Source organism: Chaetodon trifascialis, chromosome 4, assembly GCF_039877785.1.
Source record: "Chaetodon trifascialis isolate fChaTrf1 chromosome 4, fChaTrf1.hap1, whole genome shotgun sequence".
NCBI lineage: Eukaryota > Metazoa > Chordata > Actinopteri > Chaetodontiformes > Chaetodontidae > Chaetodon > Chaetodon trifascialis.
This window is the reverse complement of record NC_092059.1, coordinates 25,950,384-26,092,798: the sequence shown is the minus strand read 5'-3', so window position 1 is coordinate 26,092,798 and position 142,415 is coordinate 25,950,384. Positions and strand designations below refer to the sequence as shown.

The 142,415-nt window shown below is 41.6% G+C and overlaps 8 protein-coding genes across 13 annotated transcripts; 4 read left to right on the top strand and 4 right to left on the bottom strand.

Annotated features, from left to right (window-relative positions):
- Positions 1-50,831: 50,831 nt before the first annotated feature.
- On the top strand, positions 50,832-68,880 carry s100p (S100 calcium binding protein P). 2 transcript variants are annotated; one of them, XM_070961370.1, is made up of 6 exons: positions 50,838-50,885; positions 52,228-52,459; positions 65,738-65,845; positions 66,772-66,942; positions 67,124-67,319; positions 67,533-68,880. In XM_070961370.1, the coding sequence occupies exons 3-6, from the start codon at positions 65,796-65,798 to the stop codon at positions 67,815-67,817; spliced, it is 702 nt and encodes a 233-aa protein (XP_070817471.1). In that variant the 5' UTR covers positions 50,838-50,885; positions 52,228-52,459; positions 65,738-65,795; the 3' UTR covers positions 67,818-68,880. The 2 variants fall into 2 exon arrangements, with proteins under 2 accessions (XP_070817470.1, XP_070817471.1); XM_070961369.1 differs by lacking the exon at positions 52,228-52,459 and having other exon boundaries at positions 50,832-50,885.
- Positions 68,881-69,954: 1,074 nt separating this feature from the next.
- Positions 69,955-77,779, top strand: mep1ba (meprin A subunit beta a). The gene is made up of 15 exons (XM_070960912.1): positions 69,955-69,993; positions 70,148-70,175; positions 71,932-71,982; positions 72,066-72,109; positions 72,385-72,463; positions 72,566-72,683; positions 73,037-73,215; positions 73,363-73,581; positions 74,602-74,751; positions 75,424-75,639; positions 75,916-76,172; positions 76,724-76,934; positions 77,035-77,211; positions 77,312-77,565; positions 77,735-77,779. The coding sequence occupies exons 1-15, from the start codon at positions 69,955-69,957 to the stop codon at positions 77,777-77,779; spliced, it is 2,067 nt and encodes a 688-aa protein (XP_070817013.1).
- An 8,592-nt stretch (positions 77,780-86,371) lies between these two features.
- On the bottom strand, positions 86,372-93,773 carry uhmk1 (U2AF homology motif (UHM) kinase 1). Its single transcript, XM_070960753.1, has 9 exons — positions 92,949-93,773; positions 92,126-92,255; positions 91,237-91,423; positions 90,944-91,141; positions 90,623-90,717; positions 89,209-89,285; positions 89,005-89,103; positions 88,795-88,883; positions 86,372-86,593 (listed from the first exon to the last, which is right to left on the bottom strand). The coding sequence occupies exons 1-9, from the start codon at positions 93,250-93,252 to the stop codon at positions 86,447-86,449; spliced, it is 1,326 nt and encodes a 441-aa protein (XP_070816854.1). The 5' UTR covers positions 93,253-93,773; the 3' UTR covers positions 86,372-86,446.
- A 1,014-nt stretch (positions 93,774-94,787) lies between these two features.
- Positions 94,788-100,732, top strand: akr1a1b (aldo-keto reductase family 1, member A1b (aldehyde reductase)). Of its 2 annotated transcripts, none has more exons than XM_070960755.1 (9): positions 94,788-94,962; positions 97,125-97,220; positions 97,949-98,068; positions 98,234-98,385; positions 98,646-98,841; positions 98,982-99,181; positions 99,739-99,811; positions 100,030-100,116; positions 100,445-100,732. In XM_070960755.1, the coding sequence occupies exons 2-9, from the start codon at positions 97,140-97,142 to the stop codon at positions 100,508-100,510; spliced, it is 975 nt and encodes a 324-aa protein (XP_070816856.1). In that variant the 5' UTR covers positions 94,788-94,962; positions 97,125-97,139; the 3' UTR covers positions 100,511-100,732. The 2 variants fall into 2 exon arrangements, with proteins under 2 accessions (XP_070816856.1, XP_070816855.1); XM_070960754.1 differs by lacking the exon at positions 94,788-94,962 and adding an exon at positions 95,012-95,113.
- Positions 100,733-100,931: 199 nt separating this feature from the next.
- Positions 100,932-106,083, bottom strand: c4h19orf44 (chromosome 4 C19orf44 homolog). Of its 2 annotated transcripts, XM_070960751.1 has the most exons (11): positions 105,539-105,776; positions 105,253-105,441; positions 104,970-105,097; positions 104,363-104,861; positions 103,753-104,107; positions 103,577-103,588; positions 103,240-103,313; positions 102,233-102,701; positions 102,029-102,118; positions 101,527-101,693; positions 101,101-101,316 (listed from the first exon to the last, which is right to left on the bottom strand). In XM_070960751.1, the coding sequence occupies exons 1-11, from the start codon at positions 105,659-105,661 to the stop codon at positions 101,236-101,238; spliced, it is 2,187 nt and encodes a 728-aa protein (XP_070816852.1). In that variant the 5' UTR covers positions 105,662-105,776; the 3' UTR covers positions 101,101-101,235. The 2 variants fall into 2 exon arrangements, with proteins under 2 accessions (XP_070816853.1, XP_070816852.1); XM_070960752.1 differs by lacking the exon at positions 103,577-103,588 and having other exon boundaries at positions 100,932-101,316; positions 105,548-106,083.
- Positions 106,084-107,718: 1,635 nt separating this feature from the next.
- gpx7 (glutathione peroxidase 7) lies at positions 107,719-110,336 on the bottom strand. The gene is made up of 3 exons (XM_070961073.1): positions 109,996-110,336; positions 108,308-108,569; positions 107,719-108,197 (listed from the first exon to the last, which is right to left on the bottom strand). The coding sequence occupies exons 1-3, from the start codon at positions 110,125-110,127 to the stop codon at positions 108,034-108,036; spliced, it is 558 nt and encodes a 185-aa protein (XP_070817174.1). The 5' UTR covers positions 110,128-110,336; the 3' UTR covers positions 107,719-108,033.
- Positions 110,337-112,264: 1,928 nt separating this feature from the next.
- Positions 112,265-127,844, top strand: tut4 (terminal uridylyl transferase 4). 3 transcript variants are annotated; one of them, XM_070961430.1, is made up of 31 exons: positions 112,331-112,402; positions 112,495-112,621; positions 114,653-115,206; positions 115,295-115,446; positions 115,978-116,094; positions 116,211-116,388; positions 116,545-116,633; positions 116,756-116,807; positions 117,117-117,186; positions 117,372-117,498; positions 117,916-118,035; positions 119,678-119,872; positions 119,970-120,144; positions 120,229-120,773; positions 121,283-121,433; positions 121,999-122,085; positions 122,283-122,386; positions 122,524-122,581; positions 122,669-122,772; positions 122,885-122,974; positions 123,197-123,310; positions 123,434-123,511; positions 123,668-123,845; positions 123,945-123,992; positions 124,244-124,326; positions 124,417-124,532; positions 125,328-125,482; positions 125,666-125,763; positions 126,027-126,600; positions 127,046-127,216; positions 127,316-127,844. In XM_070961430.1, the coding sequence occupies exons 3-31, from the start codon at positions 114,732-114,734 to the stop codon at positions 127,402-127,404; spliced, it is 4,593 nt and encodes a 1,530-aa protein (XP_070817531.1). In that variant the 5' UTR covers positions 112,331-112,402; positions 112,495-112,621; positions 114,653-114,731; the 3' UTR covers positions 127,405-127,844. The 3 variants fall into 3 exon arrangements, with proteins under 3 accessions (XP_070817530.1, XP_070817528.1, XP_070817531.1); XM_070961429.1 differs by lacking the exon at positions 112,495-112,621 and having other exon boundaries at positions 112,265-112,402; XM_070961427.1 differs by having other exon boundaries at positions 112,265-112,665.
- A 929-nt stretch (positions 127,845-128,773) lies between these two features.
- Positions 128,774-132,934, bottom strand: LOC139329781 (uncharacterized protein C1orf87). The gene is made up of 7 exons (XM_070960240.1): positions 132,783-132,934; positions 132,480-132,606; positions 131,450-131,612; positions 131,036-131,155; positions 130,205-130,450; positions 129,208-129,277; positions 128,774-129,115 (listed from the first exon to the last, which is right to left on the bottom strand). Exons 2-6 carry the CDS (start codon positions 132,578-132,580, stop codon positions 129,209-129,211), a joined length of 699 nt encoding a protein of 232 aa, XP_070816341.1. The 5' UTR covers positions 132,581-132,606; positions 132,783-132,934; the 3' UTR covers positions 128,774-129,115; position 129,208.
- Between the last annotated feature and the right edge of the window lie 9,481 nt (positions 132,935-142,415).

The following is a 142,415-nucleotide window of genomic DNA, read 5'->3' as shown; positions in this document are numbered from 1 at the left end:
AAAACACATCATGATTTTAAATAACCCATGTATATAGAAAACAGAGGGGGCCGAGAATTGAGCCTTCAGGGACACCACAATTCAACTGAGTGAAAGAAAAAGAAAAAGAAAAAGTTCTGTCAGAGAGTTTTGGGCATAACAAGCTAAGAACCGAGCCCTTGATGCCCTCATGCCCCTCTAAACAATGTAACTGTGATCAACTGTGACAAAAGCAGGACTTAAATCTCAGAACTAAAATTGAGCAGTTGCTTCTTTCTGCAGTTAGCAGTAGGTCATGAGTGACCATAACAAGCGCTGTCTTGGTACTATGAAGTGCACTAAAACCAGACTGGAAACTGTTAAAATACTATGGTCAGGCTGGATTTGGGACCTGATATCATCCACCTTCTTTACAAAATAAATTAGAAATTTTTTGGGCAGCTAAACGTCAGGTACAAGATAAGAAGTGCAGGTACTACTGATAATCACTTACTTTAAATATATCTTTAGGATTGTGGTTATTTTTAGACATCAGTTCAGGACAGTAATTCAATCTTGCATCCTTAACAGCCTTGTGATAAATTAACATTTGTCCATGTGGACCTATCTGAGACTCAACCAGGGCCTGGAAGGAGCATCTTAACCATGCAGGAAGCTGGAGTGGAAGGCAGGGAGAGAGCAAGGTTCATTATTTTTTTCATGATTCATGGTTCATGATTTTGTTCATTATGGCCATGCTATATATGGGTATCTATAAATATCTAACACCATTTCCAGGTACTCACCTGTGTACATGACCAAAAAGTTGTTTGCTCCCCTGGAGACAGTAATTGTTAATTTGCTGACCAAAGCCAAGACTTACCAGAAACCAAATTCAGATGAGTAATAAAGAGTGTTTGTCTCTCTTTGCTTCCCTCAATGAATCAATCAGCGTGCCAGAGTCTGGGCAGTAACAATGACCAAACAAAAATTGCTGACCATAAAGATGCTGGTGTAGATTTTAGAATAATATTATAATAATATTATTAGCAATAACATTAATGTTAAGGGTTCATTTTATGGCTGACACCCACTTCCAAATATAATGATCCAGTGTTTCAGCAGGTTTTCACACAGTCTGGAACTAGTTGAAATGGGGCTTTGTACTTAATATAGTGGATTTGCACTGAAGCCACATAACAGTAAGTCACAGTTTGTTACCAGTGCACTCTGGTGTCTTACTGTGTAATTTATGCTTTGGGATTTACAAATGAATAGTACTGATTAAATCTACCACCTCTACTTTTTCTGTGTCTATTGCAACTTCTATTTCCATTAATGCTGCTACTTTTACAACTACAAATAATTTTCATGCATGAAGAATTGGGTGCTTCACTTGGTAATATAGTTTTTTTCATTTATAGTTTTCAGCTTGTGCAATGTGCCCTCATTAGTATATTGATAAGATTCCGATTTGTATCACAACGCAGAAAGTCTGAGAGTGATAACAGATATAAGTTGGAAGCTACTATAGCCACACTATATTCTGAGTTGCTGACAGGAAGCTTTAGCAGGATGAAATAATTGTGCGTGTGTGTGTGTGTGTGAGAGAGAGAGAGAGAGAGAGAGAGAGAGAGAGAGAGAGAGAGAGAGATGAAGGATGGCCAAATCAGCATGGTCTAATTTCAGTCCCAGCCAACCCTGAGGCGTCCTAATGAAGACAGAGCTAACAATCAGCTCCCCTGCTGGAAGATGATTGGGAAAACATGATATTTATTCCAATTTGCACCATCCTACTTGGTTGTTATGTAGAGGACATGAAACCTGTCAAGATGTGCAGCTATAAGTAACATCTCCCAGAATTTAGATGGTTGCTCATATTAATTTGTCAACCTGTTCAGGTGTATTGTAGACTTGGGGGCCATACTTAATAAATGTTTGTGGAGGCTGCTTTGGACTGTAGTAATTTGTGTGCATGAGGTTTTTGACACATAGAAAGAAGGTTGGGGATTTTGACTCACTCAGAATTGTTGATATGTATTTTATGAGCACACCTACATTCACTGGTTCTTTTTGGCCACTTGGGGGGCAGCACTACAATTGTTGTCACCTGAAAGTTGGAGATGACCTCTTCAACTGCCTTTTCACACATGCATCAGAGATGGAGCAACATTTGCATTTATTTGGAGAAAAAACAAGTCCTGTTTTTGTCTCCTTTTAGTCTCCTTTTAGCTCTGATTTGTCCATAGTCCATGGCTCCGTCAGAAAGGGGGTTTGAAGTAGAGACGTTTTTGGGGGGATCCTGTGTGTCACGGTATTCCTATGGGATGGAAGTCAGTTTCACTCAACTTGAAAGGGGAAGGAAAAAAATCGGTGAGTTTGGGCTACATTACCTATTCTTCCTTCAGTGAGGTGTGTGAGGTCTTTCTGTTGATTCTGACAACTTCTCTCACAGTTGTGACTGCAGAGCCTCATTCAGCTCAAAATGTTTGAAAACTACGAGGAAAGCAGTGGGACACAGAGGCTGAAAGGACTGGCTGTAGTGGGAAAGAGATGTGTGTAAACTGATTCTAGTGGAACAGAGAGGTTTAGAGGACTAGTTATAACATGAACTGAAAATGGTCAAGCTTGTTGAGAACTTTGCGATGCACAAGGCTCAGAGAATGATGTCCAGACAGAGATGTTAAGAACCACTCCACTGCCAAGCAATGTAGCATTGTGTGTGAGTGTGTGCTACACATATATGACTGTAAGACTGTGCTTCTCCCTTTGTTTCATGAGTGTTTGTGGCTGCAGCTACAGAATTCATATTGTTTATACATCTTTGTGTTGTCTGGTTTGGCCATATTGAGGTTAATTTCTGTAGCCTAATACTGCTTGTTGCATCCACTAGTGTCCATAGCTCTTTTTATTTATTGTTGGTCATTTGTGTTTACTTTTGTTTTCTGGTTAATTCTAGTGAGGCTATACAGAACAGGACAGTTATAAATGATAATCAATGCCAAATCTCGTAATACAAAGGGAATTTATGATTGGTTTGGACTCTGTGGTTGATGTTCCACTAGTGTGATTGGACTGACATTGAATGCAGTAATAGCAGCACAAAGTAACAGAGTAATGGTAGTTTTACTTGAGTAAAATATTCCAGTACTATTTCTATCTCTGTCTAAAAGTAATATGAAAAGGATAGCATGAACATAAACTCAAAATCATTCCATTACCTAAAGACTTCCACTCCAGTGTCACCCTCTAGTTTGGAGCATATGAACTTACCATATTTAAGAATGGTTAAATCAGCTAGTTTGTCAGTGATTTTAAAAAGAAGATCCAGGGCAAAATATGAAATGTGCTCCACCCCAGAGGATGATGCTTAATGATGTTGTTGTTAACAATCTGATCTTTTAGTACCATCAGGTCACAATTTTTTTTTAACCAGCAAATTTTCTGAGAAAATGATGTACAGTATTTTTATATAATTTAGATTTGTGGACATTCAGGGTCACCAGAGGTTAAATCTTAATGTTGATGATGTGCCAGACATGCTACACTTTCATACCTTGATATTAAAAATGTCTTTTAGGCAGACTAACACTGAATCCACTGAGCACATCCATGCTCTTCAGAGGACGAACCCTTTTGTCTGGCACCACTCTAAGGCCAAAATGTCAACTTGTCACACAAGATATCCCACAATCTAAAGGTTAAAGACTGCCATGAAATTTGCTGAGCACTTTCACGTTTGTGTGTGTGTGTGCGCGCGCGCGCATGTGTGTGTGTGCGCGCGCGCGCATGTATGTGTGTGTGTGTGTGTGTGTGTGTGGGTGAGTGGGTGGGTGTGTGAGTGTGAGTATGTTGTTTGTTCTGACACTTTTGTATTACTAGGTGTAATGTACATTTTGTTTAAGCTGTTTAGCTGTTGAAATTGTTTTCATGTATTATTTAGTTTCTTTTTCTTTTAATCAATAAAACTGACTGAAGTAATGTTTTTGTGGGAATTAAAGGCGGCAGACTCTGTTGGTATATGTACTCCAAATACTCAGAGAAAGACTGGGAAACTTCACAGGCTTGTATAGACTTAGATCTGCACAACAGCACACCAGAGACAAGCCTCTCTGTGGTTGAAATTACACCCTGACTTTCATCATTCCAGAAAAAAAAGAAAGAAAGAAGAGCACAAAGAACCTGCACAGAATCCAATTAGCAAAGACCAAGAGGCGCTGCAGTGAAACTTTCATATCTTCCAAAAATTACATTGTGTTATGTTCACTGTTATGTTCAGAGTAGAGAAGAGTAAATATTAACTTTGAGTAGCAAGATGACACATGTATGAACAAGGACAATGTGTTATTATTCAGTAACTCTCAAAAGCCACTGTGCAGCCAAGTTTGCATTTGTCTTCACCAACCTTAGTAAGTATATGGCTTTCCCTGCTCAGACCACTGACTTAGTCTGCTTCTTTAATAACCTCTGTTTGTCAAACATAGATTTTGTCACTCCCTTAAAAAAACACACCCATTCATATTAGTAACTCATGCCCTTGGATGAACGATGACATGCATTGTCTTAAAAGAGAGAGCAGAAAGGTTAAGTGTAGGTGAAAAAAATGATAAATTTGAATTTCAGTTTATTCACATGAAGCAGTTACTTTCATGTTTTAATAAGGACGTGAAAGAACTAAGAAAAGCTTATTTTTCTAATCTGATTGATGACAGTAACAAAAATCTTAGAGCTGTCTTTAGCACAATGGACAGATTGGTGAACCTGGTCCTTCCCCCTGTACCGGTCTTTTCTAATGCTGACTGTGGAATGGTTTTACCATTCTTTATCGATAAGGTCACTGACATAAGGTCTAAAATATTGCCTTCCTGTTCCCCAGGGCTTTACTGTCTGGTCTATGTTTCTCTGTTGAGCCAGCCCAGCCCAGTCTCAGTGGAAGAACTTGCTAGAGGGTTGTCTGTGAAGATTCCCATTCACCCACTAGAGGGTTTTACTCCTGTCCCATCCCAATACATGACAGAGTAAAAACAAATCCTGTCCCATCCCAGACCTGGAAGAATGATTCCTGTCCCCTTTTGAGTGGGGGTAATCTTTAGGCAGTGGAATGTTTTTGGTGTTCTCCCTATCCTTTTCAGATTTCTTTCATGTCCTCTGTGGTGCGGCACAAGAAATGTTACTCAAGTGCTTGTATAAAATGTATGTATCTGGGTGGAAGTACAAAGTCAGATAAAATATACTACTATATGATGCTGCTATTAAATTATAGATCAGTTACAAATATACAATGTCTTCCTCTGTATAGCCTGCATGGCCTATAAGAAGCCAACCCCCCTTTTTTCCTTGAGCAGCAGGCACTGCAGGCATGGTGGAGGACACGTCACCAGTGCCCACAGCGGGATTCAAACCGGGGACCTTCTGGCTGTGAGGCGACTTGTGCCACTGTACTGTCCTCCTTATTAGGCGTCAGCCATGGGCAGGTGTAAAAATATCTGCCTTTGATAGACAGGAGTTTTTTCTGTGGCCACTGATCAGAATGTTTCCTCATCTGCTTGGTTGACCTGTGGTGTACCCCATGGTTCAATCCTTGGTCCTATTCTTTTCTCACAATACATTCTCCCCCTTAGTTTCTTAACTCATAAATTTAAAGGTATTTCTCATTGCTGTTATGCGGATGATACCCAGCTGTGCTTTTCTTACAATTTGGATGATGTAAACTCTCTGCTTTGTAAGGCTGTCTAACAGCTATGGAGTACAGGATGTGACTACCTCCAACTTAACTTTTTTTGGCCCCACTTTATGTTTCTATGTATGTTCCCTGGCCATGGTGAGATCACTGAGGTCTTCTGACTAAGGCCTTTTGGTTGTCCTAGGCTTAGACTGAGAGATGACTGAGCTTTTGCAGTTATGGCTCCCATCCTCTCGAACCAAAGCAGTCAATAGTTTTAAGAAGCTTTAAAAAACTCACCTGCTTTGTAAGCACTTTGTCCTGTAATGTGTGGTTGTCTTCTGTGTGGTTTTTATGTTTTTTATATTGGTATTTTCTGTTTCAAATGTCAAACGTGCCAGAATTTTTCTCTCTGCATTTGTTTGGGAATAAACTACAGCTAAACAGTGAGTGGACCCACATTTGCTATATGGTGAGAAAAATGATTCCAAGTGAATGCTAAAGTTGATCCATATCTGCATCTGTAATAACTAGTGCTGTCAATCGATTAAAATATTTAATCATGATTAATCTCATGAATGTCATAGTTAACTCGCGATTAATCGCAAATTAATCACACATTTTCATCTATTCTAAATGTCCCTTGAATTATCATTTTAATACTGTTATCAACATGTAAAAGTGGATCGGCTTGCTTTGTGCAAATGTTTTTTATTGAAAGCAACAAAGTATAGTGTTATATTTCACACTAACATTCTCACTTTGAGCACATTCACATTTGAATGAATCAAATCTCCCACAATTTAACACTGTCAATAAACAGATGACAAAAAATTTATAAATTCTTGGTTACAAAAAAGCCCCTTCAACAACCCTTTCTAAGGGATCAAAACAGGGTGATCCAAAATTAAGTTACACAGTGCACATCATTGTAAACTAGGACTCAGGCTATAGTGCAGTTAAACCATGGCTTAAACTTTCCTTTCTTAAGTTTCCTTTGAACATAATAGCATCCATACACCTCTGTCGAAAGCCATCCATTGTCGCCTTGTTTTGGCAAGAGGGCGGCGGAGAATTCACATTCACCGTGTGTTGAAACCAAACTTTCCATTCAGAATCTTGTTCGCATCCAATTCAATGTTTTGCGCTTGACATCCACACAAACCGGTAGCCTACTTAGCCTTTACAGCTAGCGAGCAGGCAAGACCAAACATGTGTGTGGGGCGTGCCTATTGTTTTGTTTCCGGTTTACAACCCGATCCTGTAGTTTTCCTTACATTACTAGCAGTGGCCACAGCTTATAAAAAAACTACAAGTTCACTAGGTCACTATTTTATCTTGCGATAAAAAAACACGTTAATACCGCGATATTTTTGACAGCACTAGTAATAAAGCAACTGGCTAACAAGTTTGCTCTATAAACTTAGTAGGTGATAATGTGCCAGTGTTGTGTTTCCTACTTGGTTCTGCTGCCCCCAAGTGGCCAAAACAATCAGTTAATGTCGGTTAAAGGAAATATAGCACATATTATTTGATTGTAGTTGTTGAAGAAACTTCTCAGCTTGTTAAAACTGACAAACTCCAGGTGAGTAATGACAACATGATCTTGGTATCCTCTGTGGTAGCTGCTGCTGCGATGGTTTTTATTGCACACCTGTATGGCAAAAAAAAAAAAAAAAAAAAGTAACAGATTCAAGTGAGAATCAGAAATTTCATTGTTATATAAAAGATTTTTATTTGAGATGTCCTTCATTCAGATTTTCTCCTGTAATTCCCAGTTTTGAAATTAATACATGCATAAAAATCTAACAAACAGGACTGCTGCAAAATCTGTTTATATCTATTTTTGATCATTATGTTCAAAACATCTGAGAATAGCTGCAACTTATATTGAAACAAAGCTTGCATGCATTAAGCTCTCCTTTCAAATGTTACTGGAACTTCTATAATTATGATCACATCTAACTCTGAAAAGTCCATTATTGCAACATAACCCATCTGACTCTGATTAAGCTCAGAGAGATGATGGATCCCTCTGCTTATTTCCAAAGAGGCTCCAAAGGAACAATTTGTTTATTGAGTTAAAACTGTGCACAGTCAATATTACTTGACTGTGCACAATAATCCACACTGTGGATTATTTATATGATAATCAAATTAATGAAAAAATGGTTTTAAAATAATTCAGTGTTCCCCTAGAAACCATTTTTGTCAAAGGAAATATTGGCTGTAGACATGAGTTTAATCTAGATAGCACATCAGTCATGTTTTACAGTAACATTAAGTTAAATAATCACCATTTTGCTTATGCAACAGCCAATTGTGGCCCACAGCTCTTGGCAGCTCCTCTCCTTTCACTTCATCTGGTCTCCTCTTACAGCATTTCCTCCATCTCTCTCTGCTCCTCTGCTTTTATTTAGTCTTCTTGTATCTATTTTGGGGGAGGGAAAGCTGAAGGAGAGAAAGGAAGGCAAGGGTAAAGGAGAAAATATATGTATAGAGAGAATTTAAATGCAGACAGAAGGATAAATACTTCCCTCCTGTTGGGAGCCATGTCAGACTGCACAACACTGCTGCACTCTGCATGACAAGACCAGGCAGGCAGGCAGGCAGACTGTGTGTGTGTGTGTGTGTGTGTGTGTGTGTGTGTGTGTGTGTGTGTGTGTGTGTGTGTGTGTGTGTGTGTGTGTGTGTGTGTTTGTGTGTGTGTGTTTGTGTTTGTGTGTGTGAGTGTGAGTGTGGCTGGGCATGCAGGCAGACTCTCAGTGAATGTAGGTGAAAGGGCTTTATTGTCAGAGCGAGGCAGTGCAGAGTCGAGCAGAGCAGGGATAAGCTATAATCTGCACTCCCCCGCCACTTCTCCTGAGGGGGTGTGGTGAAGAGGTGGATCGATGTGGGAGGAAGAGGGAGGGCAATGAGAGAGAGAGATACTTAAGTAATTTGATTAACTTTTCGAGTAAAGGCAGCAGTTTCTGTGGTTCTCTCAAGCAGTGATCTTTTCAGTATCGCAGCTGTAGCCATGAAAGGTGACTGTGTAAAGAGAACAGAAGCTGCAGTCAGCTTGGATTCATGTTGGTAAAAAATGGCTTCTTGTTCTCATTCTCAAAATGGTGCTTGTGCGTAGAGCATGTAAAATGCAACAAAGAAGTTACATATTTAGCCATTTGGTGAAAATGTGGATGTTCTGAATACTGATATTGTCCATCCATACACTCAATATGTTCCAAAGACAACATTGTATGTCACAATGCAACATTAGTCAAGAGTTTCAAGGATGATATTTGTTACCAAACACATATAGAGTTTGGGTAGAGTATCATTTCAACATTTTAATACCATTCAGTGATGTCTTTTTCATGTGTAAGCACATTCAGTCAATTGTTGAAGAGGCTCATTAGCAGTCATTTGCCTCCACATCGTGTGTTAATTTTCAATAACCTCACAGGGTGAATGCATCAGCCACTTGCTGGCAAAATAGAATGGAAAAATATTAATGTAAAATCATTGTTTGTGAGGTAATACACTTTAACTAACTAATACTCTACTTTCTTTTTTCATAATAGGATAAATCATTACTTTCCTACCCCACCAAGTACAAGAAGTTGTAGTGTAGTAACAGCTGACACAAGAGCCTTCCAGTTAATGTTGTAGATATCGATATTCCTGATTGAGATAAATTGCTTGTTTAAAACGCAGCTTGAAAGAAAAGGACAAGGATGTCCTTTATCCTCTTCTTCTTGCCTTCATCTTGAAACCGTTTGCACTCTACATCCATTTAAGTAACAGCATTTATGGTTCTAGGGTTACCGTTAATGAGCAAGTATATATAAGCTGATGACCTAATTTTATATCTAACACATCAACAGGCCTAATTTTCTAATAACATATTATTTGAATATGCATTTATACATCAATACAATTTCCAGCTTCTCTTTGCACTGGTTAAAATCTTCATGCAGACTGAGTGAGTGTCAAATGCTTCTACCACTACTGTGATACTGTATGTCATGGCCATGCATGATTGGAGGATGTATGGAACATGTGAGTACAAAACAACTTCCATATCTGTTTGAACTGTCAGGCTCTGTTTCAGTATGAGAAGGTAAAAAGGGAAAGGTGTGCAAAGAGCAACTTCACTGCCCTCTCTGGTTGAACGTGTGTGTGCATGTGGTTGGGTGTGTTCGGTGTGTTGTGCTGTATCTGTAACCACACCCAATAGTGATGTCACAGGGTCCTGGAGTACACTGGTACATCACTGCAGTAAGGCCAGGATTAACTGGAGGTCTGCAGGAACAAGATTTTCAAGGGATATGAAGGGACTCTTTACAGCTTTGACATTCTGCCATAGCTCTGTTTGATGGGACTAGATGGGATCATATAGTATCAATAAATATGGAGTAGCGATTATCAATCTATGTTATTTCCAGAATTTGCACCCTGTATGACTGTTTACTGATTTTTAGTATGTGCACTCTCACCCTCGTAAGAGCACCAGAACACACAGAGCACTGTATTTATACTGTATGGAGTTCTTGTATGAGCTGGCTGAACTCAGCTGCCTTGTCTTGTTTCGGTCGATGTCGAGTTCTCACACATGCAGGAGGAGTGTTATTGACAGTCCAGCAGACAAGAATACACCTTGTACTTTTGGGCTTGTGATGTTATAAATAAACGCTGCCAGACCAAAACCACGGCTTCCTCTTAGTGGTTTCATAACAGTCTGGCACAAAAATCTAACAGCGCAAATAACTGTTACGTTAACATTCATGTATTTCACGTTAAGACTGCAGTTGGAAACTGAGTTAAAATGAACTGTTCATACTTTTGTGGCATATTCTTAAGTCCCTTGTTATATAACACACAGCAGTTTTGGCTGCAGGAGAAGCTTACTGTTCAGTGGGGAGAAATCTGCTTTCACTGCCTAACAAGACAGAGCTATAAAAAGATAAAGATTCAGTGAGTGTGTGTATGTTTGTGTGGGCTCCTATGTGAGCTCGCTGCAGGCATAAACTGGAAAGGACAATCAACAATTACAGGCAGGCAGGCAGGCAGGCAGGCAGGCAGGCAGGCAGGCAGGCAGGCAGGCAGGCAGGCGTGGGGATGAAGGAGGTGGTGGGGAGAAAAATGAATCAGGGCTTGTGTGCTTGGTTAGGTCAGATAATGAATTGCTGACTGGAGAGCAGCAGGAGGAGGTAGAGGAGGAACGCTGAGGTCACTTTAGGCCAACATGTCTCACAGGAAGAGGCAGATGAAAACAGCACTATTACACAGTGTCCTGTGACATTTTTGATGCATCATGGAGAAATGTTTTTATGAGTGGGTTCCCATTTTGTTTGTGTTGTGCACATGCAAGTGTGCAAGCATGCCAGCAATGCAATACACATTCCTGCCGTAGGTGTTATATTATTCACTTCTCTGAATGACAGTTGGGGGAGTAAACATGCAAAGAAGCAATGCACTAACAAAGCAAGCAAATAATCGTGGATGTAAATAATGCAGGATTTTAAAAAAGCTGTGTTACAAATGAGGAAGGAACATAATGCTGAGAACACTGAATTTTAATGGAACTTTTGTTTGTTTGCAAGAAAACTGCATGGAGGACCTTTCAAGAGTAAGTCCACCCTCAAATTGTGAAACAACGCTCCCTTCCAATAAATGTCTACAAATCCAACAGCGGAGTCAGGGGGCGTAACATTGATGTGAGCCATGGTTTTGTAGCTATGATGTGTGTGACAGCGTGGGAGGTGTGTGTACAGGCGGAACTCTGACTGACCATTGCTCAGTGTATGGAGAGCAAGGTGCGAAGTCACAGTGCTGGTCTTCAGAGTGAACCAGCCTTGAGTAGCTACTGTCGGACTCTGCTACAACCACATTCATGCCCATTTCTGTGTGGGTATCAATGTTACAGCTGTACTAATGTCTCTCCAACAAGGGGCTCTTCTGCTGTGTGGGGGCAGTGCCAGCACATAGCTGTAGCCTCGCTGTCATAGTCGTTAAGCTAACATTACTATTCGATGTTCCTGCTTTTCTAGTGGACCTATATGTTGTGTTTACGACCACAGAAGAGAAATTAATCTCTTGTTCATTTTGTTGTTAACCATGGTTACCATGTTAGAAAGGCTTTATGGTAGAACTGCTTTCTGGAAGGCGTCTCAAACAGACCCTACAAGGTACTTTGTGTGTCTGTATGAGACATCGATGGGCGTCACAGCACTGTCAGTATTTGACAACCAAAATCCTGACACTGATCTGGTTGAGGTGGGGGCTATACAGCACAGGGATTTGCCTGTTTTTTTTTCTTTCTCTTTGTTATGACTGCCTTTGGCTACTTTAAACTTTAACCTTATGATCCCAAACATCTCAAATACCCCAAGGATTCAGTCATCAGCTATTAATATTTACTGTTAATAATGGTAATAATAATAATGGTTGTGGCTGTTTCTAAGCCTAAGAAAACAGCCAGTGGAGCCTCAGGCTAGTATGCTTTATTTCCATGATAACAATGACAATGGTGCCACTGTTGACTTCGCAAACAGCCCTGTGCAGGCCTGTGTCTACAGTACATACAAACACTGCTGTAGCTGCTGCTGAGGTCCCTGAGGTCTGGACCTCATTATCATTTATCACAGACTACTTTTTTTTTTTTTTTGGGGGGGGGGGGGGGGGGAGGGGTTGTTTTTGTAATTGAAAGTGATTTTTGTAACATCATTGTAATTGCTCCTGTGGGACAGCAGTAATGACACAGGCAAATAATAATGAGCAGTCCAAATCTATGTATCCAGCATAGATGCACATCTGCCTGAATGCTGTGACTGCACAGGAGGGTCTGATTGGATGATATGAGTGAGTAAAGGCAGGCATTTATGTAATAAATATAGCGTTTATGTAGGCTGCATGGTCCACACAAATACGTTGCATATGACACAATTTTCGCCACACATTATATCCACCTGCATGGATTAGGAGTCACGACTAGACACAAAACATGTTGGGAAACACACTGACGAATATTTGATGCATTGTACACTATTAGTTTATGTTATATTAATTGTATTCTTCATTTATGTATCTATACTATCTGAAGCCTTTAACAGATTTGTAGTGAGTCAATGAGCACCACAGCATAGTTTCCATAGCAACCAGCACACCAGAGTCCTCTTATAACTGAGCCTTTTGTGAAGCCATGGTTAGAGATTTCCCAAGAATCAGACTGGGTTTGTTACGAGCTAGCAGCTAGTGAGTTACTTGTTACAAAAAATATTCAGATGATAATAAAACTGATCCGATGATCTCAAACGCTGCAGTGATAACATCCCCAGCTCTCTGGATCTTGTTATCATTGCATCATAATTTCAATCTGGAAAATTATAGAGACCATAGATTTCAACTTTAAGGTGCCTTGAACCAAAAACACAATGTGATCCCTCCATTATTTCATTAAATCATACTGAAAACCCACTTATGTTGCTGAAATGGTTATTTAAGTAGATGAAATAGCTTATGTATTCTATGGACCTAGCAAGTATTTGAGTTGATTATATAATTTTTAAGCATCTGAGGGTTTAGAGCTGAATAAATCACCTCCTCTGACCAAAGCAGAAGACAAGTTAAACATTCATTTAAGAGTAGATGAGAGCTGCTGCTCTGGACTGCAGGAAATTGAAAAACAATCTTTCCACAACCCCCCACAGAGTTTAATCCCATAACACCAAACAGTACATATTGTAATTTTGGATATTTGTCTACCCCAAACATTTTGCAGAAGTTCACAGCTGTGTTTCACAATGAACAATGTTTCAATGAATTGTCCCAGGCTGAAATTTAAATGAAACCTCGCCAATCTTTCTTTTTATCAGCAGATGTTTCCTCGAGACGATCACATCAGTACTCACAAATACAACGACAGATACAGCTGTTCAACATCACTAGAATTTTACAGTCTTTAACCTCTAAATGGACATTGTGATATAAATCACTTAAATTAAAGACTACAGATGGATTGCACATATCATTCCTGCTGTTGTATCTGGCTGCAGCTACTCAGTCAACTGGCAAGGAAGGCGCCATGCATGGGCTTGCTCGGAAAAACCCACTGAAAAATAATGTGTGTGTGTGTGTGTGTGTGTGTGTGTGTGTGTGTGTGTGTGTGTGTGTGTGTGTGTGTGTGTGTGTGTGTAGGTGTGTGTGTGTGTGTGTGTGTGTGTGTGTGTGTGTGTGTGTGTGTGTGTGTGTGTGAAAGAGAAAGAAAGTTAGTGTATCATAACATTATTGTCAGGAGAGAAGCCCTGCAGTTACAAAACAGCTGGGAGGAATACTAAGAGAACATAGCTCAAGGCACACAGATGTGTAAGAAACATTAACAATAAGATGTTTATTAATGCTCCATTAGTCTTTAAAGGGGCAATGTGTAACCGGGCACAGCTGCATTGTCCCGGCTGACGCAGTTTTGTTCCATCCTGCGCACAGCTTCAAACCCAAACTCTGCAGAGAGATTTGTTTACGTTAACATGCTAACCAGCTAGCTCAGCACTGTAGTTTCAGCTGGGAGATGCATGTGAGTGGTGAGTTTACTACATATCACAAGCTCTCTTAGCTTTTAAGTCTAATGAATAAATAAAGTGAGAGTAAGGAAGGAAGTCGACAAACTAGCTAGCTAGTCACTCTATTGTTTACTGGTTGTTGTATCACTCACTCCGGATGGAGCATAATTATTCACCGTTGTATTCTGTGCGTTAAGTGCAAATGTATTGGTGAAGAGAGGTAAAATGAGGGTAGATGTTGGTGTGGCACTTCCGAGATGGACAGAGCTTCTTGATGAGCTGGGCCTGCAGAGAGACACCAGTCCCGTAAATGTTCTACTAGACAGGGAAGCACCCATGTTTAACAATGACGACACTACTGGACAACATCATCAAACTGTCTTTTGTTAGTGTTTTGATTGAGAGCCCCTAGTAGAATAAATTCAATTCAGTCTGTTTAAAACTAAAATGGACTTTTGACGTCAGGACAAAATCTAAAAACAGCTGTCAGAATGAACACTAGTTACAACATGTGACAGTAAAACTCTCCTCTGAAGCCTCTGAAAGACATTTAGCAAAGCATCATGTAAACCATCCACCATCAAAACTGTATTTGAAAGAAATACTGCCAAGTATACACTTAAATGCCGGATACATTAACCATCTTCAACCTGATGTCCTCAACTGCAATTGTCCTCTAGGAGCATTTTCTATAAAGCATGTGTGTGTGTGAGATGTGGGCGGGGTTGGTAGTGGTGGTAGCATTCAGGGAGTGGGGGAAAGGCCTAAATGGTCTGAGAGAGTAATTCCCTTAAGTGCATGTCCTCATAAAACAGGAGGTGTGTGTGAGAGAGAGAGGACGGGAAAAGGGATAAGGATATTGAATAAATGCAGAGGATAATGAGGAGAGATGGAGCAGGGAGGTGGGGATGGGAATGAGAAAAGAGGCAAACAAATCACAGAAGTATGATAGGAGGAAGAGGGGTATGGATGAAGACAGGAGAAAAGGGGAGAAAGACAGAAACAGAAAGGGAGGGGTGACAGAGCGAAGCGGGCATGGATACATAGATGGATTGGAGTAGACTGGATGAATGTTTAATGATTCCCTTCGGGGGGAGAGCTGGATAGCTGGTATAGTAATGATGCACACAGAAAAAGGCTTCCAATAAAAACAACGAGGATCCTGGGAACATATAATGCAACTGATAATACAAACGCTCAGAATGACTGAATTGGAATGCTGCTTCTGAATGACTCACGCAAAAAAGGAGAGCATTTACAGAATGGCAAATAGCAGCTGCGGACAAATATGCCATTGTCTTTAATTCACCAATTGAGATACTGTATGTGTACATGTTTGTAGAATGGATGAACAGATGGATGAATGGTATGAGTAGGAGACTCATGATGCTTCGGTAAAACCAGGTCAGGACCTCCCTATGTATAAAACTTTAAAGTGTATCAGGCATTAGTCCACAAGAGTGTCATATATACAGCACTGTTACTGTGATAGTTATGTTGATTATATTTTTTTTTCCAGCAAGTAGTTATGCTGCATTCTGACTAGCTTGTAGCTGAAAAAAGAATAGAAATGCTTACAAGAGTACTGCACCCATTAGCACTGCACTCCTATAAAACTGTCAGACTCACTGACAAAAAAGGCAATGCAGCAGAAGTAGATACTAGCTTTTTTTAGTCTAAGCATGCTTCTTTCTTCAAAATCTGGCACCTACATTACCCACAGCGCTGCTCCACCACCGACAGTTCGGCCGAGGGTTCGGGTGTGTTATGCTAGTTGTGGCTAATGTAACCTGGAGCTGTTAACCTCAAGCAGCAGAGATGAGGAGCAGCAGGTCCGCTAAGATTGCTTCTGTCTAACTCCACACCTCCAGATTGTTTTCATTTTCAAACATGTCGTCTTCAGCCCCAACTTTTATCAGACTTTGTGCAGCTCCCTCTGGAGCCACAAAAGGCTTTTTACATTTTTTCATACTGGAACTCCCCAGAACCTTTCAAATTCCCCCGGGGATCAATAAAGTATTTCTGATTCTAATTCTGAACCTGTAAACAGACTTTGCTGTGTAAAATTGATGCATTTCCTCTTTAAAGTATTGACATGCAAAACATATTAACACTGACTCACACTTCAAGTGGTCTATCAACCACACTGCAGCAGTGAGTCTTGACAATCTCGACAGGTTGCCAGGAATAACAGTAGCAGTTTGGTATGTATAGGAAGTGTCAAGGGGAATGAGTATGAGCGCAGGCCAGATTGAAGTGAGCATACTTAACAACCTTGGTAGTGAGCACATACATCTCTTGTAAGTCCTGAGGGGAAAATATGTCAGTCACTACCTGCTTAAAGCAAGCTAAACTTTGTAAAATAGTGAGTTAGTCTGGAAGACCATTTAAGGGTTTTAGGGCTCTAATCTCCATCACATGCAGTTAGTAGGTAAGAAAGGGTGAGAGCTTTTGGTAGTGTAAACATTAGTTTTTTCCAGCACTAATGGAGGGATGGATAGATGGACTGGGGGATGGGTCGATACAAGGAGGGGGATAGAAGGCAGAGTAGACAGCCAGACAGTGAGCATGGGGTCAGGGTTAATGGATAACTTCTCCCTGGAGGAAAAACTACATCCACCAAGACATGGCTGGTGTTCATCTGGAGTGCACTCATCATTCAGCACACGTGAGTTCACTAATATAACTGTTACAACTTGGTGTTGCAAGAAAGAAGCCATGACCTTAACGAGACTGGGTTGATTGTATTTTTTTTATCATCAAGACAGATGTAGCACACTCATTTTAAAATATTAGTACAGTTAATTGCACACAAACAAGATCTTTGCCAAGATGGAGTGAGTCACAGGGTGTGGTTAGTGGTGACTCCACACAAAGTTGATGTATGGAAGTAAAAAAAGAAGTATGTCAAATTAAAAATAGAAAGCAGAAAACATCTGTCAGCTGTCAAGGATAGTATTGAGGCCACAGAGAAAGATGGATCAGTTTCCAAACTGACATGGATGAATGTACTCTCAGACAAGAGAGTCTGAAGTGTAGTTGCACAGAGAGCCGCTGGCACTGTGGAACATTCCACATATCATGAATCAAGGTCAAGTATGTAGCTGCTCACATTAGAACCGTGCCTGGAAACATGTTCAAAAAAAATTACATCATTGGGTCTAAATTTTCATTTGCACAATTGCTAACGAAATACCTGCAAAATGCCTCAGCTGCACTTTGTGTCTAGGGCTAATTAGCATGGTAACATGATACACTAAAGAAGTGAACATGGTCAGTTTTTCCTGCTAAATGTTAGCACATTAGCATTGTCATTGTGGGCATTGTACAGTCTGTACCACAACATGAATCCATAACATAAGCCTACAAACTGCACAAAGGTCGTCATATCTTTATTTATTAGGCCAATCATCCAAAACAGCACTTCATCATCAAATAAGAATGAAAAGCAAATGACCTGTAAATAAGTGCAATCAATATCAGTGCAAACAATCAGCACAGAAAGTAAGCAATGGACCAGAAATCACATTATACAGATATTATGCAGTCAGCAACCATTACAGACTTAGTTACACAGTGTGTACCAACTTATTTTTCAGCACAGCCCATATCTCCTCAGATGCACATCATTCAGTAGTGTGCTATAACTGTGGCCTACAGACCTATTGGTTTACCTCAAATAATAATAATTCTTCTTAAACTATTAAACTATTTTTGAAAGTTAACAGCACCCTTCTCTGAGAGCAACTGCTGCTGTGGTGTTTGTAGTCAACTTCCTATTAGAAATCCCGATAGAGGGACTTATTTCATGCCACACTAAGTCAGTCATTTATCTTAATCACATAATCACATGCCCTTGTGGTAAGTCATATGCTGGAAAGATGGGCAGAGCACTGTAAACTCGTATTGCTGTACATAGAAGAACTAATTAATGCAAAAACATGAATGATCCAGTTGAAGTACATTTTGCTGAATTTAATCATCCCATTTCCTCTCTTTAATATGTTGGACTTGAGAAGGTATCATTCCCCCCAAGAGGATGTAGTTTAGACGTTTTACTTCGCAGGAGGGAACACTGTTGGATTCACTGTCTGAGAACCCTGTCATGTCATGCATTGAATATAGAGAATAGTTTAGGATGTTCATTTAAAGCTGATCTCTAACTTTTTTCTGCATATCTATTGGAAATCTATTCAAAATTATGAGTAAAATTGAAATCTCTACATGTGGTATTAGACATAGTGATTCTTGTCCCTTTGTTTCAAGTAACTTGATTGGTTGTAGCTCCTGTCACTGTTTAAAGTTTTGATTCACTGAAGGCCTCTTGATGTTGTTTCTCACCCTAATAGTGGAACACGATCATCTAATCACCATCAGATGTGTTACTCGGGTGTGGCCTGCACAGCATACTGGTCCTATTATGATTGTTGATCTTGACGAAGTCCAGAGGGCTGAAACATCATCCTAATAAAAGCAAAGTCCATATGGAGCCAGAGTGTGAGACCTTTTTTCCCCTATTCTCAGGTCTGCCTGCAGTGATCAGCGCCTCACCACAGCCCTTGATGTGTATTACTTTTCTGTTCTAAGTTAACGGCTCATAGCAACTGCTACCACAGCTTTCATGAAACTGAAAATGCTGTCATTGAAATAGATACAGTACATTCTTCACAATTGATTGGTTAGGGCAAAACTGAACAAAATGTCCCTACATTGACAGGGTGGCTGTGGTTCAGGAGGTAGTGGTCATCCACCATATCAAAAGGTCGGGGGTTGCCTGGGCTTGGCAGTCTACATGTTGAAGTATTCTTCTATCGTTCTATCGTATGAACATGTGTGTGAAAGGGTGAATGCAGACTTGTGTTGTAAAAGTGCTTTGAGTGGTCATCAGACTAGAAATGTGCTATGTTTACCATTGACATCATGCTCAATCCTCTATTTAGCTACACTGGGCGATGTTACCAATCTCTTGATATGGTCACCTCACATTATTTTTACATGCTTGCGAGCTCGGGGACTCAGGGGAAGCTGAGTCCAGCAAGCTGTGGTGATTCTGCTGTGGAATCTACAACTGCGGTACAGTCACACTGTCTGTCATTAAATCAGTCAGTAGTGCCTCATCCTCTTTCCCTCCATCCATCCATCTCTGTGTGTGAAGATGAAAGAAGCGTCTCGCTGGGTTAACAGTTAATGAGGAGTAGAGAAGGGAACATGATGAAGGGTGGAGAGGGGACTAAATGAATGGAGGGGGTGGATGGAAAGTATCACGGGGGGAGCGAGAGAGAAACTATAGTCTAACATGGAGAGAAATTAGAGAGTTAGAGAGGGAAATGAGGGGAAGCATAATGAGGGAATTGAGATAAAATGAGTGGGGGAGGAGAGAAAAAGAGTGGGGGAAGGTGGGGAGAGGAGTCAGAGAAAATTAGTGTGGATAGGAGAGAGGAGGAAAGGGAACATGGGGAGAAGTGTGTGTGTCTGTGTGTGTGTGTCTGTGTGTGTGTGTGAGCTGCAGAGAACAGGCAGGGTGATGGCAGGCTGTACTGCATGATCAGCACTACTATTTATAGATCTTTGGAAACAGGCAAAGGAAGACAGGACCAGCGGTACTGCAGACCTGCGCTATTATCAGCCTTAATATAGCTTCATATTATACTGGTTCACTAGAGAAGGGCATCTGTGTGCATGTCTGTGTGAGTGCAGGCTTGTATTTGTTTCCATTTGAGAACCAAATGCAAGTGTATAAAGATGTGGAAAGTGTAGTATGGTAGTCCTCATTGCTGGTTTAAAGTTAGGGCTGACAGTTAGTTTCTTTCAATTCTTTTTGTTTGTTTTCTCGCCCAGACAGAGATCCTCATGCAATACAGTAAAAAAGTATTAAGGTCTCAGCATGCTGCAAAAAAACGTATGTGATGGCATGTCTAGTAGCATCTAAAATCCCCTCCCAATTGGTAGAATCACAGGTCTGCATCTGACAATTTTAGTAACTCAGACAAAATGTCTGACATTCACAGCCACTTTATGTGCTGATTTGCCAGGTGAAAGTGGGCATGGCTTAAAGGTACAATGTGTCAAATGTGGCCAGAATTTCAGTTTAACACATTCAAAATGAACTGAAATTATAAACAGAATGTGAAGAGGTAACAGTTCTGACGTTATTCCAAACACATAGATCTATGTCTTGTGTTGCACAGTTATCTACTGAAGTTAGCATGCTAACCAGCTAGCCCCAGCCTGTCCTCTCATAATATCACTTTATACCTCAAGACATCCAATAGTGTAGCCCCCCATAGTTTCAGCTGGGAAATGTATGCAAGTTTGCTATGTTACACAAGTGCGCTTAGCTTTTTTAGTCTAATAAATAAACAAAATAAACTCTCAAAAGGAAATATTCTTTCACCTATTTTTCTTACATAAAAATGCCACCGCACACCTTCTGAATTCAAGTTTCTCTCTTTTACTGAAATAAAATGAGCTCATAAATTATAAAACTCATCAAAACCATTTTGCCTTTCCAAAATTACAACAATCACCATCTCTGGTTTGGTTCTCTCAGTTAGATGTGAAAATATTCCAGCTCTAGAGGCTGGTTTTCCACTCTGGTGATGACTGACCTTCCTCTAGCTGCTCTCACGGTTCATGGCTCTCCTGTCCTGGCTTGCTGTGTCTTCATCGTTCCCTTACTTGGCACTGTTTTCACTGTCATCAAGCTGGCCTCCTGTTTGTTTAGTCCAGGTCCAGCAGTGCAAACACCAACACTCCCCTGGTGCTCCAGACTTTCGGTTGAGCAGACTCCAGTCACTAATAGGGCCACTGGCTGCACGGCTAACTGAGCTAATTAGCTAAAGGCAGCTAGTAGTCACAGCCAAGAGTGAGTAGTTAGTGGTTACTCTGGTGATATGCTGCCCCCTATACATTTGGAGCAACCTTCAACAGATGGCAATCCTTTGAACTTCTCTTTCAAACATCCTTTTTTCATTCCTTATACATCTACTTCCATCACTTCTCTGTGTGTACATCCTCATGTAACAGCATGAATGCTTCCAAGGTGTCCAATTGTCTGAACCGATCCCCGTGTGTGCGATTCATCACATTCAGACTACTCACACATCATGCAACAGATACATTTTTTTTTTTTTTTTACATTGTATGTTTTCAGTTTGATTAACAGCCCTTAAGAGATGAGAAAGATGGCTAGGTGATGATATGCAACCAAGGTCCCCTGTCCAGATGCAAACCAGGGACTTTGCAGCGACAGACAGAAAGGCCCTGCCCAACCCGGGGATCGAACCGGTGACCTTCTTGCTGTGGGACACACGCACTACCTGCTGCTCCACCGTGCCAGGGATGGGGGTCTGATCTGATAAATGACACATAAATTCGTACAAAAAAAAAAATTTAATTCAGCATTTCTTAGTGCTCGTATGTGTGTGTGTGTGTGTGTGTGTGTGTGTGTGTGTGTGTGTGTGTGTGTGTGTGTGTGTTTGTGTGTGCTGTGTTTGTAACCCTGCCCCCCCCGCTCAGTACGTACTCACTGAAGCCACCACGCATCATGTAGTTGACCAATCATGTGCGGCTTGAACAGAAAAAAAGTCAATCAAAAAACACAAAGCAGCTGACTGGTACCGTGACTGGTACATGACAAATTCCTCTACCATATAAAAAATAAAAAATTGCAGCGCAAAGTGGTGGCCGTTATCCTGGTAATTTCTCTGCGTGAGAAATACAAGGTGGGGAGTGTGAGCGTGTGAACGGATTGCGTGACATTTGAGAGCTTTGCATCTGTGATTTCCTACATGTCAACATGTCTTCTGTGAAAAATTTCTGCTGTTTTTAGTCTACAAACCACAAACCTCAGTAGGCACTTGGAATCTTCTCATTGATATTGGTCATGGGCTGTCATGTCTGAACTGCAGCCATCTTCACTCCTTGCACATTTTAGGGGTTTTAATTCAGATGTAGCAAGTAAAATAGTCTACAAGATCAGATACGTGACTACAACAAGGTTTGGTCATAAAAAAATAATTGGTTGCCCTGCTTGTGGATTGAATTATTGTTGTGCAGGGTTGCCCTAAAAGTGATTTGATTATGTATAAATAAAAACATTTTAACCCATTCATTGTAACTGATCTTTAGATTTTGACTAGTCGTTAATCATTTTATCATAATTCCATTGTTTGTTTGTTTTTTGTTTTTTTTGTAGACATCCCTGCTTGCTTGCTTATTAGATTACTTTGTTTACTTTGTTACTCACTTTGTTTGTTCCTGCTACTGCTGGCTGAGGCTTTTCCCTAGCAAGATTCACGGATGTGGTTTTTGGGCAGGCAAAACTGATCGCCTTTCTCAGTGCAGCCATTCCCACAGCTCTGAGGGACCCCCTCTACTTTTCCATGGCCCTCCTCCTGCTCAACACCTAACCATCAGTTGGGCTGAAGTCGTTGCCTGTGGTTGCACAAGGCTCAGGCAGGGCTGCCTCATCGTGTTTCTTATGCCTCTCCAACCACTACACAGCCCCGTCTGACAACCATGTGGCCAACCTAGCTGATTTTCCTGTGCCTTTGATTTGTTGCCATCTGGATCCCTCACTGAAAACAGTGTCTGCTAACACTGGTTCTGGTTCCACCCCTGTCACTGTTCCCTTGATTGAGGCGAGACATTGCATGGAAAATGTCTCCCATATGAACTCATCTTCCTGCATTTTTGATAAGGTACTCAAGGAGGTATTCCTCGCTGTTAGCCCAGTTGTTTTATAGATTTTAACAGCCTGACCTCACTGCTAAAAGAGAAACAAATCTGGACCCCTGTCTCTACAGACCACTCTCCAAACTGTCTTTTTTTATCTAAGGTTCTGGAGAAAGTAATTTAATCCCAACTGACATCTTTTATGACTAATAATAGTATTGTTACCGTTTCCAGTCTGGTTTCAGTGCCCTTTGTAGTACCGAGACAGCACTTGTTATTGATGACCCATGGCTAACTGCAGAAAGAAGCAACTGCTCGATTTTAGTTTTAGATTTAAGTGCTGCTTTTGACACAGTTGATCACAGTATCTTCTTACATCATTTGGAGAGGCATCAAGGGCTCGGTTCTTAGCTTATTACACCCAAACCTCTCCAACAGAACTCTTCTTCTCGATTGCTCAGCTGAATTGTGGTGTCCCTCAAGGCTCAGTTCTTGGCCCTCCTCTGTTTCCTATATAAATACTGCCTCTTGGCCAAGTGATTCAAAATCATGATGTGTTTTACCATTTTTATGCAGATGACACTCAGTTATACATGCCATTGAAACCCACTGATTCTAGCACCTTAGCTAATCTTACAATCTGTCTCATAATATAAAATCTTGGATGTCACAATATGTCCTTGAATTTAATAACCATAAGTCAAAAGTCATTGTGTTCTCCAGATTCCATCAGCTCCTTTGCTGCTAACCTTGGTGATGTCTAATATTACACTGGCTGCCTGGAACCTATGGGGAAAATTTTATGGTAAATTCTGTTTTGATGTTGAGTCAAAAGTGTTCAGTCATGTTTCTTTTAACCTAAGTTCATCTCATCATCATCAGAATTACACAATTTCTATTAATTGCTGATTTACAAAAAGCTTTACATGCTTTTATCAATTCTTGGCTTGATTACTGTAATGCATGGTATCAACCAGGACTCCCTCCACCATCTCCAGTTGGTACAGAACGCTGCCGCTCATCTCATTACTTGAGTTCTTACTATTAAAGCCCCTGCACTATAAAACTTTCTGCCTTCTGAATTCAGACCCACTAAGTTTCTGACTTCTTGTAAATCTCCTCTTCTTTTCTTATTGAGAAAGCTTTTGGAAATGTTTCATATATGTTTTATTCATACTGTTCTTATTCCTATTTATTGGATTTTATTCACTTCATTTTATTGTCTTTTTTTCTTCTGTGCTCATGTCCTTGGCCCCTTCCTTATTTCATAGGCCTTATCTGGTTTATTTTTTGCTTTTGTAAAGCACATTGTAACATTGTTAAGAAAAGTACTATATTAATAAAGTTTATTATCATTATCATTTTTGTGCTAAAGATTTTCACACCATTACTTAATGTGCTCAGGTCTGAATCAGTGGATGAGTTGGTGAACTTGGTGCATTTTCCCCTTGGTTTGGCTACTTTTCACAAAAAAAATCCAAGTGAGCCCACATGCATTACTACAAACCATGTGAGAATGTTTACTTCATTCAAATGTGTCTGGGGCAGCAGCAGGAACGCAAACACAGCGAACAAGGTCTTGAAGGAGGTTCACTTGCCAAATGTAACATACTAGTTTGCACTACTTCAGGTCTGACCTCAATTCATTCTCCATCTAGTTGCAGGTTAAACAGTTTTGTTCTTGTTTCCACTGTAGGTTGCTACTGTTTGCGGTTCCACGAATAAAGGCAGTTCACTTGTTTCTGATCTTTGTGTTTAGCTGGTGACACTTTGATTGTTGTCTATTTATTTTCCTTGTTTCGTACAGACCCCAAGTAGACTAGTGACCACTTTGCAGAAGCTAATGGGGGTCTGAACAAAGAATAAAGGACACTATCTTCTTTCACTTCCCTCATAGTGGATAATGAAGGAGAAAGCAGCAGGAAGAACGTGAATGAAATCGTTAGGAATTTCTCTGCTTTTTGAATGAATAGTAAAGTAATGGCTGTTTCTGCACCTCACAATTTGTGTCTAATGCTAATGTTCAATACAAACGCAAGTAGTCAGCACTTTTTGTAGCAATGACTCACCATTAAGCTGCACAGAGCTTAACAAGCAAGACAGGAAGTCAAATGCAGGAATGGCATAGAGAATCTGGACAATTTTCAAAATAAAACATCCCGTGCAAACTCCTGATCATATATGAACAAAATCTAAGGGTGCTCAAATTGATTAACCACTGATTGTTATTGGCCAATATGCATTATAAATTGTTTGGTGGTCCCTTTTATGGCCAGTCCGAACAGCCTATTAGATGATGCAAAACACAGGAGACACAGGAGTTTCTGTATATGCTGCTAAATGGCTTTTTGGTCTGGCTGTTCTACCAGGTCTGACAAAGAACAAAAAAAAAAAAAATAATTTAGAAATTGTAATGTGTGTTTCAAATAAATCCCTTGTGGAGGAATACAACCAAAAAAATTCCATCAGACGTTTGAATGGTGAGGACAAGTTTGGCAGCGAGTGGCTCCAAGCCCTCAGTGAACAAGTTGGCTCCTTACACACTATGCATGCTAAATTGTTTGATGAAGACTGGAACATGGTGGTGGGGACATCAGCAACCCAACGACACTGCAGATGAGGCTCTACCCATCACATCTGGTTATCAGTTTTTTGGCAGGAGAGTAAAAGCATTATTCATTTTATTCCTTGGGAAAGCTATATTTGTTTGGCTCTTAGCTCCGAATAACAAAGAGTGGGCTGCTATAGTTTAAGTTGCGTCTCAAAGTGTGGTGGTTCACAGTTTCTTCAGTGTTTTTGTATTGTGTTTTTGTGGAGGTTCTGGCCTCTGGTGTCTCTCTCTCTCCCTCTCAACTGTGCAGGTTGGAGGTGTGGCTGGCAAGGGTGTTGAGTAGCAGCCAGCGCAGCTGATCTGAATGCAGCAATCATTGTCACCATATTTAAGCTCGGCGTTCCTTCTAGCTGGGGGCCAGATTGTTTTGTCACTAATATGTAGACTTTGGACTCTGTTTTTTTTTTTGCCAGATCTGAGGCCTGTACCATAAAGCTGGATTACGGCTTAGCGAGATAACTTCAGGCTTAACCCTGGCTTTTCGATACCATAAAGGTGGCTTACTTTCTATCGGGCTACGTTGCCGTGGTAACCTATGCTGAACATCTAACCTGCTCCGGAGCAGGATAAGTTCAGGATAAGAGCTCAGCAGGTATAAAAGCCCCACCTACTGACCAATCAGTTCTCTTGGAAAATGGCCTGTCCGTTTTATGAGAACCCGGTGGATCTTGGTGCACAGCTTGTGCGAAGAGCACTCAGGCGCGAGAGAATATTTAGAGGTCGCTGTAATCCGTTCGAATTGTCTGAACAATCACTGTATGAAAGGTACAGGTTTCCGGGAGAGGGGTTACAATACATCTGTCAGCTGCTGGAGCCTTACATCAGGACTGTAACGCACCGCAACCACGCGCTGGCAGTCCTGCAGACAGTGTGCATTGCACTGAGGTTTTTTGCAACAGGTAATATATTTCTTAGTGATGTTTGTAATTATTATGATGTCTTTAAATCCCTCGTTGGATGGGTTACAAGCAAGCCACAGATAAAATGCCATTAATCAATTATTTGTTTAAGTAAATCATGGATTGATTCATTCTTTCATAGGTACTTTTATGTATTCTGTTGGCGATGCCGAAAACCTCGGGAAAAACACAGTATGTAGAGCTATTCATAAAGTCGCGGGGGCCCTGACTGAGCTTGTCGATGCATTCGTGGTGTTTCCCGGCCACCTGCCCACGCAATGCATCAAAGAGGGCTTTTATGACATCGCAGGTAAGCAAGGTTGATGTGTAATTTGCATAATGTAGACTAAGCCCTGGGATGTTTGCCGTTGTATATTGTATTGTATATAGCCTCCAACATGTAGGCCTACATATACATATGCTACATGTATAAGATATAGTAAGCGTACTGACCACTTTGACGTATATTTTTATACTTAACCCCACTCGGGTTGCATCTGAAATAATAAGGCTACAATCACATGCCATAACGAAAAATTTCATACACACATACATTTATGGAACACACAAATGTTACTGTAGTCAGATATACAAGTGCAGTCATAGTGGGGAAGTAATATTATAATGGCACTAACTTACGCATTGACACAGTCGGCGATTTTTTGCCAGCAATCCTTGCGCCGTTTGGCAGCTGCAACTGTGTTGCTTTTTGCCTGGATTATTGATTTGTATTCCTCGTATTTATTAATTATTATTGTTTGCTCCTCCGTAGTGAAATATGCGGCTCGGGCTGATTTTTCCATGTTTGCGATTGGTCGCATGCAGCAAACTCCGCCCTTTTTATGTGAGCGCGCACAGATCTAGATTGGACAAGCCTGAATTGAATTAGTGAGTTGATAGCGGGCTTTATGGTACCGAAAATCCGGAGGGCGGATGTCTCGTTAAGTGAAGCCTGATAAGTAAGAGGAAGCCCGGCTAGGTTAATTAAGCTTTATGGTACAGGCCTCTGGTGAGGTGATGCTGCTGTTTCAACTAAGACTGAGATTGGTGAAAATAGATTCCTTACCGCCTTAGTTTCAGGCTGTTAGTTTGCGGGACACTATTTGTTTATTCATTCTGGTTTTGTGTTAAATTAGTTTTCTCCTCCTGCGGGAGTGAGTTCTGTTCTTGGCTTTGTATTAAACCATTAAACGGCCTTCTTGTGTTTGCCCTCCTTGCCTTGGGATATTGAGTCAAATGACTTGGTGGTCGAAAGACCTAACACAAAGAGACAGATTAGAATATTTGCACAAATTGCCTGCCAATAAATAAACAGTTATCAATTTATGATTTCTGCTTTATGAACTTTCTCATCTCTTAATTTTAATGTTAAGAATGGTTACATAAATAAATATATAATGCCACGCAATAAATAGAAAGTTTCAAATGGACCCCGTGATTGGTGATCAGCGTCAGTTGACACTGCTTCCAGTGACCACCCTACAACTACAAAAATAAACCATTTAACTACATAGGTTGCGTGCTCGTGGTCGAAGCACGAACACCTAGGAAAAATGACCAAATCAACAAAAACACGCAGACAAAATTCTCCACACTGAAATGCTCTTGCTGGGTTATGAAGCTGTGCGGAGAACGGAATAAAACCGTGTTCTAGCCGGAACGTGACACATCTGTGTCCAGTGGAGTCTCCAGTAACTCCAGTAAAGGACACATTAGCTAGCTTTATTAGCAAGTGCAATCATCAACAACAAGCCACTGTAGCCACCTGGCTGTAAAAGACACATTTTATACCACACAAGACATTGGACTGCATTGGACTGCACAGTATGAGAGACTGAATCACACTGTAGAGCAACATACTGTATTGTAGTATACAGAGAAAACAATGCAGCTTTATGGTTGATTTCTCATTGTCTCTAAGCTGATCATCAGTGGCAAGGTCAGTTGAACGGTGTGAAAACAAAGTCTCACATTACATTCTCACCCTCCATCCCATCTGAACAGCTCATGCTGAGCTGACTCACTGATAAATACTTCAGGGCTTTTAGCCTTGTGCTCATTAGCATTATTACGGCGATTAAATGTTTTGCAGTGACACATACAAATACAATTCAGTTTATCCACAACTACAACACCAACAATGAGTAACATCATTGTAAAACAGTGTTTGCTGCCACCACAAAGCTATCATTCACCTAACCTTAAACGCAATTACAGGCCACACTGTTGCATTTGGCTACTGTTCAAGAAAGTAATTCCATGATTGATGTCATACCAGTGCTCAAATGCTCTCTCTGTCTCACTAGGTAATTTCTCTGTAACCTCCTGACTACTGGGAAAAAAAATGTTTTTAACCTCCTGACTACTGGGAAAAAAAAAAAAAAAAAATACTGCTAAAATACTGTTAAAATTATGTTTTAATGTGTTCTTAAGAGACTTATACAATATGCACAAACCAAACCTTTGTCATTTAAACCAGTTTTGCTAATAATCCTTTGTTCCCACAGGTGAACTGTGAGCGCAACAACTGCAAGTGCTGGAGGTCTAAATTATAAACTCTGATGGATGTTTACAACAGACATGATGGGTAATCATTTTACCCCTCACCTTCATTTTCATCCAGATGATTTATTGTTCTACCTCTTATTCTTTTATGGGAGAACTGGGCGTTCTCCTGGTGGCCTGGCCAGTGGATTGGCCCAGAGTGTCAGGCTAGTATTAAAAATACAAATGAAAAGCACAGACAATCACTCACAACTGTGGACAGTCAGTCTCTGAGCAAAGACAATAATAATAACAATAATATCACAATTATCCTTCCTGAGCTGATTCTATGGTTTAAAAAACGAACGAGCACTTATTCATGCTCTGTTGGAAAGCTGGAGATGCTGCCAGTTACTGCTCTAGTCAGAGCTGCAGAGCTTCATGGTGATCGGCAGAGGGCTAGTCAGAGCTGTGAAGAAATGCCAGAAACAATCTAAAAGTGTACAAAATCACACAGTTTATATGAATCTTTATTTCTGTAGCCTAAATTATTGAAGTGTAGTTTTTGTGTTTAGTTGATTTTATTTCTCTGGTATAAAAACATGAATTATTATCCAAGAATGACCCTCGTTCCAGCAAGGATTTTAGGAAGCAACAGTGTTCAATATTGAATAAATAATTACTAATCATAATGTAATGAAGCAATCTCTCTATCCATCTTTGAACATAGATATAATGATAAAGTAATTCCATATTTTTTACTGAAGCCATTATGATTAAATGTTGTTTGATGATTATTGCTATTATAGTTTTATTGGAGTATATTTCATTCTTGACAGTAAATGCCCTATCTGTTTTTATTTCATGGTGGCATTGTTCCCAGTGACACTTTTATTTCATAATGTCACCCTTCGTGACAGTGAATTTTCACTGGTGACCACACCTTCGCCTCTCAGCTCTAACTCTCCCTCTGAGTCTGTGTATTTATAGTCTTCAAAGAACAATTTGTGTCAAAGTGTCAATTTGACAGCATGCCATAATAGCTGGGATTCATGTTAGTTCTTTGTTTTCACACTCTGAACCTGGGCAAAGGCGGACATATCAACACACTTGTATTTCTAGTCACTGTATGATCAAACAGAACATCGCAGTGTCCATCATGTTATATATCATGTCATCTTGAAAATATACAAGTGTGGAAAAACTAATCCCATGTAAATATTACACACCTCAGTGTGTAATATGAAAATATTGAACCAATGACTGTGTGACTCACTTTCTATCAATTTCACAGATAAATAGATGCCCATTCATTGCATAGTGTAAAGTAAAAACTGTTCCAGCAATGGCTGCAGTCCAGAAACGGTACAATTCATCCTTTGCCCATTTCTCCAAAAGGCATAAGTGTCTCAGTCATCTGTTTTTATGGAGGAACTCACTGACACACAAGGCAGGCAATAAAGTAGAAAAAAAGCTCTTCAATCTAAAGGTAGTGCAGATGGAGAGGAGCCAGTGGGTGGTGGAAGAGGTGGGGATGCTGAGGCCATGTGAAGGCAAGGAAGAGGAGGAACATTAAGAAATTGGATGAATTAATGATGAATCTGCAGGAAGGCAGCCAAGACATGAGTGTGTGTGTGTGTGTGTGTGTGTGTGTGTGTGTGTGTGTGTGTGTGTGTGTGTGTGTGTGCGTGTGTGTGTGTGTATGAAAGACACACACACACACACACACACACACACACACACACACACACACACACACACACACACACACAGATAAACACAGAGGAAGAGGGGGAGAAGCATACAGAATGAGAGAACCAGAAATAGCTAGTGTGAGCAGAGTGTGTAGCTATGTGAAAGAGGTTGAGATGGGCTCAGTGCCAGCTGTGTCAGAGCAGCTGAAGCAAGTCTGTATCCATACTGGTTTGGGCAGGAACAGGAGCAGGATGACAGCAACTGGGAGACTTGTGAGTATTTGTCATGATAGACAAGGTTTTGTCTATGGTTGAAGCTATAAGCTATCATAGTATACAGCTAAGTTACCGTAAACTATCACCAATATCATCTATCACCTACCTATCACCTATCACCTATCTAGAATCTGTGCTTTATCCTCATATTACATCAGGATATCAGGAAATCTGAAAATGCTCAAAGGTTATGTGAACAGTTGACTTTTGTTCACCAGAGTGCCACTTTTAGTTCAAGGCTACAGCTCCATTTTTGTTCCCCGCTGATAAAAGTCATCTCATGCAGAAACAGCCACAGAGAGAGGAAGCTGAGGGGAATGAAAAAGAGAAGTGCTGCTGCAGCTGTTTGGCAGTTCTTCAGCTTGGATGACATCAGAAATCCATCTGATTTGGACTAAGCCTTGCGGAGCTCTGTGTGAAAAATCTCAAGCAAATGATGACAATACAGTACATGCCCATGCTCTCCTCGCCACTTTCTTAATGGTTGGTGACTACACAGACCTGCAGTCAAACTAATTCAGTGGACTTGAGGTACTTACAGAATATAATACAAAAGACAGTCATTGACTCTATTGTAAGGCAGAGCCAAATTAAAAATTGATATGTATAAATATATATAAATTTGAAAGGAATGCCTAATTCCCTCCAAAGTCCATCCATCTAGCAGCACCTCCAAAACTCAAATCAATGAACACATTATATGTTGTTTGTTTTCTGTACATAAGGAAAGAGCGACAATGGGCACTTTTTGGAGTCTTGTCATCATTGACAAGTTGCCAGGCTTGATACAGTAGAGACCTTCAATGTGCTCACCCACTGTATCTGGAAGTCTGGACAGAGCCAGGATAGCCATTACCCCTGCCTTTAGTCTTTATGCTGAGCTTGGTTAACCATGGCCACTAGGTCTGTATTTATAGTCACAGTCATTGATAATGCAATGAATTTTGAAGTGAAACAAAATATATCTGTGGATGGGCTGTTATTTCAAGAGAGATTTGATCAGAACCCTCAGATTTTATTTGTGTGATGAGCTGGAGGCCTGCAGATCTGCAGAGGTTGGCCTCCTGCTACACCTCTGTCACAGCAGGACAAGAGAGAAGTGAATGAGTTAGATCACAAATATGCTCTTGTAAGAAAATAACTAAATATCAAAATTGCCAATTGAGATCCAAACACACATCTACATCCATACTAACATTTTTGCTAGCTACCACAACCCATGAGCTAACAGTCAAGTGTGGGATGGGGTTAGCTCGTAACTCCCAATCACATTTGACTGGATGTATTTTCCAATGAGTTTTGGACGAGTGTTATGCTCTGAGATATTGGCTGAACTCCAAATGCAGAACACAGAAAATAGAGGATTAGAATAGTTAAAAGGATGTATTGTCACAAAAGTGGACAATGTTCACCGGGAGATGTTCCTAGTTGTTCCAGACAGACAGCAGGCAGGCAGGTAGGTGGTGAGCGCACAGGTTTTTTGGGTGGTGGACTGGAACTAGACAGATGTGGTAGGTGAGAGACATAAGGAGATAATTCTGACACACAAGGAGAGTAGATTAGATACTCGAAAACAGATAAGGCTAAATTCTGACGCTGTAGTAAGCACAAGTGTCAGAGTTTAGTGGCCGAGACTTGTTAGCAGGCTAGATAGTGAGCACAACGATCTGGTGAAGACTGGTGAGTGAATTAAGCACTTGACCGGTTTCAGCTTGACCAGTTCACGTGTCCTGGAAGGTTTCATTTCAAAGGCAGAATTCCGGCCACATATTATCTGATTATGGATCCTATTTTCCCATGATTTTGAGTCCAAGTGACAAATGAAGACGACAATTTTTAAATTTTGCTCAGTATTTGGCGAGAGCGTTGCAGCTGGCAGCCATGAAATGGGCCGTAATGTGATCCTTTCAGGCGCGTGTTCAACAACAAAATTATGACAGAATTATCTATATAGAGATACTTTTTGTTAAAGAATAAGATCCTTTTTGTTTAACTAGAAACAGCTGATGAGCCACCAAAAATCTCCATTTTACACTGTTCCAACGAACATCACTAACTCTTTTCTGGCTGAAATAAACTCTTAATTCACTGCATCAGGAGAGGGTGGATATCAATTTTCACAATCAAAAGCCTAGAATTTTTTTTTTATTCAATTTTTTTTTTTTTTTTTACAATTTAAGTATATATTCATATTTAGAATATTCACTGACAGCCCTGTGCCTTTACTAATGTCCCGCTCATCCTTATGTATTTGTTTTTTCATATTCATCAGCAAAATAGTGATAGTGCCTGGTAGCTTTTCTCCCGAACTCTGGCCAAGTGCCTAGAGTAAAAAGGCTTTTATGTAAGTGTTAGAGAACTTGCAAGCTGCACTGGTGCCAGCACAAATTTAAAGCCTGCCAGAGAAAGTGTGTGCATGGAAAGTGAATGAGTAACCTTCTCTCTCCAGTATTACTGTCAAGGTGCCTTTGAAGACACTGCAGCAAAGGGATAATAAGAGATGTGGTTGTATTGTAAGCAGTTATAATGAAGATTGATGTACAGGCAGTAAATGAGAAGCAAATTAATAAACAGTGAGTCAAATCTGCCCTGTGATATTTGATTAAAATGCATGAACGTAAATAAAGCCAAAAGTTGCCATCTGTATGTCCTTGAGTGTATTCTTATGCATGACTCAAGCATGTTCTCAACAAGCTTTCCACAGAAATATACTGTGTGTGTGTGTGTGTGTGTGTGTGTGTGTGTGTGTGTGTGTGTGTGTGTGTGTATGTGGCATGACACTGACATGATGTTGTGTGACAGATTGAGGCCACGGTGAAGCAATCATGAAATAGTGGCTCCAGCTATTGATCCTGGGATTAACAGTGGAGCTGCACAGATAACACTGGAGCACAGGAGGGTGTGTATGCACACTCACACTAAAAATCACCAGACACACAAATGCATACTTGCCCACACTGTATGTTCATGTGTATCAGACAACATACCATGCTATCATAACCATCTCCATATCAATATTTTCTGTGAGGTCTCAGAAATTTGCAATTGCATCTGTAAGTCATGGACACTGTAGTCTCATTTTCATCGACCTGTGCTACTAACAGCTCACAGGGCCTGTAAGATTTTACGGAGGGGACTGAAACAACCCCAGGCAAGGTCACTGCTCTATTGATGTCTTAAGAGAGGTGACAGACTTCATTCAACACCTCGAACCTGCTTTGCATGCCAAAAACATGGAGACACAGACAAACAAAACAGCAGGTGCAGCTGGCTTTTACCACCAATATACTATGAACATGTGAGCACAGGCAATATACAATTATAGAAAACTGTAGTAAAAAGTAAAAAATCTGAGTGTGCTTGCTTACTTTGAAAAATGCATATTCAAAAGAGCTAAAATGTCATGTAAGAGATGAAAATGATTTTGAATGTTGATTGCTGTGTGTGAGATGCTGTACCGTAGTTGCAGTTGACAGCGAAGCACTGAAAGGGTTTGAAGGGTGTGATAAAGTGTAAGAGCAGTTAAAATCAGTTGACGTGTACTTGCTGAAGGCATTTGAAAATATATTTTTAAGTTTAGGCATGACAGGCAGTTGAATTGTCACTTAAGCCTTGAAAGGAGATGGATGGACAGTCAGTGAGTAATGACTGAGAACAGCTGAAATGTCAGCTGATGTTTGGGTGTCTTCAAGCTGTTGAATGACAGGTCTTACTACAGTTCAGGTGCAAATGGGAAAACACACAGTGTGGCTCATTTCATTTCATCCTCATCCAAACAGAGAACAGGAGGAGAACCGATCGCTATTACCAAATATTAGCTCTCCATTATTGTGCAGTGTACCTTTGTTTGACCAGAAATATACAACTGCTAAACTATGATGGAACACAGAGAACAAACAGATCCACATCTTTCACAAGAATAAAACGCCTTTTTTGGCTCTGACTAAAATGAGATTAGCAAACCTTTCATACCCAGAATTCAGTGAAATTGTGTCATTTTCTTGTAATCCATCATGTATTTAATATGAAATCCAATGAAAAATCTAACTGCTCTGCAAGTGGACTCTCACATACGGGATCTGAAAACAGTCTTATCTGCTCTCCTTCAGTTATCACCACTTCAAGTACCTCCAGTAAGAAGGCCGAGCAGTTACTTTTGGTACAGTGTTACTATTCAGACAGATGAGAAGTGTTTCATGTATTTAAGTTCCATATTTTCTTCAAGCAGCATGTCAGCTTTGGGAGTCAACAGTGTGCACCTCTTGATCAGCTCTTCATGAAATCCTTTCTGTTGGCCAGCAATTATTCAGCAAGACTAACTGTCTTAACAGTGGACATTTAAAGCTGCTTTATTCATACTTTGGCTAGAGGATAGAAAAACATCAAGACAAGCTGACTGATAGACATACTGTTTTATACAGTCATTACAGCTAAGACACAGTGCAATGCTAGCATTCATTCTGAGGCATGTGTGAAGAAACCAAATCTAATATTCACTTGTGTTTTAGCAGCGTTTGGGCGATGGTGCTGTTTGCCACTAAGAAACAGCTGAAAGAAACCGATGAATTAATAAAATTAGATAAATGGCTAATATGTCAAGTTAACATCACTGAAATCTGAGGTCAGTGATTGAAATCCATGAGCCACCCTCACCGCCAACACACACACACACACACACACACACACACACACACACACACACACACACACACACACACACACACACACACACACACGAAAAAAGATAACACAATAAGCATCAATCAATAACACTCATTAAATTATGGTGTGTAACCAACACTGGCTTTGTTTAACCATTACTGTACCAGAAAGACTTTGACCATGATACGTTTCTCTGTTAATCTCTCTTGTTGTTGTTGTTGTTGTTGTTGTTGTTGTTGTTGTTGTTGTTGTTGTTGTTGTTGTTGTTGTTGTTGCTGCTGCTGCTGCTGCAGTGTTTTGGTAAGAGATTTGTTTGGGCAGCATGAGAGCAACAGACAGCGACAGAGAGCTGGCAACCCTGATGAGAGCAGTAAGACCCAAACATACGCTACAGTTGCAGGCTGTACAACCAATATTATGAGCTAAATGAGGCTGAAAAAAGCTTTATACAGCTGAAATATTGGTTGTTGTTGTTGTTGTTGTTGTTGTAACAGTTTAAGATAGAGCATGTCTGCGTGCTAAACGTCACAGCAGACTCTGCTCAGCTGTCACTCAGTATGTTCTAAGTGTAACACACACTGAATGAAGGCAACTTCCATTCAGGTACCAGGTGATTATAATGGAGACTGCAAATAGCCTAGAGCAAAAGAACATTGCTAGATGAATGCAGACGTCTTTGTTGGCTCTAATCATGTTCTACGTTCACACTGACTTCCTCCTAAGCTTGTACATTGCCGCTAATACAAAACAGTGTGCCATTTCTGTAGTGTCTTCGAGCACAATAAAATAGATCAGTTTCCAACATAACTGCAACTGTCATAAAACGAACTCAATGATCTGTACACAACGGGGAAATGTGACGCCCACTCACTAACAAAATACTGCTCATACAGTAGTTGATACAGTATAAACCATTTATATTTCTAACACAGAAAGAATGATAACATGGAAACAAAATGAAGATCTTGTCACCACTGTCATGACATACAGCTAGCAGACAGCAAGCCCAGATGAGCTGTGGAGGCTAGCATTAGATACATAAATAACCTTGCAAACATTAAAAACATGGCCCCACAAATAAATTTATATTTGACATAAACATATGTAGCAGAACAGCCGTAGATGAATCAATGAATTAAGATGAAAGCAGGTGAGTTCACTGTGCTTCTGAGAAATATTCACTGAATTAAAACTGAAACTTTTATCATGAAGGGTAAAATCAGCACAGGACAGCAGTTGGGAATGCTGTGCACTAGGTAGACATTTTCCTGTTACACTGTTTTTGAGAAGGAGGTTATGGAGTTCACGTCGAATCAGGACATTTACAAGCCATTGGTCACCGCCAACATGTTCTCCTTCTGCATCTCTCTCTGTCTTCCACAGTCAGATGTGCTGCTGTGTCCTTATGCAACTCTGCCAATGTCATTTATTAATAGGAGTGTAGCCTGGAGTTCTCACAGCTCACACTCCAAAACACACACACACCCACACAGCCACCCGCCCACACACACGCACGCCTGCATGCACATGCACGCACAGCACTACTGGAGAATGCATTCTGCATAATAACGACAGAGCCTTCACACTCAGCTGTTATTATTCGGATTTTGACTGAAACCTTCTTTAGGAAAAACATTTTTCATATTTAATTATTTAATATTTCACACTTTGGAAGACAGTGGTGCACCTCCACCTGCAGACCTGGAACTGAACTGGCAGTGGACCTGGGCACTGAATGATAGAAATGAGGCTTCGATTTTTTCACATTTTCTCAGTTGTTGCACAAGATCAAAATGTGGACTGTGAAGCTGCAGTATACCACCCAGTAGAAAAGAAAAAAATCTGGGCATCTCAGTTCACTGAGCTCCACTGAACTTAGTTTGGACATCTTAACTTGGCTTGAACTTTAATGTAGCCGAACTTCTCTTTTAATCATTTCTCTCCATTTTTTTTCTCTGGAAATCTGTCTGTTGTAGACTTGCCATCTCTTCTCTGTCTGCCTTTATCTCTGCAGGCTGGCAATCCTCTATGTGTCTGTCTGTCTCTTCAACTTGTGTCTCTGTTGGATACTGAGCACTTCTGAGGACTCTCACCCTCTCTCTCTGGGGAGGGAGAAACAGAGACTCTGAGCTTTAGGAGGAGGGAGGGGACTGAGAAAGAGGACTGAAGTATGTTTCAGATACTGTCAGGATTCAAAATGAACACTGACTTATGTAGAGTTCACTCTTTCACTGTCTGAGTGGATTCTAAACCTCTCATTGAAAACCAGGATGATGATGATGATGATGATGATGATGATGATGATGATAGTGATAGTGAGTGTTATACATATTAATATATGCTTTTATATATATATATCTAGATAGATAGATAGATAGATAGATAGATAGATAGATAGATAGATAGATAGATAGATAGATAGATAGATAGATAGATAGATCTTCACTGCTCCACTTGGTTCCAAGTAACCAAGACTAACCAGAGACTAGAGCTGAGTCTAAATTCTGTGCAACTCTACTTATTAGTTGGGTGGAATCCATTGTATTGCTGCAGGTCTCGGGTCTGTCAGTATGCCTGCTATTGAGTGGATCCAAGTGGACTGGCTATCAGCCCTGATCATATGGTGTATCATAGTGATCAAAGAAGTAAATTCGTTTTTTGGGGCTAGAGAGCAAGTATGACCTCTGAAGTGCAGGCAAAGTGACGTGCATTGCTGCCCTTTTTCAACCTTGCTACTTGATAAGTGGTGGTGCATCGTGCAGCTGCCAGAGGTGGTGTTCTCTCTCTATCTGGGTCTGTTCAGGTTGACTGCATTTTGGATCAGGTCCAGTTACCCTCAGGTCAATGTCAGATCACTTCTAACTGTCCTTACATTTCAGGTCTTTTTTTTTTTTCTTTTTGAAGATGAACCCTTTCCACCTCAGGTTTGAGAAGGTTTACCAATGAAGAACTCTGTGCGAAACCTGATCAAACAGTTAAAAGTAAAGCTGTCCAGGCAACACAGCAATACATTTCCCTCCTAATAGAACTTTGCTATAAAGCTGACTTTTGGAACCTGTGTTGTTCGCATCAATTTTTACATCAGCTCGTGGTTCTTCCCTGATCCTTCACTTAGATCCTTCAAAGTTAACTCACACTTACAGCCAGCAACTTTCAATCAGTGGAATAGCGTGAAACTGAGGGATTTTCATTTGATAGACGTGGCAAATCTTTGAGGTAGACGCCAGCTTTTACCGTCGTATTGGCTTCACTTTCTCCAGCTGATGGTGCAACTTTGATTTGTCATCTTCCATCAACTTGCATGCAGCTGGTAGGAATGCTTAAAAAAAAAAAAACACCCCAAAATGTGCATCCTTTTGTAAGTAAAGCATGTGATACAAAGAAAACAGGGACCCGCCCATCAAAACATGCTCCATAGCACCACCTCTGGTCAAAAACTAGACAGGGTACCTTTAAATAATAAGCAGTGTTGCATTGGTTCATTCTGGACTAAATATGAACTAAATCATACTCCATTATGTCCATGGTAAAGTGACTCAACATAACCCCATTTAACATAAAACTTAAAGTGACATTACCACACTCTAAAAAACCTTTTAATGATAATCTGTTTAATTATCTATACAGCAGCACAAGGGTACATTAAAGCTGAGCTATGTGATGAAATATATTCATGTGTGTGGAGATGAATCTGAGCCCTGATGATCTGAGTATGAGCTTGATTTATCAAGAGCCACTGCCTCTTCATTTAACTGCAGCAGAGCTTCAGAGTCATTTTTCCTTTGGTTTCCATCCTTGTCTTGTAGTTAATATTATCAGAGCGCCGGGCAGTTGAAACAAAACACTGAGATCTATTTCATGTGCGGAATAATTCCATTAATTTCTCTGTTTTAGAATTATGCCAGGCCAGTCAGTGAGGTTGTGTAACCCTCTCTCGCTCTGTCTCCCTCACACACACACATACACACATGCACACACAGACAGCTCTGGGATTGTTAGCAATGAACTGATGTTCCAGTTCTATTTAAAGCTCCTGCCGCAGTGAGAGACAGATAACTTCCTTCATTAGTGATAACCTGAAATATTCAACAGGAGGCAGGCAGAGAGCCAGAAGGAGGTCGACAGAGAGACGAGGGTGTGAGTGTTAGAAAGCTTTCCTGGTGCGTCTCTGATTCAACTGTTAAGGCATCATTAGGTGTTTTCATCCAAACTGTCAAATCGTGTTGCAAAGCCCTCAATCAGTCATAGTCTCAAAGGGTCAAGTGAAGTCTAATACACTTTAAGTAATTTATTGACCTCTAATGGTAAGATGTGTAGCAACAGTGAGAGTTAGATCCTCACACAAGCATCACAGGTGATCACAGGCCTCCCTGCCTCCACCCAGTCACACCCTGACTCACACCTTCAACTATAGCAGCCTGTCCATGAGAATGTTTTAGTGGGTGGAAGGTCATTTATTACCAAGCTAAGAAGTTGCTTGGTTTGTGTGTCCACGCAGTGGGGGATTTGTGCTCCAAAATGTAGCACAGACCTGAAACTACATTTAGAATGGGTGCGTGTTTATTGCTAATCTTTGGGATTTTTAAAAAATATATATATATTTGTCAGCTTTGCAGGGAGCATAAAACATGACTTTATGTCCAATTTTCGCCACAATTTGGTAGCACAACTGATTCTCCAGCAAGTTTACATTGTGATGATTGTTTCAGATTCAAACACCTTCAATTTAAATTGAGAGCAGCAATAATCAACAGTCACAGACTTCCTGTGATGTAGGGTCCAACCACACCACATGGTAATAAGTTAAATAGTCAAATATTTTCCTCAGGAGTTGGTAGAGACCAAAACTGAGCTAAGAGAGATTAATATTAGACTGACATTTGCCAGGTTGTCAGAAACACAACTCCAAATGAATGATAATGTTGTAACAGCTGGATGTATAAATAAAGCAACTGTTTGCTTCTGTTGTCATAATAACTTCTTTCCATTGCTACCAGGTGTCCAAGAAAAATGGGCTGTTGCAGGTTAAAAGTTTGAAGTCCTTTATTGCAGTTGATGAAATATGCAGCCTTAAGAGAATAAATCACCTCTTCTACAGCTGCATCAAGCTCATCCATGCATGTTGTGTTTTGTGGCTATTTTCTGTCACCGTTTTTCATGGATTTATCTAATTAGGTAGGCTTGTTTTTAATCCCAGCTTCAAAGCTCTGACCAGAATGCTCATGCTCATGCTTCCAAAAAAGCCCAGATCAAAGCTGTCACACCATCCAATTGTGCAAAATCCTGCCCTGCTGAATGAGAAATAATGTCTGGAGACCTTTTCTTGCAGCCACTTCACGACCTGCAGTCACTATGTCATCAAGCCGGCACCATGTCCTACTTCAACTTGACACACAAACTAATGTCACTGTGCAATTTTTAGTACGAAAAGGCACGACTGCAAACTAGTCAAGTGACATCACTGGGTAATGATGGCTCGTTAAACATCAGCGCTCTCCAGAAAAGCTACATCATGCCAAGAAATATTACACTAAATGCTTTTAAGCAGTGTGTAAAGTGACACCAATAAAGACTTTGGTCTTCTCATGAGTCCTGTAAGAAATGTCATTGTTCATTCAGCAGATCTGTTTCCAATTCATCATTCCACCTCAAGTGAGCTGAAAACTTAATTGTGCAAAGGTTTGAAAGTTTCATTTCAAGAAGATCCAAAGGAGGAGGAGAGGAGAGGAAAAGCCAGAGATCACTAAAGGCATTAGGATTTTATCCTCTGGGCAGCATGGACATCTGTCCCAAATCTGATTGACCCATCCAAAAGTTCTTGAGATATTTCAGTCTGGACCTGCTAACGTGGCAAGAAATCGAGATATTAATAACATGTAATTAAGATATTCTGCTAAAAAGTCCAGCAAATTGACCATCACTTAAAGATAAGGTGGAAAATAAAGATGTAAATACAATTTTAGGCAACTATACTACAAATAAACTATATGATATTAAACACCCATCCATTATCTATACCGCCTATCCCTTTCGGGGGTGGAGCCTATCCCAGCTACAATGGGCGAGAGGCGGGGTACACCCTGAACCGGTCGCCAGCCGATTGCAGGGCCACATGCAAGGACAAACAAACATTCACACTCACACTCACACCTACGGACAATGTTAGAGTCATCAATTAACCTAATGAGCATGTTTTTGGTCTGTGGGAGGAAGCCGGAGTACCCGGAGAGAACCCACACATGCACGGGAAGAACATGCAAACTTCACACAGAAAGGCCCCGCCTGACCCGGGGATCGAACCGGCAACCTTCTTGGTGTGAGGCATGTGCACTACCTGCTGCGCCATGCAGCCCCATTTCAAGAAGATTTCCATTCCAATTGTCCAGTAGTGATCCTTCAGAATGCAGCAATTACAGACCAATATAGTCTTCATGCAACTCCTTGAAGCGTTGAGACAAAACAACATTAATGAAAACTCAGGTTTTAGACAGCATCACAGTTCTGACACTGTGCTTATTAGAGTAACAAATTATCTTTAAAGAATGATTGATACTGCAGAGTCTTTTATCTTTGTAGCCTACTGGTTTTTGAATTTAATTGCAGCTTCTAAAACAACTTACCACAAAACTGTGATACAGAGGCTGCAGCACTGGGTTGGACTATCTGGGATGGCTTTGAAGTGGTTCTGTTCTTAAACCATATTTTTTGTTTCTACTGGTGACCATGTCTCCCTCAGTTCTTAGTAATTTGTGGAGTCCTCCAGGGGTCGATACTGGGACCGATATTATTGTCACTGTATATGCTCCCACTTGGTAAGACACAATATTTCAGTCCACTGCTACACAGATGATATGCAGCTGAATCTCCCAGTAAAGCAAACCTCTCCAGTCTTATAAACTGTCATATAGATATCAAAAAATGGATGTCAGCAAATGTTACTGAATTATAGTAGATTCTGATGAAACAGAGATCCTTATCATTGGTCCTGACAATCTGCATCCCATCATTCAGTCCTAATTCCTTTATCAGTTAACATTGAATGATATGTGAGAATACGATCAACACAAACTATCCATCCATCCATTTTCTATACTGCGTATCCCTTTCGGGGTTGCAGGGGGGTGCTTGAGCCTATCCCAGCCGTCAACGGGCGAGAGGCGGGGTACACCCTGGACTGGTCACCAGTCGATCGCAGGGCACAAACACAAACACACAATCATTCACACTCACACTCACACCAAGGGGCAATTTTACAGTCACCAATTAACCTAATGAGCATATTTTTGGTCTGTGGGAGGAAGCCGGAGTGCCCGGAGAGAACCCACGCATGCACGGGAAGAACATGCAAACTTCACACAGAAAGGCCCAACCCGGGAACCGAACCGGCAACCTGCTGCGCCACCGTGCAGCCAACACAAACTATCATTCACACTTTTATTTCCTCCTGCTTGGACCATTGTATTGGACTTTTAAGTTAACAGGTGTAAATCACAAATCAATTAACAGACTACAAGCAGTACAAAATGCAGCAGCAAGGCTCCTAAAGAAAAACAAGAAACAAGAACCCATTACTCCAATTTTAATGACCTTACACTGACTGCCCATTTGTTTTAGAATTGATTTTAAGATACTGCTTATTACTTTCAAAGCCCTTTGTGGCCTGGCCCCAGAATACATATTGGAACTGCCATCCCCTTACCAACCAGAGCGCAGCCTGAGACCCTCGGGCAGGAACCTGCTGATTGTTCCCAGCTCACACTTAAAGACTAAGGGGGGCAGAATGTTTGTTGTTGGGGCTCCTTGGTTGTGGAACGACCTGCCTGAGGAATTCTTGTTACCTCCGTATCTTCTTCCAATCACCTTTGAAAACTAGGCCACCATAGAGGAGGACGGGGTATTCAGTTGGTTGCAATCTGCAACCTCACTGCTAGATGCCACTAAATCCTACAGACTGGACCTTTAACACATCCACACACATTCACAAATCACATAAAATCAGGAATATGTGGTTCAGTGAGTGTAACTGGCTTGTTGGGGTTGGATCAAGCCCAACCTGAACCTTTCCTTTCCTCTCCTGTTTTCCCCTCAGTCTGTCTCTGCCAGTCTATGTCAGTGCAGAGAAAATACTCAGGGGAGTAGAATGACCTCCTTCTCTTGTGAAGATAAAAACAGAAGCACTCCACGAGCACCACACACCAAAATCTGTCTTGATACACGCCTTGCATGACAAGGCATGCGCTTTTCATGTCCAGCGCCAGTTCTGTTTTTCTGTTGAGGATAATTTGGTGCAATTTAAAGATGAGGACTCATTTTGAATGGATGTCTAACATGTGTAAAAGCATACTTATGTTCCGAGCACCAAAACAGTTTCTACAATGTGCATAAGTGTTTTTCATTTTTTAAAGTGCTGCAAACATAATTTTTTTCAGCATATAATGGACAAACCACTAGTAATGCACAAGCCACTTTTTTATCAACCTTGTGTATCAAAAAGTGGCTGAACCTTATGTAAGACACTCAGAGCGTTTGTGTTTTTTTAGTCTACATTCAGAAATTGTGCACTTTGTATTGTAGTTTGAGAAAAAGTACAACTGGAGAATAAATTAATCTTTGGAAGTTCAATCAAAACACTTTTTGGTGTTTTAATCTTGTCATGATGACAGTAAAATGTTGGGTTGCACTGACGATTCACAGAATAGTGGTGGTGTTGTGTATGTTTTGCTGCTTATCTTTCATTAGAAGGGGATTTGCACAAATGTGTGTAATATGTCCAAAAGGCCAAAGAGTCACTTGAAGCCAGTCATAGCCTTTTGTAACTGCAACCACTAATGCACCAGGTTGTATTGAGGAGCGATAAATACATGTTGTATTTTACAGTGATTCCGACTGTGACTTAAGCTTTTTCATTTTTTCTTGGAAAATGGAAAAATGCTTAAAAAGTAAAATATATATCTATATATAATTAAAAAGGCAGGGATGAAAGAGGCATCCTGGAAAGGCTCAGTCATTCACAAGCAAGGATGGAGCGAGGTTCACCACTTTGTGAACACATGATTGTATAAAGAATAATACTGCATGGGCTCAAGAACACTTTGTAAAATATAAATACAAATGATTGAATTCTGTTTTTATTTATGTTTAACACAGTGTCCCAACTTTTGTAGATCAGGTATAGTTTTTCAGTTCACTGTCATGTAATATCCTTTGTGATGTTTCCCCCTGCATTGCAGTGCTGTCATGCACTCAGGTGTTGTCCTTGGTGGATTAGTAGGAGGTTATTTGCATCTCCAGATGGCTGACTTATCAATAATTCATCATGTGTTTGAATACTTTCTCTTGTGCTTCATTCTTTGCACTGCAGCTAAATGTGAAATATCACACACAATGCTCCCCTGGAATGCTTTGTCAGCCAAATCTTTCAAACACAAAGTTACTTTGACATTGTATTGTCAAACTAATTTTTGTTAACTGAGTAATCCATCATCCTCTTCTTACACTCAAAACATCAGTGTAAATGTAGTTATCAGCAACAGTTAATCACTATCTATCACTACAAACTCAAACTGTATGTCTCTGTGGTAGTATGGTTTGGGATAAAAAGATAAGTCTGTTGATTTTCTGTATTTTTCTTCTTGTCAACAAATCCCATAAAAAGACCAAAACCAATAACAAGTTGATCCTCCTAACAAGTACTGTATGTGTCAGCAAAGCCTACTTCCTCTGTGCCATAGAGCTCAATGCTGAACGCACTACTAAAAGCACATCAGTGAGCCACACGGCTGCACGGTAACGTACCTTCACGACCATGAACACACACACACACGCGCGCGCACACACACACACACACACACACACACACTGTAGTTTATTTTGACACACCGTCCTGCTGCTGGAAATACTCACTGGAGCACCAAATGTGCATTAATCTAAAGCTAAAAATAGACTAAACCACTGCGCTCTTTCCTCCTGTTTGAGTAGCATTTGCTAAAAAGCTATTTTAGGATGTTAACGAGTCTTTTAGGAAATGTAGTGTATGTGAGAGCCCTTTTTGAGATTTCTGTCTTTGGAAAGTATTGAGGGATGGCCTATGGTTTTGGTCTATTCTTGTGTTGATTTACAGATTAACTCCAGCCTTGTCCTACATGTTGTGACAAACAGCTGGGACAGTGACTACAGTACATGCAGGACAAGCTGGTGAGCTACTGTAGGTGCTGAGCTACCTGCTAACATGCTAGCGAGCCGGGAGCATGTTTGGGCTCGTCACAATAACTGCTCTGTCTCTGAAGGGTCCATATATTCACACAGCAGAAGAGGTGTTTTTTTTTTTTGTTTTGTTTTTTTACCACTGACTCCTGTCTCAGAACATAAAATCATACAGTGTGTGATATGTAAAGATCCTAATCTTTGGTTGTCAGCTCCAGTCGCTCTCAAAGATCTTTTTAACATGTTTGATATGTGCTGCAGCTGACATCAGCAGCTGATGACGTCTCTCCATTCAGGATCTCAGCCAGATTTTTTTCACCCTCTCTGACTTTTTCAGGGCAAATTGACTTCGATGTTCATTTTGGAGCAAGAACATATGACGACTGACATTCTCGCAGGATGTTCTACCACCTGAGCTCTAGTGACCAGTGGGTCAATGTGTTTACTCAGGGTCCTTACTGACCGTCAAAGATGAAACACCTGTGCAAGTTGGTGGAAAAAAACTTGTGAGGTTTGTGCAGTCTTTGTATGTTTCAGCTAGTCTTCAGGTTTGTCCCAAGTATGCTTGCTATTTTTATTGTAGATTTTGGATAATTGATTTTTTTTAAAGTACAATTTAGCTGCATTTATGAGTTTTAGTGTGGATTCTTCCTTTAAGAAATAATCCAAATGTTTCAATTAACGGATCAATCTTGCCCCCATACAGCACTACTACACACAGTATATCTGTGTAAACCTATTCTTTCACCACAGTGTTTAAAGTCACAGCCGGGCAGAAACACCTCTCCATTTGAGCTGGAGAACACAGCCTCTGGTCTCCTAGGCAACAAGCCAGATTTCCCGCGGTAAGAAATTGCTGTAGCCCATTGGTGGGAGGATGAGGAGCTCCCTGCAGCATTCCCATGGCAACCAGCTCTGTGCTTTCTGAGAACTGACGGCATGTTTTTTTTATAACTCTGTAACACCAGGCTCACCCCCATACCGGCTCTCTCACACACATTTTCTATGATGTGTTTCTTTTCTCTCACTAAACAGCTCAGCTCTCCCAGCTGACAAACCAGTGAACTCTGCCTTCTCTCAGTTCCTCTTCACCAAACCATAGCTTCATCGATTCCACGTTTACTGGCTGTCGCTTTCTTACCTGACTGAACACAAGGACATGCCGTGAAACTTCTAATAAACAGCTGGCCAATAGGATTTCTCTGCTGTTATGTCATTAGTGTAGAGTGACTGCAGAGAATGAGATGTGACAAAAGCCATTAGTCGCCTGTTAACATACAGCCAGCACCACTGAAACATGCAACCATCAGGCGTAATGTTATCTGAGGGCTGCTGGAATGTTGTCTATTGTAATTAATAATGTACGAACAGAAGACCGTATAATAATTGGCCACAAAATTTAATAGCAAGGCAGATTTACTGTGCCAATGTGGTATGATGTTGATATGTCCTGTGAACACTGTGATCCAATAAAAACTCAGACATGAATGTACAGTAGAACAATAGGTGGGACCGAGTATGTCAGTGATGTCTGAAATGTTTCGCACTGAGCAGAGAAATGTACTCTACCTTAATCTTGTACATTTTTCTTGTTAGCCAGTCACAATCTCAGTGCAGGCTGGCTACAGCTCTGCACACAGAGGCACAGATAAAGGAACTACTGAGTTATTTTAAGCCTGAAACATGGTTCTGCACCTGCAGGTCCACAGGCATGGCGTACAGATGCTTGCAGAGGTGACGGGCAGTATATTTGCATGCAACTTTATATGTGCGTGCTCAGGGGTTGTGTCCCATTGATAAAACCAGATGTACAGGAAGCAAAGGCTCTCAAGGAGGTCATCAGAGTTTCACTGAGGAGGGAATGTATGTATCAAATATATGGACGGGCTTCATGTTACTCCTCTAACTGCTCCAGTGGGTTAGGTCTTAGCACAGTAATGTCACCACATGCTGTTCTTTATCCACCCACAGCACAGCACATCAACATGAAGTGTAGCTGAGAATTTAGAAAAGTGATCTCTCGCTCCTCCGTGAGCTGCATTAACCCCGAAAACCCTTCTGTACAAATAAAGAAGTTAAAACGCACCCTGGAAAATTTAAGTTTCAGATTTTAGGCAGTGACACAATCATAGCATGTTGTCATTGATAGCACCACAGAGAGTGTTATGGAGGAGGTTCAGATGAATGATTAGACAAAGATATCATGTGATTTCTACAATGGAGACCATGTTTGTTTCCTATCTCCTCCCAGCAGTCAATGTTGGTTTCTTTCAGCAATGAATGTGATCTTTCACTAACCTTCACCATGACCACGATCTTCCCCTGACCTGAAACCAGTAGTTTTAGTTGCTTAAAATGGAACCAGACCTTAGCCACAGACGTGGAAGATCAGAAAACAACAACTGTGTCTGAAACCACTCCCTGGTTCACTCACTCTCTAATCCTTATGAAAAAGCACACAAGTTGATTCTACAGTGAGCAGTAAATTGACATTTCGGCCATTTTTAAATACTGCATGACTGTAATTTACACGTCGATCAAAGATGAAGAAGAAGAATCGTGTCCTCTTTTTTTGAGTCATGTTGTTGAATTATGTGCCACTGGTACATTGTACAATGTAATATTGTGTATATCCAACAGTGTGTTAAGAAAACACACACACACACACACACACACACACACACACACACACACACACACACACACACACACACACACACACAGAGTGGACAATTAGGCCCTCTTTGATCATCCTGCTTTGACTCAGTGGTTGCTATGCCAACAGGCAAGAACACAGCTTTGAGCTGCAGTACTATGACTTTCATGACTGATGCAACATTTAACATAACCCCCCACCACACACACTCTCACACACTCATACACACACACACATGCACGCACGCACAGAGCAGTTTCTTTTAGATTTTCTCCAACAGTTCGGCAGCTTTTGTATTTAGGTCAGTGCTGCTCTGCTTTCTCCATCCCTCTCTAACTCTTTCAGTCTCTCTGTCCCTGCTGTTCAATTGCCAAAGGACACATGAGGGACTCTGGGAGGCCATGTGTCTTGTCCTCCTCCATCTTCCTCCCTCTCATCTCTCTCTATCGCCATTCTCTTCACTTCTTGCTCCCTCCTATCAGGCATGACCTACATTTCCTCCCCATTCCTTGGCCCTTTGATTCCTCCCTGTCTTTTCTTCTGTCCCACCTCTGCATACACTAAAAGACACACACACACACACACACACACACACACACACACACACACACACACACACACACACACACACAGAGAGAGAGAGAGAGAGAGAGTCTCACAGCAGGATGGGGGTGGGGTAGAGTCACTAAGTCCATTTAGAGCTGATAAGGGTGGAGTTATAAAATAGAATGCCAAGCTAAGCCCTGAGTGAACCCTGTTTCAAAACACTGCCTGTGTGTGTGTGTGTGTGTGAGAGAGAGAGAGAGAGAGAGAGAGAGAGAGAGATGGGAAGGTTAAGGAAATAGTGCCTCTAATGGCCAAACAGCATCCCGTCAGGGTTGACATGTGTAACTCCACACTGCCACCTACTGGGCCTTGTTACAACCACATTCCAGTTTTCCTTTAAATCAGATCACCTCTCTGCTGTCACCTAGTGGCGACAGCTGGTAACTACAGTCTAAACCAGCTGCGTTTTACATGATGACCCTGTTGTTTGAGCACATTTCCAATTATAGCCTGTTTGTAGTCTGTTAAATTCTGCACAAACTGGAACAAATGCAGCTGTTACTATTGTATTGTAGTATTCATTTACTTACTCTGTTTAATATCAACCGGTTCAGGGTGTACCCCGCCTCTCGCCCATTGTAGCCGGGATAGGCTCCAGCCCCCCGCAACCCCGAAAGGGATAGGCGGTATAGATAATGGATGGATGTTTAATATCATATAGTTTATTTGTAGTATAGTTGCCTAAAATTGTATTTACATCTTTATTTTCCACCTTATCTTTAAGTGATGGTCAATTTGCTGGATTTTTTAGCAGAATATCTTAATTACATGTTATTAATATCTCGATTTCTTGCCACGTTAGCAGGTCCACCACTTTGGTCCAGACTGAAATATCTCAAGAACTTTTGGATGGGTCAATCAGATTTGGGACAGATGTCCATGCTGCCCAGAGGATAAAATCCTAATGCCTTTAGTGATCTCTGGCTTTTCCTCTAGCATCACCATGTGGTTGACAATTGCAGTTTTTATTGAAATATCTCAACAATGACTGGATTGATTGCCATGAAATTTGATACACACATTCATGTCCCCCTCAGCACCATTATCAGGACAAAGTCTTAATGTGGCCATTACTTTGGTTTAAGTACCAGCAAAACCGGTGTCACTCCCCTCAGCCTCAGTTGTGCCTTGTGTATAGTGTTAATTGTCACTGTTAGCATGGTGACATAGTAATTCACTCAAAGCTCTGCTGTGCTGTACAACCTCAGAGAGCTGCTTGCATGGCTGTAGACTCTTATCAGCAGATCTTCCTGTTAGGCTTCAGCCCCTGGGCAGCCTGAGAGGAGAAACCCTGGACACAGCTTTGAGATTTTTTTCTGAGTAAATCAAAGAGAAACTGTAAGTGGATTTTGAGAGAAGAGGTGGAGATCTCCCTCAACTCTCTCCTATATCCCCAGTGGAACTACACCCTTGACCATAAGTTAACATAATGTATAACTCACATTTATGACTGAGAATTACTGAAAATTATTATTGCACACTTAAATGCTGCATGTTATTACCTTAGGTAAAACATTTCTATTTGGATGAAAAGTTACTGTAAAAGGCCATATATATTTTTATATTTCTATATATCTTTAATGACTTTTTCAAGAGTTTGCACTCAAGGAAAATGAGGAAACTGTCAACAACTACCTTCACTGAATCACAGCTTGGAGTTGATGAACTGGATGGAAACGTGTAATCGCCGCCCTCTCCCAACATCAGGAAAGTGAACAAAGCCTCAACTTCCTCCAATTCTCTCACTGTTTGCTTATTGGATTCTACTCCATCCTCTGTGTGTGTGTGTGTGTGTGTGTGTGTGTGTGTGTGTGTGTGTGTGTGTGTGTGTGTGTGTGTGTGTGTGTGTGTGTGTGTGTGTGTGTAGCCCTCTCGGTCAGTCACAGTCAGACATTTATACATGAACACAGCACCAGCATGCTACACAAGAGGAGCTTCGTCGCCCGGTGCACCTCAGGGTGAGCCCACTGATCTGCTTCTCTATTCAGCCCACATCAGCTCTAATGTTTGTTTTTTGTTTTTTAACATTAAAGAATAAAATAATCTTTGTAGCACATTTTTGTATAGTCAGTTCACAAAGAGAAGAGACTATCACTCTATAACTCCCGGCTTAGCTTAGTAACAGACCATGACTTGAACATTGGCGAGTGCAGTAGTTTAATACTCAGCTGAGTCTTGTAGGGGCCAGCTAGCTGCCATTAGAGGTCACTGTGCCTACAGTTAAACCACATCTGCTGCATTTTAAGCTGAACTGAGGTTTAAGGACATTGAGTTTGGTACACAGAGATTTGTGCCACTCTGATCATTCTGATATATCCACATTATGTATGCATGTCATGCGTGTCATGTGTGGTATAATGAATTCCACTCTCAAGTACAAGCCAACAATTGTGCAATTTTATAATCTTACATTCAGAATGTGTCACATCTCCCTGAATTCATTTTAAAAGCTATGCTATATGTGAGGTCACCACACCGAGCGTAACAATGAAGATAACGGTGTGAGGTGTGTGTTTTTCTGCCCTGAGCTGAGGTGAGAGAATCAGTCAACAGATGAAAACCACTACATTCATGGTTAATGGTGATTCCATGTAAGCTGTTGAATTGAATTGAATTGAATTGAATTGAATTGAATTGAATTGAATTGAATTGAATTGAATTGAATTGAATTGAATTGAATTGAATGAATTGAATTGAAAAATTGAATTCCGAACTCAGAGCAGTTTAAGGAAGTGGAGCGGTGTTGTATTTTATTTGGTCCTTTAAAGACTGGTCCTTTCATATGCAGTTGTGCTACTGTGCTCTGTCATCTCTTTGTTTCAGCCTATTGCTTTGTCTTTGAGATATATTCTTATGTCATTTGAGTTTGTCCTTTCATGAGGTGGATCCAGACGGTAGAACCCCACCCCCACCCCCATTTTTCTGTTTTCAATGAATCAAATGATAGATATCTTCTGCTTTGCTTCACTTTCACCCATCTCATCCACCATGTTTTCAGCAGCAGGCAGCAAGTAGTTTTGAAAAATGGCCTACAATATGTTGTCATTTACAAATGAGGGCTTAAGCATGAGGTGCAAGCCAAGCTCGTTATATTAAAAAGTTTCATATTTGAGCTTTAAACTGCCTTATTGTGTGTGTGTGTGTGTGTGTGTGTGTGTGTGTGTGTGTGTGTGTGTGTGTGTGTGTGTGTGTGTGTGTTGGCGAGGATTATCATTTTTCCTCCCCGTCTCTCATCTTCTCCTTTTTACTCTCCCTTTTTCCCTCCCACACCAAACACTGTCTCTCCCTCGGATCCCACAGACGATCATCATCACACACAGATTATTAGTGCGAGCTGTGAGGGGCAGTGTGGTTATTATGGCTGTCCCTCAGTCTGCAGTATGGGAGGGGTGCTGAGGGCTGCTCCGTCCCTGATAGACACAATATCACATGTTGGCTCAGCCCAGAGGACACTTCTTAACATGCCATGGGATTAAACTACAAAATGAACACCTGCAGCCAGGAAACTTTGTGACTTCAGCAGCATTTGAAGGTGAGTTTAGACAGTTTCACAGAATTAGAAAAGGTGGAAAAACATTTGGTGGAGCAAAGTCCTATGATTTGCAGTTTTGTCCAGGAAGGTGTTTGATTACACTGCCCAGAATTCTGGGGGCTTCAAAATGACTGACTATAATAGAGGAGCAACCTTGATGTAAGAGGAGTTCAACACTAGCTGAAGCTCTGCTGTGTAGTGGCTGTCTTTGTCAATCACTGAAATGAAATTCAAATCTTTTGTTCGCGGTAATTTCATCTGATAACTTTGCTGTTGTTATGGTGGTTCAAAAGCTCACCGCCATGATGTTTTTGTGCCACATTTCGCACAGACAGCCATGTCTTAAGACTGAAAGCTTAGAACAAAACATGTCAAAGCTCTCACGAACAGGCTGGTGTGTCGCTTGGACTGACAAAGACACAGTTGTCTCTGCAGTTCCCTGTTTTAGCATCTTTCAGCTCCTTGCTTTGGTTTCATAGACCACAACTTTACTGCTTTGGTTCACTCTCACTGCTCTGCTCAGTATTGTTTTTGGCAGCTCTTTTTAGCAAAAAGCTCTAAAAACTCCTGTTCGCTGCACCAAACGGCCTAAAGGCACAGCAGATGCAGCTAAAGAACCAGAAATTTGCCCCAAGAGTTGGTGGAAAGCTAAACACAATAAAATTAGTGTGTATCATTGGGCAAGCGGGCAGAAACATGACTCCTGACGTTGCTCTGTGTCAGCTGAAGAAACAGTATCCGGTTTGAGTTTGTGTAAATTTATGTCTCCTTCACTTGTCCACACGCCCCTCTTTTCATCACTATCTCCACAAATGTGTGTGGGTGTGTGTGTTTGTGTGGGTGTGTGCTAATGGTGCAGAGTGCTACCTATCGGATGGGAGGCAGAGTGGAAAAAGAAACTTAAAGGAGATTTAATCTTATATTGCCAGTCACAGATAATAGTGTGTCGAATGGCCTCACTGCCAAACTTAATGTGAAATGCAAAAATGCATTTAGAACGTGTTGAGTGTAACGCCTGAAGGAGGAAAGAAAAACATGATCAGAAACATTAAATATGATTTATCATTTATCAACTTACTTTCTCCAAATTTGAATTCAGTTCCAATCTATCTGCCGCCAAGCTACTGTAAACTGTAGTTCAGCTGATAATTTAATTACATGTACTAAAGTGACTTCACAGCAGTGTGGATCGTTCCGTTAACGGTACCTCACTGTGGGGAGCCATGGAGTCTGCTCTGAACCATTAACAGCAGCTGTCTCTACCCTCTTCCATTAGCACTCATTCTAACACTCACGACGAAATATGTCTGAGACAAGCCAACTCTAATCCTATCTCCTGTAGATCACACTGCATTTCCAACTCTGCCTCTGCCTTTCTCCCCCCCGCCTTTCACTCTCGTTCTGTTTCACGCATTCTCAGACAAGTTTCTCACTCCTGCTTTACACAAAAATGAGCTAGTGATATGTGTCATCATAATCTCACCTGCTACAACAGAGATGTCTTTGAGGTGAAGTAACTGTCACCAGACACCAGTTTGATTAGGGTGGCTAAAAATGATATCCCATTCATTTTTTGTTATTTCATTCATATTTCTATCGATGAATAACTGTTTTCATTCATGTTTTCTGGCACTGTTATCATGTAGATGTCCCCAGTTAAAATCAAACACACTGATTCTTACATGACGCATATTTCTTATTAAGAAATATCAATATCAACTGAAATACTAAAGATCAAACTTCAACGAGACAAGCTAAAAATGCAGTTTATGCTGTGCTGTAGTGGTGCTTGTGAAATTAACATATTTGCAATTGATCAAATTTCCACAAACAGTCAACCTGGGTGTTTATGGGGCTCCTCAGGGGCCAGCTTTGCCTGGTAAATCTCTGCTAAGGGCATCACAAAGCCAATTGGAGGATCCAGTAATTACCGCCTGTGTTGTACAATGGTAGTAGTTACATGGTGTCTTTGTTTGACACATTTGAAGTTTTTCAGTTTTTCTTGGCTTCAGCAGTCTGAGTTAATCTAATCAAGCAGATATCTTCCTGCATTAAAGTCTTTTTATGACCAAAAATCCTCACTCTGTTATTCCTCTTCACCAGAGCTCAGCACAGAAATGCTGTCCAAGTAAACACAGAGGGGGACATTTGCACTAAAATGACTGCTGTGTTGCTTGTGCTGTATACAGTTGCCAGAAACTTTTAAGGAAGGCTCATGATCTTAGAACATGTACTAGCAATACACAGATACATCCTGATTGCATTTACAGAGTTACATACATTCACACCTGGAGGCAGCCCAATAACAATGATAATAAATACAACAACATCTGGTCTGCAAGCCACTGAGCAGCTCCACTGGAGCCCACATTAACCCCTCAGTGTGCTGATATGGGAAGGAATTTTGGATAAATAACCTAAATTTGTTGTTGAGATTTCTTGACAAATCCAATCATAAAATGTACAACTCAGTCAAACTGACACTAAATACTGCACAACACCATACAGGTGCGTTTTGTTTGAATGCAAAGAGAATTTTAGAAGTGGCATGACTGTCTTTTGGCACAGTACGAGCGGCCGCCTGTTACAGCAGCTCTCTAAACTCTTAGGAGTTTTTCTTCTCTTTTTCTGTTTTCTTGTGCATCTTTTTTTATCCATTTTAGTTCTGCGTGTTTGTACATCTCTGCTGCATCAGAGACATCAAGCAAACTCTAACAGTCTGCAAATACAATTTATAATTTCTTAAGATGATGCTTATTTTTTATTCCACTCTTTTGTATATACTTATTGTTTTTACTCTATCCGCTTTATTGGTCCTGCTGTAAACTGGAATTTCCCCTTGCAGGACTAATACAGGAAGATTGAGTTGAATTGAATATATGGAGTCCATGGAAAGATGCTGCAGGACTGGATTCTGTAGTGAAAGATGAAATTGTCTCAGTAAAAAATTAGCTCAAGTTACTGTTATATATTACAGCTCCAGCTATCTAAATAGCTGGTACATTTGTTGTTGGTAGCAAACAAACAGTAACAGTAAAAACTCCCCAGTGTGAGATTTGGGAATTAAAAAAGAAGAAGTCTGCCTTGCTGTTTCGTCTGAACTCAGTGTAACAGCAGTGCGAGCCCAAGTTGAAATAAGTGTTGAGGGGCAGTGACAGCAGCAGCCTGCAGTATTGTGTTTACAGTAAGTTCATTTCACTGCAGCTTTATTTTATAAGCTGCACTTTAACTCTTTGATTCTAAACAAGGCTGAACAGCTGTGTCAGACTCTCACTGTCTGTTCTGCAGCCAGTCAGGTGGCAGCAGACAACTGCAGGCTACGCACACTGAGACGCATGCCATCCAAATAACCTTCCAGAAACAGAACCATGACATCACTGCTGAGATACACCCTGTGTGTGCGTGCGTGTGTGTGTATGTGTGTATGTGTGAGTACAACCTTGCCACAGAGAATGGCAGCACCTGTGCCGTCACCATGCCACCTGACGGTCCCACCTTCCAGGAAAGCCAGGAGGTTTATGTGTCAAAGAGAGACAGTGGCTTTGCTTTTGAACTGCTTGACATGAATCCAGCATATGTGTGTGTGTGTGTGTGTGTGTGTGTGTGTGTGTGTGTGTGTGTGTGTGTGTGTGTGCGTGCGTGCGTGTGTGTGTGTGTGTGTGTGTGTGTGTGTGTGTGTGTGTGTGTGTGTGTGTGTGAATGTGTGTGGTGGGGTGGTATGTGGTTGTGCTGATGTCTAAGGATGCAAGAGGGGACAGCTTGCACTATGTGGACACGTGTGAGTGTATATGAGGGATGAGGGTGAGGGATGTATGACCACTTCAGAGAAAGTTCCGCAGCAGTACAATATACACTGCCGATGACCTTTTTAACAGTTGGAAGACTAAATAGTTGTGTGTATGTGGAACCACACATTAAAGCAACACATGTATGAACCTGATGTCCCTTGCCATCTGACAGGAGACTGTAGACTTTTATGTTTGATATTAAGGTAGTTATAGATGACACCACTCATGTTAAAGCTAAAGCTGGTGTTTGTGTGCATTTACATTCAATTATTACCTTCCTTTCTAATCTTTTGTGCATTTACATCTCCTTAAATGCCTCTGTTGCTAACCTGCATGACGTATATTTTGGCACTGGACATTGAAAACATCACGCTCGCATGCACACATACAGACAAAGCTATTATTTCAGATATCTGTCATCCCCTTAAAGGTCAAAGGCAGTGTGTCTCAAACTGCTGTGGCCACAGGAACGTGGTGCCAGAAATTAGATAACGGCTGGTAATGCAATCTGGATTCTGGCCCATCCACTGAAAAAAGTGGCAGAAGGCTATGTTGATATAAACTGAAACTCCTCTCCCCTCAAGTTCTGCTAATTGTAGCCTCTAAGTACCATTTTTCTTATTTGTCAGGTTGCAGTTGTGCATATCATAGGCAGTTTGAAATGGGAAAACACTATTTTGGGGCATAAGAACTGTAAAACAGGCTGAACAGATTAAGTGTTAGCACGTTAGCCTACGTACATGTAGGCACACAGTAGCATTATCATCTCATCTGAGTTGTGTTTCTGGATACCTGATGAATATAACTGCAGCATGAACTTTTTTAGGTCTGGTTTGGTCTTCAAGTCTTCCAAGTATCCCTGGTAACTACATCCTTATTCTGTTTGTCACGTTCAATCCAGTAGCAATGGTCAGTGCCAGGGCAGGAAATAGTGTGTCCTCTATGTAGCACTTGCTGCCATGGAGGTCAAGCTGGGGGATGGGTGTGAGGCACACCGGACTTCAGTGTGGAAGACCACCGCAACCATTCGCTAACCTTAAAGGAATTGTTTGACAGTTTGGGAAATATGCTTACTCTTTTTTTTTGTTTGTTTTTTGTTTTTTTTGCTGTGAAGATGAATACCACCACCATGTGTTTCCATTGATAGAGCCAGCAGGCGATTAGCTTAGCATAAAGGGTGAAAAAGCTAGCCTGGCTTTGTCCCAAGGTAAAAAGGAATCTGCCTAGCAGCACCTCTAAATATCTATCTCTTTAACTTTAGGTGTTTAACTTTATTCACCAGCTAGTTGCTTACCTGCTCTATATGCAGCGTGGTGCTAATTAGGCAATTTAGAGCTTTAAATTCTCATAACTGTATGTCTTTGGAGTGTGGGAGGACAGCAGAACAACATGCGAACTACACACGGAAAGTTAGATCAGAACCTTCCTGCTGTGAGGTTTATCGTGCTAACCACTTAGCTTATGCACTGTCCACATTAATTGTTAATGGAACATACCCAGCAAAATGAGATATATTTATTTCACCAAAACTTTCAAAAACAACTCAAGTGCATCTCCATAGCACATGCTAGCACGTGGTTTGCTTTATGCTCGACCAGAAACTGGGCCCACTGTAACATCAAATAACTATCCGCTTCCAATGGCACAACAGTGCACTGATTGATTATTTAAATAGCATTGTTCATCACTCTGCCTGCTATCACTTTGCCAAGCTTTATTTAGCAGCTGCTGTTTGGTCAGCATTAGCATTAAGACACATGTTTTTGATACAAGGCGGAGAGGATTCCAGACACTGGTGTTCTGTTTTGGCATCATCAATATTTTCAGGTTTGTGTCTCGCTCCTCTCCGTCAACCCTAATCCACATCCACACAGTCCAATCACCTCCCACATCCACACTGACAGATGCTGATGAGGCTGACGTAAACCACACTGGTGTGGAGAGCTGACACCTCAGGCAAAGCTTCTTTCACGTCGTGGGTTATTATATGGAGAATGGCTCCAGACGATGGACCAATGGACATTATTGACCAGTTCCTGTTTTTTCTCATTTTTCATTGCTTTGCTTTGGTTCTGAACATTTTTGAAACTTTTGAACGAGCAAAGGTTTAAGTTTTCTTTTTAAATGCTGCAGTTTGTCGCATTTAGTTTTTTCTCTTTTAGTGTATGGTTTCCTCAAAATTGAATAAGTTGAAAGAAAATCATTGACAATATCCTCTGTTGGCGCAATTTAGCAGCTTGACATGAAGACTGCTGAGCCTGCTCTCAGGCAGCAGTCAGAACTATATATGCATTAAATGAAAGCAATAGTTTGGACAAAGATAAACACAAGCTCATTGGGTGGAGGCGTTGTAAAGTGCAAGGTGCCATGTTAGGGGACAACTGCTCCGACAGTCTGACCGTTGACTTTTGTCCGACACCACCATCAGAAATCAGGTGAGCTCCATTCCATCATCACTATAGGACTTAGAAAATGTCAGCTGAAATAAGTGTATTGTTAAATGGGATGCTGTCACTGGGGGTTACAGAGTTTTGTGCAATGTCCAGTCCTCATATGATTGGCTAGAGCCTAAACTGATGCTGCTCTTGCTTTGTATGGCTTGACTAAATAACGTCTGAGGAGGGCTGAACAATTTACAGAAAATATCTAATTTAAATTCAAACTGAAATCATTTCCATTTAATCATTTACTGTTAAACAGTATGATTGTTGCAGGCACGGTCACACACACTTTATATAATCAGATAAAGCAGTTGCTTTTTGCTATTTAATACTAGTGATATACCTGACATTAATGAATAATATTTGAACTTATTCATGACATTCAGAAGCGATCTAAAGCTGCATAGTTGACCAGTTAATAATAGCAAAATGCTGATAAGTCAGGTCTGAGCAATGTTTTGATAATGGACTGATGACACCTAATGTTGACAGCTTTGCACTGTAGCTTCTGGTGCTAACTTTAACCATGGCTTCACAGACAGGCGAGCTACTTCACACCTCAGGGTGTCTCAGTTTAGAGCTTTTAAGGCGGTGGGCCTATAACAGTGATATGATGCTCTTTAAGTTGAACTGGGAGATTAACTTTGTTCACCAGCTGTGTTCAAGGCTTGGCAGTTACCAATATAGGAACTAGCTAGCTATATAGTTTATGTAAAAAAAAAAGTTTTTTATAGAATTATAGAATCATATATGTGCAACAAAACCATCTGTGGTTAGATGTTAATAGACAGGCATACAGTGAACACATGAACAGGGCAACAGTCAAGTTTATTTTGCTTTGACAAAAAAAAAAAAAACTGCAGCTGTGATAATTTGTGAGCAATCACTGTCATTATAGCCAATGGAAAAAAAACCCAAAACAGTCACATGACCTAAGTTTTCACTTTCTACTGTTTCTGCTGTGATTCGAAAACTGCTTTCTTTTATATCATCATTTCAATATAAAATGATCATTAGCACATTCGTTGAGTCTCAAAATGTTGAAAATTATCTTTGAAAACTGTTACACAAAAAATAGAATTACTTTGTGAGGCAAAATAATATATATATCTATTTTTTTGAACCCCTCAACGCTCATGTTGGGAAACGCTAGTTTGGCAAAGAGTTTGGATTTCAGTCTTAAATTCTGATTCTTCACTACCTGTGCTGACGTTTCCCATCACTGACGTACTTATTGCCAGAGTAGATTTCAAAGAACTCCAACTGTCACTAAGCTGCGGCTGACAGCTCTCCAGTGCTCAAAGACCTGTCTGAAACACACATAAACAGAATAAGCAAATATTGACTCAGGCATCAGGTGGTCCATCATTCATGGCCCTATTACTTTTATAGACCAAGCGTGTCTGTGTGTGTAGTGAAGCATGCCTCAGTCAATATTTAGTCCCATCATGTTGACTGCCCCTGCTTTAGCAGCCAGGTGCCAACAGCTTCCCCATGTTTTGGTCCTCTGGTTGCTCTAGTTCATGTTGAACTCCCCACCTGACCTGTTCCTTATTAATGTGAAAATATGACCTCATTAAGATAGTCAATTTAAAGAGAAAACATATGTGATAGTAATCTTGGCATTGGAGTCCCTCAGACTGGTTTACTGAGTGTGAATTAGCATGTCTGTGTCCATAAACACACTGGAGGATTTCAAACAGGCTTTGTGCTTGGCTTTTATAGTATATGACTGTCGGCATAATAATGTCTCACCTGAAAGGTCAGTGTTTACCAGGCAGTTAGACACTGAGAGAAAAAAAGACAGAAAAGCAAGTTAAAACAGAAAGCATCATGGAAACACTGGAAAAAATAATTTCAGTATTCTCTAAAGCCACTGAATGATGGGTAGGTGAAGCCTTACACAGCTCTTGCACTTTTTCTTTGCTCATTATTTTGGCAGTGAGAACTGTCTCCATCTCACAGTGAAGCGAGTTCATCATGCATCATGCAATTACAGACAGTGGGGGAAAATAAGAAAGTACACAATTCAATCATCTTTATCAACACTTTCCTTGAATACTTCCATTTTGTGCTATTTTATACTTCCACTTTACTACATGACAGATGGAAATATTTACTTCAGTGCATATATTTGATATAGTTATTAATTACTTTTCACATGGAAATTTGACATTTAAAAACCATAATGTTAAGCCTGTGAAATATGATGCATTGTTAGATATTAAACAAGTAGTTCTTAACTCTTTTTGGCTCCTGACTCCTTTAAAAAATGTCTGCTTGGGCCTTTTGTCATCGAGTTTTACCAACAAGACATTTAGATAACAGTTTGACATCTGAGGAGGTGCATTTATTCAATGTTGAAAAACAACTTTTAAATACATATTTGTATGGGCTCTGCCAGCTCTGCCAGAATAATCAACAGCACCATCGTGGACTTAAGTGAACAAATGGTCTGGACATGTACAGCTGAGTACAGTCTTAAATAGTATCACACTTCCAGCATTCCTGCATGTACTCTACACGCAGCTGCTGCTAAACAGATTTTCCTTTTCCAAATTAGCGACCAACATAGGCCTGTTAACAAGACCTCTTGTACTGTAGATCTGAAGGAAAAAGCAACTGTGCATTGAAGAAGCAAGAAGAAGAAGCTAAATAGTATCAGCTCTCACAACTCTTTCCTTACCCAGCATCACATTAAAACCTGCAAAGTCCCCTCAACACCACATTCTTCAGCAGCCTTATACCTGATTACCTTTATTTTGTTGCCTGTGATTTTCAATAATTTTACCATTCTCAAATAGATTCCTTTCAGTAGCTCAGTTTTTTTTTGTTTTTTTTTTGAGAGACTTGAAGGTTTAAAACCACATTAATTGATATTTTCATACTAATAATGGATCAAAAGACAACATGTAATGGGGAAGGTGTCGCTCATCGTTTGAACCACTGGAGACTTTTCGCCTGACTCTACAGTTCCTCTCAGCTCTATTGAGCTTCATAGTGTCTTTTAGCTTGTTTCAGTTTCGCAGCCCACAGCTTTACTGTTTGGGTTCACTGCTCTCGTTAGAGTTGGTTCTAACAGACCCACTGTACATTGAGTCCCCAGCACCAAACAGCAGATCGACAGACAGACAGGCATAGCTGTTAAAGACCAAAGAGAACGACTATTAGACTTACATTTGCCATGTCACCAGCAACACGACTCCAAATGAATACTAATGCCGTTATCTGCTACATGTGTAAATAAGCAGCTGTTTGCTTATGAACGGGTTTGCCATATCAACTCTATAAGGTGACAATATGCTAATGATGTCTTTACAGCTTGTTGTGCTGGTCCCAAGTGGCCTAAAACAATCAGTTAATGAAGGTTTAAGTCTGTAAATGACTCATGTCATTGATGTAACTCCCTGTCTCTCCAAACAGCTGAACCTGGTGGGAGCACAAAGGGAATATTGAGATTTTTAATTTTGGCAACAGCTTTTGTTTTATTTTATTTTATTTTATTTTATTTTATTTTATTTTATTTTATTGACCGCATGATTTGCTTTTGGGGACACAGATATTTCCTCGATAGTAGCACATTAGCAATACGTGAAGCCCGATCTCACCAGAAAAATGGTGGAATAACTCATCTGTGCAAGCAGGTTATTGCCACACATATTTACATTTATTGCTAGGCTGTGTCCTCTAGTGGTTACAGTAATTATGACACAAGCAAAGGAAGAAGTCAGGTGATATAGTGTAAAGAGCAAGAAAGGTGGGGTGAATGAATGGGTCAAACAAACGCAGGACTTTCATCCAGGAGACGGCTGCTCACATCCTGCATGAACCTGAAAGTCAGCATTGACTTATTTTAACTTATGTAATGTACTGCAGTTACGCATGTCACATAGGTAACAGTAATCTACATTTTAAAGCCAAACCACGACCAGACCTAGACCAGAACAAATAGTTTTGATGCCTAAAGCTGAGCAAACTGTGACTGTCTCACAAAGTTAACCATGTGATGACAATGAATGTTGAGTTCACCAGGTGCTGCTACTGTTCAACAGTTAAATATGTCATTTCAGGAGTCATTGCCAATCAACCTATTCATTCAGTCACTGAGGTATGAGAACGGGTTAATAAGTGAGAGTTTCATTGGTACAAGTCTAGCAGCCCTTTAATGCCACCTGTGTGGCAATAGTTATTGTACCATCTTCATCTCGTGTCACAGCTCTAAGGGTTTTCATGCAAAATGGCTCCTGTGAGTTTATATAGTAAGTTTATGACATACTATATATTTACTATTGTGTATTATTACTCATGCATCAATGTTTAAGCAGGAACTAATATTTTCCACTATTTAATATAGAACTGCAACAAATAAAGCTCAAACTTCATGTAGTTTTACATTTGGCAGTTTTGCAATGCATTATCATTTTTACGTTGTCACAAATCTAAAAAGAAATTTCTTTCTAAAATGGAGTGGAGTAGAATTAGCCAATTTGTACTCAAGTACAGTATTTGAGTAAATGTACTTTACTTACATTTTGCCACTGCCTTTTGGTCTTCCTTGGTAGCAAGAGTTGTGTTGATAAAACACAACACTGGAGGTATATTATATAATGTTTGTTTTTCAGTCTGGTTCCAGTGATAGTGTTGTCTGACCTTCATGACGACAGCTTTTGTGCGAGTGTGGTTTCCATTTGTGCAGGAGGTCTTAAACTGTAAAGGAATGACAGCTATGTGTTTAAGACAGCATGTCCACATACCGGCTTGTGTGTGTGCCACTGGAGTTTTTCCATCAGTTTACAAAGATAACTCTCTTTGGACAAATATAACACTCAAAGATGCACGTATAGACCTGTATGCGGTCAGTCAACACACTCATCACATACAGATCAAACCAACACACACAGAGAATGTCAGTCCCACTCTTTTTTTAGGTGACATGTTTTTCCACACTAACAGGAAGACATGCAGGCTGACTGATACACTGACACACTGATTTGTGTACAGATATTTCATACAGCCAAAGGCTGCTCTGCAATATGTAAGCAAATAATAACTGTCCAAGACTAAGAATCTGAATAAGCATGCAACTTCTGATAGTTTAGAGTTTTCTATTTCTAGTTTTCTATAATTGATGCTTCAGACGTGTTTCACTTTAACCCAAAAGTATTGAGGTTCAGCAGCCCTGTAATATATTGTTAAGGCCAGTCCAGCAATGAATTATCTAAGCTTGCCAGGCTGACCTTCCTCATTTAACGTAGCTATATATTAGCTGGAGGATCGTGTAAAAAACTAGTGTAGGAAGGAACCTTTGTATGAGTTGTGGTGGTATCACTCTTCCACATAAAAAAAGAATGAAAATTCAATGAAAATTAAAAGAACAATCAATGCAGAAGAGGCAGACGTATGCTGACTTTTTGTCCCTAGGATGTGTGTCAAGCACCACAAACAATGTTAGTATTCCCCTGCCTGGTCAATGCCTACATTTTTCAAATGTGCCCAGTTTGTAATGCAAGCTTTCTGTTAAATATATGCAGCCTCCAATCCTAATCCAACATTGACCCTGGTGACATCATTAGGGTAGTTTTCTCAGACATCAGAAAGCTCCCTCCAGGGCCACAGAAGACATCATACAACTAGAAGAGCACTCTGAGAGCACAGACCTCTACCAAGACCAACAGCTCTTCTATGATATCCAAATCTGCAAGCTGAAACCTCAGTATTATTGCTTGTTCTAGTGAAGCATAAAGTTGCCAGTAGTTTTATATAATCCTGCTGACAAACTGAGCCAAAAACAAAGCCTCCTTGGTGAAAGTAACTATTTCCACAGACTGAGTAGTTACTCCTCATGATGCAGGAGCAGAACTCCATGTATAACTTTGTTGGTTTCTCCTTCTCCACAGGGCAGAGGGGGCGGGGGCCATAATAAAGACAGACGTGTGTTTGCAGTCGTCCCTGACAAGTTTATGGTTGCTCTTACATGTTCTCAGAAGATATATTGTACATGGTATGAGAGTGACCTTATGGAACTCATGATCAGAATTATGACATAATTTATTTGCATTTGTTAGTTTATTCAACAAGGACAGTCCAGATAACACTGGTAGATGGGAAGAAGCATCACAACACATGTGGGTGTCTAGTTGAAGCTAATGTAGAGTCCCCTCATCTATCAGGCTTTTAGATGCAGGTTGAAACAAATAAATAGAACAGATTCAGGATGATACGCTTTGAAGGGATGGGAAACACAAGGCTCAGGTTTTTGTTCAAGCCAGAGAATTTGCTTATTTGAGATTACACACAATCACTCAAGGAAACTCAAGTAAACGTCCCCATATACACAAACAAACAAGTATACAAGACAGTGAAAGCTAATTCAGACACTGGCTTGGATGGGATGGGATTTCTGAAAGGAAAATAATCAATGTAAAAAGTTTGTCTGTTTCTCTGCCTGCTGAGTGAACCACAACTACATGTACAGTCTACAACACATGGACCTACAGTACACACACACACACACACACACACACACACACACACACACACACACACACACACACACACACACACACACACACACACACACACACACTGCAGAGCTGACAATACTGTACCCCCCTCACAGTGAAAGACTCTTATTGATGACTGATGAAAGGGACCTGTTAAGCCTGGGTTGTAAATAATTGTGAGGCCCACTCGGTCAGCCCAGTGACGACATACGAACATGTATCATGACAACCAGTTGGGGTTGTTTTTGCCTCTTTGATGTTATCTACATTCTTCAGAGTTAACTGAGCATGTTTTTGTATAATTATATCATCTTTGTAAAGGTGTTTATGTGAAAAGTGGAGCATACAAGTCAAGATAAATTCATCATGGCTTCACTTTATCGATACAGTATACAGCAGACAGTGTGTCTGTTAAAAGTGTGTACATTTATGGCAGCATTGTAGTTGTTTTTCTGTATACTGTGCCCATCGTACATCTGACTGACTTGTAAGACAGGTCCTGTATGGTCTGTAGGGTTGTGAATAACAGTCTCATATATTTTGCAGGTGGGTCATCTCCTCTGGCAGCAACGGTGGACTACAAATCCCTCATTCCTCACATACCATGTTCCTGTGGGCAGGAAGTAAAGCAACAGATGGTAGAGGTGACCGCAGGTATAGAAAGCTGCGTGTTCAGCATTAATGCAAAAATATATATGTGGAACCAGGTTACAATGTCTTAAAATGTTGTTTGTTTGAAAGTGAGATGTTTAATGGAAGTTGCAGTTGAACATAATTAGTATTGGAAAAACCATATGAGACACAAATTACAATTACAATTAGTCATTTGGCAAACGCTTTCATCCGAAGCAACGTACATATGAATTTACACACCAATGGCGGAGCATCGGGCCAGTTTTGGGGTTCAGCATCTTACCCAAGGATACTTTGGCATGTGGACTGCCGAGGCCAGGGGTCGATCCACCAACCTTCTGAAAGGGTGATGACCGCTGTACCTCCTGAGCCACAGCCGCCACAAATCATTCAAAGTATTTTACATAGATCATTAAACAAGTGTGGAGGGAATCTGATGTGTCGAGGCTGAAAGCAGGGTGAAGGATGAACAGATTTAAATTATCATTTAAGAGTGGTGCTGAAAGCGGTTGAAGATGAATTTAAGTGCCAGAGATGGCTGAAGTGTATGAACTTTAAATAGTTGAGGTGTGAGTTGGTATGTGAACAGTGACAACAGTTGAAATGTGAGTTGGAGCATTTGATGCATCAGTTGAAGGGTAAAAATGAGTTGAAAGGTCAGTTGATATGTAGAGGCTGAACCCTGTTAAACAGTCAGATGAAGGGTAAGAGATGAGATGAGCACACTTAAATCATCAGTTCAAGTGAAGCGACGAAAGCAGCTGAAGAAGAGATTGAAGTGCCAGAGATAGTTGAAGTGTGTACACTGTAAATAGTGAAAGTGACAGTAAATTCAAGAGCTGAAGAGGGAGAGTGTGTAAGGTCAGATCAAATACTTCAGCATCAACATAAAATGCAGAATATGTTTTTAAGTGTTGAGGTGCGTCTTTAACGCTGACCTCTTTCAGATCCATCTACCAGAAGATTCGGGAATATGACGTCCTGGACAAGAGGAAGACAGTGACAGCTCTGAGGGCAGGCGAGGACAGAGCCATACTGCTGGGCCTCAGCATGGTCTTCCTCTCCATCATGATGTACTTCGTCCTGGGAATCACCATACTGCGCTCTTACTCTGACAGGTAATCACGGCCACATGGTCACTTACAGACAGAACACAAATGCATGTTCTTTTATGTGTGACTTCATTGTGATTATTGAGTCAAAGCTTGTGTTCACGTGTTCAACAAACTGCCCACAGAAACCACTGTAAATGTGCCTACAGCATTGCGTGCATTGGAAATAAACGCTCTTTGTCTGCAGCGTATGGACGGACGAGGCTAGCTGCACCATCGTGAACGCCACCATCGTGTGGGATGTGAACTGCTCATACAGCTGTGGAGCAGAGTGCTGGAAAAGCTCCCGTTACCCCTGTCTCCAGGTCTACGTCAGCCTCAACTCCTCAGGGAAGGTGATACGACTGTTGCACAATGAGGAGACAGAGGACAGCAATCCTGAGGTACTCTGCAACCCATTGTGTTGCTGTTGGTTCTTGTTACCTCTTTGTCTAACTGGTGTCTTTGGCTTTGCTGGAGAGGATAAATATTTAATTCTATTTCTTGTTATGATGCTTTTTCATACTATTTCACATGGGAATTAAAGTTATTCATTGACTAATCAAAGTCTGTCAAAACATATGTCTATTTTTCTTTTTTTCTATTCCTCCCTTCAGTGCTTCTACATCCCAAAGTGCCGTAAGGACTATGCAGCCACACATGCAATAGTTCAGAACATTTCTGAGCGTCTCAGGTCTCAGCACACAGTTCAGTGTTACGTGGACCCAAAAGACAGAATGGACAGTGCCATCCTGACACAGATCTATGGCCAGGTCGCCGTCTTCCACTCCCTGTTCTGGCCAACCTGCACCTTGATTGGAGGAACCATCATTATTGCCATGGTGAAGCTGACCCAGTACCTGTCCATTATGAGCGAGCGACTAAAACGCATTAAGAGGTGAAGGGTAGGACGGGAAGAAGTTCAAAGGGAAGTTCCCTTTGAATTGACACGGGGACAGCTGAAGTACCTTCAACGACTGAAAGAGGAGGGACATGTTGTCTGTCTGTGACAGCAGGAATGCTGGGATTCCAGACACGTCTCAGTGACAATCTTAAAGCAGCTAAAAAACAAGCATATATTTTTGAGACAGGGTCGAAATCCAGATAGACTGATGCTGTTTTACAGCTCAACACGGGTTAGGTCCTCTGGTGGTCGAAGCTCAGTAACAATCTTTGAAACTATCATTTCCATTATTTTTGTTGGCTAGTCAGCACTTTCAAAAGGATTTGTACAAATGTGACAACGTGTTTTTTTAAGAACCTATTCTGTGTTCTATAGCTTTACAAAGTTAGTTGTTAAAGGAATAGTTCAACGTTTTAGGAAATACATTCATCTTCTTTCTTGCTAAGAGTTAGATGGTCTTAAAAGAGTTAGAAGATCAACTCGCCTCTTAAACTTGACAGTGGTATTAATATTCTTATCTAACTTATGACAAGAAAGCAAATAGGTGTATTTCCCAAAGTGTCAAACCATTCCTTTGAAGGCATTTTTTTAAACGTCCGCTTGGTACCAAAAAGTGCATTTGAGGCCATCTGAGTCCCCGTATAACTGATGCTAATGCTTTCTTGTACCAGTGTCTTAGGGTGAGAGAATTGGCAGTGTGGGTGGAGTCTATGTGGATGTAGCTTACAAACCAATGCTCTGATGTTAGAAACCTGTGCACTGACTCATCACATGTGGCTGATTTTCAGAGGATTCCCTGCTTTGATAATGTCTAGCTTTAAAATGCCACAGCAGGAAAGTGCATAAAGAGCATAAAACAAAGACCATTTTCTGCTTTAGTCCACCATAAGATCAGTTACCACACTCAGTTATTTCTTTAATTTCCTCTTGTCACGCTGACGCTAAAGACCGGAGGACTGTTTGTGGCAGTTTTCAGATACTGTACTGTGAATCTGGTGCATCACGCAGAGCAATTAAGGAAAGGGTCTCACAAAGGCAAAACCAATAAAAGTCATTTTCTACTATTGGGCTTAATCAGGCTGAGCAGTGCTTACTCACAGCCTCACACAGTACACCGATGCTGCCTGTCATTGATTTGAAATTTTCTATTCAATACTGTTTTGTTACATGAATGATTGATTGATACTATCAAATAAACACAATGTGCCTGTTACTGCTTGATAATGATGTTTTGCCCTTCAGTAGTTTTTATTGTGCTTATCATGATGGTGCCACAGTTTGGCATCATGGATTATGTAATGTGGATGATTTACAGTTTGACAAGCCTTGTGATTGGCTGGATGGACTGCATTATCACAGATCAGGGAGGCAAGGTTCTTAACAAGTATATGTACAAAACCTGGTTCTATTACAATAGCACTGTGATTGAACGATTGAAAATGCAATGAGTATTTGAGGAGATGTAATGTGTATATTTTGTAAATGAATATCAAAACTGATGCGTTATTTATGGTGCATACAGGCACACCAGTTCTGTTCAAAGTCACTGTAAAGTCTGTCTTTGTCCTGGCTCGTGTGGGCCTTGAGGAGGGCCAATAGACTGGACCTTCAGGAATGCTGAGGCCATGAGTGACACTTCCCCTCGTTTGGATTTTTCTCAAAGCTTTCTCCACACTGCCAGGAATAAAACTGTTGTGCAGAAATACTGACTCCTCTATTTACTCAGTTACCCTGAAGTTTGACGGTTCAAATACTTTTAATTGATCAGTCTCACAAGGTGATCTTAAGTAACATAATAAAACAAAAATGAAAAAGGTGGCTCTGTGCAGTCGTGATCTGCTGCTTCCACTGATTCAAACTGTGTTACAGGTTAGGTAAGATCACATCTGTGTGTGTGTGTGTGTGTGCGTGTACTGTATGATTTAACTTTTTCAAACCACCACTGTACGTTTATTAGTGTGGCTGCAACACTTAAAAAAGATAATCATGACTATTAATAATTAATTGGACAGTCATGTTATCTCCTTCAGCCCAAGTCATAAAGATGATCAGATTATGTGAATGTGCAAAAACAATGCGAAAACACTTCTTCAGACACAGCAGGACCGGGGCCGTGTGTGTCTGCATCTGGAGCCATGGCAGCGTGGATCATTCTGTTCTTCAGCCTGGGACTGGTGAGTGTAAGCCTTTGCATTCATATTGTATCTCCAGTGCAAAACATTGCTTTAATGTGGAGTTGCTTCCCAGGTTGTCTATTCATTCTTTATTAAATCATGTCATTGCTTTTCTCCATTGATTGATTAATGTGCTCTCTAATCTATTTATTAGGCAGCAGCCAAGCTCACAGGTGATACAGGTGAGTCACATATTGTGTTTTTCCAGTTAATTACTGTCAAAAGCAAACAGAAACTTGAGGTAAAAATCCTAAAAAGCTTAAAATATCCCAGACCACCGTATATTACTTGATCTTTAGGCAGTACTTGCATGATGCAGGTCTTGTATTTTACAGGTTCTCTTAACAGTATCCCTCTACACCCTTCAGCTGTATATCCAGCTCAAAAGGGAAAGTTAAGAACATCCTGCTTCACACTCGATTGGCATTATGCATTTTTTCTGTTGACATCTGCATATACTATATCCAGCAAATATTATAGCCAATTATTCTTGGAGAGAGACTGAGAAGGCTGCCGGCAAAAAGCGTCCGATGACATGAGATTCAGTTCAATTCAGTTTTATTTATATAGCATCAAATCACAACAAAGGTTTTCTCAGGACATTTTCCACACAGATACATGCATCCATATAGAACAGGTCTAGACCTGTTCTATAGCTTTTACTTAAATGTATTTGCTCAATGATTTTAATCATTCTATATGCTAAATTATTGTCTTTTACTGGCTTCTGTTTTTAATTTTCCTTTAATTGTATTTTATTTTTATTTTTATATTCTCTTCTTTCTTTCTTTGAAATGCATGATTTGAATGTATTTTTATGCTTCTGTAAAGCACTTGCCTAGTGTATGAATTGTGCTATACAAATAAATTTGCCTTGCCTTGCCTAGACCGTACTCTTTCATGTACACGTACCCAACGGTAAAGATTTACAGATATGCAGCAATTCAAAATGAGGTGAGATATCATTCACCAGGGCCAATGGACAATATGACACTTTAATATCAAGTAGGTCAGATAAGCTTGTAGACACCATATTCCTAAAATGCACTTCCCCTGGGCAATTCCATTACATGTGAAGAAAAGCCTGCGTGTGCTCATTAGGGCAGAGTTCACAGTCTGGACAGGATACAAGCTTTATCAGAACTTCCTGGAAGTGAGATATATCCTATGCAGAAATTTGAAGTGTATCCATTTGCGGTTGGGATTTTCAGATTAAGAGGCATGAGTTGGGACTTGAACTATACATGTTATGTGAAGAAAGAGAGACATCTAAAATGTGAGGTGTATTTTTTAGGGTGTATCACATGAAGGAGTCTGCAAATGTTGTCTTCCACCAGACTAAATAAAACTTTCAGTCATATGTGACTCAATCCTGGAGGCCAAGTCTTTGGCATAACCCTTTAATTCTGTACGTAAAATCACCTATAGCTACTACACAGAGTGAGGTCTTTAATTGGTTTAAGTAAGACTGCAGGTAAAGCCATACTGACAGTGTCAAGAAAGGAATCCTTTTCAGCCGTTGCCGGAAACTCGGGGGAATAAAATCCTACCCTGCAGATTTTTCTCGTTTTACTTCTTCTTGAGTTCAGTATAAAAGGAATCCTAAAATGGTCTGCTTCCTCCTGTGATAAAGATAGGAGGTTTAGGTTTCCTTACTCTTTTCAATGTCCGCAGTTATTTCTGAGGAAAAGAGGAAGAAAAAAATTCCTAAATTCTGTGTCCCATTAATCCAATTGCGCCCTGCGATTGGCTGGCGACCGGTTCAGGTTGTACCCCGCCTCTCGCCCGTTGACAGCCGAGTTAGGCTCTGGCCCCCCTGCGACCCCGAAAGGGATAAGCAGCATAGAAAATGGATGGATGGATGGATGGATGGATGGATGGATGGATGGATGGAAGGATGGATAATCCAATTGTGTATTTCTGATTCCACATCTGCAGAAACTGACCTTGATGAAGGCCATGACTGGGACATCTTTAACATCAATGAAGGTTTGTGCACTCATTGTTTTTGTTTTGCTTTGTTGTACAATATACATCTGAGGGCTTTCAACCAGTATACTTTTCCTTTGCAGTGGCTGGGCTGGACCTGCTGGAGGGAGATATCCAACAGGATGAAGTAAGTTAGTGTGCACACACACCACAGACTCCACAGACAAAAAACTGCTGCTGCTCCTCAGTAATCTACACATTCGGGCCTATTTGACTGTTAGATTTGGGCCTAAATTCAGGCCATGTGATGGGGCACCAGAAATGACCTACTCCAATTATTTGATAATACAATTTGGTTATTATTGTGCGCTTATGTGGATAACTGAGAATAAAATTGATTTTTATTCTCTGCAAAAATCCAAATTATGTACGTGCAAAAATCTTTGTCTTCATTTCTATCAGAAACTCAGCAGAAACTCCATTATTGGAGATGAGTATCGCTGGCCAACCACCATTCCCTACTACCTAGAGGACAGTCTTGGTAAGACACTGTGTTATGGAGACTCACATTCATAGTACTCCGCTGTTGTTATGGATATGCACTGAATTCATGTTTCTTTGTCTGACATTGTGTAACATTCAGATATGAATGCTAAGGGAGTGATCCTGAAGGCTTTTGAGCAGTACAGGCTGAAGACCTGTATTGACTTCACACCGTGGACAGGAGAGGAGAACTACATCTCTGTGTTCAAAGGGAGCGGGTGAGCTGTTCATGTCACATGAAGTGTACTGCTGAGCAAGACTAAACTGTCAGCGTCTCACATAATGGCTGGTTGAATGTGTCTCGGCACAAGAATTCACAACATATGCCCATGCTAACACTATATATTTAAATGTGCATGTAATGTAAAGGCAGACAGACAGCAATAAGCTCATGAAAGTCTGGAGCTAATTCCAATATGATATGATGTCAGTTTCAGATAGTAAGGCAGATTTGAGCTAAAGCTGGCAGAGCTACAGGAGTATTCTTCATCCTCTGAATGCTGTCCTTCTTTCCGGAGCTAAAAGACCATTCAGTTAAAAGTGTAGGCTATCTTGGTCCCCCTCTCTGCAGATGCTCCTCCTCTGTAGGCAACAAGCGCGTGGGGAAGCAGCAGCTGTCCATTGGTAAAAACTGTGATCGTCTAGGAACCGTTGAGCATGAGTTCCTGCACGCTTTGGGCTTCTGGCACGAGCAGTCCAGAGCTGACCGTGATGACTACATCGACATCATATGGGATCGAATTGAAGCCGGTAACACTGACCTGTTACACTTTGAATCACAGCTGAACACTTAAATGAGTGTATAGGCACTTGTAATACTGACATTCTATAAATCCTTCTAAAACTCAAAAGCAAAGGGCAGAATTTTCCCTCATATTCTTAATATGCCTTTCTCAGGAAAAGAGCACAACTTCAGAACATACGATGACACAGTGTCCAGTGCTCTAGGTGTCCCCTATGACTACGGCTCTGTAATGCACTACAGTAAGACGTCCTTCAACATCGGCTCCGAGCCCACCATCGTCACCAAGATCCCTCAGTTTATGGATGTGATTGGTCAGCGGATGGGCTTCAGTGCAAGTGACCTAACCAAGCTCAACCTTCTCTACGGCTGCAGTGAGTCATCTCCACCATTTATGTTGGTGATATTGTGAGGTACAGAAGGAAACCTCAGGCAATTCCTTCCATATACAGTGTATTGGAACTATATCATAACACACGCTGTGTCCTTTTTTTTCTAAAGAAGTTTATTCAGTGAGATTAGAAAAGATCCCCTCTCAAGACTTTAGGTAGCGTTACCTTAATGTTATTTCTCAGATAATGTAAACTGCTGCCAAAGCACAACCATGCTAAACTAGCTAGCTAAAAATTATGGATCAAGAGGTGAAGGCATGAAGACAGGAAAGGTAAAAAAAAATCTATAACACAATTACCTATTTTGGAAAGCAGTAGCTGTGGTGTAAAGTATAGGTATGCGATCTGCACTAAATTCACTAAATAAACCTGTTCGAAGGGTCCTCTGAGTGTCTGACAAACACTAAACTAAATCAGAAGAAAATGTGAATGATTTTTGTCCCATAATAACCTAGCAGAGTGACAGGAAGGATCAGAGTTTTTCTGGCATGAGCTGATGCCGATATATATTGACAATCTTGAGCAATAATCTATAATTTATGAGCCCACAGAATTACACTTCAGACAGCCAAGAAGGCAGAGGAGATGCAACACATGCTTGGCCAATCATTTCTTTATCGAGTAGCCACAGCCTCATTTAGAGAGAATGTTTGCAGGTTTCGGACAGTGATGGGTAGAATTAAGCAAAAGTATCTGTATCTGTGATCTTGATATGGACATGTAGCCAACCAAACCACGGCTCGGATATGAAGGGAGCTGCATTTGCTTTCTCCATTTGCACAGTGCCCAATAAAATTTTCCTTTCCTTTCCTCAAGCATCTATGAACATTATCCTTACAGTGAAAAGGATTATTGTGGCAATAACACATTGCTGAATGAGGTAGGGTCAGCCTATAAATAGAGGGAGACAAAAATACAAATACTTAGTAGTATTCCAGGTCTGTGACAGTCATTTAAATCTAATGTACTCTTGATGAAACTGTGACTGTTTTCTCTCTGCAGCCAAGTCTTCCACCTTTGTGGAAAGTTGTGACTTTGAGGAGGAGAACATCTGTGGGATGATTCAGGGTCCGGGCAACAGAAAGTGGGAACGGCGTAGTTCTGTGAGGGGAGGGCCTAAGACTGACTTCTCCAACATGGGACAATGCAAAGGTGACTTTCACTCATCACAGATGCATGTTGTGCTGTTGAACTTTGGTCATTTGAACATTCCTCTCAAAATCTACTGGAGGGGTTATTTATTCCTCCCTCTTACAGTAGATACTTGGCCTTGGTGTTTAGTATCTGAAGATATTTCCAAAAGTTGCCAGAGGTGATTCATTGATAACACAATCTGTACAAAGTACAGGCTGGCAGTAAAAATATGTTGATTATTGTGTGAGGTTTCAGATGAATACCAATTTATTAGTGATTTACAATTTAGTGAGGGGTTCATTCGTTGGCTGTTATAAAAGCAATGAGATTATTCTTTGATTTACTGCTCACAGAAAGCCAAAAAGCTATCCACCTCTGTTCTGGCTGATAAATTTTGATCCCCCTCATTATCACCATTCAGTCAGAGTTGTGGCAACTATTTCTTAGCCTTCAATAAAACATCAGACAAAAGGGAGCTTTAAGCATATTGAACTGACAGTTGTGAAGTAGGCTCTTGAATATGGCACCATAGTGCCAACAGCAGCCCCTGAACTTTGTTTATTCCACAGATTACTTGCTGAGGTATTCACAGGTGATCATGCAGAACTAAAATACTTTTTACTTGTTTACTGTAATATGACAAACTTCTCATGCCCAACATTACCCACTGCTGTCTCCTCCTGCCCCCAGGAAAAGGCTATTTCATGCACTTCAGCACAGCCACTGCTGAACCTGGTGAGCGTGCAGTCCTGGAGAGTCAGTGGCTTTACCCTAAACCTGGAGCTCAGTGCCTGCAGTTCTTCCTCCATAACACCGCAGCAGCTGATGATGTGCTCAAAATCTGGGTGCAAGAATATGACAAGACCGACCCCAGCAGTAAACTGACGCTCTTCAAGAATATTTCAGGTAAAGAATAAAGCATTAAATATTGTATAAGTGTAGTTATAATTAAAGCCTCTATGCATATGATTTGGACTTTTCTGATTTTGCAACCCCAAGCACCAGTTTTCAGCAGGTTTCTCTCATGTTTCAACAAACAAAATACTTAAGATTTTGTAATCAGAATAATTTAAAAGAAGCTGAAAGCAAATCAGAAACTCAAAGGTTTCACATACAGCCTTAAAGCAAGTTATAAATCTGTGATTAATGGTGATGAATATCTCTTCTCTGATGTCTTTACAGGAGGTGTCATGGGCTCCTGGGAACTGCATAACATCAATCTGCTTGTGACACAGAAGGCCCGTGTGGTTTTTGAGGGTGTGAGGGGAAAGAGTCCATCCAAGGGAGGTTTCTCTCTGGATGATATTAACCTGTCATCCACAAAGTGCCCTCAGCACGTCTGGCACATCCGCAACATCATCAGCCTAATGGCCACCACACCAGCAGGAAGTAAACTGTACAGCCCTCGCTTTCTCTCACCAGCAGGTTACTCCTTCCAGGTAAATTTGCCTTTTAGTATTCAGCTCTCTAAATCTTGGCACATAAAAAGAATACAGATATTCTTTTTGCAAGGCCTGCAGCAGTAATTTAAGTCCAAAAAACAATAACAAAGCAAAGCCAAAATTTAAAATCAGTTTTGGACCAGGTTTTTTTCAACATAACCTGCAAGTCCACAAACAAAAGCAGTTAACTAATTACATGCTCCTTCAACGCATTAGTTAGCCAAATATACTAACAATTGCAGCTGAAGTTAGCACAGATAAACACAGTTTCATCCATTCCTTACCCTGTGTTTTTGGTTTTGGACAGTATTGCTCGTTAGATCCTCATGCACGGCGCTTTGTCATGTGGAGAAGTCCAGAGCTTCACACACCTGCTGTGCACAGCGTGCACCTGCTGAGCATTTAACCAGTGGACAATTAGTTTATATTACATCACATGCCTGCACAGATTTCTGCTGCAACAGTTTTTGAATAATCCAACCATTAAGTTAGTTGGTGGGATTTTAAAAGTACTATAAAGTTACTTGATGCTGCTCTGTGATCTGTAGATAGGTGTGTACCTTAATGGGATAAGAGACCGTCCAGGGTACATGGCCACCTACTTCTACCTGACCTCAGGCCCCAATGACGACAACCTCAAATGGCCGTGTCCGTGGCAGCAGGCAACTATGGCCCTGATGGATCAGCAGTCTGACATCAGACAGCAAATGAATATGCACCGAATGGTCACCTCTGACCCTGGCAAGCTGTCCTCTGATGGTAAGAGAAGGGTGGATAACTTGTCGTAGCAAGCTTGACTATCCACTCGTTCTATCCTTCATAGAGCGAATGGATTTCATTGACAGTTCACTTGTTCCAGGCACTGAGTACTACTGGGACAACCCCAGGAAGGTGGGCTCTAAAGTGACTGCGCCTGATGGCAGTTATTACTATCGAGGCCCAGGCACTGGAACAAGCAGCTTCATCACCCACAGCAGGCTGAAGAGCAGAAACTTCATCAAAGGAGACGATGCCTTCTTCTTCCTCAGTCTGGAAGGTGTGGAGTCATTCAGACAGTAGACGGGACCAGGATATCACCACTCTATATCTAAGACTCTGTCTCTGAAACATCATGGTTGTTGTCTACTTGTCCTCAGATATTTCTGATCTGCTGGTACCTCAGCCTCTTCCCCGCTCTGCGCGCTTTGTCCATGCTGAGGCTAGTTCGATGAAGGCTGCAGACCACGGCACCCCACAGAGTGCTGCTAATAACACTGTAGTGATCACGGCTGTGGCAGGGTCTGTGGCAGCAGTCATGCTGGTGGTATTGATGCTGGTCTGGAGGATGAGGAGGAGACAGCAGGAAAGCGATGAGGTGGTGATCATACAGGATATGCATGCATCCATGCAGGTGAGTGTGAGTTAAACATTAGTCAGACCCAGTTCACATCAGTGCAAATTAGGTTAGCAGTAATTTACTGTGCCTTATTTGAGCTGCAGCAATTTATCTAAAGCAAACTGTCATGTTGTCAGTTTGTGTTTGACAAATCACCACAAAATGTGCCTCTGTGTCGTTGCAGGAGTGCCCAACCAAAGATTTACCACCTGCTTTCATCGCTCCATGATGTCCTGATCAAAGAGAAAAAATCAGCACTTACCAGGAGAGACCACATTACTAAATAGTGTCTATTTAATCAGATTGTACTTGACTCCGTCTCATGTGTAATCTGAGTGTGAATAAAATCTCTCCATACCATGCAAGTTCGAATCGTTTGTTCCCTTCATCACAACTTCTTCACTGGCAGTCAAAAAAGTTATTTATTTCAAAAAGAAAATAATGGATTTCTTGACCAAAATCATATTCCTGGCAATGTGGTGAGGCCTCTGAAACAGCTTTTTGTTGGAAGATAACATTGACAGAACACGTAATTGATCAGCTGAATTAATAAATGTGAAAAGAAAAGAAAAGAAAAAAGAAAACTTAAAGACTTATTTTGGGGCCTTGACCAAAGAGCATGTTGCATGAGGGTTTGTCATTCATCTGAGGTCTGCTGAGTGTAGATCCAACAGCAGCCACAGGGGGGCACCACACTCAATATCATTAGTCAGAGTAAATTTCAAAAGGGAATAGACATCCTGCCTGATCCTTGTTTGAAACTTAAACTCCACAAGCCATAGATGAAGTAGACAAAATTTAGTGACAACTTTTATTCTGAACATCCACATAAACACATTTCAGAGCACCATGGATTATTATTTGATATGATTAGTGATCATTAAACTGCTCTTATCTACATTATGGATGTCTCCAAATATACCTTTAAATTCCTTGAAAAGGTCTCTATGGTGCTTTCTGTCCATCATTACACCCATCAATCAATCACTCCCTGAGCCCCAAAAACACCAGACAAACATTGGTTCAAGTCAAGCATCATTTTTATTATGAGATACTCAAACAACAGCATGAGTGCCATGATTCACGCTCATCTGGAAGGCTATAGAGCATGGACTAACTCACACAGGTTCATACATGTTGCATGTGTCTTGCATACAGTGTCCTTCTCACATTGTGCTTTGATTAAGAAGAAGGTTTCAAAGAAAATCGTACACTTTCAGTTCGGTTTGACCTGTGTGACATTTCCTGAAGCAGGACTACTCACCGAGGATGGATCATCTGGGAACACAAATTAACGTTAACTCTTTATGCTTTAATGTTTCACTGAAAAACAACTGATCTGGCCAAATCAATCATCCTACTTCTTCAAATATCACACATATCATCAAGTCCAAATCCAACTTTCACTCATTATTGAACAAACTGCTCAACTTCTTGACCACCCTGGCTCATAGAAAACCAAAAGGAAGACCAAAAAAGGCAACAATTGTCATAAGGATTGTCTTTTAACGTTTAAAAATATATTACACTGAGTACTTGACATTTTTGAGTTGTTCAGGCTCAAAACGATAATAACAATCGATGTGCAACTTCTCCCTCCTGACCAAATGTTTTTGGTTTTGGCTGTCTGATAGTTCGGTCATGATTTGGTGTTTCTAGGCCTTCGGAGCTTGTGTAGCTCAACATCCATTCCCAAACCTGATCACACATTCCTAGTAAGATCAGATTTGGGCTTAAATTAGTGTTCTTAGTTCTTTAGGCTGGGGCTCATCAAAATGGTGTCATGTATTCACACAGCTCTTTTGCAGCCCGGTAAACATTTCGCCAATATGTCTGAAGACTCTCAGTCATCCAGGTCGTGGTTATCCGAGGAGGGCTGAATCAAGGGCGATGGTGCTCCTGGCTGTGTAACAACCACACCAACGACCCAAGTGGTGGGACTCCCCACCACTCAGACCTGAAGAAGCCCCTCGACTGAGGGGCAAAAGCTTTCCAAGTTTCTACAACTATGTCCCTTTCCAGCCTGCCCTTGATTCAACCCTCCTTGGATTCTTTGTCAATATGTATCACATTAAGGACAGCTCAAATATATGATGTATATATGAAGGTAAAATCACTGTTGTAGTGTGACTGTTCTTCACTTTTAGTTAATTAATTCCATCAACATGAAGTCTTACTGACTTGAAATCCCTCTTAATTAGAGTTCTGTGTTGAGCAGAATGAAGCACTTGACTCATTTTTCTTACTGTTTGATCTGTTCTGGATATGACTTCATCTTTTATCTTCTGTGCTGTAAAGAATTTCGAGATTCTCCTTAAATAATGTGTGCTTTGTTCACAGGAATGGAAACCACAGACATCACAGTATAAATGGGTGACTGCACTCTTGCATATTCACACTGAAGTTCCAAACTGACTCTTTCTCACACCGACCTGATGATTTACAAGGATTGGAGATTGCCTTTTGCAAGCAAACAGGCGTACAGCGCTTCTGCTATAACACTACAGACACACACACACACACACACACACACACACACACACACACACACACACACACACACACACACACACACACACACACACAGGAAAATAGCCTGACACACTTCTATGTTTCACAGACATACCATGCACACAGGTAGACAGGTCTTACATCTTACAAACGATGCCTCCAAAAATGCTAACTCGTTACTGCTACCTCATCCTCTACACAAGCACACACGAACATACGTACACACAAACACCTGGTCCAAACAATCTAGACAAATGCACAAATGTGCTGAGACCCTATCAAAGTCAGGCCTAGATATCAGGTTTCAGCCATGTAATGAGAGCAGCCCCTGAATCCCTGTCAGTGCACAAAGGAGCCTCTCTGAGCAGCAACGGCAAGAAGAAAGAGAGAAAATGACATCTGAGATGACAGAAAATGGCAGATAAACTGACATAAAGCTGTGCTTTAGCTTAATGGCAGACCCAAATAGCGGTCAGAAATGTTTGAAATGTTAAGACTTAAACACCCTGAAATTGAGTGACATAACGTCAACAGAAAAAATTAAATCGCTGCATTTGCCGAAGCCTGTTTGGATTTTACTGTCATTTCCTGTAAGCACAGACTTCCCTTTAGTGTCCACACACATGAACAGAATTGAATTCACACAGATGGAAAGACGGGTAAAAATCACCTAAGAGCAAGCACTAAAGATGCTTGTGTGAGTCAGAGCCACAGAGAGGAAGATGAAGACAGGGATGGAGGAGTCCACTCAGTGCCCCAAGCTTCATGCAGAGCCACTAAATCCCGACAGGACACAGGCCTCAGACAGGATCGAGGCAAGACGGCTTCAACACACTCTCAACTCAGTATAACGTAATGACTGGGGAAAAAAAACACTTTTGGCTCAGGTTCACTCAACAAGTGAGACAGAGCCCTTAAAGGCCTCTGACTCAGCTCTTCACCCTGGTGCCTCTGACCAACACTGTGTGCTCATCATCAATATTGCGGTCTACCAAATGCAACGGCCAACGATTCATCTAACAAACAATGAACCGATGAGAAAAAGAACTGTTAGTTGCAGCCTTAGTTCGCATACTGTCACCAGCTGTTAGAAAATGATGCATAATGCCGGATCGTGGTGAGACTTTGGAATCTTTTGTCCGATGATGCTGGGACAAACTGGATCGTGTCTCTTAATGGTTAACTGTGGCAGTGGGCATTGACCACATGTACACAGCATCACCCTGACTGAGATAAAATTAACTAGTGCATCAATATCACATTAAGAGGGTGTTCTCGCTTTCACCTGCACACGGCTTCATACAGGCAGCGTTTTCCACCTGCAGAGCGCACGCTTCATGTGGAACAAAAACATTATAGTCTCTTCACTAAGAGTGAAAAACTAGCTAAAAAAAGATAAATTCCACAACCACAAAATAATAATATACTGAAAGTGATAATCATTGCGTAAACAAACAAAAACAGCTGCTTTTGCACGTCCTAGACCTCAGCCAGCAAGAAGATGCTTTCAGGATTCAACTGAACTGAGCTCATAGGATCAGCGTGCAGCAAACAGCTTGATATTATATAATTCAGGTCAACAGTAGCCTCAATACATATTTAAGTCTAATACTTAAACACTGTTAAATATTTAGGTTTCCACTGCAGCTGCTCACAGCTCTGCGGCAGCAGGTTATCTAGACTATTAATGCTCGTAGGGCAAAGCTGCATTGACCAAGTCCCAGCAGCACCAGACTCACACCTGCAAGCAACAAACATTGTCAAAAACTAAATCAACATGTCATCAATCTTATTCATCCATAAGGCAGGTCAGTCACATCATAGCTCTAAGCTGCCGCCATCAGTAAAAACCTTTTCTATGTAAACTACAAACAGTAGGAACCACAACTCCACACACAACCAATAACCTAATGCTAACATTAATTTACACTTGTACAAGTAACTGATCCAAGATCAGTACCACCCTCCAGCACATGATACAAGATGACAAACGAACCAATGAAGCAGTCATAAACTGATCACGTTGCAGTGCATTTCACAATGGCAGCGTGGCTTTAAATGGAGGATTCAGTGGTCATGTCACTAAAGTCTGCGGCGTGACCTTAAAATCTGATTTGGTTACATGTTCTGACCTCTCTGCACTTTGCCTCTGTGCTTCTCTGTTTGTGGCTTGGCGTTCAGGCCTCCAGGAGGGATTTATGATGACTATAAGCCATTATGAACGAGGAGTGAGACGTCCCCAGCCACTTGTAAACTTAAGAGACGAGGCAGGACTGAGCTTTAGAAGTGAAGTTTCAGTTTAGGTGTGAACACCACGCACTCAATATTAACGAGATGGACACAAATGATGGAAAATATCATTTGTGTAATTTCTATCAGCAACCCCCGATTCCAAAAAAGGTGGGACTCTGTATAAAAGGTCAATTAAACAGCTAGCAACAGTTACCAATGAACCTGTTTACCTGTGGAATGCTCCAAAAAGGTGTTTTTGGAGCATTCCACAACTTTCCCAGTCTTTAGTTGTTCCTGTCCCAAAAAAAAATCAGTGATGAGGTCAAACATTAAATATATTGTCTTTGTACTGGTTTCAACTGAGGAAAGGTCAATTTATTTAATTTTTTTATTTTGTGGAAATTGCCAGTTAGCAACTTTAATGAAGACGAGGATATCTCACTTGGAACTGAACCCAACATGAGCAACGAGGGGGTGTCCTGGTGACCACTTGGTTAAAACACATATAACTGCAACGTCCCCGGGTCCATTCCGGATGAAGACCTTTGTTGCATTTGATAATACACACACTCACTAACACAGAGCATCCAATTATTCAAGTCTACACTGGCACGATATCTCAACACAACTGACACTTCCACACTCATTTGTCATGCATCATAAAACACAAACACGTCTTCACAGTGTCTAAACTCTCCTTAAAGCGCTTTGTAAGCCACACAATAGAAGGTCCATACTCCTTATTTAGATATGGTACAGTCAACCTGTGGTGAGTTTACTCACTGACCTGGTCACTAATATCCAGAAGATGGTCTAAATATATCAAGGAAAATCAAAGACCAATGGTCTTGACATCATCAAAGACAACTTTTCCTCACCAGCTCCTTGAGAGACTATGGGAATTGTGGAAGAATTGTTCTTTAGTTCTTAACCTGGGATTGTTATTTGAGGATCACTGGTTACAAGTCACTGAGTGTGCTGACCATCATCTTAGGGTACCACAGACTGCTAATTCAAAAGTACTGCATAATCCAGTGGTTGGAGCCCAATTCAAGTTTCAAACCAAGGTTTTTAGGCCGTGATGCTCTCAAGGGAAAACTTGGCAATTCACATTTCAGGCACACACAAATAAAGTTTGTAGAAAAATATGTTTGTTTGTTTTTTTTGTTTTTTTTTTGTAGAACTTTACATACGACAAAACTTCAATTTCTCCTCCAACCCTAGGATTTTAGATTTTTCATTGCAGAATTGAAACACATTTTCCAATAGAGGAAGGAGGAAGACATTATTTAACAAAAAATAGGTCTCAAACAGAGGAGTTTCTTTCACATATTTAAATCACATTACCCATTTAGATGGAGCAGGGCTTTATATTTGTGCTCTGAAACACAAGTGAAGCAGTTGCAGCTCTTCACACGGCAGACTTGGAAGCAAGACTATGGACTTTTAGCCAAAAGTAACTCATTCTTCCTCTTATAAATACAAAGTTGAATCCAAAAAATGAACCCTTGCTCAAGTCAATACACTCTGGGTTTGCTGCTACATATTAACTTGGTCATGTATGTCCAGTATCTGATGGTGGCTAATGTTAGCTGATGCTAGCAAACTGAAAGTAGAAATGGCTCTAGAATGCACATTAACTGAGTCAGTTTGCTGATTTTATGACTCTTCTTCACTTGTGTGCCTGTTACAATTACTCTGCATTTTAGCTAAATGCTAAATAGTACTGCTAAATGCTAAACAGTTGTTTATGCTAGTTTAGTTTAGTTTTAGTTTAGCATTGCTAGTATTTAGCAGTTTAGCACTTTGCTAATTCCATCAGTTTAGCATTTACTGTAGCTAATACCAACATTAGCATAACACCATCATTTTCACTTGTGGCTACAATGGCCGCTGTTCAGTGAAAGTTACATAGTCTGGCTCTAAGAAGAATACAGTGAAAAATTAGCAAAGAGCAGCTCTTTGAAGGAACTGAAACAGATCACTGCTCCATTTTTGTGGTTTCTAACAATCTGATTCTGTTCCAGGGTGGGACTACATCTGCTGGAAGGGCATTATTCTCTAAGGCATCTGTAACGGCTTGGGCTACATAAGGAATGGTAGCACAACTTGTTGTTATAGCAGCATTTTGGTTAGTTAGCTAGCTTCAGTGTCATAGGGCACTTGTGTAGAAATCATCTAGAGGTTCAGTATGACAGAGTGAGCTTGTTGGGTACTACATAGCCACTGTTATCATGAAGTGGAAGCAAGAGAACAAAAGAATCTCTGGTTCTACAACATAAAGTACATTCCACTGCAAAAATGCCAAGCTTGCTTAGTCTCTGTCACTGCTATCCAACACTACCATGCTTCTTCCTGGACTCTATTAGTTAAACTGTCCTAATATAATCATTACAACACACCAAAACAACATGATATTATTGGTTCAAGAAATCACTGTTTCAAGACTGCACCACTGTGCATGTGTATGATATTTCTGTCACATTACTGATTCCTAAAACTCAAAATGTTGACATGTAAGGGTGAAACAGTTCTACATCAGCCGCCTTGCTGATGTGGGCCTTGCAGTCTACCCATCAATCCACTGGTTCATGCACACTACTGAAGCACCAGAGGATTGTATGACATTACACTGTATCTGTCTAGTGAGCACAGTAGCCACTCCACCTTGCATCAGTACTGCACAATCTTTAAAGCCACTGTGTGTCAGATCTGTAGATGTCCAACAAAACACAGACTGCACCAATTTCTACCAGGTTTGTCTCGGTTTTATACAAGCAACCTTATATGATATTTAAATTTGTATCTAAAGATCCCCCCCCCCCCCCCCCCCCCCCCCCCCCCCCCACACACACACACACACACACACACAAACACACACACACACACACACACAGTGGCTTTAGACTACTGCTTATGTGTACGCTGGCTACTGTGTATCTGCATTTTCTATTGAACAGCAATATACCGCTCAGCACTTTGGCTCTACACTCTAATTCATATTACACCATGATAACAAGGTCAAATCAAAACGCACTTAGACATTTATTACCACTAAACTGCTATTTTTGTTCATTAGCTCATTTTTGAGCTGGAAAAAGGTTTTGGATAATACTGATTGTATTCATATGTCAATTGCTCTAACTTTGCGTACTTGTATTTACTTATTTGTGTGCCCTTTAAGAGTTGCAGTCAAAATAGGAGAGGGCACAGAGAGAGAGAGAGAGAGAGAGAGAGAGAGAGAGAGAGAGAGAGAGAGACAGAGAGACAGAGAGAGAGAGAGAGAGAGAGAGAGAGAGAGAGAGAGAGGAGGGGGGCAGCGGGGATAACTAGCAGCTGGTAAAGCGGTCACTACTGCAAACCATTCTGTACCTGTGTATACCCTTGTACCTCACCATTTCCTTACATTAAATGTTCACCATAAGAAATATAAATAGGACAGAAAAATACAATTATTATTACTAATTTAACTACAGGACAGGACACTCATTTCACCACAGGAAAGTTGAGAGGGGTTTTGTTTGTCATCAGGATTTGAAATTTCATCAGAGATTTCCTGCTACATGTTTCTAATCACATCTCTGCCTCCACTGATGACATTGAGTATTTCACTGATAATTTGTAGCTAATTAGATCTGTAGAACTATTTAGTATCGCAGAGCAAAGATTCTCAAACTTTACAGCCTCATTTGATGAAGGCTTTTGCTTGAGCAACCCTCATCGGAGATTTTCTTGTCCTAATCACACGTTCTTAATGTAGTCATCTCTATTTATGAATGACGGTGAAATGGAAGCTAAAACAGGAACTGCTGTACCCAGACCATGGACCTTTAGTCCAGAGTCAATGTATGAGATGGAAGCAGGTCGCCTTGAAGCACTACATGGATGTGCACTGATAAGAATAGTGCACAGACTGGAGGCAGCAGACACAAGGTGTTACTGTACGCCCCACGCAGCCTAGTTCAATTCACACTCACATGGATAACATGCAGAACTTTTGACTACACTCACTAATAACTGAATCATTTGAACTCAACCTGCAGGGTAACCACTCGTGTCTGTGTTGGCTGTAGGTGTTTCTCCACTGTGGTGCCCTATGCAGTTCTTTTTTTTCATGCAAACAGTGCAGGGGTGTAAACTGAACTTAAGGACTTCACTGCACAGTCTGGTACAAGTAACCTCTTTTATAGGCGCTGAGAGGGTAGAAGGTGGCTACAACAAACTTCCCGTCAAAGGTGCGGCCCGTCAGCAGCCTCTGAGCCTCTTTGGAGTCACTGGAGTTGGCATACTCTACAAACACCTGGTGGGCACAAAAAGGATATGTGGATGAATTAGTGGGGGAGTGACTGAATGTGTGTATGAGCTCAAACGTTCACTGGATGTGGCTGTGGCACACTGGTCTTACCCTAGTTTTATTCTAAATCAAAGTCCACTGGACTCAGCTGTATATTGACTTTTCGAGTTTAACAAGCATTTACATGAGTTAGCAGATATTTTGTGGCTGTAATGTATGTGTCTTAGGGTGTATTCACACCTGTAGTTCATTTGGTCTGGACCATGTGAAAGCAATGATACATTGCTGCATTTCAGTTCAATAAAAAAATGTAATTCAGTCCAGTGTTGTTGAATTATATGCTTCTGTCAGCTTGACCTACATTTCATTTTCAATCAATGTGAACAATGAAAGTTTTCAGCTGGTGCTGGTCCACGTGTCCTGAAAGATTTCAATGCAGCAGACAAATGGAGAAATTTCAGTGAAATACTATCTGTGTTTATGGAGCATATTTTCCCACATTGGTGTGGCTACTGAAGACAACATTTTTTGGTTCAGGTTTTAATGAGAGTGGTTTTGTGATTGTCATCCTGCAACATCACGACCCATGTTGGAAAATCAAATTCTGGTGCCTGACAGAAGATTATACAGCACCTTAATGCTTCTGAGTTTGCTTAGAAGCAAACTGAGGCCCGCTTTTTCAAGCAGTCTCAGTCAGGTTGTTCAGTCTGCACCAATTTTCGATTCACAGCGTTCATACCAGGCAGGATGAGCCACACTAATCGGGAAAACGCTCCAGGTTCCCTTTTAACCAAACAAACTATGTGTGACAGCACCGACTCTGATGGCAGCGTTGCATATCATCTCACATCTGTGTGTCTTTCCTGAATGGTGTGTTTTAGCAGCAGGAAAGTTGTCTCTGTCTCATATCTCGCTTTCTCTCCTCTGTCTCTCACTCACCAAAAACTACAACTGTATATATGTTGAGACATCATCACCAACAAATGAAATGTGTCATTAAATGGAAATTTTAAGTCAATAATATTCATTAGAAAGTGAATAGCAGTGCATCATGTCCAGCATCAGTGACAAAGCTGGAGCACAATGCAGCTGCACCATGTGAGTTACTGCATGAGTCAAGCAGATAACACTGGATCAGTGCAGTGAGGGTACTTCTACTACTGAAGCCAATAACTCCACTGAATACAGCTGCTAAAATAATCTGTATCTTCATATTCCACTTCAACAGAAACTACACTGGCACCTTTTCCTCCTATTTTACACCAATTATTTCATAGGACTAGTGTTGTTTTTGGCAGCCTGTTTCACGTTCATACTCTTTTTAGTCTAGTCGAGTTTCAGTCAACTAAAAGTCTGGGCATTTTAGTCTTATTTTAGTCAGAATTATCCGTGACTATTTTCATCTAGTTTTAACGGATGACATAGTCTAGTTTTAGTCCATGAAAATTGTATTTTAGTCTCTTTTTAGCAATGCAATTCTATGTAACCCAGTCAATATAGTAGAAGTACCTAGTAGTAGGCTACAGACGAAACCAAAATTTTCTTTTAGCCAAACCCATTTCACAATTATAGACTTAAGAATACATCCATTCCAGACATGGAAGATGCTCTGCTTTGAACTTACAACATATTTACTTTACCAAGCAAAGCTGGCTGGCCGGCCATTGGTCCCGTTCTCTGTGTCAGCTGTCTGTCATTAACGCTAACCTACCGCAGCTGCATCTTCTAAATAACACTGCAAATGGGGATTGAGGAAGTGACGTCGCCTGCGACTGCGCAGTGCGACCTGATGCAGCCCCTGAAGTGAGACACAGGAAACAGAAATACTGCAAAATAATAATAACAACACGACTAAACGAGCCAAAAAACGTTAAAACATTTCATGTCGTCTCGTTTTAGTCAACGAAAATGAAGAGACTATTTCTATTTTATAAACCACATTTAGTCTTGTTTTTTATTCGTCAACAATATTGCATTATATATTTAACTATAGTTATCGTCACATGACCAGCATTTACGTAGCGTCTCATTTTTGTCACGTGATAAAGGTTCGTTGACGACAATATTTAGTCATAATTTTCGTTGATAAAGTTTGGTGTGCTACCACCCAATGAAGTCTGCCCATGTGAAACACAGTGGAGGTTTTCTATGACTAAAACATTTTTGAAGAGTCCTGGTTTACAGAGCTGGAGTTTATAGACTCTAACCTGTCCTTTCCCTGGGTTCTCCTTGGGGATGAGCAACGAAACCACTGAGCCATACTTCTGGCACTCCTCTTTCATGTCATCCAGGATGTCTGGGAGAAACAATGATATTTACTTTAACATCTGTACACTCATAAGAAACAGGAAACCAGTTCAAGCACTGCAGGCCATTCAACTGTTTAGCACTGGAAAGTGACAAACATGATGCTATACCTTCATACTCTTCATCATTGTGCAGATGGCTGTCATCAATCAGGTTGAGCAGACGGAGAACAGGAGAGGGCAGCAGAACCAGGTCCTCAATGTGAGGAGCTGATACACCCGCGCGCGCAGACACACACACACACACAAACAGGTAAATATGGTACACTGAGAGATGTGTTCATCTTGGTGGAGGCCTCAAATATTGACACATACCAAAGGGAATACTGAAGAAAGGGCTCAGCAGGGCAGTTTCAGCTGTGCATCTTTGCTTTGGGTTGTTGAGAAGCATGCTGCAGACACAAAGTAACAAAAGACCGATACAGCTCAGTGACAACAGACCAGGGTTTGTAAAAGTCAAGATCCATCTTATATTGTCAACTGATGGCCCACAGGTCACATCCACTCTGCCAAAGCTTCCCATCCAGCCCAATGAATATTAATGGATTCAGATAATGCGCACATCTAACATCTCACCAGGGCAAGAGGTCCAATCTACCCTGAGAGTGATTACTGATCAGCTTGCCAACCCCTGGCAATGAGTCAAAAAGTCCATAATTCATATTTCAAACACTCTTCGTAAATGGATACTCACAAAGAATCACAAAGCTTGTCTATTAGGTGCAACAGGCGTCACGTGGGTTTGTTTTCCTTGGAATTGAGTCTCAGACTGAGCTTTTTTGTTCATTTGTTTGTTTCCTGGGATCCTGAAGAGGAGTTTTTGGTTTAGATCAGGAGATCAGTTTTTGTACTGACTCCTCCTTGATGGACGTCTGAGAGCATTTTGTAGTTCAGTATCTAGTTATTATGGATTTTCCATGTCTGTTCACACTGATACAGGATAAAAATAACATTCATTTTGCAACAAAGTGAAAATATTAAACAATAATAGGCTAATTAGACCCAAATATACACATATTTTTCCATTTGAAAGTCCAGCCCCTGAGTGTGTGCTCAGAGAAATTCTAGCTGGCCCTTGGACAAATGTAGATGTAGATGAGGACCCCTGCCATACTTCATGTTAGGAATAGGCTACAATACATTATGAACATTTAAAATCAATTTTCTATTGATCAATAAATGGTTAATGACAATGAATATTCAGTGTAGCTGGAGATCATTCACAGAGACCTTGTCCCCAGATGAATGTGGTTTTAATGTGGCTTATTTCCCTGTTCTTGACGTCGTTGTCATGGTGACATTACATTGTCGTTGCTGCTGAGTTCAGACTTTAATGTTACAGCAGAGAGTTTTCTATGAGCTCCACACACAGAATGTGTTTCCTTTTCTCTAGAACACAATAACTAGTGTAACTGTAGCTGTCAGAATATGTCAGAAATAAATATGGACTAACTGTCTGAGCCTAGTCAGCCTTTGATGTTGGCCCAATCAGAACAGATGTGACGTTGATTAATTGATTAAATATTATTTTGTTAGTGCTAATCTTTCCGGACATCTGACCTTGATGTCCAGTACCAAGTTTGAGAACCCCTGCAATAGACAGTGAAACTGCAGGCAGCATTCCTCTGCTTAATAAATACTGCAATACCTAGTATAGTACATGACATAACTGTCATATCCGAGTAATGTGGATTAGACTGAATTCAAACTTATATGTATGAGAACTTACCTTTTGATAAGGTCTCTGAGGTGATAGACAGGGATGGCGGGACACAAAAGACTGTTGCTGGCGAAGAAATGGTCGACAATGGCAGCACTGTTATCCTAAAGGGGTTGAAAACAGATAAAGGCTCTGCTCTATTAGACTTTTCCTGACTGATAACAGCTGTTTCCAAACTTGTGAAACTCCTAAAAACTTCCTTTATACCATGAATAAGTCCTACAGTGTCAGTTTATTCTGGTTTCTTGTTTTATATATTGTTATTCCATATGTTGTGCTATTCCATTAAATTAATATCATCAATCGACCCTGTGAAGAGCTTTGTCATACCTTCCACTCCTGTGAGCGGACGGTGTCTTTGAGTTTGATTCCTGAGAACATCTCCAACAGGATGATGCCAAGGCTCCACAGGTCTACAGCGGATGTGCAGCCTGAGTCCCCGTCCACCTCCACCCCGGCCTGAGCGAGGCTGTTCTGAAGCTCAGCCTCTGGAGCGCGATACCCGTCTGTCTGGATGTACTTGACATCCTGGAGGAGGTAAGACAGCGAGAGACATAGAGACATAATACTCAGTTATCCCAGTGCCTCTTCCACTGAACGTCAAATTCTCCAGACTCACCCACCTGGTTTCCCTCTTTGAAGCTGAGGCCGAAGTCGATAAGCTTGAAGCACTCGTCATCAGCGCTCCAGAGAATGTTACGTGGCTTGAGGTCAGCGTGGACATAGCCCTCCTTGTGCAGGAAGGCGAGAGCCTCCAGGATGTCTCTGGCACAGTGCTGGACAAGCCACATGGAGTGACCCTGCTGGGGTCTGCCAAAAAATATCATACAAGCTATACAGAAGGCTCGAGCTTTCCTAAATACAGTGAGTGCAGACATCATCGCTCATTAGATCATGACAACATGAACCATATACAGTACTATTATACAAGGGTCTGACTGCTCCCTGACATTTTGCAGCAAATACCAAATACCTGAAATACTTGAATATTGAAAACCTGGTCCAATGTATGAAGAATACTGACATGGGTCCCCACTGTGTGATGATTTTACTTTTTTCTTTCAAATCTGAACACAGGAGTGAAAAATATCTGTCAATGCTACACATGAGCGTGCAGTTCACATAATGGGAATTGAAGCAGTCATTATCTGTGTGGGAGACAAACCTTCTAGCATTAAGCTACTTGTAGCACACAATGCATCGCATGGCTACATGCACGCAGTTGCCAGTTTATTCAGGCCACCTAGATGAACCTAATGCAGTCTAAGACAACACCATGCAATAAATCCTCCCTTCATGAAGGTTAGAACAATCAGATTTTGGAGCATTGATTCAACTTTTGGAGGCTGCACGTCGTGGTGCTGTTGAAACACACTGCATTTTATACTGACAGTTATTTATTATGTCCCATTTTATATCAATAAGGGTAGGCTAAATAATAGAAACAGCTGCCTGCAACCCGCCACAGTCTGAATTATACTGCATGAGAAGTAGCGATATCATTTGACTTACCTACCACCCTGGGTACCACTGCTGCCTCTCACCAGCAGCTCGGAGACACTGACATCCAACAGCTCCAGCAGAAGACAGCGGGTGGCAACGCCCATACAGCTGTGGTTGGTGAATACCCCGTACAGGGTCACTGGCAAGAGAACAAATCTGTGATTACAAACAGCTCGGCCTAAACTGCTGCATTTATATCACATTTTGGTAAACGTAAATGCGACCCTCTTCTAGACAATACCCTTCACTTCAGTATAATGACATTATATATGATATGACAGCATCAGAGTAATATGACCCTCATGATGTACAAAAGTATGTTTCACATGAAATGAATCAAGACCTCTGCTGAACTGTCTGCACACGTTATACTCCGTACTGTCTTTAAATAACGACATGATTGTTTTCGTGACACTGTTACACATTTTAAGGCCTGGTGTTTCACTGAGATTAGGTCTTTTTGTGGTTTATGCAGAATTAAAAAGCAGACCATAATTTTCTGTAAATGGTCTTGCAGAATATTCTACCACCACTGACGACAAAGAAGTTTCTGTAAAATTTACAGATTTTCAGTGGGATTTGGCTTTTGCTCTGTTTAAAAGAAACAACGCACAAGGGTTTGAAAAGAGCAGTCAGTGTCACTGACACTGCCAAGAAAGCTTTCTGTTACAGGGAAGCTTACATTAAGTAATTTCCATGTCTGCAGCATTCTGCTGATGTTGACTGACTTTCTGTTTGGCGGCAGGAAGCAGCCCGAGAAGATTCGTTGCTTGCTTCGTGCTCACAGGTCTAATGTTTCATGTGTTAATACTGAGTAGAATAATGCTTTTACCGATGTTTTTGTGTCCCTGGATGTCTTCCAGCACGGATCTCTCCTTGTGATACCCGTAATCTCCTCCCTGAGTGTCGGCCTGGAACTCCTTGACAGCGGCGGTGGTGGCTCTGCCTGAGCTGACCCGGTACACCGAGGCCGAGACTCCCTGGCCGAGCCGCGACTGGACGGTCCAGATCTCACCGAAGATCTCGAACAGTACCGGCTTCATACTCTGGTCTACGCTCCCCTGCGGCGGTATGATGCTGTCCGGACGTGGTGCCTGGACCTTTGCGCTAGGCTCGGAGGAGCCGCAGTGAGCCATTGGGCAAAGGCTGACGGGAGACAGGAGGAGAGGAGCCAGCTAGTTGACAGGTGGGAGCAGCTGCAGGAGCATTGCGAACCGAGCTCTACCAGCGCCACATTAAAAAAAAAAAAAGGGGGGGGGGGGACGTGTCAACGGCAGCTAGCAGACAATCCAGCTCCAGCCGAAATCTTGTTCAAACAAAGCACTACGCAATAACTAAGCATATTAGACTGCTGTTTGCTTCTGAGCGTGCCAAAATGAAGTCACTGTAGTCAGCTGACAAAAAGTTAGCTAACTTAGCTGCTCCAAGTGGCTAAATTAGCCACCGAGTTTGAGCTCAAACACGAACCACTTCCACGACGCGCAAGAAAATATTCCCTCCATAACACATCGGTTGTTATTACGGCATTTGTAACGGGTGTAATAACTTTATAAAGTGTATCAGATTTAACGACCGTAAAGTTTTGCCTGAGTTGTAACTCAGGTTGTTGATATTAATCTTACTTCCGTCTTGCTTTCCTCCTGCAGGTTTGCGTTGCATTGTTTGCTGCAGTCTGCCCCCTGCCGGTATGGAGTGTCCCTACATTTTCTCTTATTTGAGGCTGCAAGATGTGACATGTTGCGTTGTCTTCAGTTCAGATCCCGCTGTCTTTTTATTTTTTCTCTCCCCCGATGTTCGACGTTGAAGGGTGATCAACTAAAAACACTGGTTTTCTATCTACAGCTCGTTTATGTGGTTACACATTTACTAATATACATTTTACTGGTTAAATACTGGGTGTTCCTGTTACCATAGAAGACCTCTGTCCAAATATCTGCACACATAAAATCCACTTATCACTTTTGTTAGGTTGTTTTTGCATTTCTTTGGATGTTGCCAGTGTTTCACAAAAGGTGCCTTAAGAAACAATAAAAATAAATAAATACACAAATAAGACATCAAAGCTTCACTTTGAGTATTCTAAAAAATATGTATGTATTTTTGTGCTACTCCATGGAGATTTTTGTCTCTTCCTCCGAGGCTCTTTTCTGTCCCCTCCTCTTTATCTATAGGGAAATAGCAGATCACAGTGTTGACATTTACTATGTTGTCCCTTAAAATATCATCACTCATCTGACCAGTCACTCAGCTCCACTCATGATATGTGCTGTTTCAGGTTTCACATTTTGCTCCTGTGGTCTTAATAATAACATATTATTATTATTATTATTATTATTATTATTATTATTATTATTATTAGTAGTAGTAGTAGTAGTAGTAGTAGTAGTAGTAGTATAGTATGTTCACATTTTCCAACAGTTTCCTCCCACTACAAGCATTATCATTAGAATTTTTATTGTTATTTACTGTGCCAAAAATCAATTCTATATGATTTCATTATTCTATAATAAGCTCGGTATGTGAACATCTGGAATTATTTAACAAACCATTGTTTTATTTCTAAGCGTTGAAAGCTTTATTAGTATCAGTGGTAACTCCAGATACAGTTAAAATATTTTACAACTAAATGCACCTCTCTAAAGTGAATCAGTGACATCCTCAAAGGGTCCGTAAATATTTTCACCGGAAATGGAGGAATCATCATTCCGGAAAGGGAAATGTCACCAGGATGAAGTGGTGTTTTTGAACGTTTGGCAGAAAACATCACTTGAACCACACTCTTGTCCTGTCCTGGATTGTAATAAGAGGTTCCTGTTTGACGGCGCTGGTTTTAAACTCTTGAAACAGTAAGTTGGTGCCTTAAATTGAGGAGGGGCGGCTCGGTCGAGCAGCAGTGTTATGTAATTTTACCACTGAGCTGCAGCCACCATGCAGTCATTCACATGTCAGGTCTTCCAGCAGATGTTCCGTCGTTTGTGTTTTGACACTGGCAAGCGGGTGAGTGAGGCAGCAGTTTTAAAAATGGCTAGCCGTGGACGTCGAATGAAAAGCGGAGAGCGAAGTTGAGTCGAGTGCGGGTTTCTTTTCAGGAGAAGCTAAAGCTAGCTAGCTGTCATTTGAACAAGAGCTGGATTTAATGGACAGTTGTTTTTTCTTAGCTCACAATAGATGGCGTAGTGGTCAACGAGAGGGCCCACCGAGTGACCCCACAGTTATTAATCGTTATTATAGATTATTTGTACTTTGTCTTTATGAATTGTCTCAGGGTTGTAGCCAAATATTGCATCACCCGTCACTTGCCAACGTGCGCCTCATATTGTGGACAGCGTTCATTTTGCTGATTTGTGATCAGCTTTTAAGATTTGAGGTGCCAGTCTCTGAGGTGTGGCCGTGCGCGTGACTTTCATGGAATCAGCTGACAGTCCTGGTTTTGGAAAGATCTGGATAATGGCTTCTTTTTTTTCTTGAGATATGTCAGAAGCTGTTGGTGTTTAGCATCGCTTTGGTTTTCATTCATATCAAATCAGCGTCTGCGGCAAAATGTTGGTTTAGTTGACGGTCTGGATTTAGAATAGCGATTTGACATGAGACAAGCCAGGTGCCATGCAGATCAACCTGCCGTCCCTGAAATGTGGAATCAGTGTCCTGCAAATAAAGCAGGGGGGGATTTGAACATTTGAACACAACACTTCAATTGGATTTTGATTTGAGTGTTAACAGAAGAAGAAAGCTGAAAAAACAGCACTTATACTTCATGTTTTAACTTTTCAGGACTCAGGAAAAGTCAGTCTGATAAAACATGGAAAAATAGTCAGATCACAGCTTGTAGACATTATGCAACCAATGATTCAACCACTTGTTTTGTTTGAAGGAAGCCCAAAACGTTGAGAACAGCTGTTTTAGACCTTCAGGAAGTTGCAGCACAGCAGCTTTCCAGCGTTTGCTTCTGGTTCTCGAGGTTTCCTAAAGATTTAAAGGGTCTACGAGGTTTATTTTCTTTAAGCATATCAGAAGTGTGTGTTGTGATGTGTGTAAACTGTTTAGAGTTAAGAACAGGGCTGATGTGCTGAGTTCTCCTGGTTGTGGCAGCCGTGCTCTGAATGTGCTGAAGTGGTCGTTTTGGGACAGGAAACAGTTCATGACAGCAGCCCGTCTGGCCGGAGAGAAGGCACGAAGGATTCTTTAAATCTTGCTTGGACAGGAAACCTCAAATGTTTTCATTTGCTTTCAGTGGCGAAAAGCTGCTTTACTTATTGCCTGGATGCATCTGCTGAAGCTCAGGTCTGAGTCTATAAAAACACTAAGCTTTCAAACGTGACCTTTAATCTGAAACGTAGGAAAACTTTAAGTGTTTTCTGCTTTTTGTCATACGCAGTCATTTCTGTCTTATCTTCATGTAACAGATGAAATGATGCCATCTCCTATTTAGAGCGCCTCAGGCTGTGCTGCGAGGTTATAAACAGCTCTGTCTGATGACTTCTGAGGGAAATGCAAGTCAGCGCTTCTTCCTCTGTTTGGACAGTCTGCTGGAAGAGCTTCTCTACATGTTTTGGCTCATTGTTCTGAAAAAAGAGCATCTCTTTACTTCTGAAAGGAAACGAAAATTCATAGTCTTACATAAATAGAAAAAATATATATAGCAGCGTATCTGTTTTTGGTCCCACTGAGCATTTATTTAACACCGTGTTATTCACCTGAACACAGAATCATTCAGATTAAACAAGTGGCCAATTGCTGTATTTCCTTTGGACCCAGTTGCTTCCTTCACCACAGTAATGATGTGTTCCAGATGTTTTCATGTGGCAGCCTTTGCCTCTGTTTGTTTGTTGCATTTCTCTGTTACAGTCTGTGGAACAGTGAAAAATGAATATCCCCAAAACAGCTTAATGCTAATACGATGGGTGTGTTTTCACGTTGAATTCTTGCTACGGCAGCTTTAAACATCCCAGCAGCTAAGACAAGCAGCTCCCCTCACTGACTGATTCGTGCTCTCCTCGTCCTTTTCAAGGTGCTTCTGAGAGGCATGAATGACTTTGCAGTTCTCAACACAGGGCGGAAGATGCCCCTCCTTGGACTGGGAACATGGAAGAGTGAGCCAGGAAAGGTAGAGGCTGCACTGATTTCCTCTTAAAAAGATAGGCTTCTTCATATGATATCTGTCATAAAAGAACAATATCGCATTCTTCTTTCTGTTTCTGCTCACTTAGTTCCACTTCCCTTCATCCAGAAATACATCTGTGATTTCAGACGTCAGAGCTGCACAAATCAATATTTTTGTATTTGCAACGAGTCCAAATGTCTGCATGTAAAGTGAAAAGTGTTGCTCATAGTGCTGAACCCACACAGAATTCTCATTAGACTTCAGCCTCTCTTAACTTTCTGCTTGGCTTCTGTCTCACCATTATCATTAACCTTGTTTCCAGCAGCCGTTTTCAGTGATACGCCCACTAACAAGCTGACCATGGACACATCCAAGTCTTTTAGATTACATCCACGTTTCCCTCACTTGCTCGTCCTTGTCCACTTGGAGAGACACAGGAAACCATGCGAGGAGAGAAGGGACGAGGAAATCTGCACACATGTACTCTGTGCTAATACTGCTTAAAGTGCACAGTTGTCAGAGCCAGAGCAGCAGTGTTTTCTCTCTGTAGTCTGTTACCTGTTTAACAAACACCTGCACATGAAGAACAACCTGCATCTTGAATTTATATTGTGTTGCTTCAGGTTCAATGAACTCATGGCAGTTGATGGCAGCATGATAGCATAAACAGTCTGCTGGTGCAGCTTTTGAAGTCCGTGTTTAACAGTTGTTGTGTTTTGCCACTGTCGCAGGTGAAACAGGCGGTTGTTTGGGCCTTGGAGGCTGGGTATCACCACATTGACTGTGCAGCCATCTATGGCAATGAGGTTGAGATTGGAGAAGCCCTGCAGGACACACTCGGGCCCGGCAAGGTAAAACACCTGAGCATTACATTAGAAGCTCAAGTAAGAGTATTTTCTATTCCATAATTCAAACTAACAATATCTCTCCTTTGTGGCTGATAGATGAAATTTCAAGACGCTTACAATCTGCCCAGACTTTACTAAACTATATCTGACATGTTGTCTGTGCACCAGGCCCTGAGACGAGAGGACGTGTTCATCACATCCAAGCTGTGGAATACCCGGCATCACCCAGAGGACGTGGAGCCGGCCCTCCTGAAGACCCTGAAGGACCTGAAGCTGGAGTACCTGGACCTCTACCTCATTCACTGGCCCTACGCCTTCCAGTGAGCTCGACTTTAATTAACTCATTATTTTGACAGTTGGATTTAAAAATGAAAGTTTGTTAGTAAATTGTTCAATATAAGCAATTTGAAATTGTGACACAATATTTAACCTCCTAACTTTTTCACTCTACGTTATGTAGACCATAAATTGGGGACTTCAAGGAAATACGATGAAAGGACCTTACTTTTGTCGACGTCAGTCTGTCCCTGGTTGCTTTTAATTTTCTTTTTAAAAATGGCTCCCTCTTTACACCTCCTAGACGAGGAGACGTTCCTTTTCCCAAAAAGGAGGATGGAACCGTGCTGTATGACAACATAGACTACAAGCTGACCTGGGCTGCCATGGAGAAGCTGGTGGAGAAAGGCCTCGTCAGATCCATTGGCCTGTCCAACTTCAACAGTCGACAGATAGACGACATCCTGTCTGTCGCCAGCATCAAACCCACTGTGCTGCAGGTACAGGGTGCTCATGATGACGAAAAAATGTATTTAAAATGCTCCAGACAGGTCAAGTGTGACCACCGCTGTAACACGTCCCAGGTTTGGTGTTCAAAAGCTACAGATGGTCCTGGTATCTCTGTGTTTGGTTGGGGTAGGTAGAGAGCCACCCCTACCTGGCCCAGGTAGAGCTGCTGGCCCACTGTCGGGACCGGGGCCTTGTGATGACGGCCTACAGCCCTCTGGGCTCTCCTGACCGGGCCTGGAAGCATCCAGATGAACCTGTTCTGCTTGAGGAGCCTGTGATTGCCGCCCTCGCGGAGAAATACAAAAAGTCCCCTGCTCAGATTATCCTGAGGTGATTTCACTCTAAATGAACTGCTCAGATGGCATCCCAGCACAAACACACTTTATTTTATGGGCTATCCTAGATGGAGCAATAACACTTAATGTACACATTTGTTGTTTCACACCAAGCTCAGCCAGATATTGCCTGTTTTAAAAGATTTGTTTCTGTATTCAGCATTTTTAAATTGATTCCAATCTTCATTAAAAATGGGCTCTAAAGTGATTATTGGAGCAATCACAGAGTAGATTCAAATGAGAAACAGGACTTCACTGTAACATGAATTTGTATCAAATGTACTCAGCAGTTGCAATAACATATTTTGGCCACTTGGGGGCAGTGCAACAAGCTGTAAACACAGCAGTGGCCTGCAGCACAGAATTATCAGCGTACACAGAATAAAGCTGACATTGAAACAGAAACTCTGTAATGGGTTATGAATACATAACCCTGTTATTTAAATGTCAGGTGTACCTGATTAGCTGTGCAGGCAGCTCAAATGAAGCCTGTTGTGGCCTCAGCACTCTGCAGTAAATGTATATTTCAGCCCTGGTTTATTGTATTTGCAGGTGGCAGACACAGCGAGGAGTGGTAACCATCCCCAAGAGTGTGACAGAGTCCCGAATCCAAGAGAACATTCAGGTGGAGTAAAGTTTCAGTCATAGAAATTCATTTCCAAACTCTGAGGCTGTTTTTTTTGTAGAATTTTCGTCATTAAGGTTCAGTTTTTGCCTTCAAGTACTAAAAAGCTAATTGTATTAGCTGTCCACGTGTGTGTGTTACATTTTGTGGTACAGCTCTAGTCCACAGTGGCAGAGGATGCTGCGTGTGTTGTGAGGAATCGTTTTGTTTGTTTTCAGGTGTTTGATTTCACCCTCGAAGCAGAGGAAATGAAAAGTATTACAGCGCTGAACAGAGGCTGGCGCTACATCGTACCAATGATCCAAGTGAGTGGCCTTAATGTACTGCATCTCATGGCGTGTACTGATGGTGTTACCGTTTCATTTTCCAGTCAGTCTATTGGGAAACTTCATTAATATCCATATTATTTAATATAAGAGGAGATATAATAATAATTTTGAAATGTCTGGGATAATGGCACAAAATGTCAGATGTTGTAAGTTTTAAGTTGACAAAAATCAGTATCAGCCCTTCTTGAGCAGTATGGCGCAGAGTGTGAGCAGTTTGTGTGGAACTGTCGGGCTGAACAAGCGAACCTGAACACATCACTGATGAGCAGAGGGAAGTGAATCGGCTGTGGTTTGGATGTTGCAGGTGGAAGGAGAACGTGTTCCCAGGGATGCAGGACATCCTCACTACCCCTTCAACGACCCCTACTGACGACCCACACTACCACCTGACTTTGTGCCTTCAACCCCCCCAACACCACATCACTAATACATGTCCTGGATCCTGACATCAGAGTTTGTTTTAGATTATGTCAAATCCTGCACTTCTCATTAGAACATTTGGAGTTATTGTTGGTGATGGAGACTGGAACATGTGGTGTGGCTGCCTACGTACTGTATGTGTTATTTTTTAAATAAACATTTTGTTACTTCACTGGCAGGCGTCGTTTGATTCTTTCTGAATGAATTCCTGTGGTTGAAAGAGTACTCAAACTATAAATGTACACCAGCCTGGAGTTATATGTCTTACACTCTGATGCAGAAGTTTTGAAAGCTTTTGACCTTTTTATATGGTGTCAGTCCATCAAAATAAAAATTTCTTTGAAATTTTGCAAGTTACTCCTGTAACTTTGAATTTCCTGTTTTAATGTTTATTGTAACTAATGCATTCAAACACAAAGACAGTCGTGATGTTGAACAGTTTATCCTCATTTCTTAAATGACAGCGTTGATACAAAGCAGTCCATGCACAGATGCTGAACACTGACATGTCCTTTGACTGACTGACTGACAACAAATGCATTAATTCTTCCAACAGTAGAAAAATATTTCATTATGTACAAAATGTATTTTAATAAGAAGGACATGGCAAATGTCTCTTGCTCCACACATGGGGGTTCAGGAATCCAGGACATCCAGAAGCAGAGGTCAGATGTGTTAGCAGTCTGTCATCTCCTGCAGCACCTCCTCTAAGGCGTCCTCCATCGTCAGTTTGGGAGGTCTGTGCTTACGAATGTACTATGGAAAGAAAAAAATATTGTCGGTAAACATATGCGTGAATTTTCTGCAGGTTTCAGAAAACAACACAATGAATGTCTCACCATGCAGGGAGGTGCATATGGTGAGAAAATGTGAGTGTTCTTTTACAGATTGGATATTCAACCAATGAGGCTTTGAACCACTGATGAAACTCATTTCCTCTGTGGAGCCAGGAGAAGTGTGCTTTACCTCCTTGGTGTCTTCCAGCGTGGTGTACCTGTAGTTGGGTGGTTCCAGGCTCTGCACCAGGCTGGAGTGAAGGTGTCTGCTGCTTTCGATGAACCGCCTTGTCATGGCAAGCTGCTGCTTCAGCAGTTCATTGAGTGCAAATACAGCTGGATTGAAGGTGCTGAGAGCTGAGGGAGGGACATCAGACACACATAGAAGCAGGAGAATCAGTGCCACGGCTGTAGAACTCCCAAGAATGTTAACTGAGAATGACTCCACCGCTCCAAGAAAGACTAATGTGAGATTATCAGCTTTCACCACTGATTTATCTCCAATTTGATGAAGCGGCTTCCATTAATTTCATGTTGCGGTTTCAATGGAAACAAGTGCTGTCCCATATTAATCTTGATCCATAAATATCCTTCCATTTATTCCACAAAGGTCGTTACTCAAATTCAACAGCACAGCACTGTGTCATAATGGACATTTATGTTGTATTTTCCTCCGTTTTATTGAGTCTTACCTTCCACCACTTCTGCACTGAGAGTATGAGTGACCACTGGGGTGGGATCCATGTAGGTCATGCGTGCTGCAGGACCCACAGTAGCCATACCTGCAGAGGGAGGAGAGCCAGAGGTAAGAAACTGAAGAAACGTTGATGGTAGTGGTGATGATTACGGGCCCTACCACATCTTAAATATACAAACACCATGTCTGGCAGACTAACCGGCAGGCTGCGTGTAAGTCTGTACTGCTGCGTCTTTTAAATCACTTCTAGTTGAAGCGCGCCTCCTCGACCTGTGAGAACTGTTCCGGCTGCCATGTGACACCGAGGATCTGGAGTCTCTGCTTCTGCTCAGTGTTTGGCTGCGATCTGAGCTCTGTGAGATGTAGGAGCGACTTGTGTCTGAGAAAGTGTTCGAGTAATCATCTTCTGCCGTCCCACGGGACACGTCTGAATCCGAAGCCTCCTCTCTGACCTCCGACGCCACCTCCTCTTCATCTCCATGTCCTTGTAAATGCTCTGAAACCTGACTGGCACTGTAACCTGGATCTGTCCCGCTCTCGGTCTCAAAGTCACTCTGGTAGTCCAGCACGTCCTCCGCCTGCTGCTGGTCCTCGTCCTTCTCCTTCAGTCTTGGCAGCGCTCGTCTGTTCGGGGATCCAGGAACAAGAGTGCTGAGTCTGGCTTCTCTCTGTTTACGCAGCAGGAAGAAAGCAAACACATCAATTGAAGGAGTCCTTCAGGGGATCCGACAAGATCCCCAAAAAGGAGAAAGGCTGAATTTTCTGGAGCTTTTGGCATCTTTCAGCTCATTGTTTTGTTTTATGTTTCTCAAATTCACTGTTTTGGTGCAGTCTCACCACCTCATCACCCATGACTCTGTATCACTCCTTTGACGTCTTTGACATAATTATGTTTTCACATCGTTGATAACTACAGTTAATTTTTTAATGAACTAAAATTCTAACATATTTGATAACATTTCAATGTACATGTTGTTTGCAGCTTGATTCTGCTGCCTCCAGGTGGCCAACCCCCCCCCCCAAAATAATCAGGGTGTAAAACGACTGTAAAATATTAAAATTATAAAAGTATGGTAAAGGTTCCTTTTAGCTTTAATGTAGTTCATCGTTGCATTCCAGCACACATTCAAATAGTATTGTATTACACACAACTAGTTTGTGACTTACTTTGTTCCACTGTACTTCATTAACACTGTCATGGCTCACCTCGTGCGTTTCCTCAGTAAATCCAGGGTTAGCAGGGACGAGGTCGTCTAATGTCAACACATTTATCTTGAAGTCTGCAATAACACAAGATCACAACAGACTTTTATAAATGATAGTGTACATCCACAGAACTGTCATCAACACATCAGTTAGTGCTGCTGTCAATGCATAAAGTATCAAATATACATTAAAAGCACATGCTGAGCAAAAGCCAGAGAATGAGTGTGAGGCTGCTGTATCAGTGATTTAAATGTCAAAATATGATTACCCTACATAGCAGCTCATATCTGTCCTGTTCTCTGCTCATATTTACTCTACAGAGGGATGATTTTAGTACCTTGTTGTCCATCTAGGATGCATGAGATGAAGAGTGAAATAAAACAAATAAAACATGGTTAATGGACAAAAACACCAAGGGGAAGACTACTGATTTTAAGTAACTCTTAATCTTAGAAATTCCAACACTAACTGCCATCTTTCCTGGTGTATCTGATGCCCTGATGAACTTCTCACCTTCAGAGGACACTGCACTCATGTCACTGTGGGGATCTTCAGAGTCAGGCCCAACAGGGAAGAGCTCCTCCAGAGAGAGCACCTCACTGCGGCCTGACATGGAGGACAGGGAACGCTGAGGACTTCCAATCCTATGAGGCAAGTCCGGTCTCCCTGGAGGAGAGGGGGAGGCAGAGGGGGGAGAGGGGGATGGGGAGAGCACAGAGGGGCTGAAGTGGGCCTGAGCCTGGCCGGTGAATCGAAAAGGAGAACTGCTGCTGGGGGAGCGGGGAGGTGCTGTGTTGACTGATGACAATGGAGGGACAGCAGCAGGAGGAGGTGTGGAGTGGACCCTCTGACGGCTTTTACTCAACATCTGGAAGAGAGGAAAGTATTATTATTTATTTATAAAAAGCCCAAATAAACAAGAAAAACTAATAGGAAGGACAAAACACATGATATTTTTGGGCTTTTGTGATACAAGTTTTGGAATATTGGTACATTTTTTGACAGAGCTAAAGCTCAGAATGTCCCAATGACATGGTTCTTATATGTCTGAGATACTGACACTTGCCCCATATACAAATGTTTTCTGCCCAGCACCAGCCCTGGGTTCAGAGGTGAAAAGTACCTTGTCCGCTGTTCTTTCGGAGGAGGGTCTCGCAGGTATTAAGAAGCTGTTGTCTGTTGAATCTGAGTCTCCCAGCAGTTTCCTCATATCCTCTTCATCACTTTCCAGACTCACACCTCTCACTACTCTCACTGACTTTGTCTCCAGACCCACTGAAAGGACAACAGCATCGGCAGCTCTGGACCTGGACCTGACACCAACATCTGAGCCTTGTGGAGCCCGAGCAGCAACAGCAGGATTACTGTTGATCACAGCTGTGTTATTCTTGAGGAAACGTGTCCCCTTCAGGCTCTGGTCACGGTTGCGCTGTGCTGAGAGTTGCACAGAGGCTTCCGTAGACTGGGCAGCTGGTGGAGGTGAGACTCCTAAGTCTGACGTTAGATTCTCAGCAGATTTTGGCCCCTGACCGGCCAGCTGGCGGCTACGGATGCGGCTCTCAATTTGAGCCAGTCTATTCAAAGCAGCAGTCTGAGAGCCCCACAGAGAAGATGAAACATTTCTGAACAGAGTGGGTGAGAAATGGAAATTTCAATGGATCAGATGATAGAATACTTCAGTCTAGAGCTCAATATAACAGTTGTGTCTCTTCACATACACAGAACAGTACCTGGGTTCAGCCACCTGCTGCATTTGGCGCCTGCTGACAGGTGATTGGCTCCTGTTGGTTGCAGGTGGTGGAGCCTTCTTTAAGAACCTGCTCCCTCCTCCACCCAGAGAGCTCTGAGGCCTGAGATCCTGGCAGAAGAAAGCAAGGACGGCTCAAACAGAATCACAAAAAGTGAAGGACTTTTGTCAAATTGGACTTCAAAACGTCTCACTGTGGAGACTTTTAAAGTTTCAATGCAGTTATATCCAAAGCTAAACAGCATCAATCTTCTGAGGGTGTTAACCTTGGCAGTATCCCGCTCCCTCCCCTGGCTCTTCCCAGCAGCAGCAGCAGCAGCAGCAGCAGCAGAGGCCCCGGCGTCGGCTCCATGCTCAGGAGCTGAGCTGACCGAGGACAGGTCACTCACATCGGACAGTAAAGTGTGCATGTTTGAGGGAGCAGGTCGGCTTTTCGCAGACCCACCCACAGCACCCTAAAGAGAGGGGAAAGGAATAACAAGTTTCTGGAGTTACAGGCGTGTTAACGTGACGCCACGGTTGATTTAAAAACGTTTACAGCCTGAAACTCACTGTGTATACCTGTGTTTCGGCTGTCGGCTGCACGGACTCAGCGTCTCCCCTGCTGTTCCTCTTAGCGGACAGCAGCGCCTGAGCCCGATCCAGAGCGGAGCTTCGACCGCCTCGTTTCCACATATTAGCTACTTAATACACTTCGATATAGCTATAATGTTACATGTTCACACGGCACTTTAACTGCAGTTTACCCCGTTTCGAGATTTTTCATCTTGCGCTGGAGACAGCAGTGTTAGCTAGATAACTGTGTCGGCAAAAATCATGTTTGCTAACGCTAGCTAAGTTATATACGGTAAGAAAAAAGGCGCTTCGTAGATTCATTTCGAGGCAGTTCATAAGCTTCTACAATTCCACATCAATTAGCCAACATTAAGCGGCTCACCATGTTCCCAATGTCTGACCATGTAGTGCCTACTTTATTCATAGCGACCACTCTGGCGTCCCTTGTTTCCAAGGAAAAACTCCCTCCTCTTTGCTGATTTACGGCAGGTAGCATCCTTCACTGCCTCCTTCTGATTGGGACCTTCGTCTTCTTCTTCTTTGGCTTTTGCGGCAGGCGAAAGCCGCTATATTACATTGCTTCCCCCTGCTGGCACAAGTCCGTTACTGTGCCATCTGCTTCTAGACTTTACTGAGGCCAGTTTCTCTTTAGAAGTCAAGCAGCTATCTCAGTCCTCTCCCTTTCCCTCCATACTCTAGAATAGTTCTGATTAATATTTCTTCACATGTGCGTAGCAGATATGACAGTAAAGCAAAAAGAGGTGGGTCATCATGTCAGAAGGTATATCAGGGAACTGGGTGACAAAAAAAGACTGCACAGAATCCAGTTTGATTGATTGTGTCAGACAGTGTCACTGTTGAGTTCTGACCATTGACCATTTCACAAGATGGCAAATTAGCTGGGCATGTGTAATGATCCTACAGCTTCATGATGGCTACAAGCACTTCCCGGACTTTTCATATTGAATTCACTGAAGTCCTGGGCACCATGAAAGTCAGATTTTATTGGCAATCCATCGAATAGATGTTGAGATATTTCAGTCTGGACCAAAGTGGTGGACAGACTAACAGAAAGATGGGCCGATAGGTAGTAATCACCCCTTTTCTTCCCTAGCTGGAGTTCTCCACGTGTTCACTTCCCCCTTAAAATACCCCCACTAACAACATGCATACATGATCACCACCTGACCAATGGTGACAACAAGGAAATGGGTCCCTGGGTGCTGCTTGCGCTGGCAGCCCACTGCTCCTGGTTTGTCGCGGATGGACAAAGGATGGGCAAATGCGGAGAAATAATAATTTCACCTTAAGTATGACATGCATGTTGTGTGTGTTGCTGTGTTCACCAATGCATGGCATGTTGTGTGCTGATCAATAAAGTACAGATTATCTTATTATTATCTTATTATCTTCACACTGAATTATTATTAAGTTGGAGAAAAGAACAGTCAAACTAATTGTAACTAACTGTAATTCTGCCAAAACAAGGAAATATTCAGTGTTTTGTGTGTTGTGTGAGGTATTCATGAACAAATACTCATTTTGTTTGCAAAAAAGTGATTCACAAACAAAGAGATGCATACTACAGTATCCTTTGTTACTGATGTTTTGGGTCAACTGGACCTAACGTTCTTGAAATGTCCTCAGTTCAATCATGGCTCAAAAAGTTGATAAAAGAATGTTAACTATGTTCTTCAAACTCTTAAGGAGGGCACGGGTCTCGAGGACCACACAGAATATCCGAGTTAGTATGTGATCACATGTCCACTTTGAGTCTGGCTCTTCATGTTTTTGTTGTATTCTGTCTCATAAGATCCCAAAAATACTTGGCACAACAGTAATTGTCGAGGAAAGCTGTAGGATACAGTCCACACTAAGTTCAATTTAATAACCACACAAATAGCCTGAAACATTATTTAATATTCATCTTTTTATAGTTTTTTATAGTCTGCCTGGATACCACTGTTCTATGCTTATTTATGCACTTTATATGTGTACTTAGATGCTGCTGTGGCTGGATGCTATTATTATATCATATAACACCAACATGCCAATAACACAGCTTCTCAGTGGGAAGGCTTTCGGGTTCATCTCAACAGGGAGCAGAAAGAGAAACGTGTCTGAAACAGCACAGAATGAAAGTAAAAGCGTAGAACACAGACTAAACAGCAAGGTCTCACTCTCCTCACAGTTTATTCCACAAATCAGAGCGAACACAAACCCAAACACATCATCCACATGACTAACGGGAAAACAGGAGCTCTTTGGCTTACAGCTGCAGCTTCAAAGGTCACACACCTGATAGAAAACTTGACTTTAAAAACATAGTGGTTTCATCAGTGCTTTCACTACGTGACTTGAATCGAATGATTTATTCTAACAAAGTCTGATTGTACGAGCAAAGTCGATGTGTTCAGTTCGTCCCTTTGGTTCAGGTGCCAGTAAATTGAAATCTCATACTGCAGAACACTAAAGGGTGTTTTAACAGGAGGTTAAAGCTCTTCTTTCTTCTTTAAGATTATCTGCCGCACCATTTCAGCTATTTTGGGTCGGATTTCTTTGACAGAAACTTTTGGTCCCCATGCATCCACCACTTTGCCGTTTACATCAATGAGATACTTCCAGAAATTCCAGTCAGGCTCCTTCCCAGAAGACTCTGCAGAGAATGAGAGAAGAGCAACAAGCTAAAGCCTTCAGAGTGGAAACATTATAGGAAGCTGAACATGAGGACACAGAGGGAGACACCACCAACAACACCTTACTCACCTGCGAGGTACCTGTACAAATTGTTGGCTCCAGTTCCAACGACAGCGATTTTACTGAACAGAGGGAAAGAAACTCCGTAGACCCGTCGCACAAAGCTGTCGATCTCCTTGTCGCTGCCGGGTTCCTGCTGCCCAAACTGGTTGCAAGGGAAGGCCAGAACGTTGAAGTGATATGGCCCAAAGTCCCGCTGGAGCTGCTGCAGGTCTCTGTAGTGTTCCTCAGTGAAGCCACACTCACTGGCCACGTTCACCACCAGGGACACCTACAGCCAGAGAGGCGCCGTGAAAACACTGCAGAAACAGGCCTGACAGTCATAAAACTACAATCAGCAGCAACTGGCAGGCTGGAAGCAGCTGTTCACATCCCAGGATAAGAGAAGACATTCAGAACACGCTCTGTGCACATCATCAGCTTGTGTTTATCTCACACACGTGAGAAGGTCAGATCGTTCAGTTTCTGTTTGTAATCTAATACATCTAATAATGTCAGATAAAATTCTGTATCGGCTCTTTTACTAAGTAAAGGATCTGAACAGTACGTCGTCTCCACTGGTTAAAACCATTGCACATTTCCAAAAAACAAGATTTAAATCTGAATCTATTGTTTACCTTTTCATCTTAAGTGTTAGTGAAGCGCTCGTGGACGGACCTGTACAGGCACACTGCACAGAGACAGTTAAGGATGTTAGTGAAGGTTAATGCTTGTGAGGTGTTACAGCTTCATGCGTCAGTGAGGAAGAGGTTCAGGATGGGAAAGCAGCTCATCAATGAGCACATGCATTCTTTGATTTCTGCAGAGAGGGACAGCAGACTGACATTTGATGATCATGTCATCATGTACTGACATCTAGTGTCACGATGAAGCAACTGTCACGTATCTGAAACCCTCATGGATTTATGTACATTATAGATCTAAATAGAACCCAACAGCAAGTCCCTTCAAACAACAGCACGCTATATACAAAATGTTTGAAGTACTGTGAGTAACTCCGAAAGGTATTTGTGGAAATGTGAAAGCATCTACCAAAGACTAAGATGTCTTTGGACATCTGGAGAAAGTATTTTCTATTTGTTCAAGGAGTTTAATGCTTTGAGACTCTATTTAAAAGGATTCATTAAGACAAACTACACAAGCTCTGGTCTATTTTTCTATGTATTACATTTTTGTATTTAAACAAGATTCTAAGATTATTTTAAAACACAGCATGCAGGAAAATGTACATATAAAGCCTTTTCTTCATTCTGTTACACTTCCTGTGATGTCTTTTGATATGAACTGTTGAAATCTACATGCAAAGCCTGCATGTTCAGTCTCCTTTAATGACTCAGACGAGATGAATAAGACCTGCAACAGTTGCAGGACTGTACAGTGTTGGTCTGCTGTGGGCAGATGAAGCCTAATCCGGTCTAGTGCTCGGTACCTGGTTTGAATGAAAACTTTATGGAGCTCCTGCAGCTGCAGGCGCTCTGCAGGCCTCTTGCCACGTAGGCTAGCGGGGCTACATGACGGGACGTCCGGACCAGACTGCAGACACACTGAAGCACTATGTTATCACATATACGAACAAAGTACTAAGTGGGACAAGCAAGAAACACACATGCCCATGCAACACTCATTCATGCCATGCTGAGGGAGACCTGTTAAAGACACCAACATCACCGACACAGACTTTAATGGCCCAAACTTACCGACCCCCGGTATTTTTCCAGGGACACTAACTTCCCTCTGCTGTTCACGATTTTAAAAGTGTAAAAGTCTTTCTGTTTGCTCTCACTGAAGCTGAATAAAGTGAGCAACACGGTGAGCATTCCTGGAAGCATCTTTAAAGTCAGACTGCCAACTCAACAGCGAGGACACTGATGCAAAACTCCTGCGGATCTCCTCCGTCCCGTCGGTCAAGTTACAAACAGTAAGGACAACACTTCTTCCACCAGCCGCCGCTTACAAAATAAAAGCCTTCCTGAATAACGTGTGTAGCAAAGGTCAAATCTCAGGACAGACAGAAGCAACAGGATGAATACTATTTGATACATCCAGATGGTTAGGTTTGGGCCTCAAAACAACTTGGCTCAGGTTAGGAAAAGATGCAGGACAGTCTGTCAGACTGCATGTGGACCCTTCTGCCAGAGGTCCATCCATCCATTATCTATACCGCCTATCCCTTTCGGGGTTGCGGGGGGCTGGAGCCTATCCCAGCTACAATGGGCGAGAGGCAGGGTACACCCTGAGCCGGTGCAGGGCAGGGCCACATGCAAGGACAAACAAACATTCACAAACAAACATTCACACCTACGGACAATTTAGAGTCATCAATTAACCTAATGAGCATGTTTTTGGTCTGTGGGAGGAAGCCGGAGTACCCAGAGAGAACCGAGAACCCAACATGCAAGCTTCACACAGAAAGGCCCCGCCTGACCCGGGGATCGAACCGGCAACCTTCTTGCTGTGAGGCACGCACACTACCTGCTGCGCCACCGTGCAGCCACCTGCCAGAGGTTGCAATAGTAAAAGTGATATATATATATTTTGTCATAAATTACATCATAATAAATAAATGATGAAATACTTGAGTAAGTCAAAAATATGAGATTTTCATTTTCTTTTTTTTTTCTTTCTTTTTTTTTTGGACATCTCCAATTTAACTTTAAATGTTATTTCACTCTGAATTGAAATATAATATGATAGAATTTAGTAGATAATAGGAACTTACATAAAATTAAACGCCTGCAATTTTTTTGGGGGGGGGTTAATGTTTGTGCTTTTAACGTGTGCATCATTTGCTTAAAATCTAAATGAATGCACGGCTGACAAACTGTGTGTCACAGTAAAAATTCATAATACTGTCAAAAACAACAGTACTGCATATACCAAGAAGAAAAAGCAGATATGTAAGCCAACCAATGATGTAAAACATAAGGGTGAGTTTAGAAGAGGTATGTTGGTGGTTGCTGGACTTCATGTGTACTTCATCGCAGATGAGGAGTCGGATGCTTTTATTTTGAAGGTATAATGGATAAAGAAGTGCTGGAACTGGAACAAAAAAATTTGCATCTATCATTCTCAGCTCATTAGGCAAATGAAGGCATGCACACCATGGCCTACTTCTTTATAGAGGAAAACAAATGAACACAAGCCAAAAATACAGGAAAAAAACCAAACAAACTAAACTCTCCTCCTCTGCAAGAGAAGTTTTCACAAACTGGGTCTCATTTGTGTGGGAATTTAGGCCACATCACACTCCTAACCAGAGAATAATAACACAGACTTTAGTTGAGGTAAGCCTATCTTATGTTGTGTTCTGAAATGTAGTTTAGGTCTGAGTGAATGGCCTACATACTGTATGCCAAAATATATAAATAACCCCATGCACTGGCTCACAGAGTGTTTATTTTCTCTTGCATTGCACCACCAAGCATCCAGATAATTTTTTTCAAAAAACACTCAAGATACAGCATGTGCATAAATGGGAAAAACCTTTTCAGCAACTAGCTGTGTTTATCTTGATGTACAGTCAATGGATAGATGGAACATAGAAAGTGAAGATACAGAATATGATACGTTTAAAATTTTTTAAAATGTCTGCCTTTTTTCCTCATTCACATTTACTAAAATCATTTGGATGTTTTTCCAGAAAAGAAGTAGCCTACTAGCATGTGGACGTTAAAGGAAGGGAGCCTCGCTGTTAAATGGTAAATTACAGCACTGTCTGGCCAAATTTCATTAAGAATGGATCCAAGTAGACAACCGAATTGATATGCCCTTTTCTTAAAATGTGTTTGTAAGTTTTCCTAGATGTATCTGTCATTTTCATTTCGTGTCCCCAAACTTTTCTGTAGTAATTTTCATATTGTGACGAAAGAAAGAAAAGAAAGGCTTTGGAACTTAGCTATGGCGTTTCCGAGCGATCCTTGAACGCAGCACGTTACACGCCCCTCTCATCATCACGGGCACTCCCACAATGCAGCGGGGTAATGTAGTAACATGGCGTCAATGGCTGCTGTTTTGACCAGGGCCGTGGGATGTGAAAAACATTATTTAGAACATAACCATGGAGACAGCTAAACAATAATCCGAAATCAACTTAAGAGCTCGAAAGTAAGTTAACACGCGCTCTTGTGCGTTGTAATGGTCGAAGGGGTTTCTCTCTGTTTTTAATGACTTGCTGCTGTGTGGCAACTGTGTGCCAGTATTATTTATTTCCCGTTAGCTAGCTCTGCCAGACGACCGGGCACAGCGGCTAGCGTTAACGTTAGCTTACCAAGACAGCTAGCTAACTGCAAAGTCGGCTAAGCGAAGAGTCCCCAGGAAGTCAACGTGAGTCCTTCCTATCACACAGGAAACACATTTTGGTTTTAATGGTGAGCGTTTCTTTCAGTCGATATTATCTGCATGCGTGGTGAGCCCTCTTTTCGTACCTGTTTTGGAAGTTGAGCTAACGTTGAGTTGCAGTGTTGTGTCGAAGTCTGTCCCCCTTCAGTTTCGTTTTCCTCTTAACGGAACCAAATATTAGCTGCAAGTTGATCCCAGCCACTCATGTCTGCGACGCCTAAACATAAACTAACATTAACCGAAATGAGTTCCTAACACCGCCCGCGGAGGCTAATGTTACGGCGTGTTCGTTTAAAAGGGGAATCGGACTTGGATACAAAATCACTGCACTGTCTATTTTGGCTTTGTCCGTGTGAGGTGTGTTTGTGTATAGGAGGTCAGTGAAGACCACTGTCGCTTCAGATATTTCACTACATTCACAGAAGTCCCTCTTTTCAATGTTATATAATGGCACATACACTGACGGTTAGCGCTGCATTATCAGTCTGTTTATTATTTGATCAATTGGTTAATCATTTAGCCTCTGAAATGTAACATATGTATGTCGATATATATATATACTCATCACACTCTCTGAAAGGCCAAAGTCCTCTGCTTTCTTGTTTTGTCAGATTAACAGTCCCAACATCTAAAGATATTCAGTTTACAAAGATATAAAAGAGAAAAACTGCCATCAACTAATTGATTGTATTAGAAATAAGGTCAAGGAGCTTTCAGAGATATATGCACAGAATTTGCACCGTTCACAGGTTTCCCCTAAACGTTACAAGTACAAGCAGGAAGCTGCTGCTAGTCTGGAATAAAGAAAAGTTAGTTTCTTTGTATATAAAGACTTGCCCTTCACTTCATGGGTTATATTATTGCTGTGATTTATAAGATATGCCTTTGGTAGAGCCTGTAGCTTCACAGACTCGATGCTGCTCAGTCTACCAAAAAATAAGTAAGGCGCCGCTGCTTTCTGCAGGCGTGGAGTCAAACTGTGATTCTCGTATCGGAGGACGGGAACATGAATGTTGATCGAGACTTTTCAGTGTCTGTTTAAAAACTCACCTTTAGGCTTTCTTTTGACCTACAGTCTGATATTACTGCTCCGCTGCCATTGTTTGATGTGGAACACCAGATTTGAAAGGATTAATCAGTCAGTGGACAGAAAGTTAATCTTCAGCGTTTTGATTTGATTTGATTAATTGTATCAGCTGTTGAAGACACTGATCGAACATGTCGATCCTTCTGTGCTTCCAGCCTCGGCTGTGACAATCTTCTCATATCTGGGGCTGTTGGACTGGTGACAAAAGAAGCAATGTGATGACATCACCTTGAAATTTAGGAAATTGTGATGGACTTTTTTCACTGTTTTCAGGCACTTTATTTACTAAACAATTCATCTATTAATGGAGAAAATAAGTAAAATAAGATACTACATCGAGTTTACCTATAAAAGAGTTAAAATAGATAATGATTGCATTTTTTTAACTAATATGCACTGATTTAAAAAACTTTCTATCACACAGACACTTGGTAATAATATGGATGGTGTGAAGAAGAATGACAAGGAATGAAAACGCCTACAAAACAAGACACAGACTTTGTTTAAATACAAAAGTTAAAAGGTCTTTGCTGTTGTGGCTTCATGATTAAAGGTAGAACTTCTTGTCATCTTTTTTTTGTTTAATTTTATTTTGAGCACACTGGGTAAGTTAAAAGAATCTTATTTGTAATTCATGTGTGTATTTTACATGAGAAAAATCATTTTCTCAAAGTCAAAATTGTCAATTTTGAAACCAGTTTTTATTTTAATAATAAATTATAAAGTTGCATCAGTACTGTATGTACAGCAGTCAGACCTTTAAGTAATTTTCATAGTTTTGTTGTGACTTGTGGAACATTTTAGTTGACCATGACATCTGTAGTGTAAGACCTCTGTCTTGACTTTCTTCACACAGCAGGCTATCACATTGCTTTTTGTAGTAAAATTTTGTAAGTTAGACTGATAGTTATGATTTTTTTTTTACCTAGACTTTAGGTGGCCTGCCTCCCTGGTCATCCTCAGTGTGGTGTTGACTCCACCAGGGACAGGAGCAGCAGGGCAGGAGGGATGGATGAGTCCAGAAGTCCAGTAAAATCAGGCAAACAGTCTCAACCCAGAGGAGCCAAAGCTTTGTCCAGCGAGAAGTCAAAGAAAGAGATTCCTGTGCAGAAAGAGCGTACTGAGTCTGCACCCCGCAGACACGAAAACCTCAACCCTGCGAAGGATGAGCATAATATAGGGAGCCGTGGGCCGGGCAAGACTTTCACAGATATCCCCCAGGACAAGAGGAGAGGACGGCCCTCCAGGCTGACCAGACTGACTGGAAGAACGAGCTCTGGGGAGAGAGGGAAAGGAAAAGTGGCAAGCTCCCAACAGCAGCTGGTGGCACAGGCTCCTGACTCCAGGGTGTCTCTTTCTGCAGACAGCAGCCCCTCAGCAAACAGAGAGACCTGCTCTCCTGCAGTCCCCTGTACACCTGAGAAAGGCCTCACAGAGCAGGCCAAGAGCTCGATTGTAGCTCCAGCAAAGGAAAAGTCCCATGGTGATTTTGCAGGATGTTTTTCCTGAAGTGATTCTGTCTTCTCCACCAAATGTATCTCCAGTAACGGCTTTGTCTTTGTTGTTTGTAGGGGTGAGAGCTGCTGCACTGATGCATCAGCCAGCTGAAGAGGGCATAGAGGTGAGGCCCCCTGTGGAGGAAGGACTGCTGACAGAGCAACAGCTGGGCCTCCGACAGGCAGAGGAGCGCCTCTACAGAGACTACATCCACCGACTGTTGAAAGTACGGAAACAATCTGCCCATGCCTCATGTACAGCAAATGTATGGCTCAGCTCCTATCAGCTGCTGCATTATGGGTCCAGCAAGTATATTGATAGATTGATAAATGGATTTATAACTGACAGATGTTGAACTGAACTGAAGTGAAAATACTCTAGAGACTTCAAATCTAAAGAGGTTCTGACAGTCTGTAGGACTTTGTGTTAAATGTCAGTTATTTTTTGGTTTCAACCCAAGTGAGATCGTATATCTGAATCACATGTAGCTAAAGTTCTTGCACAGCCTTTTTTTGTAAAGACAAAATGAAAGAAGTTTGATTTTGTTTTGATATCTAAGGACAATAATGTTTCACTTTGCTCAGTCTGTTTTTCTTGCACTGGGGATTTGTTGATTTTACCTCCACCCAGCATGTGCAGGTGGGGTTTAACGGTTGATCGGGTGGAGGATAAAACCACAAATCCCCAAATTTCCCATTGAAAAACAGGGATAGAACATGCATAAACTGAGTGCTTTTGCCTCTCTTTGTTCTCACAGCAGTCCCCGGAGTACCCAAACTATCAATACTTATGCAAGCTCTGTTCTGTGCACATTGAAAACATTCAAGGAGCACACAAACACATCAAGGAGAAGAGACACAAGAAGAACATAATGGTATAGGAAATTTTAAGTCTGCGTTGTCACTCATGCTTCATTCATGCTCTTTTGAAGGGGTTTAAAGTAAGGGTTTAGACTCAATTGTTTTACGCGTTCTGGCTGTGGTGAATCAGGAAAAACAGGAGGAGAACGAGCTGCGCGCCCTGCCGCCCGCCTCCGCCGCCCAGCTCAGGGCCGTGGACGCAGCCGTCCTAGAAACAGCCAGGCAGCATGGGGTCTCAGAGGAGGACTTTGAGGTCCGGAAGGCAGTGGTCATCAGGATGGAGGAGATCATCAAGAGGCACCTCTCAGGTTGTACGCTGTGATGTCACTCAGCCTGATTTCTATTTCCTGCAGCGAATGTACAAAGAGGAAATGCATTGAGAAACTTTAGAATTTCAAGTCATACTGAAGTTAGACCTTGTTAATCCTCAGTGAATATATGTAATCTTCTGTTTGCTTTTACAGCTTGCTCTCTCCGTCTCTATGGTTCATGTCTTACCCGCTTTGCCTTCAAAACGAGTGACATCAACATCGACGTCACTCACCCTTCCTCTGTAAGTCTGCTTCTGCTGTTTCACAAAACAGCGATGTTTGATGCTTTCTCAGATAATAAGACATTGTAAATCAGCACTGACAGTTGGTCTAATTGATGGTCACGCTTTCTGTTTCTGTTCAGATGACACAACCCGAGGTCTTGATTCAAGTGCTGGAAATCCTTAAGAACAGCCGTACGTGTTGTTTGGTGATTTGTAAATGTTTTCTGGAGCCTGGGCGTGATTAATTGTTAATAAGTTGCATAATTCACTGTTGTGTTTGTCTGGAATCACTGGCTGTGCCTTGTTGCTTCTCAGGTCTGCTAACATTTGCAATTTAAGAAGAAACACATTGCTGGGAAATTCCTTACTGCTTGGTCTTTGACCTCAATAATCCCACTTTGTATAATTCAGTTTTTATGCAAAAGTTCTGCTGTTACTTTGTGTCTGTGCAACTTTCTTTGAGCTCATTTTGTGTTTGTTTTTTTTGTTTCTCTTCACCAGCTGAATTTTCTGAGGTTGAGTCAGATTTTCATGCCAAAGTTCCTGCCGTGTTCTGTCGGGATGTTTGCAGGTGAGTGTTGTTGTTTTTTTTTTTTAAACTTCTCTGTCAGCATATTTTTGTCAGTTTGCTCATGAATGTTTGAATGATCTGTCTTGAGAGGGAGTTTATGGCTGAGGGTTGCTTCAGTGACAATGTGTAGTGTGTAGTTTTTACATATTTTCTATGTTTGATTTTTCGCCTCTGTGTCTGTGCAGCGGCCTGATGTGTAAAGTGAGTGCAGGTAATGATGTCGCTTGTCTCACCACCAATCATCTGGCAGCCCTGGCTAAACTGGAGCCCAGATTGGTTCCGCTGGTGCTGGCCTTCCGCTACTGGGCAAGGGTAAGACTGCAGCCGTCTCCTCAGCTGAAAGAAGAAATGATAAAAGTCTTCTTTCTATGTTTGTTCCTACGCAGGTTGGAATTTTCCAAAATCATTAGCTTATCTCATGTCATAGAAACCTGGTTTGTTTTAGTGTTTGACTGATTAGAGCACACAGTTTACCAGTCTACAACTAATATGTTGGTACTGGACTCGCTGAATTTAATGCTGACAGACCACAATTAAATGCTTTGAAGTGGCAATGCTTGTGAATTTTTTTTTTAAATAAAGCACATCTCTGTTTGATCCTTAATGTTTAGACTATAATGAATGAGGATTTTCTAATTGGAAAAATTGATTTCAGTTTTGCAGTGTGCATTAAGGCTGACATGCAGACTACCTGAAAGAAATGTTTTCCTCGTATGTTGATCTCTGTAGCTGTGTCACATCGACTGCCAGGCTGAAGGTGGCATCCCTTCATACTCCTTCGCCCTCATGGTCATCTTCTTCCTGCAGCAGAGGAAAGAGCCCATCCTCCCTGTCTACCTGGGCCGCTGGGTAGGTCAAGTGTCTCTCTCTCTCTCTCTCTCTCTCTCTCTCTCTCTCTCTCTCTCTCTCTCTCTCTCTCTCTCTCTCTCTCTCTCTCTCTCTCTCTCTCTCTGCGCTCTTCTCATCAGATAACCTAGATGAAAGAAAATGATTTTTTAATGCATTCCTTTGAGTATTTTGTGCATTTATTAGGTAGTTGACGGTAGAGTGATGGCATGAGGGGAGAGAGAGACTGAAAATGTCACATGTGATGTAAAAAAGGTCCCAGCTGGAACTGTTGCACTTCATTGTTGCTGCCTTAACCGCAAGAGCACTCCCCTCACAGTCCTCCTCTAAACACACGAGAAACCAGGAACTTATTTTCTGATAAAGACAGTTATCACTGACATTACTACACATATAACCTGTACACCTGAACCTTTGTCTGTTCAGAAAAATACACTCCTGAGCCCTGTCATACAAATTCAAAAAGAGAGCATGTGATTCACAGAACCTGCTCATAAGATTTTCTGATTTATCAGATCTTGTTTCTGGTTCTAAACTTAAGTTATTTCTCCTTGATAACATCTCCTTTGAATGAGATATGGTTGATGTTGATAAACACATGAAAAGTTTACTTTTGACTGTGCCAACCTACTTACTTCCCATTATTTCTGGTGCGTTATCACAACTTTGTGTTTTTGTTTTAGGGAAAGTAAAGGGTTCTCTCTCTCTTTTTTTTTGTTTTAGCTCTCTTTATGTTTAAACCTTGTTGTAGGAAACACACAGTGTAACAGCCTGGGTAATGCAGACAGTGTCAGCCCGTTTTATATAATGCACAGGATGACCCACATTCTTCATCTGCGTCTTGTGTCATGTTTTGTGAAAAACACTCCCACACGACACGGCTCGGGTCCATGCAGGGAAACATGGCTTTAACACAAGATGTGGATGGAAAAGTGTGTCTTTTCTTAGCAGGTCAAGAAAAAAAACATGACAGAAAAATCATCCTGCTGTTAAGATGATCTCATTAGATTTTTTTTTAGCACTACGCTGCATTCATTTGCATAATACTGAGGAGAATGTGAAGCTGCTGCAAATCATTAATTTTCTTTAAGATGTAAAGTTCATATTCATAGTCACATGGTGATATAAATTGACCCATTTCACTAAGGTTGCACCACTGTTAGAAAGTGTTTTTAAATGAACTAGAAGTTAGATTTTAGTGCTCAGCCTTTACCACCAGGAAGACCCCTCTGCTGTGTTTGCATGAGTGTAGGTGGAGGCATCTTTCTCCTCCTCGAGGGCAGGCTGGATAAAAGGCGAGGTGTTGATGCGTATCCACCAATCACAGAGTTTTTTTTTTCCCATGATTTGTTTTCTTGTTTTGGCTGTATTCTTTGAGCTCACTCTTGTGAAGTGTGGAAATTCATTCATACTGAGGAAAATATTCTTCATGTACTTCAAAATAATGTATCTAAAAAGGGAAAATCACAGGCCTCATAAATGCTGACATAGGCAGCAGCTCAACTGTCAGATGAGCATGCACAGCAAGTCTCCTGGTCACAACCAACAACATGACCGTACAGCACAGAAACATGCATATTAGGAGCTGTGGAGTTAAACTGGCCTTTAAAAACTCGTTTTGTTTGACTTCATTCTCCTCGCTCAGATCGAAGGCTTTGATGTGAAACGTGTGGATGAGTATCATCTAACTGGAATCGCGTTGGACATGTTTGTCCGGTGGGAGCGCAGACCTCTGAGCTCCACAGAGGGACGAGGGGAGAACCGCAACGAAGCCAGAGGAGAAGGCCGACCCAAACCAGAGCCGAAGAAAATTGATGATAATCACGCCTCAGAAGGCTTGGTGAGCGTCACTACAGCGTACGGCCATATCATAAGAAGCGTTTAGATCGCCTTTGATTCAAATTTCATATTCTGCCCTCTGTTCCTTCCCCTTAAAGACCCGCCTAACTCTGGACCTTGGTAAAGGTGTGTCGCTGGGCCAGCTGTGGTTGGAGCTCTTACGTTTCTACACACTGGAATTTGCTCTTGAAGAATACATCATCAGCATCCGCTTGAAAGAGCTCCTCTCCAGGGAAGTGAAGAACTGGCCACGTCGCAGGCTCGCTATCGAAGGTGAGATACCTCTCTGTTGAAAAACTCATCCTGCAGGTCTGGAGAAGAGTCTGAGATTAACTCTCTGTGTCTTTTTTCTTTTAGATCCTTTTGCGTTGAAGAGGAATGTTGCACGAAGCTTGAACAGCCAAATGGTCTTTGAGTACATCCAGGAGCGCTTCCGTATGGCTTACAAATACTTTGCTTGCCCCCAGAGAAGAGGCACCGGGGGGCGCCAGAGAGGCAAGAGGGCAGGCAAGCAAGGAGCAAAAGTGGAAGATGTCGAGAAGAAGGAAGAAGACGACGGGAAGGGTGAAAAAAGTCAGAGCGCTCTGAGAGGCCACCAAGGGCCCAAGGAGGACGAGGAGCCTGAGAGTGACGATGAAGATGGTTCGATTCCGTCCACAAAGAAGGATGAGATGAGTTTAGATACCAGCCTCATGGACATGATTCTCAGTGAGGAGAACAATCCGTCCTTCTCCCCCAACGGCCTGCTGGACAGTGACAAAGAGGGGGAGGAGGAGGAGGAGGAGGAGGAGGATGAGGAGGAGGAGGAGGAGGAGGAGAGCAGTGTTTCAGATAAGGATGGATCTGTTACATCAGAAGATCTGCACTATGTGTTTGATAAGATGATTTTCACTGGGGGGAAGGTAACTATGGTGAACAGCACTCACCCTCTGTCTGCATGTTTTTATAGTCAGGAGCATGGAATCAAGAATTACTTTAAAATACTAAAAATATAAAATCCTATATGTAATAACATTGTGTATTACTCCTGAACACGGTGTGATGGAACTAATTTGACAAAAATAAATGGTAGATTTCAAGGTTTTCCACTTTTATAGCTGCAGTACAGAAGAAGCACCATCCCACTTCAAGCATTGATGGCTTCATGCCACATGAGGTGTTTCCATGTGGGGAGGGTCTGTATGGGTTTACTGACACAGGGTCACAGTTCAGACATTAGCTTCAGGGGTTGGTCGAGAGCATTATGGGACAGAAGTGTTTTGTCACAGTGGTGTTCTGTAACCAGTGCACAATGTTTACAACATATTGGATTTTTTTATTTATGCCACAATCTTGTACTTGTTTGTGTTGATAAAAGCCATCATGTCTCATTGGTCCGTTCCTTTATGGTTTTTAAACTTTGTCGTTCCAGCCTCCAACTGTTGTGTGCAGCATCTGCAAACGAGACGGTCACCTGAAGGACGAGTGTCCTGAAGACTTCAAGAAGATTGAGCTGAAGCCTCTGCCTCCCATGAACGACCACTTCAGAGATATCCTCGATGGCCTCTGCAAACTGTGCTACTGTAAGTCGTCAGTGGTACAGCTCAGATCTTTCTTTCCCTGAAGTCTTTGCAGTAGGTTTGTTCTCTTTGGGATGAATGGAAAAGATAAAAGTTTGTGTAGACCTTACCTGCTCTTCACATTGAAAATGCTGAGCAACAGTTGGTGCTGGCTCATATTATTTACCAATATGAAACTGACATTTAGATTATTGAACCTGATCTCATCTGTTTTGAAAATAGTGAAGAGTTCACATGAAAAACACAGAAACACATTTTATTTTGTGGGTGCATCAATAAGTAAATATTGATCCTGTAATATGACAGGAAATAGGTTCAAGTAAGTTTACTGATATCCACCCTCCCACTCCAAATATTCAGTTCACCATAGCTCAAAGTAAAGTAACCTTTCTGAACCTGTAACTATCAGGCGTTTGTCTTTTTTGCTTGTAAAATGACTTCAAATGAATCTGTGTTTAGAATTTAGAATGCAACAATTCTTTAGTTTAATTGAACGAATTAAACTGCTTAATTAATCGACGAACCGTTGCTACTCTGTGTGACTGAATAAATGCTCTGCTGTCGGCAGATGAATTGTCACCCACACATGCTGAGCAGCAGAAGAGGGAGCAGATCCTCGGCAGCCTGGAGAGGTTTATAAGGAAGGAGTACAATGGTGAGCATTGAGCACGAACAGCTGCTGGTGGGGCCTCCTGCTGGTGTGGCACAGCTATAGGGAAACACTAGACAGTGTGCTGAGCATGACAGGACTGTTGCATGACTTGCTGTTATTTGAGAGTCTCTGATAATGATACAGAATGTGTGTTTCACCTTCAGATTGAAATTTCTTCCTGTGTGTCTGTGAATTCACAGATAAGGCTCAGCTCTGCTTGTTTGGCTCCTCCAAGAATGGGTTCGGCTTCCGTGACAGTGACCTTGACATCTGCATGACTCTGGAGGGTCATGAGACTGCAGAGGTAGGCGGACTAAGCACACACACACACACACACACACACACACACACACACACACTGCTGTTTAATTCAACTCACGCCTCCTCAGTGTGACCCGCATATTCTGTCACTGTTTCATGTTTTTTGATCTGTCTGAACAGAAGCTGAACTGCAAAGAGATCATTGAAGGCCTTGCTAAAGTGCTAAAGAAGCATACAGGTGATTTAGATTCACTGATTATCTCCTATCTGTGTGTCGAGCACTGAATCTGACCAGCTGTGATCTCCCCTTTTCCCAACATCACAGGTCTGAGGAACATCTTGCCTATCACCACAGCTAAAGTGCCTATTGTGAAGTTTGAGCACAGACAGAGTGGTCTGGAGGGAGACATCAGCCTTTATAACACCCTGGTGAGTGAGTGAGGCTCTCACAGCAGAACCTGCCTTCACTGTGACCTGAAGTGCCTCGACATGCTATTATTTAAGTGCTGAATGAGTGACTTTGGACGGGTCGTCTCTGTAGGCTCAACACAACACCAGAATGCTGGCTACATACGCAGCGCTGGATCCACGCGTGCAGTTCCTGGGATACACAATGAAGGTCTTTGCAAAGGTATGTGAACCTGATACAGTAATCCTCAACTGATTGCTTTTGGACGGTTCAGTTTGCAGTTTTCTGTTCTGGTCTTCCCCTCAGGGGTTTGAAAGTTTTTAGAAAGTTGTCTTGTCAAAATGTAGCAGGCATGAATTTCATAGACTACACTCTAGATAGGTGTTTCTGAGGAGCACCTGAAGGTGCTCTTGCTGTGTAACTAACCTCCCTCTGTGCTCACAGCGCTGTGACATCGGGGATGCGTCCAGAGGAAGCCTCTCGTCTTATGCTTACATCCTGATGGTGCTCTACTTCCTGCAGCAGAGGCAGCCGCCAGTCATTCCTGTCCTGCAGGAGGTACCAGCTGCTGATTAATGACCGTCCCCCTAAACTCAGAGCAAATGACCTCTGCCTGAAACACAGCGGAGTGTGTCGCTTTGAATGGAATAAAGCAAATAGCTCTGTATGATGTCTTTGTAGATCTTTGATGGGTCGACTGTCCCCCAGCGGATGGTAGACGGCTGGAATGCTTTCTTTTGTGATGACCTTGAGGATCTGGTGAGTTTACTTGCCCTCCTTGGGGTCTCCTGTAACTTGGAACAGTGTTGAATTACTTCACATTATCTGTCAGCAGTCCAAATCTGGCTGCTGTCAAACGTCCTCCGTTATTTCAGAGTCGAATAGATCCTAAATGTGTTTCTTCTGTCCACACAGCGTCGGCTGCTCTCGGAGCTGCAGCCCAACACAGAGTCAGTGGGAGAGCTGTGGTTGGGACTCCTGCGCTTTTACACAGAAGAATTCGACTTCAAAGAGCACGTCATCAGCATCCGCCAAAGGAAACGCCTCACCACCTTTGAGAAACAGTGGACCAGTAAATGCATCGCGATTGAAGGTGCTCACACGGAGCTGCTTGTCCTCTGTCCTTACCTGCTTCTTACTGTCATCACCAGAGTCGTCTTCTCTCTGCTCACTCATCTGCTCTTCTCCTCAGATCCCTTTGATTTGAATCATAATCTGGGTGCTGGAGTTTCTCGCAAAAGTAAGTGCTTAAGAAACATACAAAGTTTGGGACTGAGTCGTCCTCTTGTGATGCTGAGTCGGAGGTGTTTTCCTCTTTGACATGCGCTCTCTGGCAGTTCAGCCTTTCTTCCACTTTCTGACTGTTTGATATTTGAATGAAGAAGCAGGTGTTTCCAGGTGTCTAGATAAGAGTCTGTGCCCTCTGGTTTTGACCGTGTGATCTCAGCTGCCTCTACACCTGTGAAAATGTTCCTTCTTTGCTTCGTCTAGTGACAAACTTCATCATGAAGGCGTTTATTAACGGGAGAAAGTTGTTTGGAACTCCGTTCTACCCCATCCCTGGCACTGAAGTGGTAGGTCACTCATGGCTCAAACAAACTGCACAAAAGGTTTTGAATGTTCTTGTCTAAATTAGCTTGTGTTTGTGTTGTGCTCTGCTGCAGGACTACTTCTTTGACTCAAAGGTGTTGACAGACGGTGAGCTGGCGCCTAATGACAGATGCTGCAGGATCTGCGGCAAGATTGGACATTACATGAAGGACTGTCCAAAGAGACGCAGGTTGTCCCCTCTTCATTCATGGAAATCTTTCTGTCACCCTGGTAGAATTCGAAGGAAAGAAATGTGTTTAAAATGTGTTTTCAGTTCAAATAACTTCCACTTCTGTGTTTTCTCACAATGTAAAAAAGTAGATTTCAAATGTGCGTGAGCCTTTCTTTAAAGCATCATTATCTGAAGCACTGCTGCGTTATGCATCAGACATGTTAGGAAGCAACACCGTTAAGATGTCGTTAAAAATAAATGAGAAGGTGGAAGTGAGCATATGGCTGCCATGGCAACAGTACCACATAAGTTATGTTTAGATGAATGCCTTCATGAAGTGCCTTTATGAGATGAGTTATTTCAGGGTTATTAAACTATACTGCACCACTGTAGCTTTCCACTTATGGCTTCAGGTCTCGTTGTTGGTAAACTGTACAACGAGTGACACTGTCTTTTTCTGTCGGTCAGACTTTCCCAGTATGAATAAGACTGATTCTCTGGGCTCAGGCTTGCTGAAGCCTTGAATACGTGTGCAGGGACTGTGTACTTCTTAGGATTCAAAGCTGGTTTCACAAAGAGCTTTGGTTATTTATACAGGAATCCTGTTGAAATCTGTGTCTCTTTAATTAAAACCAGACCTTTTTTTGTTAACTCAATGTGGCTGAAGGTGTTTTCAGTGAAAGAAACAGAAGTCTCTTTCATATTTAGGAGTCTGTGCTGTTGTAATGCTTCTTGTGTGTCTGTTGGCACATCCATTGTTTGTGTTGGATGTGTCTGGTTTATTCACTCCTCCTTGAACGTTTTCTCTGCCAGGGTTAAGAAGAAGGAAAATGACAAAGATGAGGACATTAAAGAGGAGGAGCGGGAGCCGAAGGACAGACGTTGTTTTCAGTGTGGGGACACGGGTCACGTACGGAGGGACTGTCCTGAGTACCGCCACCTCAAACAGAGAAGCGCCGGAGCACCAGGTATCCACTGAGTGTCCCAGAGGTTAACTCACAGAAACGAACCGAGAGTGAAGACAAGCACACATGCACATATTTAGAAATATTTGTGAATTGTCTTGACAACATAGAAAATAGACACAGCTAATATTCAGACCTTTACAGGGTGGCAATAAACTGCTTCTCTGGTGTTTCCTTCTTCCTCAGCTCCTCATGTGGTACAAACATTAGTGAGCTCCCAGTCCATCCCCATTCCCCAGGTAGCTGCAGAGTGTCCTGGGCGGACCAGACAGCCCTCAGAATGTGTGAGTATGATGGTTAGACACTGCACAGGGGTCGCTTCACCCAAAAACTCTAATATTTTCTCACTTTGTACCCATAGAGATCTCTGCCTCCTTTCAAATACACAGGAAGTGAAAGGGATTGAAGTGGATGATGGTGCACAGAATGTTTTGGTTTCTTCAGTCAAGCCTTGTCACTGCTGCACACCTGTGAACAGAATTCATATTGAACATGGAAACAAAGTCTGATTGTTGATTTCTAATTCTGTCTTTCTTTTTCTCAACAGTCCGATAGTCGCCAGACTCCGCCCTACTCCCCGCAGCCTGCAGTTGTCCCCCAGAGTTCCTCCCAGTCCACAAGTTCCCCCCAGACCTCCCACAGTAAGACCAGTTGTCCTGGTCCCTCAAAGCAGCCTGCTCACCCCCAGGTCCCCCCAGTGTCTCTCTTCAGCTTCCCAACCTCCCATCCTGGCCAGTACCACCCAGGGACGCTCACTGCACTGGGGCTTATTCCCTCCCACCAGCACCAGTCACACCACTCCCAGGGGCAGCCTCATCATCCAGTCCACATCCCCTCCACCTCCTGGCCCATCCATGGACCTGTCCTCAGCACGTCCTCTCCCACCGCCGCCCCCTCCCCGCCCAGCCTGAAATTCGCCCTGCGTTCAGCATCGGGGAATGGGAGTCCCACAGGCTCAGGGGGCAACCCCAGCCCCATGAACCTGAACGACCCCAGTATCATCTTTGCCCAGCCGGCAGGGAGACAGCTTGGCATCGGTGGGCCAGGACGGGAAGGACACTGGCACAACCACTTGGCACAAGCTGGGTCACTCATGGGCAATGGCACTGTAGTCAAGTCAGGTATTCACTGGGTGAACTTTGGTGGCACCGTCTTTGTGTGACTCTGTCTCTGTGTCTTCCTGTTTCTCTCTCTCTAAATATTCATGCAATCAGGAGATTCTATGTACAGTCACTTTGTTATACTATCAAATGATTTTCGGTCCTGATCTATAGTAAACAGTAGTTCTTTGCCTTTTTCCATAGAAACTGAGTAATAATTAAAGAGAAATATCTGTGATGTGGCCTTGTTCTCTACAAGGTCCATTCAAATTATTCAGTGACGTCACGTTCACTCTGATCTGGATTGCGCTCCTTGTCAGACATACAGAAAGCTCATTTTAACAGTTTTCCTAACTCATTTAAGTATTACCCACCGTCCCTTTTGATACACAAGAGTCATAGAACTGTGTATGAACTTCTCCTTATTTGTGAGTTATTTTAGTGTGTTTTGTTCTTGTCTCCGCAGAGTCAGGCCACTCAGCCCAGCTTGTAGGCATGAGCCAAGGCTCCCGGTTATGGGAGCACAATAAAGCACCGCAGTATGCCCTGTCACCATCCTGGCCCTACCGAATGCCTCAGAGCTTCATCCAGCAGGGCAACGGAGGCTACCAGCCCAGCAAACCCTTCGTGGCACAAGGTCAGACATGATGCACTTCATGTATGGCTGCTGGGAAAAATCGATTATCGCAAGTTGTCCATTTGCACTGACTTTGACTTGCTTCTCTCCTTCCTTTAGGTTCTGTGGTTCATCCAAATCCGAACTTCCCGCTGGTCCCACATGTCCGACATCAAGTAAATTTGAATTTCATCCAACAGAAGAAGTAAACTCGCATCTCCTTTTAGATTTATGGTCAGTAACATAACAAAATCAAAATTATGTCCTCTTTGCATCATTTGATCACAAAGAATTTTTAAGATGAATTTTATCATTTTTGTACAGTTTTTATGTTTTATTTTTTGTGTCATTACATTGATTTGTGATACAAATGTCAAATATTTTAATACCCCCATTTTTGAGGGGGTCCAAAAAAGTGTTTTTATTTTATGTGTAAAGTAAGGAGGAAAAATGTAAACCTTTATTTTTATTAGCTGTATTCATACTTTGCTTGCCACAAGATGAAGGCTTTGAATAGACGTTTGTTTTTAAAACAATCTAACATGTCACCCTAAGTATGTAGTGCCAAAAGCAGAGATAGCAAGAAAAAAGGGAAAAAAATCTTAAATATAAAAAAAAGCTACAAAAAAATAAAGAAAAAAGCAAACAACTGTGTTGTGTCGTGTGGGTTGATGTCCTCAGCATGTCTGTGTGCACTCCTGAATGACGCTGTGTGAAGAGGCCACACATATTACACATATATCACATATTACATATATCACATATTAGCCACTGTCTTTTTTTTTTTTTTTTTCTTATACTTTGCCCAAACCAATCAGCAGAGAGTTGCATGTCAGTTTCAGTCAGCACAGAAGCTGCTGTGGTGGTTGCTAGATGCATGTCTTTGAACAGAGCTGAATAAGATGCCACCGGCCGGCCAAGCTGCCTGTTTGTCCCAGTGGCCATTGTCAGCAGCATGAAGTATTTTCCCCCATAGACCATAGATAGAAAATATACAGGTCTGTCTGTAAAACCTTTGCAATTCAAGGGGTCCAAGTACAATTACACTGTACTATTTACTTTAAAACTGTGAGGCTTATACTTGTTAAATTTTGTGCGTGATGTGGTGTGTGTAACATACCGCAACCCGTTGAAGGTCACTCCAAACAAACTTGAATTCAGAAGGTGTATGGTTGCATTTTTCAGTGTAACAGGGGAAATGGATACAAGAATATTTCCTTTCTTGACATTTCGTGAGTATGTTTTGTTCATTTATTGGACCAAAATAGCTAAGACAGCTTTTATATCTCCCAGCTGAACCTACAGAGGGACAGGCCTGAGTTGTACTGTCAGTCTATCACTTTTTAGGAGACAGGAGGGGCGGGGCTAGCTGGTTAGCATGCTACCCTCTACAGAGATCCGCAACAAAAAAAAAGGTAGAGGTCTGAATTAATGTCAGAACTGTAACTTCTCGACATTGTTGATAAAGTTAGAACATTTTTGAATGTTTTATGCTGAAAGTGTGGCTGTATCTTACACTTTGAACCTAAGTCTCATTCAGGTGAATGAGTGCTTTGAGTCAGATAATTGGCCTACATCCATGGTGTATCATCTATGGTGGTGTATCATCCACAGCAAGAAGCTGGTAACTTTTATTTGAATAAGAATCAGAGTTATTATTTAAGACAACTTATCAAATCTGTTCAGATGTGACAAACATGGCGTGAGGTTCCATTCTTTGTGAACACATGCAGATTCAGAGGTCTGGAATCAGGCTCCTGCTGTCCTTTTTTCCACCACGTGTGTTACCTACATTGGTATGACACCCTGACTGTGTCATACACTCTGGCCGGATGAGTTTAACTCTTTGATTGTCAGCATGCTCCGATTCATGATGTGATAGTCGTGAAGAAGCTTTGTCCTTGTTGAGTTCCTCTGAAGCTGCAGAGAGGTGAAAGGATCTTTGGTTCATGTGCACAGAGCAGATAGAGAATCTGATGATAGTTTAGGTCACAGCTGAAGACTGGATTCACCTCACTGACAGTGGACCTCTTCAGGGAATGCAGAACTTCTAATGAATTGTAGGAGATTTCTGTAATGAATCTGTAAAAATACAAGGTGAATAACTGAAATGAATGCCGTACGCAACTTCAAGTGAAATCAGTTACTGTGAACATTTATGATGTACAACATTCAGTGGAATTATTTCAAGAAAACAGCGACATGTCTACAATCACTCCAGCAGCTGCGTGAGGCTGTTAAAAGGTGAGTTAACTACGTGATGCTAACATCCTGGCATTTACTGGAACTTAATGGCCATCTGTCACTACTAGAATGTATCTTCTGATGGGATCAAATGCTAATGCTAGTTGACATGCACAGGCCAGCATGCAAGATTTAACACTTACAGCATGTACGCTTATTAACATGCATAGCAATGAAAGCTGCACTTCACTATGGAACATACTTGTAGGCTACATTACCGCATTAAACTTCAGGATAGCCTGGACCCAGACCCAGAGTCAGGACGGTGTTCTAATCTGGTTGTAATACAGTTTATGGCCACTGGGGGCAGCACAGGTCCTACTGCTGCTGAGAAGCACCCCAGTGAGTGAGTGAGGAAGACATCCTGCGCCATCTTTGACTTTCAGTTTTTGGTACCTTTCAGCAAAGATTTCTTCCCATCCAGTTACTTCATATTTACAATGTTCTCCCTGTAATTAATGTTATGAATTCCCCCAGGATCATCAGATGACAGAGCAGGATGTATCACAATCCTGGTTTTAAAGCAATCTTGTCATGACTTGTTGAACATGTAGAAATTGGAGTCTGTGCTCTGCACAACATTCCACAGGCATCTATTCAGCAGTTATCCAGATGTTTTCCTCTTGACTAGTGTGTTGGATTGTCACTCTGACTGACATTTCTCTTTTTAGATCCTCACCCCTTGCATAGCTAGAAATATGATTTCCTAGCTCAATACTAAACAAAGAAATTGTTGCGCATGTTGAACTATTATTGCTATCTTACCTGGACTGGATCATTTTTGTCAGAAAACATTTGAAGAAGCAGAGAAAATGTTGGGAGTTTCAGTGGAACATCATGTTTGAGAAACAGGTGAGTGATCTCCGATCGATCCAGCATCCCACTGAAGGTGAGATCAAGAGCTGCTGCGTCGTCCTCTGCTGATCTCAGAGAGGAGAGCTGCCAATCCGACATCTCCTCTCTGACAGCCGAGGAGAGCTGGGCCTTATCTCTGTCCTCAGACACACCTTTCTGCGAGGAAGAAAAAGTGAGTTTATCTTCAGTCATGGTGCTAACTGACCAGTTTTACAGCAGTGCTGCACTGTGGATCTGTGATGTGGATCATAGAGCTGGAGGATGTAACACAAAGACCCAAAGAGGTCTGAGGTCATTTTAGGTATTTGTATTCACTATGAATCATTCACTTTACACCTTTAAAAAGTCTCATTCAGATGTAACAGGTTTACCTTAGAATTATATCATCAAGATCATTTTGATGGTACTGTGACTTGAAATGGGGAGAATGGTGCCTCTTTCCTTCCCACTGCACCCAGAACACCTGTTTTTGCACTGTGTAACATGGGTTCCTGTATACGATCTCCTCTGAGAATAATGCTTTATAATGCATAATGCTTTATGGCAATTTTTGAAAAGAAAACAGGAGTTTAAGAAAAGAAAAGGAAAAAGAGAGAGATAACAGCTCTGTGCCCTGTATGACCTTCAAAGGTCAGAATGTGTTTGTTTTGTTTACTTATTTTTATGTGTTATTCCTGACACTTAACCTGTAATACAGCCTCATTGAAAGCTGTATTTTAAGGTTATATTTTACAGAAGAACCTGTTCTGTTGTCTCCTGTGCCTCGGCTGCTCTGGGTTCAGAGTTGAGGTGAGCCTTTGGGTGGATGTAGGACCTGGAGTGATCACCAGATGGCGCTGTGACGCACAGCCTGTCAGGAACCTGAAGAGAAGCACAAACAGCGTCAGTGAAGCAAAGCCCCACCTGTCTGCTGTGGTAAGATGAAGTACATTTACTGCACAAGTACACTTTCTAGTACTTGAATATTTACATTTACAGATACTTGAGTACTTGCTTTGAGAAGTTATTTGTGGTGATTGTTAAAATGATTTCATCTTTTTTAAATTTAACGTTTTGAATTTTATTTACTTTCATTCTTTGTTTCCACTGTGAAGCACTTTGTTTTGTGCTATATAAAGAAGTTATTTTTACTTCCAAACATTAATAAAGACATGCCTGGTTGATCACAGCCCAAAGTGCCGAGTCCACTCTGTTCTGCAGGTGTCTGTCAGACCTGGACTCCATCACTTCGTGGTTCTCTGGAGGTTTCTCTGAATCATCATCAAACACAGCTTCAGCTGGAGAACTTTGTCCTTTCCCTGACACGTCTCCAGTATCTCTGTTTGGGAAAACATGTCAGTAATATTAATTTTGTTCTTCTGTGGGCATCCTATGAAAAATACAAAAAACAACTTTAATGAAGCTGAGTTAAAACAAGTCAGCTTCATTTGTTCAAAGATTCAAATGTCATGATGAACAAAAATACTCAACAAATTCTAAAGATTCTGAGATAACAACCCATTCATACTTGAAGGTTTCATACACTGTAAGCATGACATTGTGAGCATCCTTTTTGCATTTTTCTACTTTAAATGTAAATTCCTCACCTTCAGCAGTCAACAATCAGACTAAGTATCAACAATAATAATCTTGATTTCTATAGCTCCTCACAAAACCAGTTTCAACGTGCTTCACAAAATACAAACAATACAGGTGCAAAGATAGTGACTCACAGAGAAACAAAGAACTCAAAAAGGAACATCATACACAGAAAATGGGATGAAAAACAGGGATTTCAAGAAGTGGCCAACACTGAGAAATAAAATGTGAAAGAACAACATTAAAATATTTGAATAGACATGACAATATTATACTAATGCCACTCTGCACAGGTGTGTCTTTAAAAGCTTTTTAAACTGAGGCACTGACTCAGCTGACCCCCCTTTGTTTTAAGCCTGGACTGTGGAGCGTTTGATTCTTTGACCTGAGGGGTCTCATTGTCATACAAATGTCAATGATAATAAAAAGCAGAAGAAACTTAGGGTGTGCAGCACTTTTCGAATATAAATGCGAAGTACAACGTACAAAAAGTCAAATTAAATAGTCAACTCCTTGTAACAAACATCCTGTCACAGGAGAAACATCTTAGCTGGGTAATCTTCGATAATAATCTTCGATATCACAGCCATCCTGTTGTTATACTCACTCTTGTGGCTCCTCAATAAACTGCTTGACCTGTTTGCCGCCGATGATCCTGACAACAAGTCTGGGGATTGAATTTGCTCCAGACGTGTTTTTCTGAGCCATGGTGCAGGTGATGTGATCAGGATTCCCTGGAGGAAGACATGGAGACAGAGAGCAGAAGCATCAGTCACACAGCTGATGGAGGGCTGCATGGCTCAAACCTTTAGTCAGGCGAAAGCTCACATGAGGACATGCCAGCGAAGCAGAGCACCAACAGCATAACAGATACAGTGAGTGTCTGTATGCATAATGATGCTTTACTTACATGTGTAACTATTCCACTCCCAGTTTCCAATTTTCACTCATTTCCTGTTTATTTTTCCAAGTGGATCTCGTTCCTTGTACTGTGTGTCTGAACAACAGTTTCCTGAGGTGTCAGGCTTCCTGTTTGCTCTTTCTGCACCATGGTTACCTCTCTGTCTCCACCCCTGAGCTGCAGCGCCTGACACTCTGCAGAACTCTGCAGAGCACTGGGAATCACTTCAGCACACAAACACTTGTGGTTCATGAGTGTGTCTTCCATTTTCAGTCTGCTGGCACACTGAAAATGTGTGGAAAGGTGGAGGTAAGAAGTGACCCACAGGTAAAAATGAAGCAACATGTCAGATAATATTCCCTCAATTTTATGACCATTAACTGATTCTTTTCCTTTACATCAGACATGTTTGTGTCTGATGTGTCAGGCTGCAGTGATCGAGGCACTCAAATCCTTCATCTAAAGTAATAGTTTTCCTCTGAACAGCTGTGTTTGTCTGACCCACCTTCCTCCACATGCAGACTTTCTTGCTCTTTATACTACGTCACCTGGCTTCCCGCTGTGCTCCCATCATAATCACTGTGACCACTAGAGGTCGCTGCCTGACAATGATTGTTAATATGGATCAGAGTAACCATTTTTATTTCTGGTGCGTTGTTGTTGTTTGTTGTATGGTTTTATATCTTTTTTGATGTAAGGTGACCTTGAATGTCTTGAAAAGTGCCATTAAATAAAATGTATTATTACAACTCGCAAAGTTGAACAATATGGTTGTTTTTCTGGGGAAGATGGGCTCAAAGTAAAAGAGCTCATTGTGAAGAGTGGTCCCTTAACACATGCTTCAAAGTCACTTATAATGTCAGCCATCAAGAACGTGGAGTGGAGTGAAAAGTAGCTGTAGCCAAGTGGACTCTCAGCTCTGATCACATGATGCCTCATAGAAGAATGTGGCATAATGTCTGCCACCATTAGTGTTCTCTGTCTGGCTCTGTTTAGATCTCTAGCTGTTTTAATATCGGCTCCCTTTGCAAAAGGAATTTCTATACTTTGGATTCAGGCAGTTTGCCACGAGACCATCATGGACCTGGGTCACAATTTTGATATTTCCCTCTCATATATCGCAAGTCTCCCAAAAGAAAACTCACTTACTCAAAGTACAGTGACCATTATTCTGTGCTAATTCTGTATTTTTTGGCCACCAGAGGCCAGAAGAGCTCTACAACAAGTGGACAGAAACAGTCCTGACAGGTATTATCACCACATAAAGTCAGTATATCTGACATGTTAATAAGCAGTTGCTGATTTACACATCCAGCAGAAACAGAGCAATTCTCTCTTTCATTTGGAGTTATGTTATGTCTGCCCTGATCAATGCTAGTCCAACAATCATGTCCCCAGTTTGGACTCCACCAATTCCTGAGAATAATGTCCAGCCTCTAAGCTGCTCTACTTTCTTCAGTAGCTTGTCTGTGACCGTGGCTGCCCGCCGTGTGGTGCTGAGCAGGTAGTGTACAGGTTTATCAGGGCTTGATTGATGAAAAAACACTGCGACTGACAGGAAATGAGCTGCAAAACCTAAACACTGAGCTGAAAGAAGCCCGACGTCACTGTGGAGCTGCAGAGTGGATAACACTCTGTGGGGCCAGCACTACAAATGTTATTTATTTCAATCTTAATATGAAAATATATTGATTAGTGGAGTTTTAAGTTCAGTACTTCAGCAATGTACATCCTGTTATTTCTTCCCACCTCTGTCCAGCTGTTCAACTCTTCTCTTTATATGCCTCTGGCCAACAATTAACAAGAGAATCAACCGGCTGAAGTTCACTTTAATTTTGCAAAATCATTAATTGGAAAGATTTTTCTAATTAAATTTCCAGAAGCGATAAGGAAACAGCTTTGATAAGAGGCCTGGGTGGAGATAGCGGGCGTAATTACATTAATTACTCTATACCTGGAGGAGAAATCTGAGTCAATAAGTTCTGTAGCCCTCTAATCTTTTCATAGAATAAAGCAGGTGCACCATGGTAGCCTGAGCCTGGAACGCTGCCAGGTACAGCCACTAGCGCTCAGCCTCTCTCCTTCTGATTTGCAAGAATTAAGTTATTAAACGCTCTTAATAACCGTGGAAATGGCCACTCATTCTTCATGGCATTGTCAGTCCCTACACGTCACAGACCTCTTTAAATGTCCTGCTGCGGCTGAAGTGTGAAAGTCAAACACAAAGTCCACATCTTAATGATCAGAGGAGCAGCTACAAAACAGCTGCAGGATGTTTGCTGCTGCGAGGAGAGAGGCGTCGACAGCACGCCGAGAGCCCGTTCACTGACAGAAGGATCCTCAAAGGCCCATCTGGTGCTTCTGTGAAAATATGTCCACTGTGTCCGAGCTCACATGCTGCTCAGTCATATTAGCAGCAGTCCGGTTAGACACGCGCGCAGAGAATAACAATGAACTGTTGTTCATATTATGGTTTCCTCAGTAATATTTAAAATTTTATTCCTATGTGTAAATATGAATAATAGAGCAGTATTTCAAAATACCTCACAAACTGTGCAACTACCAAGCAAACTTTTTTGTAACAACTGTGATTGTTTAAGTGGATGTAATATTTTGATTATGATGTTTGGAACAGGATGGAATTTTACTTTGTATTCCTGGCCGAGGACCCTGTTAGCCAAGGGTTTACAGCAAAGAATACCTAATATATGCAGCGTTCAAACTGACTATCAGCTCTGGCAGTTACTGCTCACATCCAACTCAGGTAGTTCCAGTGACCCTCTTTGTGCTACTGGGTTAGCTGGCTGAATCAGTCTGTCGCTGAGCTGCAGCTCTCACTCGTCCTTCTGTTCAGGAAGTGCGTGCAGAACGAAGGAGTTAACTCCTCTGAGTGTGAAGTTAACCCTGCTCTTATGCATGCACAGCAGTGCACACTCCAGAAGCAGGATTTTTGATTCATTTCTGCTCATAAATCCATTTATTCATTCCTCTTTATGAGTCATTCAAAGAGAACAATTTGTTCATGAACTAACATCAGCAGTTTTGAGAAAAGGAGAAAAACATCCTCACGTTCATGCTTCATTCATATCTAAAATGCCTTGTTTTAATTGATTAATAAAGTTCAGGAGTTTTGAAACTAACAAGATGCAGTCTGGCCCTGCTACTAACCAAAATCATGGACTATAGAAGACCAGAACTCTTTTCATACCTTGTTTTCCACTTGAAAACCTGAGCACAGAACACATGGCCTCAGTATTTAGACTCAGCAGTGATCTAAAGATCATTCACCAGAGCCTAAATGAATAACCCTTGAGGGTCTCCACTGAAACAAGTTCAAGGCTGCAGTCATTCAGAGACGAGCATGATCTGTGCATTTGGGTTAGCTTTATAAAGGTTTAGCATACAGTGAGTTATGATGAGCAGGATGTGAAACACTGAGGTAAAATGTGTTCTGTTTAGTCAGCCCTCTGTATCTCACAGCTCCAGCTGTCAGCCTCATTTATGCACTTGGCTGAGACGATCTTTTTGAACACAGGCCTTAATTGATTAGCAGCCCAATTAAAGAGCAGCAATGGGGGCTGAGGGTGGAGGAGAAGGTGACAGAATCACGGCGCTCTCTTCTCCTCCAGAGTAATTCTTTTACTGAGGTTCTAAATCGGGTTTGCCTTGGACTGATAATGGATGTCCGGGCTATCTAAACATGCACCCAAAAGCCAGCTCAATCCCTCAGCTGAGATAAAAGCAGACAAATTACACAAGGAGGAAAGTACAAGGAACGAAAAAGCAGAACAACTCCTGAAGGGTTTTATCACAAGTTTCAGAGTGTTTGTGTTTGTGGATGTGCTTGTAGGTGGACACACCTCCATGCTTGTCCATGTATAAGTGATTTTTGGGAGAGAAAAGGACAAATTGTGAGATAACATTCCAATGATTAATTGATCATTTAATGGGTTATCTCTGTCTCGTTAACCTTCGCCTGCGTGCAAATGATATGTCAGATTAAACAATGGGGTCTGAACATGGCAGGCACTACATCTCCTGACTGGCTGTGTGGAGAGGCACATTGATCAAAGCGTCATGTCCAGGATCTCCAACGTTCCTGCTGTGCTCCATGCCATCCATCACCAGTCCCTCCTCTGGCTCAGATGGCAGTGTCGTTTAACATTTTTATGAATGCCTTCTGCTCGACATACCTGTGCAGGAGATATATGACATTATAATGTCCTTCACCAGTCTACTGGTCACATGTTTGGAATGCCAAAGGAGAAAGACACTCAGAGTCTGTGGCCATGGTCGCCAGCTTGAGAGGCGGTAATGTTGCTTTTCATCAGAAAGCTAATTTGGATAGACAACTTAGCTGTTTTTAGAGCATAACCACTAGAGAGGGAAAAATATAAAGTTTGTCCTGAGGGTGGCGTTAAAGTAAAGGACAGAAATCAAATGGTTCATCCTTTGTACAAGGGTCAGGCACAGCTCCACATCATCGGACTTGGTATGACATTTGCCATTAGAGGCTGAACTTGGTCAGGCTCAGCTGGGCTCTGAGCTGATTGGTAACGTGCCAAAAGCTCCCATGTTAACATACAAGTTAACTGTTGAATGTCAGCATGCCGTCGTTTAGTTTTTGACATCGGTTTGTTTACGGTGCCTTCAAATGCAACTCCAGAGGTTATTTTCATCATGATTTGAGTCGTGAAAACACTTTTGCAAGGCAACTTAAAAATGTCTTCAAATTAAAAACATATGTTGAATAGGAGTATGGATAAATCTTGCTGACCTGAAATCATAACATCCATGCAAGCATATGAGAGTATGCTTTTCTTGGTTGGCCCATAAAGACCAGGCTGAGGCTGCTTTGCTCTTTAGTTTCAGAGGTGTCCTCTACTGAGGTGTGGGGTGAATAGAAATTGTTGGGAACATTAATGTGGACACAAGTCTACAGCAATCCATCCAATATTTGATTTTAGACAAAAGCGTTTCCATCCCTAAATGCTGCTTGAGTGACTAAAAAGCTCAAAGAATCTCAGACAGATTTTGAAGAAGAGACCAAAAAAGGCCTATGATCACAGTCTGATTCTGCATGTGTGAAAATTAATTTGAACCAGACAATATAAACCTTGGTTGGTTTCACAGGTTGTATGGATCAAAGCGTTGATGGTTGAACATCAACATCATTGTTCTGAGAACATTTTGTGTACCCTTCACAAGTGGCAGCTGTCATCCATTTCCAACGTCAGTCCTGACCAGGACATAAATCATCCCATACAACAGGAAGTGAGCCTTCAGCGGAGCTGCAGAGGCGCACGGCTGCATGTGGCTGGAGGTCAAACTGGAAACATATCCCTCAAGTACTCCTAAAGTGATGTGTTTTGGTAGTTTAAGTAAAGAATTTAAAAATGTCTTAATGCCAGGAATGTAGATTCTGAACAATTGCAGAGTGGAATGAAGTGACATCATGTTCAGGCTAATAAACAGAAAAACAAACAATGAAATATAATAAATCAAAGGCATGGATCAGTCCAGGGTTATAAATCTAGCTCTTCGTTGGCAGGCTAGATGGCTATGGCCATGCCTCTCTATTAAGGAGGTGTCAAACGTGATAGGAGGGCTCCGCTCCGCCCTTCAGGGAGCTTGAGCAGCAGCGACACTCCACTCACACTGTTCCCTCTGTTAAAATGCAAATTGCTTTTTCCTGACCCCTCTGCAGTGGACAGGGAGGGCCTGTAGCTTTCAACGTGACCTGCTTTTTTCTTCAAAAGGCTGCATACTATGATGCAGCAGGCACTGACAGGGTGAGACAGCTTTGCAGATAATATCACCCATGGCAGCAGAGAAGCTGACAAACCAGGCAAAAACACCATAATATGCTCCCACACAGCATATCTTTAACTCTGTGCAGTGAGGTCACTTTGCAATTCTGCTCTACGTTCTCATGCACTCATATTATATAGACTTTTTAAGGTGGAATTGTATTCAGCCAGGAACTTTAAGGGGGAAAAAATATTACATTTGATTAACTTGAAAGACAGTGGAGCCATGAATTTTACTGTACTTATGCTCCCAGTCTCAGAGGTTTTAATATGTTATGGACCTCTCTCACACTGGATGTTCTGACTTCTCAAACTAGAGGTAAGATCGGCCCTAAAAAATCCAGCCCGACCCGACCCAGGCCCGCAGGTATTAAAGCCCGACCCGGCCCGAGCCCGATCAATTAACTTGATTTGCAGGCCCGAGCCCGAAACAAACCCGAAATTTTATATCGCAAGTTTTCTTAATGTTAAAATAATCTACATATTTTTATGATCATTATAAATGCATTTACACAATGAAATAACGCTGGAAAAGTTTGTTAAAGATATTTCTGTGTGTGATATTGTGCTCACATGGACGCGCCTCTCTGACAAGGAGAGGAACAGCAGCAGGAGCAGGTCTCTGGGCTTCATTGTAGATCACAAGGAAGGGCATCTGAGATACACGGGGTAAAGCCTCCAGAGCGCAGCAGGTTCACTATAGTCTTCGTTACCAAAGGCGGAAACAAACAGACTTTAAAAATCCTCCGCTGGAGACTGCGCGCACGGATGAATCCATTCATACATGTTTCTGGACCAGCTGCTGTTTGCAGAAGTCAGACCTGCTGAGGTAGGTGGTCCAGGGCGGTCATCTCGGTGTAAAGTACGTATTGTGCGGGAGTTCAGTCTCGGGTCTCGTCCTCTTGAACATCTGGCATTCAGCGCTGCGTAAAGCGCGCGCGTGTCCCGAGCCGTGTATTTGGTTATTACAGACTTCAAATAAATATATATTTATTAAAAAAAATTAGCGAGAGAGAAGCCCGCCCCGACCCGACCCAAAGTTAATAATTGACATTTTGGGCCCGACCCGGCCCGAATTTCGGGCCGGGTCGGGCTCGGGCTCGGGCTCGGGCTTAAGATCTTACCTCTATCTCAAACACAACCATTAAGGAGTCATCCTTAATGGTTGTGTTTCATCTTTTTTTAGCCATTCTAGCATCATGGCCCCACAATGAACAACTTATTAGTAGGGCTGTCAGTTTAACGCGTTAATTAGATTAATTAATTACGCTGCAAATTAACGCGCTATAAAAATTAACGCAATTTATCATGAGTGGCAAGTCAATGCGCAAGCATTTTAAATTTGGCCCTTTGAGTGACCCGTAGGCTGCAGTGAGGTCGCATCCTACCTGCGCCACTAGTCAAAAGCAGGGTGACAACAGACATGGATGCGACACCGGAGAGCGAGACAAGCCTACTTGGACCTTTGAACGGCAAGTTTATTTATAAAAAGAACAAAGACGGGACTATTAACAAGAGCGCAGTGATTTGTACCTTGTGTAAAAAAGAATTTTCCTATCACCGTAGCAGCTCCAGCCTGAACTATCATTTAAACGCTAAACATGTAGTTGCTGCTAGTGCCGCTAGTGCGACCGTGAGCTCACTCCGCCAACCCACACTTGCTGAGTTAGGAAAACGAATGAGCAAAGCCACGACAGAAAAACTGACAAACTCAATCGCAAAGTGGGTTGCTGCTGATTGCAGGCCGATTTGAATCGTGGAAGACGAGGGCCTAAAAGAGGCGTTTCAGATAGCGTCATCTGACTCTAATTTCCAGCTACCGTCGAGAACTACAGTGATGAAAAGAATTCACCAGCTGTAATGTGAATGTCAGTGAATTGTAATGTCCTAGAATTCAAATTCTTTATTTGGGGACCTTTAGCAGATATGAGATTAAAATGCGATTAATTCTGTAATTAATTAGATTAATTTTTTAAATCGCCTGACAGCACTACTTATTAGATGAACTGCCATGCGAAATGTACTGCAACTGACATAATGTGTTGCAGAAAGCCAAAACGAATACATTGAGAGCAAATACAGACATGATGCAAAGTCTAAAACACATCAACCCTGAAAACTAATTCAAGAGAAAAATGCTGCATTTCCAGACAACACCATGGAAGTTGACAGAAGCTAAATTACTGTATATAATTAAATAACATAAATGAAGTTGATGTTAGTTTGTGTTTTAAATGTTTTAAACTAACATTCTGGTCATATCTTACACATTGACTTTTTAAATAATGGATCAAAGGTTTGAAATTGCACTTGGCAGGATAACTGAATCATTCATGAAAATGTATGCTCTGTGTAGAAGAGGCTCTACATTCCTATTCACACCTGATAAAACTACTCCAGCCTGCCTCGACCCTCGAAGATAAGCAGTTGTATAGGTACTGGAGGGGTGGCTGGATGTTCAAAGACTGCTTTGTTTTAATTAGCATCTTTGATCTGTACTCAGTTTTCCCCAACCTATAGATTTTTTTAATCAAAGGCCTGAAAGCAAGTGGGATTCTTAGAGCTTTTCATAAGGAGATGATTGCTGTTAATTAAAGCTTTTTATAGGACCTTGTAGTCTCGCTGACCTGCAGAGAAATCCTGCAGTGAGCTGCTCGGCAGAAACACATTAAAATACTCAGATTCTTTAAAGCAGTGATTCTCAACTGGTGAGTCGCTAACCCTAAATCATATGGGCATGTGATGAAAACACGGAAATAGCTTATGTCCACTTTAGCGTGTCTGCTGTTTTCACCAGTCACACAAACCACACAAGCCTGGTATCATATGAAAGCAGAGAGTCCGAAGGTCCTGTTTACATTAAGAGGAGGGGGTTTCTAGCAGTCAATGGGTTGCTGAGACATTGACCAGCTTAACTGCGCTGTTAGTTTCAGCGCTCCGTCTCATTTACACATGCAGGGGCAGAGCACAGACGACACTGCTGAGCAGCACTACTGACCATTCAGCTCAGGATGAGGAAAAGTAGCTAGCTACAGCACACACATTCAAATGTGAAAAAAAGGGGGTGCTGTTATTGGCTGAAAATGCTGGTATGCAACGTTTCTTATTTCTTTAGCTTTATACATGCATGAATTGTTTTTTTTATTATTTGATTGTATCAGTACACCTGTGGAAATTGTGTAACAATGCTTTCAGAGCCTGAGAACATATATGCTGCCAGGAGGTGCCACAGGTCACAGTATCTTTACCTGCACTTACAGTATGATTGCAGTGTATGATTGCAGATAACATGCCACTGCAGATACTGACCTTATGTTATGCATAACAGGTTACAAGACGGCTGCAGCACATGGATGAAAGGCCTCCAGGCTGATCGAGCATCCAGGTTTAGAACCTGTTTGCCTAAATGTGCATACAACACTTACAGGTTTGACTACGGTCCTTTACAGCTATAGTCAGAGCAGTGAGTTTCATCTTAACCAACTTCATTGTTCATACACCATAATAAACTAAATAAAGTCAGTCATATTCATAAGTTTTTCCTTTGTAAATACTGTATATTATACATTTATTCACATGAAACATTTTATAGATATACAATAAATATTTATTGACCGCAGTCATGAATATTTGTACATGGAAATACAGTACAAGTGAAGGAATCACTGAATCCATATTAGAAAAATGTGAATACAGATGTTGACATTATAGAACCTTTTGACTAACATAATGTTCAGTTTTCTCAGTTGTTACAGGTATCTAGCCTAAATGAGTTTTGTGAGCTGGTGCTGGAGCTTCCTCGGCCAGAAGATTTGTGTAGTCATCCCATCAC

Bases quoted from the DNA above. Each gene is read 5' to 3' on its own strand.
- s100p (XM_070961369.1), top strand. From the start codon at position 50,845: ATGCTACACAAGAGGAGCTTCGTCGCCCGGTGCACCTCAGG. The intron at 65,846-66,771 runs GTATAGAAAGCT...GACCTCTTTCAG, and splicing joins GATGGTAGAGGTGACCGCAG to ATCCATCTACCAGAAGATTC. The intron at 66,943-67,123 runs GTAATCACGGCC...CTTTGTCTGCAG, and splicing joins CTGCGCTCTTACTCTGACAG to CGTATGGACGGACGAGGCTA.
- mep1ba (XM_070960912.1), top strand. From the start codon at position 69,955: ATGGCAGCGTGGATCATTCTGTTCTTCAGCCTGGGACTG. The intron at 71,983-72,065 runs GTTTGTGCACTC...TTTCCTTTGCAG, and splicing joins CATCTTTAACATCAATGAAG to TGGCTGGGCTGGACCTGCTG. The intron at 77,566-77,734 runs GTGAGTGTGAGT...GTGTCGTTGCAG, and splicing joins ATATGCATGCATCCATGCAG to GAGTGCCCAACCAAAGATTT.
- uhmk1 (XM_070960753.1), bottom strand. From the start codon at position 93,252: ATGGCTCACTGCGGCTCCTCCGAGCCTAGCGCAAAGGTCCAGGCACCA. The intron at 91,142-91,236 runs GTGGGTGAGTCT...TACCTCCTCCAG, and splicing joins GCTTCAAAGAGGGAAACCAG to GATGTCAAGTACATCCAGAC. The intron at 90,718-90,943 runs GTATGACAAAGC...CAACCCCTTTAG, and splicing joins TCCGCTCACAGGAGTGGAAG to GATAACAGTGCTGCCATTGT.
- akr1a1b (XM_070960754.1), top strand. From the start codon at position 95,045: ATGCAGTCATTCACATGTCAGGTCTTCCAGCAGATGTTCCGTCGTTTG. The intron at 98,842-98,981 runs GTACAGGGTGCT...TGGTTGGGGTAG, and splicing joins TCAAACCCACTGTGCTGCAG to GTAGAGAGCCACCCCTACCT. The intron at 100,117-100,444 runs GTGAGTGGCCTT...TGGATGTTGCAG, and splicing joins ACATCGTACCAATGATCCAA to GTGGAAGGAGAACGTGTTCC.
- c4h19orf44 (XM_070960751.1), bottom strand. From the start codon at position 105,661: ATGTGGAAACGAGGCGGTCGAAGCTCCGCTCTGGATCGGGCTCAGGCG. The intron at 104,862-104,969 runs GTACTGTTCTGT...CACTCTGTTCAG, and splicing joins CAGCAGGTGGCTGAACCCAG to AAATGTTTCATCTTCTCTGT. The intron at 102,119-102,232 runs GTTAGTCTGCCA...CTCCCTCTGCAG, and splicing joins GACTTACACGCAGCCTGCCG to GTATGGCTACTGTGGGTCCT.
- gpx7 (XM_070961073.1), bottom strand. From the start codon at position 110,127: ATGCTTCCAGGAATGCTCACCGTGTTGCTCACTTTATTCAGCTTCAGT. The intron at 108,570-109,995 runs GTAAGTTTGGGC...CTCTGGCTGTAG, and splicing joins TGGAAAAATACCGGGGGTCG to GTGTCCCTGGTGGTGAACGT. The intron at 108,198-108,307 runs GTGAGTAAGGTG...CATTCTCTGCAG, and splicing joins TTTGTACAGGTACCTCGCAG to AGTCTTCTGGGAAGGAGCCT.
- tut4 (XM_070961429.1), top strand. From the start codon at position 114,732: ATGGATGAGTCCAGAAGTCCAGTAAAATCAGGCAAACAGTCTCAACCC. The intron at 123,846-123,944 runs GTGCTCACACGG...TCTTCTCCTCAG, and splicing joins TAAATGCATCGCGATTGAAG to ATCCCTTTGATTTGAATCAT. The intron at 124,533-125,327 runs GTTGTCCCCTCT...TTTCTCTGCCAG, and splicing joins GACTGTCCAAAGAGACGCAG to GGTTAAGAAGAAGGAAAATG.
- LOC139329781 (XM_070960240.1), bottom strand. From the start codon at position 132,580: ATGGCTCAGAAAAACACGTCTGGAGCAAATTCAATCCCCAGACTTGTT. The intron at 131,613-132,479 runs GTGAGTATAACA...TTTCCCAAACAG, and splicing joins TTTATTGAGGAGCCACAAGA to AGATACTGGAGACGTGTCAG. The intron at 131,156-131,449 runs GCATGTCTTTAT...GCTTCTCTTCAG, and splicing joins TTTGGGCTGTGATCAACCAG to GTTCCTGACAGGCTGTGCGT.